The following is a 142,282-nucleotide window of genomic DNA, read 5'->3' on the forward strand; positions in this document are numbered from 1 at the left end:
ACTGCAACCTGGATTTTGGATTTTGGATAGGATAACAGTGACGAAAGAGCGGGGGGAGACAGTGCACCACGTCAGATGAGTCTACAAAATCTTGTATTTACAATCATCTGGTAATTTCAAGCACTTTATAGTTTCTTCTAGGTTGGGATTTGTAGTGAAGTCCCTTACGGTTGTTACAGTGAAAAACAAGAAACCACGATTATTTATTTATTTCATATTTTTCCTTTCTTCTGCGGTCAAACTCAGACAAGTTCACTTTTTGTTTATTTATTTATTTGGTTCGTTTTATTAGTTTTGAGAGTGTGATGTCTTTTTAAAATTAGATGGATCGTTATAATTTAATTTAGCTCATCATAAACTTCTAAAAAAAAATATGAGAAGGCCAGCTCAGAGATTGCAGCCCTTTGACTGCTGAGCCGTCCGGAAATAGCCATCGGCCACACCAGTCCTCGAGACATTTAACAATGGGGTGCCTGCTGCACGGATCCTCTCCTGTGTGCACGGAGGGCTTACCCAAAAGTTGGAACCCTAGCTTGGCTCATTGTTATGGTTCACTTGAAGTCCAAGCTTGTTCCAAAAGACCCAAAATTTAAGGAGATGATATAATGGCCAATTTCTGCAGCTGTGCAACCTCGGCGGTTCCTTGTCAAACAAAAATATGAAACAGAAAATTATGGGCGGGAAGCACCCATGAACTTAAACAAGGCTGAGCATGCTCGAACCTGCAAAAAGAACTCACATGCACGGTTCATTGCCCATTTACATGCATTCCAAATTTGTAATCATCAGCTATCAAGGGACATGCTGCTGGCACTCTATGGGAAGAAACATAAGAGGCGATTGCAATTTGCAATTACTATCCTATTACAGTTGCTGCATTCGCTGGATCCATTTCTTACTTCAGTTTGGGTTTTAAAATTTTAACACAAAATATTCATCCATCATTCACTGATCTTTTTCTAGCTCTTCCATGTTCTAAATGGGCATAAAATGGTAATAGAATACGCTTAAAAATAAATGTACTTAAATATGCTGCATTTAGTTGCGAAGCTTTAAATTCAACAAACTAGGGTGGGGGGAAGAGGAGGAAAATAGCATAAGCCTCCATCTTCAGGCTACAATAGTTTCATTGTTTTAAAAAGTTCAGAATGAAAGCAGAGCAGGCCAACACGGAAGATACATCTAGGGGAAGTAGACAGGCCAGTTGAAGTAGTACGAGTCGCGGAGGTCCCTGTCCATGTACTGGTTCCACTGGAAAAAACAAATATTTGAATTCAGCAAAAAACCACCCAGATTAGATCAAGATGAAATGCCATACCTTGAATTTATATGGTTGCTTTTTTGCCAGTGCTTTCTTCCAGTGATATTGCTCAAATAACATGGCTTTGTCATGCCAACTGCACATTAGAAGTAGTCCAAGATTTAAGGCTGAATGGTTTTTGTTTAATATTTCAGGATGAAGTAGAGAGTCAAATTTATTGATTAAAAGAAGGCAAAATTGTTTACATAGCCCAACTTTATAGGGAAGTAATTGAACAGGATGCTCACAAAGAACCCAAGCAAATGGATAGATAAGCTACAAATTGATCAGGGAAGTAATTGAACAGGCAGGCAATAGCAACTCAACCCTACATGTGAAAAATTATGATCTCATAAGATGGGCTTTCTACCTTTTTTTTTTCCCCTTTTTTCTATAAATGTCTGTGTTTTGTTAAGCACAAGTTTCTAACATTTGCAGATAAATTTTTAAATACAGGTACACCTCAGGAAAATACCGTTGTATTCTTTGCTAATTAGAAACATTATTTAACAAAAACAATGTTGCACACTATTTTAATGCAAAAAAGTTGCCACTTCTATTCACCTTCCAACGCCCTCATGCTAAACAAAAAGAGCCTGATGAATAAATGGGAAATTACATGATAGAATCTCATGCGACAAAAATATTGTTCCTAGTAAACATTATGGGCATTTTTTTAAAGATAAGCTAGCAAATTCTATTTGTAGTGCCATTACACCATAATGTGTAGTAGCACTACTTTGGTGACTGGTTAATGAAACTTAGATGGCATATGGCTTTACTTCCTTTAGGGTATGCATAAGGGAAATTTCACCAATCAACCATGTATTAGGCCACATTTTAACATCCAATGTTGAATTGTTTCAGTATTTTATACATCAGTGGAAAAACTTCGAGTGAAAAACCTCTGTGTATATTCATAACTACAGTTTCATACTTGTATACGGGGATTTGATTTTCAAAACTAATATATACTATGGCTTCTCAATCCCCATGATTCAGGCCACATTTGAATCCTATTGCACTTTGGCAGCATTGTTGGGACTTTGTGAAGAATGTAGTCTTAGGCTTCTTCAGGGAGCTTTATGAGTAAGGCTCTTTTAAAAGTTTAAATGCATGTTCTTGATCTTTTTGTTTGTTTGTTTGTTTTTTTTTTTTTTTTTCCTGATAGATAAAAAGGAAGATATATTAGAAAGTGCTGCCAAAAAAGCAGCCCAAGGTATACAAAAAGTATACAGCTACCACCAGCCTCCACCACAACTGTCATGTTCTTGATCTTAGTCCCTTAGAAAGGAGAGGTAAGACTTGAAAGACCTTACACCAATTAGTATGATCAGAGGCTTATATATATAAACTTCAAGCAAAGGTTTTGGCTAATAGGCTTAAGAAAGTAGTGGAGAGAGTGGTCTTCAATTCATATTAGACCTTTGTTGAGAGTAAACAAATTTTGGATCCAGTGCTTATTGTAAATGAGGTCATGGATTCACGGTTGAAGAGTTCTACTAACAGTGTAAGCTTTGACATTGAGAAGAGCCATGACCAAGTCAACTGGAAATTCCTGCTCCTAAGTTAGTTAATAGAAGTCCCACTAGTTCTTTCCAGAGTTTAAAGTGTTTAAGGCAGGGACTCTTCTCCTCATTTAGAAGAGGCGATGAAGGGGCAGAGGTGTCCTAACTTTTGTTTGTAGGTGATTTCCTAGTCTTCCTGGTGCTTTTAGAGATCAAGTGTTGAATCTAAGTTAAACTCTCATGTGGTTTAATGTATTTTCTCAGGCTGAAAATTGATTGGAAGATGAGAGTCAATCCAATTGGGGTATTAGCCAATGTGGAGGAGTTAGGATATAGAGGAGGGGAGCTCACTGCCATTTATTAGGGTCTTCCATTTGGTGCTTCCTTAAATCATTAGGGGTTTGCAATATGGTGGAAGAGAAATTTCACAAAAAGCTCGCTATTGGAAGATACAATACCTATGAAAATGTGGGAGATTTACTTTTATTAAAAACACCTAGTGTAGCCAGCCAATTTATTTTATATCCCTTTTTGTCATTGCAAGAAGGGTGAACTTGACTTGAAAAGATTCGAAGAGACTTCCTCTAGGGTGAAGAGCACTTGAGAGAGAGTCATACTTTGATTAAATGGTAGATTGATACCAAGGAGAAGGAAAAAAAGGAGAGTTTCACATTTTTCATTTTTTTTATAAGCACACAGAATAATGTTATAGATAGAGAAAGGGTGATACAAAAAGGAAAGGCTAAAGCACACCAAAGTACAAAGAGAGTATACAAAGGAAACCAAGTGCAAAGAACAAAGAAAGGAGGGCAATCAAAGGAAAAACACCACCTGCCCACAACTACTTAGCCCCTAACCAATCAATAAAATTGATCAAAGATATAGTATTTCCTTTTATATGATGCTTGATCCAAAAAGGAAAGCATAAGAGAGGATTTTAGCAATTGATTCAAGGTTCCCAAATCTTCAAAAGCCCTCTAATTACTTTCACGTCATTCTATCCTCTACATCACACATAACTGAATGCTTTTGAATTTTCTGCAGAAAAACCTCTAGCGTCTCTAACTTCCAATCATGGAATTTTGAGTTTGGAAATTGTCAAGTAAAGTGACGGTTGAAAAGTAAAAAAGGCACAACCTACCTCATATCTAGATAACCCCCTAAAAGAAATTTAGGTCATGAGGGAACTTTGAGTTTGGGAATTGTCAAATAAAGTGATAGTTGAAAAATAAAAAAAGGCACAATTGAGAACATGTATCCAATTTGGATTGGAGATTATAGACTTTTCATGTAGAAGTAATTTAGAATTCTTGAGCTCCAACAATAGTGAGGTTCTTTGATTGGGAAAGAATTTTGACTTTGTATAAGTTAAAAAGGAGAAGATAGACCTTGGTAAATAGATGTTATCATTGCATCAAACCCTCTTTCATTGTGCTACAACAAGGATCTTGTGACAATTAGTTCTCTCCTTGTTTCATAGTGTAGTGTTGCTTCCTCTAGTAAGAGAAATCCTTTTTAAGGTGACATGGGTTCTTTGCAAAGAAGAAACAGAAGAATGTGTGTAAGGCTGTTTTTTTATACTGATTTTTTACCATTTGGAAAGAGATAAATCAAAGGTCACTTGAAAAAATGGAACAAACAAATCAAGTGCTCACACCTTCTTTTTGTGTACTCTTTTGGTTTATGCTAGTAAGTTCATAGATGAGACATGAATGTCTATTGTAAATTTGGTTGCTTGGTTAGGTAAAAGGGAGAGTGTAGTCTTTTTGTCTCTCTTCTAGTTCAATGTCGTTTGGCACCTTATGTGTACACTGTATACTTTGGGCAACTTTTTTGCTAGATGCGGTTAATAGTATTTTTGCTTGCCCATAAAAAAAATGACAAATCCGAAGTAAAAAGTAAATAAAATCCCAAAAAAAAATGGAGAATGCAAAATACTTTTACACAAAAATTATTGCTAATAAGTTTTTCATGTCACTTAAATAGGACTATTACATAAAACCATGGACATTGTGACAAATGACAATAACAAATTGAAATGGTAGCATTTCATGAAATCCTAAACAAATCCTATGACATGAGTTATAGCAATGCTCCTCATTCCTTTTCTTTTTCCAAAGCCTATCAAAAAATTGTCCAAACCAAAATAGAAAATCTCCACACCCCCCCCCCCCCCAAAACAAAAAAAAAAAAAAAAAAAGATGGAGAATGTAAATACATTTACACAAAATTAAAATCAATCAGTTTTCCATGTCACTTAAGTAGGACTATCACAAGATCATGGCCATTGTGACAGATGACAATAAAAAATTTGAAATGGTGGCATTTCATGAAATCCTAAACAGATCCTATGATATCAGTTATGGCAATGCTCCTCATTCTTTTCTTTCCCATGCTCACTTCACAAGATGAATGTGTTAATTTCCAAGAATCCAATTAATGATCAATAAGAGATTTTATTGAAAGAGGGACAAAGAATAGAAGACAAAAAAGGACCCAATACAAAGAGTACCCTGAAATCAAAGAAAAAGAAAAGGTAGACCTTGAAGGCTTCAACCCTAATATAAAAATAAATAAATAAACAACCAGGCTGATAACACAACTGAAACACCATATAGCAAGTAATAAGAAATAGCTCAGACAGACACGTCACCGAGAAAATGGAACATCGCACCAAATTATCAAAAGGCACAAGTAATTTAATCCAACAGAACCGAAAATGATATCATCACATGAAAAAATAGGCTGTATTCAATCACATTAAGTGACAGGAAAAACAGAATGGATGCGAATGTTATGTAAAGCAACAGGTTATTGACTTGTTGTTAAATACATCACCTATCATCATTCACCCGTGCCTAATTAATATAAGCCCCATAAAACAAACCCTAAAACACCAATGAGGCGATGGGCAATCCAATTTCCACACTCTTTACTTTTCAACCCTACAATAGAACCCGCATCATACACAACCACTCATACACGAGACTAAAACCACCTATTCGATATTATCAGCAAACAAATAATATTTTAACCTATGATAATTCAAAAAGAATAGCACGTGCATAAACAAAAACCCTAAGGCTCCACTTGGAACCCCAGAAAATAGGCAATCCATAATCCACATCCAAGAAAACAAAATATTCCACTCGGCCGAACAATGCATACTTGAGACAGAATTTTCCATGGTCTGAGAAACAAAGATTCAATAGATTTTTCAAAACTCATTTATCAGTTCCCTTATTTTCTCAGCAACCACACAGAAATTGAGAGAGTACTTGAATTGATTGGAGAGCTGCCACATGTAGGGGTTAACCCAAGTGAGTGCCGAGAAGGCGATGGATCCAATCCAGATGTTGACGAATCGGTCCGGGTCGGCGTGTGGGACGCCCGGGTCGCCTCTGTACGCGTTTCCGAAATATTTCTCCATTTCTCTCTTTCGCCCTACAGCCTCGAGTTCGTATTCGGCCGATAGGGATAGCCTTTTAGCATATGTAGAAGATGCTAGTGAGGTCTGATGGCAGGCGCCCCGATCGTGTACACGTGGCACATTTTTCTGACGGTGGCACTTTAATTTCACAGGATAAAAATATGCTGACCGTTAGATCAATACCCAGGTGTAAATTATCGGGATTTGATTGTGATGGCTGTGATATGATTTTTGGGGGAATTTTTTTTTAAATATATATTAATAGCGCAGCCCGCAAAAATATTGAAGGTACCGTTAAAAATTATCAAGTGAATAACGTTCTCTAAATATACAAATTTTGTTCTATGTGGTATGTATTTATGAACCTATGATTGAAATATATGTTCAAATATTGAAATCAATTCATTAACTTTTGAGATTTTAATGCTTACATGGTGCTTTTTACGGTGGAAAAGATAAAGGTAGGGATTATAATTTTAAATATGAGTAAATTAGTTAAAAAATAACAATTGAATAAATGAGTAGAAACAACTTTTACCACTAATTTGAATCGAGAACTAAATAATAGTTAAACACAACAGACTTCTATGTGAATTTGAGTTGATGTAATGTCTTTTATATATCCTAGTTGGAGAGTGTTGTTCATTTGTATATGTGGACCTCACATTTCGCTCGATGCATTCTCATTCGATGACGAAACTCGTTTTTTTATTTGATTATTTCATTGATATTCATTTATTTCATTATCAATTGTCAAATCTGTCTCACCTTATTTAGTAGAAACCCGTTTTTAGGGACTTAGAAGGGTGCTACAGTACTTTTACCATATCTTCCTAATAAGTAATCTGATCCCCGGACCCAAACTCGGTTTTTTATAAACCTATTTTTTCCTTCAGGAGTCGTACTTAGGGTTTTTCTTTTTTATTTTGTTTTTCCCTTAAAAAATAAAACAAAAATAAGTGGCAACTCCAAATCTTTTTCTAAAAAAAATCATATTTTCACCAAACAAATAAAAAAACGAGTTTCGTCATCGAGTAAGAACACATCGAGCAAAATGCGGGGTCCACAAAATGGCGACTCCACTAGGGATCATGATAAGATAACAATCAAGTCATCGTCTCAATGTGTATCTCGTAAATGAGTATGATCATGCAAATCAATGGAGGTCTACAAATCTTAACTAAAACGGAAATATGCTCTAGTGTCGCATTAGATGTATGGTAGATCGAAAAATCAGACAACATCGGATCATCCATCATCAAATGTGCAATCCCAGTCATCCATATCCACAACTAAATAGGGTCTAAACATCAAAAAGGTGTCTCCCAGAAGAAGAAGCATGATGATATCTAAATATCAACCAAATCTCAAACACCTGTCCAAGTAGGGGTTGTCGAAGATGACATCTAATCCCATGGCCTTAGGGTGGTCTTAAGACACGGGATGTAATGTAGGTTAGGGTGATAAGGTAATAGAAATGAAGGGAAACTAGGCTCAAATACCTAATGAAGGGAAACATAAATGGGTAGATCGCGCATCTGTTGATCGAGTGATGAGAAAGGTTCATGCGGGAGTCTGTGGACCACATATGAGAGGACATATGTTAGCCCGTAAGATCATGAGTACTGGCTATTTTTGGTTGATCATGAAGATAGATTGTTATCAGTTTGTTCAGAAATGTCCAGAGTGTCAGATTCATGGGGACCTTATTCACGTGCCACCTTCAGAGTTACATGCATTGACTTCGCCATGACCATTTTCAGTATGGGGTATAGACATTATTGGGAAGATTTCTCTGAAGTATTCTAGTGGTCATGAGTTCATTTTGGTCGTTATCGATTACTTTACCAAGTGGGTGGAAGTTGTTTCATATGCGAGATTGACATCATCTGGGGTCACTAGTTTCATCATATCACACATTATCTGTCGCTATGAAGTCCCTCATGAGCTGATTTCGGACAGAGGAGTACATTTCAGAGTAGATGTTGACATTTTATTATAGAGATACGGGATCCAACATCATAGATCGTATGCGTACAGGTCGTAGACTAACAGAATGGTAGAGGCTACGAATAAAAATATTAAGAGGATTTTACGGAGGATGATTAAGATTTCTCAGGATTGGTCAGAGAAGCTTCCATTTGCATTGTGGGCTTATCGGATTTCTTTTCGCACCTCTACAGGAGCCACACTTTACTCTTTGGTGTATGGTATGGAGGCAGTGCTACCAATTGAGATAGAGATGAGTTCATTGAGAGGAGCATTAGAGCAGCAGATTTCAGAGGCAGATTGGGCTTAGGCTCGATTAGACCAGCTCAATCTCCTAGATGAGAGAAGATTGAGGGCAGCATACCATGTTTGTGCCTATTAGAGGAAGATGGCTCGTGCATTCAAAAAGCAGGTCAAGCCTAGACCGCTACATAGAGGTGACTTGGTTTTGAAGGTCATCAAAGGATTGATCAGAGATCCTAGAGGGAAGTTCAGACCCAATTGGAGTAGACCTTATTTCATTAGCGAGCTAACCCCAATGGGCACTATATGGTTGATGGATCTAGATGGAAATCAATTCTCGGAGCCAACTAACGTAAATCAGCTGAAGAAGTATTATGTTTGAAACCATGGTCGTAGGATGGGTGGTCATCATTTTGGTTAGCCATGTACCTTGTTATTCCCTTTGACATATAGATCGTTGCTAGCCCATTGAGCCTTGCATATGCATTAGATTCTTTCTTTCTTATTGTCTTGCTTACATTTCTACATTGGGATAGGGCACTTTTGGTGTATGTATGCTTCATTTAGGAGTTTCGTGAGCCTTGGGCCTACATGCACATCTTTCTCTTATTATTTTTCCCACCATCACATTACTGCATTCCATCATATCTCATTGGTTGTGTTCTTCATCTCTTATTCTTTATTCTATTTATACTTGTTTTGCTCCATATTCTCTCCACCCTAAGTGGTGATCCTCATTAGCTCATTACATGGAGGATAGTCATATCATTTCCATTATCTATCCCATGGATATTAATTCAAAGATTCTTAGTTTGAGAAACTCATCTCGTCAAAGAGAGTTTTTGTTACCTTAGCACTTGAGAGTGTGTCTATCCATTATTGATATCACATTTGGGTTTCATTTGTTTAGGTTTAGGGTATGTGAATTTGTATATATGTAAAAAAAAAAAAAAAAACACACACACATGTGTGTATGTGTGTAGCATTCTCCATCGTTAAACATGTATGTTGATATCCGATGGTCATTTTATTGAGTATGATTGTTGGTGAGAGTTCGTATGTGAGTTTTCTGAGATCCTCTTTTCTTTATATTCACTTTGTCATATCTCTTTGAGAGTGAGATGAATGACCTTCTCCTAAGGACTCTAGGTCATTGTCCTTTCCATCATTACATTCATTGTTGATGTGACTTCACTTCATATTTGATTTGAGTTAATCATCACTTTTCTTTGTATGTTCATTGTTTCACTATCGTCCTTATCATTGCTTGTGATTCATCCTATTCACTTCACTCCGTTGTTCATTTCTTATACTGACCTATTCCAAATTTGATATTTCCCCTGCATCATTCTTATGCATCTCATTATCAGTTTGATTTGCTTCATCGTCTCATTATTAATATTATATTCACATTGGGCACCTTTAGGTCCATGGCTCACGAGCTTTTCTATACATGTTGCATTTTATACACGAGGGCATGGGTTTTTTATCATTGGGTATTTGGGCTTAGTTTCCCTTCATTTCTATTACCTTATCACCTTAGCCTACGTTATGTCCCGTGTCTTAAGACCACCATGAGGCCATGAGATCAGATGTCATCTTCGACAACCCTTATTTGTACAGGTGTTTGAGATTTTGTTGATATTTAGATATCACATTGCTTATTCTTTTGGGATACGCCTTTTTGATGTTTTGACCCGATTTAGTTTTGGATATGGATGACTGGGATTGCATATTTGATGATGGATGATCCAATGTTGTCTTATTTTTCGATCTACCATACATCTGATGCCACATTAGGGCATATTTTCGTTTTAATTAAGATTTGTAGACCTCCATTGATTTGCATGATCATACCCATTTACGAGATACACATCGAAACGATGACTTGATTGTTATCTTATCATGATCCCCTCGTGGAGTCTCTCTTGGGCCATTCAGTCAGGCTTACACCTTTTTACATTTAGATATCATCATGCTTCTTCTTTTGGGAGACGTTTCTTTGGTCTGTGGACTCGATTCAATTGAAGACATGGATGACTAGGATTACACACTTGGTGATGGATGATTTGGTGCCATATGATTTTCCAACCTACCACACATCTGATGTCATACTGGGGCATATTTTCGTTTTGGTTGAGATTTGTAGATCTCCATTGATTTGCATGACCATCCCCATTTACGAAATACACGTTGAGTTGATGATCTGTCTTCATTTTACGATGATTCCCTAGTATAGCCTTTGCTTGAGTCATTCAGTCAAACTCATACTCTCTGATATTGTCATGATATTGTGATGGAGTTATCTCAGGCACCTATAATCCCATATCATCATTTCAATGGAAGACATGTCAGGTCTCTTATACATCCCCATGGAGTTATTCTTGAGTTATCAGGACAGACCAAATGCACTGATTGCTATATTGGGGCATATTTCCCTCATTTAGTTGTGGAGGTGATTGCTTTCTCATAGACTTGTTACAATTTTCTTTACTCAGCCGAGGGATGTCTATTCACATTACTGGTCACTGTTTCGCTGATTTTTATCGAGATGAGCCTCCAGAGGAGCACAACCTTTGGGTTTTGGCTGTCCCACTATCCATGACTCTTATGTAGACTGTTGTATTGAGGTCGTGGTAGTTACCCTGGTAGACTATTCTCTTGAGACTCCTCATTAGATCATTCATTTGAGATGACGATGGATTCCTCCAATAGAGCATTTTGAGTTAGAGACGTTTGACTTATTGTGGCACTTAGTCAGGCCTCGTGATTTAGTCAGATGGGCTGTGAGGGTATATTTATAGTTGATTTGACCATTCCGACTCGCTGGTAGAGCATCTTTTGAGACTCAGGGAGTCTCTTTTAGACCCTTTCAGTAGATTGAGAGTTGTGGCGGCACGCTACCCTGGAGCATATTCCTCTCCTCATCATTTCTTTGCAGCACGACGTTCAGAGCCACTATATCTTCTCAGTTACTACGTTCAGAGTCGTCTTTCACAATTTGGTGTTTTGAACCACTATCTATTTTCAGTTTGGCATTCAGAGCCACTACCTCTTTTCAGTTTGGTATTCAAAGCCACTATTTCTTTCCAGTTTCAGTATTCAGAGCCACTACTTCTTTTCAGTTTTGGCATTCAGAGTCACTATCTCTTCTTAGTTTCGACGTTCAAAGCCACCATCTTTTTTCAGTTTGGCGTTCAGAGTCATCATCTATTCTCAGTTTCGGCATCCAGAGCCACTATCTCTTTTCAATTTTAGCGTTCAGAGCCATCATCTCTTTTCAATTTGGCGTTTAGAGCCACCATCCCTTTTTAGTTACGACTTTCAGAACCGTCATATCTTCTCCGCTACGACGTTCAGGGTCGTCCTTCACAGTTTGGCGTTCAGAGCCACTATCTCTTCTCAGTTTCGACGTTCAAAGCCACCATCTCTTTTTAGTTTGGCGTTCAGAGCCACCATCCTTTCTTAGTTATGACGTTCATAGCCGCCATATCTTCTCAGCTACAACGTTCAGAGTCGTCCTTCAAAGTTTAGCGTTCAAAGCCACCATTTGTTTTCAGTTTGACGTTCAGAGCCACCATCTATTTTTAGTTTGGCGTTCAGAGCCACCATCTCTTTTCAGTTTAGCGTTAAGAGCCACTATCTCTTCTCAGTTTTGGCGTTTAGAACCACTATCTATTTTCAGTTTGGCGTTCAGAGCCACCATCTTTTCTTAGTTACGGCGTTCAGAGCCGCCATATCTTCTCAATTACGACATTCAGAGTCGTTCTTCACAGTTTGGCGTTCAGAGCTACTATTTCTTCTCAATTTCGGCGTTCAGACCCACTATATCTTTTCAGTTTGGTATTCAAAGCCACTATTTTTTCTCAATTTTGGCATTCAGAGCTACTATTTTTTCTCAGTTTCGGCGTTTAGAGCCACCATATATTTTCAGTTTGGCGTTCAGAGCCACTATCTCTTTTCAGTTCGGTGTTCAGGGTCATTATCTCTTCTCAGTTTTGCGTTTAGAGCCACTATCTCTTCTTAGTTTGGCGTTTAGAGCCACCATTTCTTTTTAGTTACAACGTTCAGAGCTGCCATATCTTATCAGTTACGATGTTCAGAGTTGTCCTTCACAGTTTGGCATTTAGAGCCACTAGTTCTTCTCAGCTTCGACGTTCAGAGCCACTATCTCTTTTCAGTTTGGGTGTTCAAAGTCATCATCTCTTTTCAGTTTGGCGTTCAAAGTCACTATCTCTTCTCAGTTTCGGTGTTTAGAGTCATCATATCTTCCCAGTTACAACGTTCAGAGTCATCATTCTTAGTTAGGCGTTCAAGCCATGTTTTCAGTTTGGCATTTAGAGCTACATTCCTTACGTTCAGAGCTGTTAGTTCAATTTGAGCATTCAGAGCCTTGAGCTCACGACCGAGAGCCATTTTCACCCTTTAGGCGTTTAGAGCCACCACTTTCTTTCATGGGTGTTTAGAATCGTAGGCTTTCAGATCTCCTATTGGCATTCAGAGCCACAATTTTCTTTTATAGGCTTTCAAAGCCATCTTTTCTAGTTTTAAGCGTTCAGAGCCATTTCTTTCATCAGTTTTAGGCGTTCAGAGCCACTCTTCTCTTCCAGTTTTAGGCGTTCAGAGTTGTGTCTTCATTTTGGCATTTAGAGCCATTGTCCAACTTGGCATTTAGTGCCACCATTTTCCTTTAGTTTTGGTGTTTAGAGCCGTTGTGCATACTCATTCAGGCATTTAGAGTCTCTATCTTTCCTCATTTTTGGTGTTCAGAGTCATTTTTCCTCAGCCTTATCGTATAGAGTCATAGCTTCTAGCATTCATAATTCACTAGCATTGCACATCTTGCTTTCACGATTTTACATTCGTCCTCATTTTCCTCACCTTGTTACCTTGTGTTTATCGCTTGTTCACCTCGTTACCTTTGAGTTCACGACACATATTTCGATTGTGTTGTTGGACACCCTACACTTAGCGTTCTCATGTAGTTCACATAGGGTAGTCCTTTTTGGACACATTATTTCCTGTACTCCAAGGTGGTTCGACTGTTACTCATCTTTGACATCGATTTTTGAGTCATTTTTGGAGAAATCTGAAATAAAGTATGGATCCCTAGTACAACTTGGGAGACACTTTGAGCGCTACCCTTCTCTTAGGATTTTAGAGCCTTGAGTGAGCTCGTGTCTTACTAGTGTCCCTTTGAGGGGTCTCATTTGTTTTTCGGTAGAGTCACTTCATTCCACTCACTATTCACACTTTCTTTTCACTATAGTATTCATATTCTTTACACTCATGAGCTCTATCGAATATGGGCATATTTGTAGACCCCCTCAGATATAAGGATTCTTTTTTTTTTTTCTTATCACCCCGAGAATGAACTGTTTTTTTTTAGGCGGCCAGATGAGACTGGAAGTGAAAGAAAAACAAGGCATGGATGAGTCGTTTTAGCGGCCAGATGGGATGGAAAGAGAAAAGAATTCTTCTATCCGAGAGAATCTACAACGTGTAATTTGGATTGACTATCTTGTCGAGATAATATTGGCGTATTATTATTACTTGTGAATTATTTGTTTGTTAGTAAAATTGAAAAAAAAGTCAAAACAATTGAAAAAATAGTTGTATTTCAAACAAAATAACACTAATAAAATAATATTATTTCCTATCACCCTCACCGAGTATAGCTTGCAACCCAATTATGATAAAAATTTAATCAAAATAACTTATGCTTGACTTATATTCCAATTTATCAATGTAGGAAACTAAATTAATATGAGCTAGTAAAATGACACAAAAAGAAAGTTAGACATCTTCAAATTTCTTTAAATAGTTTTTTTTTTTTTCAACTAAAAATTATGTTGAATAAACCTTTTCTTTTTATTTATTTTTATTTTTTTATTTTATGAGAGATAATTTTTAAGAATTTATTTTAAAAATAAATTAATTTTTATAATAATATATGAGATCTCTTTAAGATCATATTTTGTTTTGAAAAAATTTTGGGGAAAATTTAAGAAAAAGAAAATAGAGAGGAAGGTAAAAAAAAAAAAAAGCTTAAAATCAATATAATATATTTATATATTGCTTTAAATTTATTTTATTTATTTTAAACATTTAGTATAAAGATTAAATAATTTAAATATATATAAATTTTTAACTCATTTTTATTATATTTAATATTTTACATTATTCAATGAGAAAATCATTTTCCTCACAAATTTTCTTATTTTTTTATGTACTTCTATATTATCTCAATATAACCTAATTTTTTATAAAATATTTTTAAAATAATAAAATATAGTATATTATGAAAAATATATAGTATTTTCATAAAAACTGTTTCCATATATAAATTTTTAAATGTAATTTAATTATTTAAAATAACTTTTACCTTTTTCTATTGACATTTTACTTTTATATTATCTCAATAATAGGCTCGACGATTGGAGTTCACATGTTATTCCGTGGCCAAAGGCGTGTTTCAAACGTGTTCTTTAAGCTTCTATTGCACAGCGGGGTTCAATTATTCGTTTCAACGGATGCAAAACCTAAAATTGGCATATTACATTTTACTGAACTTAATTTAATGTTAAATTGTGTGAAAGGGTTAAAATTTTTAAAATTTCAAATCTAGTTCGACCGTTAATTTCATGCCATAATCTTTGAATGAATAAATTGGTTGGTTTTGAGAGCTTACATGATAGCAAATTTGATATTTCCGAATTGAAAAAAAAAAAGAAAAAAAGAAAAAAAAAAACAGAGTGAGACCGGCTTATTTTTGGCCAAAAGCTCAGCGAGTACACATGAGATTTTACTATTGTCTCCTGCCGTTGGATTAGTCTACGGTCTATAAATAGGGTAAACCCCACCCTCTATCGATCTCAGCCAACTCTCTCTTTCTCTCGATCCGTCCTCTAGGGTTTATTGATCAATAATCCATAAACCCTACTGTCGTCCAAACTATTCCTCTCTAGGGTCTCGCACTTTTTTGTTCAATTCTTTATTCCCAGCGTCGTAGATTGTAATCACCGAAGAGCCCAAGAATCTTTGTATCCATTTATGTTATCTACAATTTTTTACTTTGAAATGCAATAAAGTTCTGGGATTTCGAATCCTGTACCCCTTTCCGAGTTCTGAAAAGAATTGGAGATTGATGGGATGAGTAATTGAAAACCCTAGAAAGAAATGATATTGGGGTTTGAATATGAGCGATGGAGGTGAGGACGACAGGAGAAACAGTGACAACAATGCGCCGAAGAGAGCAGGGCCTGACGAGTTTGGCCGGGCGGTATCGAAGATTGCGGTGGCACAGATATGCGAGAGCGTCGGGTTTGAGGGCTTCCAGGATTCCGCGCTGCAAGCACTGTCCAATATTGCCGTCCGATACCTTTGCGACGTGGGAAAGACGGCGAATTTCTGTGCGAATTTAGCTGGTAGAACACAATGTAATGTGTTTGATGTTATTCGAGGGTTGGAGGATTTGGGTTCGTCGGAGGGGTTTTCGGGTGCGTCGGGGGTTGATCAATGTATTGTGAGTTCGGGCACGGTGAGGGAGATTGTGGAGTATGTAAACTCGGCTAAGGAGATTCCATTTGCTCAGCCCGTGCCTAGGTTTCCTGTGGTTCGGAATTGTAAAGCGACACCAAGTTTTGTGCAAATGGGGGAAACTCCTGTTGGCAAGCATATACCACCGTGGTTGCCGGCTTTTCCTGATTCCCACACATATATTCAGACGCCAATGTGGAATGAGAGGGCGACGGATCCCAGGGCAGATAAATTGGAGCAAGCTAGGCAGAGGAGGAAGGCGGAGAGGTCTTTGTTGAGTTTACAGCAGCGATTGGTTTGTAATGGCTCAGCATCTGCTTCCACCTCGGTGGGACGATGTGATGATGCTGAGGCATCTCGGGCAGCTGAGGGAAACCCATATCTTGCTTCGCCATTGCAATTTGGAGAGAAAGATGTCTCTACAGTTGTTTTGCCAGCTAAGCTTTTGGATGACTTGGTTGTAGATAACCATGTTTCCGTGCTAGAGACATTTGCACCGGCTATTGAAGCAGTGAAGAATTCGTTTGTTGATTCAGGGGAAAGTGAGAAAAATGTTGTTCCTGAGAAAAGGTCTGCTGTTCATTTTAAGTTGAGAACTGGCAAGAAAATTTTAGGCGAATCTGTGGATTTGAGGCTTAAGAACAAGAGTGTGGGGAAAGTAGTGTCATTGATTGGGCGGGATGAGGAGAGGGATGACAAGAAAAGAAGAGCTGAATACATTCTTAGACAATCCATGGAAAACCCACAGGAACTCACTCAGTTGTAAATTAATTCATTGACTGTCTTGCTTGGTGGAAATCTTCATAATTTATTCAGACATTGGTGCTAGCATTAGACTCTTGGTGGCCAAAATTTAAGCCAAACCGTTGTTCTGGTATTGATACTATGAGAATCCAGTCGGCAGCTCCTCATAGTCTCAACTTAACAATTGTAGGAGGTATGTGAATGTTTATTTGCATCTTACTGTCGTTTTAATTTGTAGACAATTCTTTTATGATGACAGTCTTGCCTTTTGTTCCAGTCTATATTGAATGGATGCATTTGATTCTCAGATGTGGTGGTCATGAATTGTATTCCTCTTCTAAATATAATTGAATGGATGTATGTATTGTATCTCATGATGTTAATTGTTATAGTTCATATAGTAACAAACTGTACACTTAAGATTTTGATAAAAAGTAAAATTAAGTGTTCCTTTGTATACACTTCTTGTGTTGTCTTTTTAAAAAAATATTTACTACCTCAAATTTAAAAAAAATTAATAGTAACTTTTAAAGACATGAGGTATGTTCATACTTTTTATATAAGGATTATTATATTTATATACAAGTTAATATTATTTTCTATCTTTAAAACCTGAAAACAGGAAGCGTATCCAAACAAGCACTAAGTTATCCAATTATAGGAAAACTTTGTATGACTTTGGTGGCATGGGGTTTTCACTCCATGTAACAGAAAAAAGGTCACCTATTAAAATTAAAAACAAGGAAAGAAAATAAAAAGAGAATTACTTATATATAAAATAAATAAATGTGACTAGAACAAACTACAAATGGAAGAATGGAGATTCAATTTAATTTAAAACATAATTAAATGAACATTTAGTAAGAGTATCGATTTTTTACTAATTTGGGGGACTATTGAATGTAAACATTTTCAAATTCCCTTAGAAAGCTCTAAAACCAATACCAGCAGGCTCTAATGAATTCATGTAAAATGGAAATGGTAGTGAAGAATACATACCGTCAACAAACATCACAAAATAACTTATTGGTCGTGTAAGGGTAAAGCTAACCTCCCAGCCTAAGGTGGAGGTTGGCTATCTACTTATTTTAAAGTTGGTTATTTGCTTGGTTCTTTTAGGCAAGGATTGAATGCTATGTGTTGTGCCTAAGCACGGTGGGGTTGAGATCATAAGGGCTTTAAACCAATGAGATTTGTTGGGTGCATTTATAAGCTTTTGAGTGGTTGCCTTTTAAGGTGTAGCTGATGGCAATGCCATTTAGCAATGATCTTGAGGTTCAAATTTCAAGTGGTATAGGGGTGAGCCCATATCATCTCAAGTTTGCTTGATCAATAGTTGGTATAAATGTGTCTAACAGGGTGAATTACCTATTATAAAAAAGAATACCTTTTGAGGCAGATTTTGTGTAATCAAACGAAAGAAGTTATTGAGAAAGTTGTTTTTGGTTCGTAGAATGCTTCTATGCATGGGAGATAGATTATGGATGTTGTTTGACTTAAAAAATGAGTGGTTGAGGGTATGGATCACTTGCAAGTTTGATATTGATTCTTCGTTAGATGAGCTAAATAAATTAAAAAGCACCTAATAATGTAAAAGGCGATGCAACCTAAGTCCACAGGGTAAGTATAAAGCATGGCAAAGTAGTGTTTTAAAAGGAAATTGAGGTTTACACTTTGATGGCCTCAAGGCGTGGTTATGCAAATTAGTCTTGAGGCTATAGCTTTGGTGTAGGGTAATCGAGGCTTAATTTGCACCCAGTTGAGGCTTAGACCTTGAAGCTACAACCCTGAGGCTATTGAGGCTTAAGCCTCAAATATTTTATAAGATAGTGGGTTTGGGTCCTTATGGGCTTTTCGTACATATTCTATCATATATTAAAATCTTAAAACTCAATGGTTTTAATCAATTGTGCTTTTTGAGGTTTTGGTATAGATTTATATGTTTTTTCTTAGCTTTAAGACTAAGGTTATAGTGTACATGAATGATTATTCAATGACCATGTTAAGATATGTTGATTGGCTTAGCTCTAAGTAAGGAGAGAGAGCTTGTCTTTTTGTTTTTTATTTTCCTTTTTGCTTGTCCGCTTGTGCTTGTTGTTTATGTCATGTGTATTTTGTTGTACCTTTTTTTAGGCCTTGTGAATATATATCTGATTTTTTGTATTAAAAAAATGACCAGGGTTAAACCTTTTACAAAGTAGGGACTTAGTTAGCTATCAATTAATCCTTTAACTAGAGAGGGAAGAAAGAGATATAAAAGCTATAAATAAGTTGTTGATCATTGTAATGATTGAACTCATATATAATAATAATTTCATATTATTGATAAATAAAGGAAAAAGGTCATTACAATTGATGGATGAAGCAAAAGAATGCATAGACATTAACATTGATGTGGAGGATAATCGAACAATTAGATATGATTATTATTCCTTAAAAAAAGGTGATAACAATAGCAGTTCTGAAGAATGGTTGATGAAGCCAGAGAGTTGGATGTTAAAAGAGAGAAAGTGAAACTAAATTAGAAATTATTAATTATGACAAATTTAGATGGTTATCATGAATTGAATACTTTTCTCATTATTCATTTTTTATGTGATTTTATTAGTATTATTTTTGGGAAATTTTATTTTCTTTATGATTATGATTATTATTATTATTTGGTTTAAGTTGAGGTTTATGCCTTCTTCTGCCTCAAGGCTTACACCTCGCCTCATTTGGATGAGAGATGTCTTAAAACTGTCTTTAGCCTTTTAAAACACTACGAAAAGGAAAAGAGAATGAGAGCCCTTCCAAGAAAGTCAATAAAATTAAACAAGAAAACATCACCAAAATTCCAAAAGGCATTTGACTAAGAAAATGGAAAATTTAAGAATACATACTTGATCATCAATTTTGTAGTTCCCATGATGGGAGACAAATTCTGGATGTTGTCCTTTATTGTTGACAAGGCCATCAAGTCTAAAAATGAGTGGTTGAGGGTATGGGCCTCTAGCAAGCTGGATATAGATTATTTCATGGGCAAAAAAAAAAAAAAAAGTACTTAACAAAAAGGCAGTGCAGCCAAATGCACACAATAAACACAGAGCATGGTAAAGGGAAAAAAGATAGAGAGAAAGTCAATAAAATCAATCAAGGAAGCATAACCAAAATTCAAAAAAACACTTGACCATGAAAATTGAGTTTGTAAGGATACATTCTTGACCATCACTACTGAACTTCCCTTGCCCTCAAAACATCTGTTATCCCATTTTTTCTAAATGCACCAAATCAAATAGAGACAAGTATGAGGTGGCTTTAAGGAAAAAGTGCATGGACAGGTTGCAATGAGTTTCGTTGGGTGTCCTCTTCCCTTCACCATACATTTTTATGCTTTCTCTAAAGATATTTGGATGACATGTTTGAGAGGTGGTGGGTGGCCTTGCTCATTGGGACCCTTATTTTTTTGGGGAATTTTCATAATTGGGTCCTGGAGAGTGGTCAATCTTTCCTCAAGAAGATTGAGGAAGTGCTGGTGCATAGGCATGGGGAGGATTGGGTGGTGTGGGTTTGTGTCAAGGATGAAAGGTTGTGTCAAACCCCTCTATAGTTCCTTGAGCCAGCTGTAAGAAAGTTTTTCTAACTAAGATAGTGTGGAGATCTGGGCCTCCCATGAAAGTTATGTTCTTTTGGAGCTGCTTCGAATATATTTCTTTGTTGCCTATTAAAAACGGATGATTCATTTAATTTCCTAAAATTTAATAATTTCAATGACTATTAGCAGAAAAAATTTCTCCTATTTCTGATGCCTAAGTGTAATTCAACCTAAATCAGCAAAAGTTCATAAGGTGATGCTCTTAATTTCTTCCCATGTTCCATGCCTAGAGCTGCTCTGCTTGCAGATCCTACCTATATGCATTTGATTTGATAGCCTTTTTGGTCTTTTTTGTTCTTGGAATAATCCATTTTCTAAGCTATCCATGGAATCAACATGGGTTTAGTTTGTATTATTCCTTAAAAGTTTGTCTGATTGGTTTCAGTACTGGGACACTGAAAAGCTCATGAAAACAACATCCATAACTTGCAAAAATGGACAACTATCAAATTTAGGTTGATTTAGATAGAGGAAATTCTCTTAGAACTACCTTGTTCTTTTTGCAGGAACTGTTAAATTCTGAATGAGTGCCAAGCTATACCCAGTTCTCATTTATTCATATCTACAATAATGCCTCTTCTTTTGCTTGTTGATACATACCATACAAGATACACACAAAAACTGCAGTTTTTGTATCTTTGAACAACAGGAAGTATACATGTAAAGCTTAAACCAAAATGGCATAACTACCGTCATTAGTTTAAAGCATACAATCATGTTCATTAGTTTTCGTTATCACCTGCTTATAGCATTTATAATTATGGGGGGAGAGCATCGATTAATCAGTGAATTTTACTGAAATATTGGGTTTCCGAGGGGCCCACAAAATGAAATACAAGATGGAAAGTTGGCAGGCCTGTTTTCTCTGATTTTTCGTGATTTTATCGCCAATTTTTGAGATTATCCCAATTTTATTGCCAATATACCCTTTTTTGTTACAATTTTTTCATGGTCCTTAAATGGGTGACTCTTTTAAATTGGTGGTTTTAAAAGGCAAGGGATGGGGACTGGGGTTTGAAACCTGGCCCTCATGTATGGAATGGCTATGCCATAGCCATCATGCCAATTCAGCCTTTTTAATACTATGTAGCCATATATATACATATACACTGTATTTTGTCTTTGTGTTTTCTAAATCTAAAGCATTGATTTATATCCTAAATAAAATATTAAAAATAAAATCATTGTAAATAAATTAATTTTAGTTATCTTATTTTCAAATTTGAATAAACTTATTTTCAAAATATGAAAATGATAATTTTCTTAATAAGTCTTTTTTCTATATTTTGTGTAATAATTAAATACAAGCAAAACATAATCTTGTAAATAAAATTATAATTTTTTTAAATAAAAAATATTCGTACATAATATTATCATTTTTTTTATATCCTTAAATACTTACAAACTAGATTGATCATTTTTTTAGTATTAAATGTATTTTCAAATACTGCATCTTATTTATTGTCCAAAGTTATAAATTTTATCATATATATTGTTTTTAAAAAAACAACTTCAATATGTGTATTATTGCTTATTTTATCATTTTTGGATTCTTTTTCCCAACATTCCTACCAGTTTTGGTCAATTTCTTGTCCTACCGGTAATCTTTTCCCATCCATTTGACATTTTCTGAAAATTTCATAAAATCCAGTCATCAATATTTTGTTAGTTTTCAATATTGTGAACCTTAGGGAAGAGAGGGATCCTCCTATAGAGAGCTCCTAGCATCCCGTGGTTTGAATTTTCAGGATTCAGGGAAGCATAGACTGGTGTGGGTGGGGTGGTGGGGGACGAGAGCTATTTTGTCAAGACCTTATGTCCAGGAATCTCTCTGAAGTTTCTGGCAAAGCAATTCTGGAATTCCTGGGGTGTGTTAAGAGCTTGTTTCTTTGTGCAGGAAGCTGTTTAGGATAAGATTTGACTAATCAGGTTACGAAGAGGGGCAGTGGCTGTCCAGAATTCAGGGGAGGATAGATTGGTAGATTTTTCTGTCAATTCTGGTGTGTGTTTACAGGTTGTTCTTTGTCTGGAAAGGTGTTTAGGAGAAGATTGGTTGATGGGGTTATGAAGAGGGGCTGGATGTTGGCTATAATAGGTGGGATCAAAGAGTCAGATGTCATGTTTTAATCCATTGTATCAAAACCTGAAAGCTTTGGAACCTTGTGCTGACTTTATTTGTGTTTTGGTGGGTCTTTCCAAAGTCTGTCAGATTGCTTCTATTGAGCTGAAAAGGAACAGGAATGCAGAAAGGAGAATGTAGAACTTGGCCACCCTTTGCTTGTTTAGGTGCATTTGGAAGGAGTGCAACAACAGAATTTTCAAGGAAGAGCAGCACCCTGATCAAATGATGTAAAACATTTTCCTGAAATCTCTCTCTCTCCCTAAATGGGCTAAGATCTCATGGGGGGTTGACTTTTCCCTCTTTGATTTCTTTGAGGGCTTAGGTCAAGATTAGTATGTGTAGGTTTTTTCAGTTCTGATTTTTTGCTATTTTCTTGTTTGTTTTTTATGCATTGTGTACTCTCAGTGTACTGGGTTGCACCCCTGGTTTTGTTAGATACTCTTAATCAGGGAAAAAAAGACATCATTTTTTATGCGTCAAATTTAAGATCATATAGTTTACCATTTGCAGAAATATAAAAAAGAGAAGGCTTTGAACTCTTATATATGAGGTTTTCCCTTGCCCTTACCCTTACCCTGTAATTGCAATGCTTCTTTTGTGATAATTAAAATTTTGAACACCCCCAGAATCTGTCATACATCTCTGAATGAACCTGATAAGGGTATAGCAAAATTCAAAGCTATGGGGTTTGGGGTGCTAGGGCTGGGCAGTCAGGACCCTACCTCATTCTGAATAGGATGTCAGTATGTGGATGAAAGATCCCATTAGATTGTATTGGATCCAGGAACTTGAGAAATGGTGATAATCCTTGATCTCTCTTAATTTGAAAACCTTGAACATCTTCTCCTTGATAGCAACTGTCAATACTCTTACCATTTGGAATGACTATGCTTAAGCACTTCCTTTGTCCATAGTGGAATGTCATATCACTAAAGTGCATATCCATGTGGACAGTGGATATCAATACATTATTGTCATCTAGTGCCAGATTAGAGGTGTGTGGGTGTGCCATTTGCAGAGTTCACGAATAGATCTCTCCATTAGCCTTTACTCGTGTGATCCCCATATTGAAGTCCACTCTTTTAGGCTCTATAGACTAGAGCTGGGAAAAAATAGGAGAACCTTTAAAGATTCCTCTCATTTTGCTGATTTGATGTGGTGTAAGCTCAAGTTTCTGGTTTCTTTCTGGGTGTTTACTTCAAAAGAGATTAAGGCATCTCATTGTTGAATATTGGAGACTGAATTTATGGAGTGTAACTATTAATACCCCCCTAGATATTTCAAAGGTGAGGTGAAATTCTCCCTTTTGGGAGAAGGATACCTGATCTTTGTATTTTTCCTCATAATGTTTGTTGTTTCCTTCAAAATGAAAATCTCCTTTTGTACCTGATGGCCGCTCCCTCAGCAACCCTAATCAATTAGTGATTGAAGGGTCATGGGAAGTGAGGGAATTGCCTGAAAAGTGTAGCTTGTCTGAGTCTTTGGAGTTTGAAAGTATTTGAGTTGGGGGCTTTTCAGGGGTAGCTGAGGAGGGAGACTGAACTAATCTTGTTCTGTGGAATTCTGGCTGAAGCGATGGCCCATGGAAATATCCTGGGGAAGATCAGAAATTTGATTGTTTTCCTTAGTTGCACTTTCTTGTGAGCTTGAGGCCAGGAAACCAGGCGTCGGTTTTTTATGTTAATAAAGGTATTCTGCCCTTTTGACAAGTTTTGATAGACTCATTCCCCTCTGAGCATGTGGTTCTTTGGAAAGGATTTTCCTATCCCTTTTTTTTTGAGCCTTTTAGTTTTTTTTTTCCCTCTGTTTCCTTAGCCTTGTTAGGAGATCTCCTTGTTCTTCCCTTCAAAAACTTCCTTCTTATTAAGAAAGAAGTTAATTCATTTCAATTTTTGGTGATTGCTTACCTCTTTTATTTTTTTTGCCAGACATTTTTGTATTTCTAAGTATGTGAGTTGATGTATCTTGTTATAAAAGATGAACCTTATGGTGCTGTGTCTAGGTCTTCATCTCAATTTTTTTCTATCCTTGAGACTTTTGTCTTGTAACAATCATTAGGAGCTCTAATTTTTTATTCACCAGTGAAATTTTTTATTCAAGGATAGTATAACATGATGCCATGAATGATTTTCTTATAAGCTAGCAAGAATTCTTGTTCCTTAGAATTATTTTGTTTTAACATGTACAACAGAACAAAGAACTGCAGAAATGTACAGCCAAAAAAAAAAAAAAATGGAAAAAAGGAAAAAAATGAGACATGATACTACAAAAATATTGGTGATTTCTGGCTCATTGCTGATACTGTTGCCTCTGCTGGTTAAACTGGAGCTGAACGCCCGATGCAAACATTGTCTCAGATTTATCTGTGCTTTGAATTTGCGTAATTGCAGAGTGATGCAATGATATTCTGGTGGTTTCGTTGTGTTTTTCCCCATTTGCACACAGATTAATATTTAATGTCTCTGTTGTTTTCATGATTATGCATTAGTTATTATTGTAAGAAAAATTTACTGCTATGTTCTTAAATTCATAAACTTGAGCATAACTGCAACTGCATTTTTTGCCTGCTACTGAACCCTCCAAACTCCATGGATTTAGTTAGGGCTTGTGTTTCTCAATACTTTAGACTTCTAGAAAACGAAAGCTTTTTGTTGGGAAAGAAACAACTCCCTAGAGGAGCTGGACATCTGATCAAATTAGTTTGAGCTATTTTTGTTCTGAACACAAACACATTATAAACCTGAAAGAAAAATAATGGTGATTCAGCCTGTAGCCATGTCTCTTCAAGATGAATGAATGCTCAATGAGTGGATCTCCTCCCTCTGAATTGCCGATTTGAATTTGCATGGTTTGTCAATCATAGTTTACTTTACCCGATAGGATTCTTTGGAGCTCACTTGCTTCACAAGGTACGGCTAGGACACCCTGTTGATCGAACCCGAACTCTTGTTCTGCTGCTTCTAATAACTTGACAAATGGAGGATAAGCTAGATAATTCAATGCAACCAAGAACTTCTTAGGCTCTCCATTGCCCATTGCTAGCACTGAAAAATACCCTTTGATCATCACATTTTCCCCTTCGGCAACACTGCTGATGCTATTACAATCCATGTCTTCCCCTTCCCACCGTAGAAGGTAGCGGATCCTCCAAAGCTGCTGCTTCACCACACGCCTGATTCTGACGATTAAGCGACGGTTTCTGCATTCCCTCATAGGCAGATACATTTGTTTCTCTCTGTGTATCATCTTTTCTTTACAAAATCTAGAAGTTGTTGGTTGTTTCTTCTTTGGTTGTAATGGGCAATCTTTGTTGTACTTAAATAGATGAAAGACGCGAAGAGAGTTGGGGACATTCGCCAGTGGAGTTGTGCATGTGACTTCCCCCATCAATTATGTATTGTCACCTCCTAACCTCTGATAAGTCCTTTTTGAGTCCTCCCTGCTGGGGTCTCACTCTCAAGAAGTATGAGGAGGAGAAATGGATTTTCTGGCTGTAGGGGCATCTCCCTTTTTCCTTTTTCCCCTTTTTGGCGTCTCCTCATTATTTTCCTTTTTTCCTTTTTCCCTTTTTAGCTTTATGCCATCTAATCATTACATCTCCATAAAATAATTATACTTATTCTTGGTTTGGATGGACTTTCTAACTTTTTATTTTTAAAAATAAAAAATACTAATTATTTGTGTATAAAATATAGGAATTTTTGCATTAAAAAAATGAACTTTTTTAATATCTTAATTATTTTAAAACAATTTTTAAAGGCTATTATTATTATTATTTTTTTTTTAAAAAAAGCTTTTATGTATTGTATTAAAATTATTCTTATTGTTTAGTTTTTTAAAAGCAGAAAGCAAAAAGAGTATTTAAACTAGCCCTTAGGAAAAGAATTTATTAGACTTAGAAGACCACCTTTGGTTTAAAAACTGACTTCCTTACCTAGCAATGGAATTCAATAGAAAGTAGTCTTATTCAATGAAGAAGATGAAAGAAAAGGTTCCTGTGTTTTTTTCCCATCTATTCACTTATTTGGTTGGTTGATTGTTTTCCTAGAAGAAGGCGAGGGAGCACAGGACGGATGGAAATAAATGCTGTTAGCCAGTACAGTATACGGAACGCGGGGTGGTACTGCCAGATGTTTGAAATTATTTCCATTTTTTAGTTTTCTATTAAAAGATCCATTCCATATTTTTCTAAATTTAAGCCTCACTTTGGAACTGGTTTTGAGAAAGGGATTTTTTTTTATCATCCAAATAAAAAATTATTTTCTATTTTCTATTTTTAATAATAGAAAATAAAGTATTTTAAAAGAATATTTTTAGTTTTTTTTTTATTTTAATTTATTTTTTGAGAATTATTTTAAAAAATAATCATATAAACATATAAAATAATTAAAAAAAATAATATAAATTTTATTTTTAAAATATATTTAAAAATATTTAAAACAAAGATGAAAAATATTTTAGATTTATAAATCGAGTTTTGTTCTATAAAAATCAATAAATAGTTATTTAAAATTATTTAAAAGAAATTATTTTTAAAAATAGTTATCAAATAAATTTTATTTGATTTGATTTGGTAAAAATATTCTCACTATTTTTTTCTCTAAAAATATATTTTTTTAAATTTATGTATAAATACTTACAATGGTAATGACTATTTATGTAAAAACAGATTTAAGGATTATTTTATTTCTTTTAACCAAGTAATTCTTTAAACTATTGCCTAGAAAAAGAATTTATTGGGTTTATGATGGTTTAAAAAGTGACTTCCTCATATTCATGAAAAAAGACAAAAAAAAAAAAAAAAAAAAAAGCTTCCTGTTTTGATTTGACCGTCTGTTCACTTATTCCTTGATGACTCTTAAGATTATTTTTGACAGCCTTCACTCGTTTACATAATAACCCAAATTTGGTTGACTGTTTTCCTCGAAGAAGACGAGGGAGCAGAGGCTGGACGGAAATAAATGCTGTTAGCTAATGCATGCAGTACACAGAATGCGGGGGTGATGGTGCCACATGTTTGCCTGGACACCACTGCACGGGGACGCATCATGGAAAGTGACTATTCATTGGTTGGGGGAGGAAGGGGGTATGTTGGGGGGTGGTGGTGTGGGTTGATGTTGGGTTGTGGAGGAGAAATACTGTTCAATGATAATAAAAAACCAGGTATGGTGCATGCATTGACAAGCCCTCCAGTACTATGGTGCATGCATTTGTTCCAAGATATTTTCCCCCGTAGTCGTAGCTTGCTATCATTATTATCTGTATTCCTCCAAATTTTCAAACCCAGCAATCTGAAAACGTGTTGGCGGAAATGAAAGTGATGGTGAAAATTCATCTTCAGAGTGTGAAAGCTGAAAAAGTGTTGGGTTTGAATGAATTATATTGCAAGTGTCGACAGGAGAGAAACCCAGTAGTGAAACCCGGACATGGTTATCTCTTTTGGCTAGTACACATGGAGCCTGTCCCTGTGTTTTGAAAGAAGGGAACCGGTCCTGAATGGGAAATGGAACTTCGTTTTGGGTTGGCTGAATATTTGTCCCCGTGGAATTCAGTCAATTGTTTCTGGTCCTGCTCATTCAGGCTCCATTATTTTTGTTCAGATCGAAAAACAAAAATGCACCAATAATATCAAATGAAATTTCTCGTTTTTATTGAATTTTATATTTGATGTTATTTTTGGTTCATGAGAATGTAAAAAATTTGTGTTTGGCTGCTAATGAAGTTGTGGGAAAGGAAAGAAAATAAAGTCTTATTCAGCCAATCGTTTTATTCAGCCTAAAAGTTACAGAATTCCTCTGATTATACAAACACAACAATGAAATTGAAAAACTCAATCGTTTTCGACTTGAAAAATTAAATCTTAATTCTTAGGCTTATTTTAATTTCATTATATGCTTCCGCATCTCATGAGTCATGGTGGGAAACTTCTTGGTTTCTAACCAAAAACTTTGGATATTTAAGGACTTGTTTAATAATTATTTTCAAAAATAATTCTAAAAAATAATTTTTAAAAACTGTTTTTTGATTTTTATAAAATAAAAGTCTATTTAAAAACTTAAAATATTTTTACTTTGCTTTTAACATTTTTAAATATGTTTTAAAAATAATTTTTATGTCTAAAATTTTATTTTATAATCATTTTATATGTTTATATAATTATTTTTTAAAACAATTCTAAGAAACAACATAAAACAACTAAAAGATGTTTTAAGAAATCACCCTATTTTGTGTTCAATCATTAAACATGTTTTCTATATTTTTTGTTTTGAAAAACAAAAAACTGTTCTAAAAAACAATTTCCAAACATACCCTAAATGTTTATTTTTCTCTCAATATTTTTCTACTAGTTTTTTTATTTTCATCATTTTTTTTCCTTTTTTTTTTAGTTCTATTAATTTAAAATAATTTTTTAATATTAAAAAACGTATGACAATTATGGAAAATTACCAAAAAAAAATAAAAATAAAAGGTAGGGAAAGGAAAGGGAAAAGGAAACTAAAGAGAGGGAAAGGGAACTTAGGGAAGGAAATGAGGAAGGGTGTGGTGGTTGTAAGGTAAAAGGAAACCGAGACTCAAGGATGGAGAAATGTTTGAATTTAATGGATGTCTATAACGAAAAAAGATAAGAGTGGTTTTATCCTTTTATAAAGATTTTTATATGAGAGAAATAAAATGATTAGGCTCGAAACATCCCAAGTGCATTGAATACATCCTGTTAATCTTTGCATCCAATGTGGACTTATTTAGAGGATGTATATCGACTTAATGACTTGATAAAATTTAATAATTTAATTTAAATAATTTAACAAATGTAAAATAATTTTTAAATATTAAATCAAAATAATTAACCTATTTTCAACTCTCCATCTCTTTATACTATTTGCTTTGAGTTTCTTTTATATACATGATTTAACTTAAAATGAACTTAAATTATTAAATAATAAGTATTAAAGTTTTACTACACATGAAATAAACCAAAACCAAAACCAAAGTTTAATATTCCATCTTTAAAAAAAATAAATAAATAAAGAAAAAGGAAATGGATAAGAGGCTCATATCCTTTCTAACAAGTATTCCATGGAGACTACCAAGGTGGATCAGCTAAGTTGCTGCATCCAATATAATCACACAATCATTTATAAACAGGATTTAGATAACATTTAGCAAACTTAATGATTTAATATAACTTGAAGTTATATTATACTTGAATCATTAATTTAAAGTTTATTATTTAATTTATTAAGATTAATTTAAAGTGTTTATTAAGATAAATTAACATATTTACCCTTATTGATATTGAGGAATAAGGTTATCAAAAAGACATTGATGAAAGAAACACGGACATGTGAGACAAAAGTCGGTTAGGATTTAGAAAAAAAGTTATTTATTTTAACTTATTGGTTTAAATTTTAAGTTATATATTAAGAGAGTGTTTGATAAAACTTAATACTTATTACTTAATGAGTTAAATTGATTTTAAATTAAATTATTCTTAAGTTATTAATTTAAAAACTTAACAATATAAATTTTATTCTAAATCATTATATTAATATATTTATCTGTATTAATTTTAACTAATATCTATATTTTTACTACTCTTAAGTAATAAAATAATTTATTAAACATTTATATTTAAAGTATTATAGAAACATGAGATAACTACAAAAATATTTATTACAAACGATGGGTTGTCAATATAGAGTCATAGTCTTAAAATATATTTTCACTAAACATAAGTAAACAAGGCAAATGAGTTTTGAAATTAATAATAAGTTAATGATTTTGACTTAATACTTAAAATTATTTTTGACTTATGTATTAAGTTGTTTTACCAATTATGTTTAATCTATTTAATGACTTAAAATAAATCATTAAATTATATTAAGTTATTAAATTGATTTATCAACCACCTACCAAGTTATCTTACCAATAGTTCTTAATATATTCAATTCTCAAATTCAATATTAAGTCATATCAGGCCGTTAGGTCTCTTTATCAAACACCTCTTAGAAATACCTTAAAATTTGATGATAACATGGAAAGCCATGAAAGACAATGTTATGGTAAGCAGTAGCAAGGCAGGTAAGAAGAAAATAAACTAACAATCATAACTAAAAACAAGTAGATGGTACTAAAGATTACCCAAATCCATTTTTTACTTTTGAGGTCGAATAAATGATGGTTGAAGATCTGATAGCCAAAGAAGATCCACTGCCTTGATTAAAAAGACATTAATACTTCAACTTCATATCTATTTCAGAAGAAAATGCTCTGCCACGATGGTTGAAGATCATGAAATCTACATTGAGTGGTAAAGAAACTATCCTGCAAACAAAACAAAAAATCATGACATTAATGGTCCGAAACATTTAGCTACGAACAGAGAAGATGATACTGCCCTATTAGTTATATCCTAGAATTAATTTTATACCATCAGACAACATGCTAAAAGGATAGATTCTCATAAAAATCATTTACACAGCTGACTTTTGCAAAGAATATATTTTAAGTGTCACCAAGGTTAGTTGTTGGCCATTGGTCTGAGACCAAAAATTAGTCAGCCATCTTTGTGCATGAATAGCCAGGCTAGCTTTCCATTTTTTGATTCCCATTATAGTTAAGTCATTTCTTACTATACATAAAATAAGAAAACCAAATACATGAGAGATTAACTTTAGAAACAGTGGATTTTTTTTAAAAAAAAAAGAAGAATGAGCCACCTAAATGGAAACAATTCTTGTATTGGTAATAGCTGAACCATTTCTTCCCATGCATAAAATGAGAAACGAAAGTGACTACATGGGATATTAACATGAGAAACAGTAAAAAAAGAGGGGGGAAACAGGAAGAAAAAAAAAAAAAAACCAAACAACCTAAATAAAAACAAGTTTACAACTTTTATATCTTGTGGTGTTGAACAAATAAAATTCTATAAGAAAAAGCATCAAAAGTTAAAATTTTTGGGTTAACACCTTGAAGAGTTGGAATAAAGAGGTGTTTGACAATGTTACACTGAAAAAAGAGATAAGACTTTTAATCAGGTGTGTTTATTCTAGGATTCGAAAGAGAGGGAAGGTGCTTTGTCTCCAAAAAAGGAAGGGTAATTGAAAATGGGCTTTGATGGGAGAAGCTTCTCAAAGGAAAAAATCAAGGGAGATTTTGCTAAGGAGGGTGATAGAAATACTAAATTCTTCCATAAAATCAACAATGTGCACAAAAGAATAAATTTTATTACTAAAATAAAAGTGAATGTGGATTGGCTAACTAAGGAGAATAAGATAAAGGAAAGGGTGGCTTGGGCTTTCCACATCCTTCTATTTGATCTAGGGGATTGGATACTTAGCATTAAAGGAGTATCTTTTAAGGCTTTAGATGTACAAGAAGCAGAAAAATTGGAGTTGCCATTCTTAGAGGAAGAGGTGTTTAGTGCTTTGTCTAACTTGAATGGGGACAAAGCTCCAGATGGATTCTCTATAGTCTTCTAGCAGTTCAAAAAGAATTTTATCAAGGATCAGGTGATGAGTTTTTTTAAAGAGTTTCACAATCTAATCCTAGTCCTAGGCCCAAGTGGATTCTTTATGACCTTTTGACAGTTCCCTTCGAATCTTGTTAAAAATGAGGAAATGAGTTTTTTCAAAGAGTTTCACGATCATGGTAGGTTTTAGAAAGCCTTAATGCCACTTTTTTTTTTTTGTTAATCCAAAGAAAAGGATTGTAGAATATCTAAAAGACTTCAAACCCATAAACCTAGTGGTGGCCTATATAAGTTGTTAACAAAAGTTTTGGTCAATAGACTCAAAAAGGTGGTGGAAAAAGTGGTATCCAAGTCTCATAATGCTTTCAATGAGGGAGGACAAATTCTAGATGCACTATGTATAGTTAATAAGGCAAAAAATGAGGTCTATGGAGTGATGTGTAAGCTTCACATTAAAAAGGTGTATGATCACATGAATGGGGGCTTTTTGCTAAGGGTTCTTGAAAAGATGAGCTTTGGGAAGAAATGGAATGGATGGATTAAGTAGTGCATATCTACAACAAAGTTTTCTGTTTTGATTAATAGAACTCCTTTTGGCTTTTTCAAAGCTCTAGGGGCTTGATCCAAGGGGAATCTCTCTCTCTCTCCTCCTATATATTTGTGCCAACAATTAAGGGCCTCAACTACTTTCTCAAGATGAGGGTTTAAGGTTAGGAGGAGAGGTGATGAGGAGTGGAAGTGTCCCTATTTGCCTTTTTTTAATGATACTATTGTATTTTGTAAGGTTTCTCAAGATCAAATGACCAACTTATGTTGGTTGCTTATGTGGTTTGAAGCCATCTTAGGGTCTGAAAATAAATTTAGATAAGAGTGAGTTGATTCCAATTAGAAGGATAGACAACATGGTGGAGTTGGCCTTTGATATTGGTTGCGAATTGGAGACCTTTTGACTACTAAGTTAGGTCTTCCTTTAGGTGCCCCTTTTAAATTGATGGCAAGTTGGGATGAGGTGGAAGAACAGTTCTAAAAAGGTGTAAGGAAGTTATAAGTAGTACATATGATACTTATCCAAAAAAAAAAAAAAAGAAAAGAAAAAAGAAAAGTAGTACATATGATGAGGAAGAAGACAGATGACCCTTTTGTAAAGTGAGAGATGCATAGTGTTAGGTTATGAAAAGCTATTTGGCAGAAGTGGGACTTCTTTAATAGTAGAACTTTTTTTTTTTTTTGTGGATTATAATGGGAGGATGGTGAGGTTTTGGAAGTTGGGTTATGGAAAGCTATTAGGAAGGAGCAAGACCTCTTAAATAGTAAGGCTTTCATTTTTGTGAAAAATGTGAGGAGGGTGAGATTTTGGAAGGATAACTAGTGTGGTGAGGAGTTTTTGTGTCTCTCTTTTCCGTTGTTGAATGCTTTAATTGTTTCAAAGAGGCGTGGTGATAGATTTATGCGATTGGACTTGTGAAGGGCACCATTAGAATCTTCGTTTCTCCGGGAATTTGAATAATTGGGACATGGACATTATACAACATTTTCTCTATAGACTGCACGGGAAGTCAGTGAATGGCAAAGGGAGGATAAGGTGGTTTGGATGGATTCCAATAATGGAGCATTCTCCATCAAAGCTCTTTATTCCATCTTGGAGCCAGGTCATCCAATTCCTTTTCTATCGGGGATAATTTAGAATTCCTAAGCTCCAAATAAGGCACACTTTTTCATTGGTGAGGCCAACTGGGGTAAGATGATGACTCTAGACGAACTCTAGAGAAGAGGATGGTCATTGGTTAACAAATGTTTTCTTTGTAAAATCGAGGAAGAATCCATTGATCACACCCTTCTTCATTGTACTAAAAAAAGTTTTATAGCAACGATTATTCTCTTTGTTTGGTGTATCCTATGTTATTTCTTCCACGACCAAAGAAACACTTTTAGGTTGGCATGACTCCTTTATGGGGAAAAAGACGAAACCATTGCCTTTTGCATTTTTAGGATAATAGGGAAGGAAAGAAATTGAATATCGTTTGAAAATGAGAAGTCTGATCAAAACCTCAAAAGCGCTTTTTTTAGCATTCTCTTCTTGTGGATAAGTTGTACATAGATGAAACTTCTATTGATTAGATGGGTTCTCATTGAGGGAATGGGTAGTTTTTTGTGTTCCCTCTTTCCTGGCTATGCCTTTTGAACTTCATTCTATACGTCTTGTGTAATTTGGTATGCTATTTCCTTTGACACTTTCTATATGGTACTCTCACTTTATTTGCCTATCAAAAGAGAGAGAAAAAAAAAAAAAACCAGAACTATATGTTGGTTTCTCAGATTACCTTTTTTTTTGATAAATAGGTTTCTCAGATTACCTAGTAAATGACCCTAAGCGATAAGGCTAAAAAACTAGTTAAAACTTTCTTATTCAAAAAATATTTCCTCACAGGTTTTTGCTCTGCCCTGCCATTTTAATTTATTGTGCATTTTGGCCCAATAAGGGTTTAGGAAGTGGCCTGTTTTGGCATACAGAATACAGAAAGGTCTACCTCACCCTAAATCTGCCCTGTTGCTAGCCCTACATGTAAGCCTTGGGGTTTATTTGTTTCAAATCTTTTACTTCTTTTGGAATCAATACTAGCCACTTCAAGTTATAAAACAAGGCTACATACTTTCCCCTTAGTTTATAACAGTACACTACACTTCAATAAAGAAAATGGAAAGATGTAAAGATAGCAATTGTATTTCCACTCATGCACAGAAAATTGTTTTGTTGTAATGGTGATGGTTTGTTTTATTTTCACACTTGTTTATGTTGATTACTCCACTTCAGTTCCACACCTTTTAAAGATCAGCATTCATACTCAATTTATATGAAGTCATTCCCATGCATATTGATTCTAGTTTGACAAACTTAACATTGGACAACATATCAATCTCCAAATGTTCTAAGCCAATAATTTTGTCTCCCCATGATTTCAGGATAATAATGCAAATTCTCCCATAAAAAAGAAACCACAAATTCCTTCTGAATGAAAATTGCTATGTTTGATTCCAAGTCAACTGCGATTTGTATAAACTAACCTAATAGGAATTTTTACATTAACTGTTCAGTGGAAGTGTACTAAATTGCATCTTCCATTGTTGAACTACTCTCCACTTTGGCACCTAAGCCTTATAATTAAATTACAAATTTTCAATAGAATAGAAAAAGATCCCTTCTATTTTTATTTGATTCAACAAGAGAATTAATTCATAAACCGAGAAGAAAATAGTGAAGAAACCATCCTGTTCTCTTCAGAATCCGGATGTATTGACAGGAATTTCCCTGGCACAGTAAGTCCCGCCCACATGCATAAACCTAATCCTAGAAGTACTTCAGCTAAAACCTGCATTACAAAAATCATAAATTGTGTAAACACAGAAACCCGCCAAAATAAATTAAATCCACATAGAGATTCAGCGGTATTTACAGTCATGGGAGGTCCTGAAAACTCCTCCTCCATTATCTTCAACAAACCCCTATCTGAAATCAAATACAAATCAATGCCAAATCGAAATCCTAAGTTTTTTTTCCTTCAAGATTTGAAACCCTAGGTCAAGGGTAAATTAGGGCTTACATTGGATGGTTGAGTAGGCTGCATGAGCGAGTATCAGAACTCCAAAAACGCCCACCGCAAAGCCCAAAGCCATTACAGAAAGAATCTGTACTTGCTGGCCTGTGAGATATCTGCGATCGGTTTTGACGAAGGGGAAGGGGCACAGTCACAGATCGCTCCAAGGGCCACCTACGGAGAAGGTGCGTTGAAAAGAAGGTATTTATGACAAGTCCACTTAAACGACGTCGTTCTCCATGCGGTTAATCCAAAAACCATTGAACGGCGTCGTTTTGAGATTTTTTTGATCGGCTATTGAAGTTTATAACACTCTGGCCTAAAACGCTCCGTTTTATCATCTGACAATAATACCCTCGAAAATAACCGTTGTGCAGAGACAACTGGGGGTATTATAGTAATAGGCCAAGAGAGCAATCCTCTTTCGAATGTCTTCTTTGGCCAGTGGCAAACGGTACCAATCGGAAAAGGCGAAAGAATCAGGTGATCATCTTCCTCTTCTTCTCTTTCTTCTTTCAAATATGTGCTTTGTTTGTTCTCTAAGAAAATGAAGGAAAATGGAGTAATTTAATTTTGCATTACTTGAGTAAAGCCAAAATCTTCATTTAAGCGAGTGTAATGCGCCTACTAGCCCGACTTCATTTGTGTGGAGGCTAAAAAATTAAAATCGTGAGAGTCCAACTCTCATTTTCTTTTCTTTTATATTCTTTTTAGTTTCTCGGAGGCCAAACGATGGGTTCTGTTTTAATTGCTCAGGAGAACCGTGAAAAAGATTGCATTGAGAAATCAAATAAAACAATAAAACCTTGATATCTCTCCGTTTGGTGAGAATTAGGTTTTGTGATTCAGTTTTGTATTGATTTTTTTTTTCCTTCTCAATTCAGTGACATTTTTTAAATACCAACCTAGGAAGAGGGGAAAAAAAACAAATATTTGAATTTTACGTTTTAAGTTCTTTGTTTCTCAAAAATCTCAACTAAACCAGAGGGGAATATTCTGGAATGGGGCTGCATTGGGCGAGTATCAGAACTCCAAAAGACGCCCACCACAAAGCCCAAACCCATTCCGGAAAGTCTCTGTACTCGCCGGCGTGTGGGATAATCCGTGTTTGGTTCTGAGGTCGGCGGTGGGGCACAGGTTGCTTCACCGCCACCTACGGAGTTTGAAGGTATTCACTAAAGCTACTTAAACGACGTCGTTCAACGTCCGCTTACCCCAAAAACTAGTGAACGGCGTTCTTTTCATGATTCTTGGGATAATTCGTGTTTGGTTCTGAGGTCGGCGGTGGGGCACAGGTTGCTTCACCGCCACCTACGGAGTTTGAAGGTATTCACCAAAGCTACTTAAACGACGTCGTTCAACGTCCGCTTACCCCAAAAACTAGTGAACGGCGTCCTTTTCATGATTCTTGGAAGTTGGAACTGATTATTACCACTTTGCCTAAAACGCTCCGCTTCTTTGGCAAACAGGAGCCTTATCTGGGAAGGCGAAAGAATCGGGTAATCTTCTTTCTCTGATCTTTCTTCTTTCAAATAATATGTGCTCCGCTTGGCTGCTAAGAAAATGGAGCAATTTAATTTTGCTTTACTTGAGTGAAGCCAAAATCTTCATTTAAGCGAGTGTAATGCGCCTACTAGCCCGGCTTCATTTGTGTGGAGGCTAAAAAATTAAAATCGTGAGAGTCCAACTCTCATTTTCTTTTCTTTTATATTCTTTTTAGTTTCTCGGAGGCCAAACGGTGGGTGTTGTTTTAATTGCTCAGGAGAACCGTGAAAAAGATTGCATTGAGAAATCAAATAAACAATAAAACCTCGATATCTCTCCGTTTGGTGAGAATTAGGTTTTGTGATTCAGTTTTGTATTGATTTTTTTTTCCTTCTCAATTCAGTGACATTTTTTTAATACCAACATGGGAAGAGGGGAAAAAAACAAATATTTGAATTTTATGTTTTAAGTTGTTCTTTGTTTCTCAAAAATCTCAACTAAACCAGAGGGGAATATTATGGAATGGGGCTGCATTGGGCGAGTATCAGAACTCCAAAGACGCCCACCACAAAGCCCAAACCCATTCCAAAAAGTCTCTGTACTTGCCGGCCTTTGGGATAATCCGTGTTTGGTTTTGAGGTCGGCGGTGGGGCACAGGTTGCTTCACCACCACCTACGGAGTTTGAAAGTATTCACTAAAGCTACTTAAACAACGTCGTTCAATGTCTGCTTACCCCAAAGACTATTGAACGGCGTCCTTTTCATGATTCTCGGAAGTTGGAACTGATTATTACCACTTTGCCTAAAACGCTCCGCTTCTTTTGCAAACAGGAGCCTTATCTGGGAAGGTGAAAGAATCGGGTAATCTTCTTTCTCTGATCTTTCTTCTTTCAAATAATATGTGCTCCGCTTGGCTGCTAAGAAAATGGAGCAATTTAATTTTGCTTTACTTGAGTAAAGCCAAAACCTTATGTAAGCGAGTGTAATGCGACTAATTGGCTTCATTTGTGTGAAGACTAAAAAAATGCTATTGTGCGGCTCCAACTCTCACTTTCTTTTCTTCTCTTTTCTTTTATTCTCTCAGACGACGGTGGGTTATGTTCTTATTGCATGGCATATCCGTGAAAAAGATTACATTGAGAAATCAAACAAAACAAGAATACCTTACAATATGTCTCCGTTTGGTGGGAATTGTGTTTAGTGATTTGGTTTGATCTTTTCATTCAACTTAATGGCAGTTTTGTGATACCAACCTAGGAAGAGAGGAAAAGATCAAATATTAACCTGTTCTCCGTTTCTCAAAAAATTGAACATTAGCTAAGCCAGGGAGTAATGCTATGGAGTGGTCAAGTCTGTAGAGAAGTTTATTTTTATGCAATAAGTTTCCACTGCAGATGGAGAAGATGCCTGTGACACAGTCACTAGCATTTCTCTTAGGGCAAGTAGTTGTGTTGGGGTCAATTGAGTTGAGTTTCCAATATGACATAAAAGTATTTTTAATACCTATTTTGTGGTTAAGTAATTTTGCTTTATGCCTTCTGCACCCACTGTAAAGGGAGAAGGTGCTTTCTTTTTTTTTTTTGATAGGTAAAACAGAGGGAGAAAGTGCTAGCAACTGTAGTTTGCATTCCTCCTGAGTTGTGTGGTTGAATTTTAGTGGGGTCTTTTGGATTCTTGAGTAGGAAATAATAAATAAAAAAAATTGATTTTTTTTTCTTTCATTGTTTGGCCACCGCCCAAGCAGAGCCTCTCTAGGTTGTAGAAGAGAAAACTATCTTATTGGCCTTTTGTGCTTCATATCACCCAACTAATGTTGACACAATGGCTGAAACTCAAAGAATTGGATTGGATACACTACTCTACTGGATTAAAAAAGATTAACATAACTATATTATGCAGGGGTAAGGAAGAAAGGAAAGTATGCCTGTTACATCCAAGTCAGGCTGGTTTATTCTTTGCATCCGTAGCTAAAACTTCTTTTTCCGTAATGAACTTCTGAATTATATGATTGCCAATGTCAAATTATAAATTGAAATTTCTGTCGTGTAGAGAGAGTGTGATTTATTAACTTACTATAAAAAATCTAAAGTGCTTTTGACAGTTTTTCTCAACCCTTCACCCCTCAAACGAAGGCAGGCTGTGGAGAGAAACTGCTGTCATTGACTATTTGCATTCCCAAGGGACAGTGATCAGCTCGCTATTGAGTTGGAATCTCCATATGTTTTCGTCTTTTCTTTTCTTTTTTTTTCTTTTTTTCTTTTTTTTTTCTTTTTTCTTTTTGTGCATTTGTTGTAATCATTATATCGAACATGGACTTATTCTGGAAACCTCAAAAAGATGGTAGGAAGATGGTCAAGTTAATTATTTTTTCTTTTCCTTTTTTGTTTACACACATGAGTGGGTGTGTATGCTTTCTATTTGTTTTTAGGAACTCCCTGTTGGTAATGTCAACCTGCAAAGCCCCACAATTGAACTCTAGTGATTGTTCACTTAATTTAATGAAAAATGGACATTTATTATAAAGAAAGATACAAAGGAACTCTATAAGAGAGACACAACAAAAAATAAAATAAAAAAGAATAGAAAATGAAAGAAAGGGTTTGTTTGACAACTGTTTTCAAAAACAATTTTTTGTTTTCTAAAACAAAAAAAACTGAAAAAACACGTTTGACAACCGGAAAGCTATTTTCTGTTTTTTGTTCTTAAAAACAAATAACAAAATATGTTTAGAGAATATTTTTTAGTTGTTTTAAGTTGTTTTGTCTTATTTTCAAGTTTTTTAAAAACTAATTATACAAACATGTAGAATGACTAAAAATAAAGCACTAGATATAAAAATTATTTTTAAAACATAATTAAAAATATTAAAAATAGGTTAAAAGCATTTCAATTTTCCAAACAGACTTTTGTTCTACAAATATAATAAACCAATTTTCAAAAACTATTTCCAAAAACTGTTTTACAGATCTGTTTTAAAAAACGGTTACTAAACAGGTCTAAAGTCTCTCAGCAATACTAGCTAATATAGAAGATCGAAAGCATGTTTATTTGAGAGAATCATAAACAAGAAATGAGAGCAAAAATATAATTCTCAAGGTGCATCTAGCCAAAAACTGGAAATATACAAAAGCACGTGTTAATGATTAGGTTTGAAGGTAGTATCCAAATAAATGGTCATTCTACAGATTTAGAAAGATTGACAATGTCAAAGGGGAGTTTGCATAAGCCACAATCATTAGTTGTCATTCTTAGGGAAACTATATTTCTTCCTCTATTGAGTTAGTTTATGATTGTCCACATTGATCATTACCTAAGACTAGAGGGTGCTTCTATAGTTTTTTTGCCTATTAGTTCTAAATTGTTGATTGTTGATGTTGCTTATAATAGTTTACACAGGAAGAGATGGCCCAATTTTTGAACCTTCTTCAAGGAACTCTCTCCCCAAGCAATTCTAGCTTCTACAATTGCCTCACCAATGCAATGATGTTTCTCCAACATAAATCGTGTTCGTATAATAGAAAGCGTGATAAGCTTCAAAAATATCAAGGCATTCAATCTTTTCTGCAAGGTTATTATCATCTGCTAAACTTAGTCGACAAATGGTTTGTCTTTATCCTTTTTTATCCTCTGTGTCTCCATTTAATTTTCAAATTTAGTTTTTGGTAGGTAGTTGGAAGGTGATAGATCATGTTGAGAAATGCTCACTTCAAGCCCAAGGTAAGGTACTATATCATGCTTACTACTATACTTTAGGCTTAGATTTGTTTTCATGTGAGGTCAACATTTGCTTGAAACTAACACTTCCTATCCTGTCCCATACCCACCAAAAAGGGGAAAAAAGTAAGAAAGAAAGAAAGAAAAAAATGTTGAACTGAATCTAACCCCAGGAAAAAGTTAAAATCCTAGTACAAATATGGGTGATATATTAATGAGCATTTTTTTTTTCTTTTTGCTAAATTTAGGGTTTGTTTGGGAACTATTTTTGAAAATGGTTTTTTGTTCTCCAGAACAAAATACACAGGAAACATATTTGACAGCCAAAAATTGTTTTGAACGGAAAACAAAGTGTTTTCTAAAAGCATCTTTTAGCCGTTTTCTATTGTTTTAACTTGTTTTATGAAGGTTATTTTAAGAAATAATTATATAAACATGTAGAATGATTAAAAATAAAATACTATATATTAAAATTAATTTAAAATATATTTAAAAATATAAAAATAGGTTAAAAATATTTTAGGCTTTCAAACAAATTTTTGTTCTACAAAAATCAAAAAACACTTTTCAAAAATTGTTCTTAAAAACTATTTTTTTAGAATTGTTTTCGAAAACAATTACCAAACAGACCCTTAATATTGTTTTAGATACAACACTTCTGCATTTGATCAAATGAAACTTCTATGGTCTTAATAGAGAGATGCCAAGCTGTGATTTTCCAAATAGTTCACATAGGAGCTATATTTGAATAGCAGAGACTTCTTAAGAAATATTGCACTATTTGCCGGTAAGTAATATTATTGGACTGAGTTTTTGACTGAATTGTTCTTCATTTAGATAGTGAGACCATTCCATTTCACCAACCCCTAGAAACATGAACTTTTGAGATAATATGGCTTATGCCAAAAAGGTATAAAATTGGACTAATTTGGAAATATTGGGCAATTTATATTAAACCCATTATTTCCATATGGTTTTCGATTCCTAATCCTAGTAAGGTGAAACGATAAGATGTGTTCTGATGAAAATGCAATCGATTCTAGGAGGTCTATAAGAAGGATGATGACAGACCTGCTTATGATCATGGGCAAATAGCTCGATCGTTTTGAATCCAATATGTGAGTGTTGAAGTAGCTTCTTAAAGTCACATTTCCACAGATTATGGGCTAAATAAAATGGCCTAGTCTAATTTAGGTACCAGAATTCTCAAGTGCAATGCTTATTGCTATTTTGGTTTTTTTAGGTTAATCTAATTACCACTTCTTTTAGGCCTATGTTCATGATGCAGGAGAATTAGATGCATTTCCACACATACAAACTCTTAAAGGATTTCCCAAGGAGGAGCTTTTTGCAAAAGTGGTGATGGTTCGATTTGATTCTGCAATCCTACTCCAGAAAGAACTGGACCTGAAGAGCCAAGTCACCAGTGCAGTTTCTACCATCAAGTATTTATTTGAAGCTGGGGCCAAAATAATTCTACTGAGTGATTGGAACATGAAAATTAATTCAAAACTTCTTGTGGTGGAATCTGTTGCAGGTATATAATATAAAATGGTTCTGTTTCTGATAGTACTCTTCAGTTTTACTCATCCAGTCTTGATTAAGCTCACCAAGTAGCATTCTGCTGTTTCTTGCATGCCTATAAAAATAAAAATAAAAGAAGAAAAAAAACCTGCAATGAGCATCAGATATTATTAAAAGAATTGAGAGACATCACAACATAAGGCTATATTTATTATTATAGAACAAATTGTAGCTTGTTTTGTTTATGTAGGAGTCTGTGCTTAATGCTTGATGATGGTCTCTATGTTTCAGATTTTCTGTCATCAGTACTCCAACTCAAAGTTGCTCCATCAAGATGCATTTCCAATTGTAGTCTGTCTAAGATGGAAGAGCTTGAGAAAGCAGACATTCTTCTTCTTGAGAATCTTTCTGAGTTCAAAGGGGAACTTGCTAATTGTTCAAAGTTTGCTGAACAATTATCTTCAGTAGTTGATATCTTTGTCAATGATTCCTTTTCCAATTCTCATAAAATTCTTGCATCAACTGTTGGTGTTCCTCGCTTTTGCTCTGCCTGTGTGGCTGGGTTTCACTTTGAGGAGAGCCTATGTCAACTAAAGATGGCTGCCCAAATCAATAAGAAACCATGTATTGCAATTGTACGGCTCCACTCCATTGAAAAGCTAATGTTTACTCCCTTAAGTCTATAAACTTCTTGCACTTTCTGATAAATTATGGAATAATTTGTTAATTCAATACTGTTCTTAATCTATTTCTGTCATTCTGCTATTTAATGCAGATTGGAGGGGGTAATCTTTTTGATAAAGCAAGTGCAGTTAGATACTTGGCTTCTAGATGTGACGGGTTGGTGTTTGTTGGGATGATGGCATTCCAAATAATGCATGCCTTAGGACTGCATGTTCCCTTGAATTTGTTGGAAGGTGGACCACTGAAAGAAGCTTCAAATATAGTTCAGCTTGCGCAAAACAGAAAGATACCAATTCTATATCCAAAAGACTTCTGGTGCATGACTAATGATTTTCCAAAGCAAATGGAAATATTTCCTGCCTATGGTATTCTTGATGGTGAGTTTGCATTTATTAAGCTTGGAATATTACATGCTATGTTTCATTTTAATGATTAAAATTTTCAAGTAATGCTATAACTGTAGCTGCTAAATCTCTGAAACCTACCTACTCTGAATGTTAAGACTGGTCTTCTTCAACATGACTAAAATGGGACTTGGCTGGGATCTTGTGTGCAGAATTAGTTGATAGTACCGACTAACTAACCTCTTTCTTGTTTTTGTGTTGTTTTCCTTGGAATATTAAATGAGCACTTAGTGTATCTTGGCACAACTTATACAAGTATGAACGTTAGAAGAAAGAAGGAAATAGTAGTTTAGAGACACCTTTTGGATATGTTTGTTTGATTGTGCTTAATATCTCCTTTCTTAGTTATCCAAAAGAAACTAGACATAACCATCCTGAAACACCTATTTCCATCAATAAACTCTAATTTTATGGTGGACATTCTTCTTCTTAATGTCCCCACTTATGAATGAGTTGACTGAGGTAGCAACATTGGATCAGTCATATTATAGCTGATATGCAGAGATGCTCATTAGGGCCTACCATTTGGTTTGCTCCTTGCATAATTTAAAACCTCCAAATATCAGTCTCAAAAACCTTTAGGGTGCTTGGTGCCAATCTGTAAATATTTCCGGAAGTTTATAAAATGGTAATCACATGTTCTCATATTTCTCTGCACATAAATGCACACTCAATTATGTGTACTAGACTATAATGTGTGAATTGGTCAACAAATGTGCAGAATCCTGATAATTAATTTACTATTCTCAAAAACTTCAAATATCAGTCTTGGCCTATTAGAAGTAGAAGGCACTCTGGTGGGATCCTCATGGCCAGAAAAAGATTGCAGTCAGTTTGATAATGATCGAGTGGCATTGCTTCTTCAGCCTGAACCAAGGAATCCCCTAGATATGATACAAAATGGGTCTTGTTCTGCTTGGTGCCAATCTGTAAATATTTCTGAAAGTCTATAAAATGGAAATCACATGTCTCATATATTTATCTGCACATAAATGCACACTCAATTATGTGTACCAGTCTGTAAAGTGTGAACTGGTCAACAAATGTGCAGAATCCTGATAATAAATTTACTTTGACTCATTTCTTTTCACAAGGCACATCTAACAAAAGATATTTGTAATTGTGGAGTTTAGGTGGATCATTATACTGCTAGTACTTCCATTTGTTGGGAATGAGTTTTTGTTGTTAAGTATTGATTTACAATTAAGTGGACAATTTCCATTTGATATTCTCCTGTTGCCTTTTTTATGATATTGATATTTATTGATTGTTTTCTCATCTATCAACATTTTTTCCTTTTAGGTTGGATACCTGTTGATCCTGGACCCAAAGCATTGGATGAAATAAATTCTTTGCTTACAGGTTGCAAGGTGAGATGAGAAGATTCTCATTTTGTATCTTAATGTATGACTGTTCCCTATTTTTTTCATTCTTTTTTTTTTTTTTTTTTTTTCTGATACAACATCACATTTACTCTGAACTGAACTAAATCTCATTCTTCACTTGGTTTTGTTTTGCTGCGTTGTTGATGTTTGGAGGAGGTGAGGGGTTTGTTTACTATTTGATGAATATAGGCAATTGATGCAACATAGCTTTAATGCGTATGTTTGTTGTACTGATGTTGTGGTCCCTGATTTTTTTCCACTTTCTTTTTTTGGGGTTTGGTCCCTGCTGGACTTGAACCTTGAACCTCTCACATCCTCACCCATTCCATTGCCACTTGAACCTCAAGGGTGACGTTGTGGCTTCAATGCCCATGTTTGTTGTCTTGAAGCTGTGCTCCGTTTTTTTTTCCTTCCCTTTTTTATGGGTTTGGTCCCTGCTGGACTTGAACCTTGAACCTCTCACATCCCCACCCCAGCCCCTTGCCACTTGAAACTGAAGGGTGAAGTTGTGGTCTCTGTTATTTACAACACAGTGGTTATAATTTTAGCTTTATCTCACTACTTATGTCTACTTCAACTCCAGAGACAGCAATTTTACCCACTTTGCATTCTTGATTCTTCTGTAAGATCTGTCAATCAAAATAAATGCTCTGAATGATCACAATCAGCCCTCTCTGAGACATAAAGTTCACATTTCTTGAACTATTTGCTATGCTGAAGCATCTTTTTAGAAACCAAAGCATGACAGGAAGTTCCTTGAAACATTTTGATGAGGATGAATCTCCAAAATATACATCAAGATAGGAAATTAGTATTAATTGCAATTAAAGTAGGATTAGTATTACTTAGAATTAAAATAGGATTAGTATTTGTTGGATTTAAATTAGGAGTAGCTAATTAGGTTATAAGAGAATTTGAATTAGAGTCACAATAGGTTATTAGAATCCAAGTAGACTTTAGTTTTCTTAGAGATATCTATAAATAAGTTTAATTAATGTAAATCAAATTAATGGGGATTGATGATTAATAATATCATGTTTTCTTGCATACTTTGCAATTTTAAATGGTGAAACTCTATTGATTTTCTTCTAGGTGAGACTCCTAGAAGGCTTTAGTGTGACTCTGAGGTTTCTATCTCTTCTTCTCCTTAAACTCTAAAAAAACCCTAGCCCAACAATTTGATTGTAGGCAACCATCCTACGGTTCTCCTACATCACATTTCTTCCCCTTCAAATAAAGAAGACTGCTTAAATGCATGATGAGCATACCCTATATTGGAAATGAAACCACACCAAAAGAGTCACAACTTGGGAAAAAGAAAAGAAATGAAAAGACAGCATTAAAAATGTAATAAACTGGAGAAACATTTGATAGGATGAAGTTGAAAAGGCTGTAGAAACTAGAAAGGCTTGTGAAAGTGAAGTGTGGTCATACCTTTTATTTTGAAATAAGAAAAATAAGAAATTGTAGAGTTATTATGTGAAATACTCTGTAAATTGAAAAGGTTAGTGGAGTGTATTTGTATGAATGTTAGTCTTTCTCACTCAATTTTGAGTTTTGTTTTTGCATAAAGCAATTATTAAGGATGAATTCCAGGTATTGTACAGACGAGTGTAACCTTATGTACCCGCCTAATTCAGGCATCAAATGTTTATCATTTCTTTTTCACATCTACAGTTTGTTATGCATTAAAAGGTTCAAGGTATTTTCAGAATCACATGCTCAATTTTGTCCCAATTTTTCTGTTTGTTGTGAACTCTGATAAGTGGATATTAAAAGAGAAAAGAATTACTAATCAATTAAACTTTATTTTGAGCCATCTGTATAATGTGCTAACAACTTTTTCTTTGTAAGAATTCTTTTGCTGCATTGGTGTCTTTTAACTTGTTGCTGTTCTTCTGATTCTCAGATGTATCTAACACTTTTTATCAATTTACCACAGAAAATTATCTGGATTGGTCCAGTAAAATTCAGGTTGCCAAGTCAGGATATATATGGAGCATCTAAGTTGGTGTCAATGCTTGATAGACTAACTCAAAGCAACTGCGAAATAACTGTTATTGGGAATATGGCTTGCAAAGCAGTTATGAAGGAATCAAGTTTTGTCTCAGTTTATAATATGGTTGAGAATGCTTCAGTGGTGTGGGAATTTCTCAAAGGAAGAAAACTTCCTGGTTTAATGGCCTTAGATAGAGTATGCTTTTTATCCTTCTCTCCACTCAAATTTTAAAGTTGTAATTAGTTACTATATAAAGGTATATTAAAGCAGGACTGGAGAACGTGGTAAATCTATCCTCTTGTCCTTATGTACAATTCCTGCACAACCAGTCATGGTTGGATCCACCTTCTTGTTGAATCCACTAATTAGATTTCTAATAAGAGAAAACCAATTTTATCCAGTGGTGAAAGACAAATTTGAGTAGGTGTTTAAGATCATCTGATCAGGTTGATGGCAGATGGTGGTGGCTTCAGGAAGTGCAAGGAAGAGTGGAAGTGGCAGTAGTGGGGTGTTTTGGTTTGGTTTTACCTAAGAGTTTGATATGTCTGGGGTTTCTATCTAGGCCTTTAGGGTGAAGTTTTTGTATCGGGTGTTGTTTGTTGTTTCTTTGTCCTTTTGCTTGTATTCTACTACTACTCTGTGTGTACTTTATGTGCCTTTTTTGAGCACTTTTAATATATTTGCTATGTTTACCTATAAAAAAAAAACAAAAAAAATCATCTGATTAGGTTGATTTATGTTTAGAAAAGATCTCTATGCTTGAGATCCATCATTTGAGGTACACCAAAATTGGTGAATGCATGGGACATGAATTAGGATTGAAGGAGAGTTTTAAAAACATTATGGTGTTGTGACATTAGTATGCCTTTTGAAATAGATCATCTAGGACTGTTGGTTGAGCATTTTGAAAGTACTTTTGAGAAGCAAGAAAAGTGGGATTTTAAGCTGCAGAGAAAAAAACCATAATGTGTTGATAGTGGATTTCTTCTTAATGTTTGTAAACACTTGTTTAAATTACTAGCATTTTATCAGTTCTATAAATGACCTCATTTGTATTTTATTATGGTAATTATACTGGTGTATCTTCACATTTATACTATTAACATGTTTAAGTGCTATATAAAACAAGACCTGAACCTTCAGTGCAATATAACATGCTTCCCCTCCTCATACATTTGACATTTAGTAAAATTGTATTAGTAATATGGGCATTGAGGTGTTTTGAATGTGTCTATGCTTGTGCTGCAGTGTATGTGCATGGCTTGTAAAAAGTGAATCAATTTCATTTCAATACTAATGATTCTCTTTTTTTTTTTTTATAGGTGATATACTAATGATTCTCTTACACTGCTTTTTTCATGGTTTATCTAAAGTGGTATCGTATGAGTATATGTACTTGGTAACCATGCTTCCTTTAATGGTTTGCCTGGTAACTGTGCTTATGGCCTAAAGTTAGTACTTTTAATTTTGACTCAGAAATACTGGATTGCTCAGTCCTATCAAAAAGATAAAGTGTAAATGGATATGCTCACTATAAGAAGCCATGCAACTGGAGAGTCAAGTTTTGTATAATATTATTTTATGTATGCCGTCCATACATCAATTTCTACTCAGTTAGCACTTCATAACCTTATGGCAGTTGCTTTGTGCAGGCATACCCAGTTGAGATTGATTGGAATGCAGCCTATAGTCATCCATCCCAACCCTTGGTAGTTGACATTGGCAGTGGTATTTATGTCTCCATTCCCTTCCTATAGTTTCTTTGTTTTGTTTTTTCAAATGTGTATGAATAATGAAAAGAAAAAAATAACAGCAAGTGAAGTTTGCTGAATTGGGAGCTAACAAAAGAAGGCAAGGATGTAGTTCATAGTTTTAGACTGTTATGTTTTTTATGAGCGTTGTCATAGTTCTAGACTATGTTAATGCTGAAATGGCTATTTTAGCTGTTTTGTCTTATCTAGATGTGCATGTACTATGTATAGTAAAACCCCTATAAAATAATACTCTTGAGACCAAGAGAAATTGTTGTCTTAGCGGGGTTATTGATTTATCAATAAATTAATAATTGTTGAGCTGTAAATAGAATAGGAGAATTTTTTTTTCCTATTATGTTAGTTTCCTATTTCTGTAAATAGATAGTTTTATGATTTAGAAATAAGTTAGTTTAGGAATAAGTTAGCTTCCTATTATGTCTCTTGTTTCCTATTTCTTCTCTTGTAATCTCCTATATAAACCGTGTGTATAGTCAATCTAATAGATAGAACTTATTATTTTTCATCCCATATTTCGTGTCAATAATGTATTTATATTTGTTAATTTATAAAGAGTATTATGTTTCTAATTTTCACATGTATGACTTATAAATAAAAAAACAATGGATGTAATAGAAAGTTAATACATAGAAGCCTAAGAAACTCTAAAAAAATAAGAGATGATTATTAATTGTAAATGATAGAAAAACTTCTAAAAAGAAGAGGTGCGGTGTTAAAATTAATATCCTAAAAAAGGGGGGGATTCGTTGTTTCGAGGATAAAGTGTTACATTTGGAGAGATGGGGGCCAGAGATAGGATGCTTTCAGGTAGGAGAGCATGCTAAACAAATCTGGGTGAGAGTAGTGGGTCTTCTGCTACACTTCTGGAATTGGGAGGAGTTCAGAAAGATGGGCGATTGTTGTGGGAGTTCAGACACAACTAATTTTTCACAGCTTCAGTGGGCCAGGTTCTTGGTGAAGTTCTGAGGGGAAAGACTTATTTGGGTCGTTACAGTTGGTTGTGGGTTCCTTTTGCTTTGCAATCCAACTATGGTGGGAAGTGCCTTTGTGGGTGTAGATAGTGGTGTCAACGAATTTGAAGAGCTGAAGTGAGTGACTGAAGGTTATGGATGAAGGAAGGGGGAGGATACACGAGCGAGGAGTAGCATGGGGCTTACCGATCGCTTGTGCAATCTATTGGGGGTGGCATGTCGTGTTTCAGTGGTGAAGTAAGAAACAGGGAGGTGGCTGTTGACTCTTAACTTGCCTGGTGGAGTTTTTGTTGGGGTTGCAGGAAAAGGTGGGAGAGGGAGAGCAGTTGGAAAGGAAAGGCGTGATGGAGGGATGTTAAGTGGGAAGGGGAGTGGGCCCACATTTGTGGGCAGACGGGCTGTGGTCGGCAATGCAGATGCGAGGTGTGGGCTGGTCTCTGGAGCCCATGGAGCTAAAAATCTGCAATTAGGAATGGTTGGGCCCGTGGCCTAACTGAGGCTTGGCCGCGTCTTGGTGGAGAAAGAGGGTGGTGGGCCTAATTCAACCATGGAAGAGGGCCAACCCAATGGTTTTGCTTTAGGGTTAGAGGGTCCAACCCAGTTTAGTGATTTTGATATAACCCTTCTTCTTTTTGCCAGCAATATGCATCTCCAAAATTTGAGACTAAACATGATAATTAGTACCATCCAACTTAATAGAAATTGTCGGAGAGGGGTAGTCTTGTGAATGGTCTCCATGGATGAATTTTTGCTATCAGAAATACCCACTTCTGTTTTTGTAGACATTATATGCCAACAAAGAAGGTGAAAAGAAGGAAGAAGTGTTGATTAGGCAGCAACGCAAATTCTCTACTTTTGCTCTGATACCAACTTGATAAATTGCTGAATGAATTTTCTCGTATATCTTTAGTGGATTTATACGGGATATACAAAGCTATTTTAGGATGGCCAACCATACAAAATAAACAACAACTATATAGAATAAATCACAATTGTTTGACAACTATACAAATGGTTGTACACAGCTGTACATCACAGCTGGACACAGCTGTACTGACAGCTGACTGTTTTCCATATTATGGCAAGTATTGTATTAAGTGATGATATAAGAGAACTCTTTTGGGAACTTGTCATAAATAAGAGGCATCAATGGGAATAAGTGACCTGTACACCTCTACAATTGATATACCAATTTGAAAATTATTGTCTTCTTTACTTCTAGTCTCATTTCTAAACTTTTGCTCATTTATTTTGGTTTTAATCATTAACCTTAGATCTAGTTTTCCGTTTATTTATTTTGATTCTGATTCATTAACCTAAGCTGTAGTTTTTTTGCTTACACACTGGATTCTAAATGGCAGGAAATGGATTGTTTCTTCTAGCCATGGCTAAAAGGAGGGAGGACTTGAATTTTCTTGGGTTAGAGATTAATGAAAAGGTTTGCCTGCTTCCTTTTTTAGTCTTTTTTCTTTTATGCATGTCTTGAAGTGTCTAGACTTCATATTTATCAAATGGAGGGAGAAGGGAAAAAATGCTTTAAACTTCTTCACTGGTAATAACGTATTTACATCTTTTTTCAGCTTGTAAGACGTTGTCTAGACTGTGTTCATCAATATGGCATAATGAATGGGTATGTGCCATTTCCTTAATGTTGCACAAAAGTTGCATGTAGCTATGACAAAAGTGAGTTATCCTGCTCAACTTTTCCACTTAGTTTAATCTTCCTGGAGACAATCATCATTACCTTTGAATTACTGTATATAAGAGTACAGTTTATAGTTTGTTTGGTAAAACATTTCTTTTTTAACTTTCTTTTGTGCCTAAAACCCATGCAGTATTAATTATTTTTTCCATTTGTCCAAAGGACCAGTTTCCTATTCAAGCTTTGTTTTTGTTTTATTGGAAGGATTATGTTTCTGTAACTAAATATGTGTATTTCTACATCAAAAGTACTGCTTTCTAGTTCTGTTATGGTAATGACACTATAAGTGTTTCCAATATTAGTATTAATGGACATATATTTCTCACAATGCTATTTTTTATTCTATTGAGAAAGAATTTTTCTGATACTAGATAGAATGTGACTAGGAATGGAGGAGAGCGAGAGAGAGAGAGGGCTGGAGAGTGAGTGAGAGCAAGGGAGGAGAGCGAGCGGTTCTATGTGCGAGCGATGGTGCGAAAAATATCGGCGGCTTGGAGCCTTGGAACAGCCGGTGGAAGAGCAATTTTGAGGTAGAGTCGAAGACCTTCGAGATCGAGGCAGAAGAGAAGAAGGGCAAAATGCAAGTCATTATTGTGGAAAGGAAAAGAGGGGTGTCCTCGTGGATTAAGATGGGTCCGGATAGTCTAGGGTTTTTTATGGAAGGTTTGGCTTTGTGCATTAAGGACACACGAGTAGGCAAATGGGTAAGAAATTGGAGGGAAAGAGGGAGGACCTACTCACCGTTGCGGGATGAAAATGAGGGGGGATGCTTCATCCGTCTAGGTGTCGAGGATCTGGAGAAGAAAAGGTTCAACATCTTTATCCCCAAAGGAAAATGAGGGAAAGGGGGCTGGGTTGCTATGGTGGAGACGCTTAGGGCTTTGGGTGTTGCTATGGAGAGGAAGGAGAGTCAGAAGGAGAAGGCGATGTCGTTGGTGCCCAGTTTGGGAAAAAGTTTTGCAGAAGTGGTGAAGATGCAAAATTGCAATAGCAGGTCAGTGGCTAGGGTGGAAGTAAGCCACAAGGACCTTAGTCGAAACTTAAAGAGGTTGGATCATTGCCTTGTTGGCTCGTGGGATCCAAAGTCAGTGAAGGGGGATGACCTGAGAAGTTGGGGGAACCAAATGGCATGATCCTGGGGATTGAATGGCAATTTAGGTTTGGCTAAGTTGGAAAGGGGAAAGGTGCTAATGGAGTTTGAGATGGTAGTTGAAGTCGAAAAAGCACTAAATCTGGGAGGAATTTTGGTAAGGAAGACATTTCTGCGACTGGAGAAATGAAGCCCTAGGACAGGGTGTCTGTTGGAAAGAGAGAAGAAAAATGAGGCTTGGGTGAGAATCGTGGGGTTACCCATTTCTTTATGGGATCGGGACACCCTTAGAAAGGTGGGGGAGAAGTGTAGGGGTTTTTTAGCGATTGATTCTCAGACAGAGAGGCTGGAAGAGCTGCAGTGGGCAAGGATCCTGGTGAAGCTAACTGGCGAGGAGATCCCTAGCATGATAGAAATTGGGGTCAAAGGGGTGTGCTATTCGCTAATCCTGTGGTGGGAGGTAAGGCCGGTAATGAGAGTGTTGCCGGCAGAGAGAAGGGGGGAGAACAACAGAGGAGAAGAAGAGGTTGAGGGTGACGCCTCTACACGCGCGGGCAAGCGCGTGATGGAAAAGGTGGACGATGCAAGGATCGAGACTCACTTGCAGTCTGCTGATGGGATGAGGGGGCAAACAGGTGGGTCGGGGCTCCTTGGGGCTCGATTTTGAGGCCCATTTGGGTCGTTAGTGGGGAACCAGGAAGGCTGCAAGGGGAGTCCATTATGCTTGGCCCTACTGAGGCTTTTCGAAGCTCCGAGTTGGGCGTTGGGCCCGGTGGGCTTGATCCAGTCTCTTCTTCTAAGGCTAGGCTGTATCCTTTGGGGGCTTCGTCTTTAGAGGGCTCTAGGAGGCTAAAGGCCGTGGAGACCATTGGGGCGCCTGGGCCGGCTGGGAGGGACGACTGTCGAGGCCCACCCCAATCTTTGGTGGGCTGCTCTGGGATGGCTTTGCCTCTAGTGTGGGCTGGCCCAAATCATCTGAGGGATCCAGACGCTGAAGGCTTTCCTTTCTGGGAAAAAGATGGCCGGTGGAAGCAAGTTGAGGAGGAGCTCTATTCCATGGAGAAGTCAAGGACCTACAACGCCCTAATTGAGGAAGCGTCGAGGTACGGGTGTGCTCCTATCCCTAGTGGCTTGTTGACGTTTGGGTCCTTACCTTCTCCTTCTTTCTTTTTCGGTCGGACTCCATTGGGGGAGTATTGCGACCTTTCTGGGGATGACAGGGTGACTCACCTGAGGGAAATCCCTTTACGCATGCTTCTCACCCCGGGACCCCTAGAAGAAGAGAATGCAAGCCGTTGGGAATTGATGGAGGTTTTTAATGGCTGCAAGGACAACTGTGGAAAGGAGCTCTATTCCATGGAGAAGTCAAGGACCTACAACGCCCTAATTGAGGAAGCGTCGAGGTACGAGTGTGCTCCTATCCCTAGTGGCTTGTTGACGTCTGGGTCCTCACCTTCTCCTTCTTTCTTTTTCGGTCGGACTCCATTGGGGGAGTATTGCGACCTTTCTGGGGATGACAGGGTGACTCACCTGAGGGAAATCCCTTTACGCATGCTTCTCACCCCGGGACCCCTAGAAGAGGATAATGCAAGCCGCTGGGAATTGATGGAGGTTTTTAATGGCTGCAAGGACAACTGTGGAAAGGAGTTGTGTTTAGTTCATTCTATGCCACGTGAAAGAAAGGGATGGGAGGAGGAAAGTTGGGAGGAGAGTGAGTTGGCCAAATTTAGAAAGTTTTTGGAGTTTTCGATAGAAGGTCTGGAGAAAGAAATTTTGGATTTTTTGGTTAAAATCCGAAAGAGAAAGGAAAGAGTCCACAACAAAAACCTTTTAGAAAAATCTAAGTTTGAAAGGGAATTGAAAAGACTAGAATGCTCAATTAATTACGAGGGGAGAAAGAAATAGAAGTGTGGAATGCAAGTAAGAGGTTGTTAGATTATGGTGGTTAAATGAAGATAAGACTCTTGAGTTGGAATGTTTGGGGAGCTAACGACAGTTCAAAAAGAAAGGTGATTAAGGCCATGATCAGGAGTCAAAAAGTGGATTTGTTTTGTCTCCAGGAGACCAAAATTCAGGCAATGACAAAGGGGCTGGTGAGAAGCTTAGGCATTGGAAGATTTCTTGATTGGGGTACCCTAGATGCCCATGGGTCTGCGGGAGGGTTACTGATCTACTGGAATAAGAGAACCTTGGAAGTGGGAAATTTCTCAATCTCTTGTAGGCTGAGGAACGTGGAAAATGGGCTAGTTTGGATGTTCACTGGTGTGTATGGGCCTTTCTCTAGAGAGGAAAGGGAGTGGATGTGGGAGGAGATAGGAACAATTAGAGGCATTTGGGATGATCCCTGGTGTCTAGGGGGTGACTTCAATGTCATCCTTTCCTTGAGGGAAAGAAGTAATCAAGGAAGGCTAACGAGTGCAATGAGAAGGTTTGCTCAGGTTGTCTTGATTGGGGTACCTTGGATGCCCATGGGTCTGCGGGAGGGTTACTGATCTACTGGAATAAGAGAACCTTGGAAGTGATTGAAATGGAAGTGGGAAATTTCTCAATCTCTTGTAGGCTAAGGAACGTGGAAGATGGGCTAGTTTGGATGTTCACTGGTGTGTATGGGCCTTTCTCTAGAGAGGAAAGGGAGTGGATGTGGGAGGAGATAGGAGCAATTAGAGGCATTTGGGATGATCCCTAGTGTCTAGGGGGTGACTTCAATGTCATCCTTTCCCCGAGGGAAAGAAGTAATCAAGGAAGGCTAACGAGTGCAATGAGAAGGTTTGCTCAGGTTGTTGATGAGTTAGAGCTCATTGACCTCCATTGCAAGGGGGCGTGCTTACATGGAGTGGGGGGAGGAATAATCAGGCTTGAGCCAAATTGGATAGGTTCCTGGTGACCCAGAGTTGGCTTGATCATTTCAATGAGGTCGTGCAAAGTAGGTTGCCCAGACTTACCTCAAATCATTTTCCTATCTTGTCGATGGGGGGGGTTAAGGAGGGGTCCTTCCCCATTTAGGTTTGAAAATATGTGGCTTAAAGCTGATGGTTTTACGAACCTTCTTCGGGGCTGGTGGCAGGGGGGTGAGGTGAGATGGAGGGCCAGTGTCAGGTTAGTCACTAAAATGAAGGTGCTGAAACAAAAAATTAAAGTGTGGAACAGGGAGGTGTTTGGTAGGCTGGAAGCCAATAAGAACTCAGTCCTTCAACAAGTGGAGTTTTGGGACGGGGTGGAAAAAGAGAGGAGCCTGTCTGAAGGAGAAACTAAGCTGAAAAAAGAAGCCAAGGACTCCTTTAAAAAATGGGTCTCAATGGAAGAAACCCACTGGAGACAATTGTCAAGGGAATTGTGGCTTAAGGAGGGGGATAGAAACACTGGCTTTTTCCATAGGATGGCAAATGCTCACTGAATGAATAATTCTCTGGATAAAATTAAAATTAATGGAGTATGGATGATTGAGGACCAGGAGGTGAGAGAGGGGATAGTGAATGCTTTTCAGCAGTTACTATCAGAAGAACCGGGCTGGAGAACGGATATTGAGGGGCTGCACCTTAAACACTTCAATTCCCGTGAAGCTGAAGTCTTGGAGATGCCGTTTACTGAAGAGGAAATTTACGCCGCCCTAATGGATATGAATGGTGATAAAGCTCCAGGCCCAGATGGCTTCACAGTTGCTTTTTGGCAATCAAGCTGGGAGCTTGTGAAGGAGGAGATTATGGACCTGTTTAGAGAATTCTATGACCAGAGATCCTTTTCCAAAAGCCTCAATCCTTTTCCCTAAGAAAGGAGGGGCTGAAGACCTGGGTGATTTCCGGCCAATCAGTTTGTTAGGGAGTTTGTATAAGCTTATGGCTAAGGTGTTGGCGAATAGGCTGAAGAAGGTGTTAGACGAGGTGGTTTCTGGGGATCAAAATGCCTTTGTGAGGGGCAAATAGATTTTGGATGCGTCACTTATTGCCAATGAGGTAATTGATTTCTGGCACAAAAGGAACGAGAAAGGGCCGATATGCAAATTGGACATTGAAAAAGCCTATGACAGCATTAATTGGAATTTTCTCATGAAAGTTCTGTTTAAAATGGGCTTTGGGTCGCGGTGGATGGAGTGGATTTGGTGGTGCATCTCAATCGCCAAATTTTTAGTCATGATCAATGGGGTGCTGGCTGGCTTCTTCTCGAATTCCAAGGGGCTAAGGCAAGGAGATCCTCTCTCCCCCCGTATCTCTTTGTGTTAGGCATGGAAGTGCTTAGCAATCTGATAAGAAGGGCGGTTGATGGGGGCTTCTTGTCAGGATGCAGAATTCTGGGGAGAGTGGAAGAGGAGATGATAGTTTCACATCTTCTTTTTGCTGATGATACAATCATCTTTTGTGAAGCTAGGAAAGAGCAACTTTCTGCCATAAGCTAGATTTTGGCTTGGTTTGAGGCGTCTTCCGGTCTCAGAATTAATCTAGATAAAAGCGTCTTAATTCCGGTTGGTGAGGTGGAAGAAATTGAGGAAATGGCTATGGAGCTTGGGAGCAAAGTGGGATTGCTGCCCACTGTTTACTTGGGGCTGCCCCTTGAAGCCTACCACAAAGCTATCTCTATTTGGGATGGGGTGGAAGAGAGAATGAGGAGAAGATTAGCCCAGTAGAAAAGACAATATATTTCGAAGGGAGGGCGTATCACCTTAATCGAGAGCACTCTGGCCAGCATGCCTATTTACAATATGTCCCTCTTTCGAATGCCTAAGAGTGTTGCAAATAGACTCGAAAAATTACAAAGAGATTTTCTTTGGGGAGGGGGAAGCTTAGAGAGGAAAGTCCATTTAATTAAATGGGAGGTGGTGTGCACTCAAAAGGAGAAGGGTGACCTTGGCATTCGGAAGATTGATCCCTTGAACAAAGCGTTGTTGGGTAAATGGTTATGGAGATTTGTCGTTGAAAAGGATAATCTTTGGAAGATGGTGATTGGGGTGAAATATGGTCAGGAAGATTTTGGATGGAGAACTAAAAAAGCCCGTGGAACTTGTGGAGTGGGGGTTTGGAAGGAGATTTTGAAGGAAGCTAAGTGGTGCTGGGATAACATAAAGTTTAAGGTGGGGAAGGGGACTAGAGTTAAATTCTGGACTGACCAGTGGTGTGGCAATGCGACGTTGTCCCAATCTTTCCCCCAGCTTTTTGAGTTGGCGGTTCACAGGAATGCAACAGTTAATGAGATGTGGGACCCAAACATTGGTCAAGGAGGTTGGAATCTTAGATTTCATAGAGATTTTAATGATTGGGAACTGGATTTGATTAGAGGATTGCTTAATATGCTCAGGGACTTTAGGATATCTTCCGAGGAGGATGTTGTGCTATGGAAAGGTGGGAGTCATGGCAAATATGGGGTTAAGGTTGCCTACAACGTGCTGGCTGTTACCAATGCATGCGCCTTTCCAACTAAATGCGTTTGGGTGGACAAGGTCCCAACCAAAGCGGCCTTTTTTGCTTGGAAAGCCGCGTGGGGGAAGATTCTCACCTTGGATAGGCTTCAAAAAAGGGGTTGGCAGCTCCCTAACCGCTGTTTTTTGTGTGGTTGTGAAGAGGAAAATCTAAATCACATTTTTTTACATTGTATAGTGGTAAGGGCCCTTTGGGAAATCATCCTTGCCCTTGTTGGGGTTAAGTGGGTGTTCCCAGAGCTAGTTAAAGAGGCGTTATTCAGTTGGAGGGGCTCTTTTGTGGGGAAAAAAAGGAAAAAAATTTGGAAGTCCATCCCGTTGTGTATTTTTGGACGGTTTGGAAGGAGAGGAATAGATTAGCTTTTAGGGGAGGTGTGTTAGATATACAAAAACTCAAAAATTCTTTTGTATGTACCTTGTGGAGTTGGGCTAGGGTGTATATTGGAGAGGAGTCCTCTTTGCTCTTAGGATTTTTGGAGTGGCTAGCGGCCACTTAAGGGTGGGTAAGGGGGTTTTTTTTTGTGTTCTTGTTTTAGACTGATTTGTATACTCCTTGTATGCTTTGTGGCCTTTGCCCTTTAATATATTTGTGCTTATCTATAAAAAAAAAATATTAGTATTAATGGACACTGTCATTCTTAGTAGTCCTACCAAAATAAATTGTTCATGTTGATAAAAATGGTTTTTCTTTATTAACATTGTTTGTTTTGAAGATAAGAATTGTGGCAACATCATACTTGGCAGTTTTTAGTAACTCTTTTGAGCGTTGTTCATTTTCTCTTCCCTTGGGAAAGAACTTATGTTCCCCAGATATTTTATCAGGTAAAACAAGGCTTTAAATTCAGTACCTAAACAGTGTTTAATCATTTTTAGTGCTTTTTAACATACCATACAAAAACCATTGTTTTCATTCAAATCTAGAACCATTTGTGAGAATACTTTTTGCATTGTTTATTACATAGGAATACATAACCTAAAAATAGCCTAGGAATGATGCCTATGATTATGCTATCAAAGATAAAAATAAAAAATAAAAAGTGAAGAATGCTAGAAAAAGAAAGAATCCTAGGAAATATACAATTATACAATGGCTACAACTTATATGAGTTAGCCTTTGATTACTGAAGAATTTTCAGTAATTTGCCGCACAAGTTGGTAGATTTTCCAATACTCTCCCTTCAGTTGAGGAATGGGTATTTTTTAATTCAAAGCTTGCTTAAGATAGTTTGAAAAGACTGAGTAGGAAACCCTTTGTTAGAATATCAATCAGTTGACCCTCTGTATGAATGTAAGGAGTACAAATTAGCTCATTTTCATGTTTTTCTTTTATAAAATGTCGGTCCACTTCCATGTGCTTAGTTCAATCATGTTACATTGGATTGTGTGCAATGTTGATGGTTGACTTCTCATTGGAGTTCATGAGTTCTTCTCATTTGATGATTCCAAGGTCACTTAGCATTATCTTGATCCAAAGAAGATCATATATTTCAGGAGCCATAGCCTTGAATACCTCTTTTGCACTAGACCTTGCCACCACCAATTGCTTCTTACTTCTCCAAACTACAAATTTCCTCCCAAAAATGTGCAGTACCTTGATATTGATCTTTGGTTTGTTATTTATCCAACACAATTAGCATTCATGGTAGGCGTCTAAGGATTTGAATCCCTCTCCTTTTGAAATAAATGCCTTGGCTAGTTGAAGACTTTAGGTATTGGAGCATTCTAAACATTGCTTGCATGTGCACTTCTCTAAGATCATGCATAAATTGACTTACCACAATCACCCATAGGTTGTGCTAGGTATTGTGTGTGCTAAATATATCAATTTCCCATTAGGCATTGATATCTTTCTTTATCCATTGGAGTGCTTCCTTTTCCTTCATTCAACTTGTGAGATTGTTCTTTTGGAGTCTCTATTGGTTTGCAACCACTCATTTCCATCTCCTTTAGAAGATCTAGAATGTATTTTTGCTATGAGATTACAATTACTTCATTAGAGTGTGCAATTTTAGGCCTTAGGAAGTATATGAGCTTTCCGAGGTCTTTGATTCCAAATTCCTTAGCTAGTTACAAGTCTCTCCAATCTATCTATCTTTGCAAGGTCATTTCCCATCAAAACTATGTCATTAATATATGCAATAAAGGCCATACAAAATGGAAATGGATTGGCGGTACCTCAACATTCTTTTGGCGATTTGGCATGGTCATGCTAAAATGGCTTTTCACACATTCCCCATTTTCTAGAGCATTTTATTTCTCTGGTGCATTTTGCAGAGTCATGCGAAAATCCATATGATCATATGTGGCATGCCTTAAAAAGATTACGGGAAGTACTTCAAAATTTCCCTCAAAGTCAAGGTATGTGTTGTTTACTAGGTTTGAGTTTCGATCCATTTTGAGCTTGATTGCATTTACTTCAAACCTTCCTTCTCATGGTTGCTTTGCCCTCTACCTCTCTACCTCTCTACATACAATTCATTTTTCATATTCCCCACTTTCTTGAGCATTTTATTCTTTTGGTGCATTTTGCAGTCATGTGAAAATCCATATGATCATATGTGGCATGCCTTAAAAAGATAATGGGAAGTACTCCAAAATTTCCCTCAAAGTCAATGTATTTGTTGCTACTAGGTTTGAGTTTCGATCCATTTTGAGCTTAATTGCATTTGCTTCAAACCTTCCTTCTCATGGTTGCTTTGCTTTCTACCTCTCTACATACAATTCATTTTTCATCTAGTGCTCGTAACTCCCTTGTTTTGCCCTTACATGGACCCCTCCTAATGCTTTCCAAGTCTTGAATCTCTCTTTAGGCACAATTGACTACTTACTCTACTTTGGTTGAAAATAGCTTTTACACCTAGCATTTTTTTCATCTCTTAAACTTGAAATTAAGCTCAAAATAGAAGTTAGATTCATAGTTAAGGTCTTAGCATCAATTTAAGTTCGGTGATTTAAGCCTTTTCTAATGCGTAAATCATAATGTATATGTACTATTAAGAGCACATATTTTGGCTCCAACCAGATAACCATAGAATTGTTATGATATATGCATATATACTTTCCAGTTACCTCAAAGAGAGAGCTACAACTGTTCAATTTTAATTTGTCATGTGCTTTAAGAAGTTCGCAAGACCTTCTAGTTATCTATTATTTTGATTTTGAATTATTTTCTTGAGATTTGTATTATCCAATCAATTTTCCTAGCTATGTTTTTTTATTTTGATAATTTAATGTATGGACTTGTTTTTGTTTGTTTCATTGTCATGGCCATGTTTATGTTTTTGGTTTTATTTGTGTTAGATACTTCATTGCAACAAATGCTACATCAACATTCAGATCAATAGTTTCCAGTTACCCTGGAGACTTGGTTCTTGTTTCAATACAGGTAGTAAGACACATGTGCATTATAACATGTTATTTTATTTTAGAATTCTGGACCTGTTAGTTTAACCTTGCAATCCCCTTTGGCCATTATCCATGTTCTTGTGTGTTAACTCTGCATAACAAAGATACAAAAATTTGATTTTTGTAGAGTAAATGTTTATTTGCTTCTTGGAGATGATAAATAGTAGGCTTATTGAGAGATGATCTTATATGTTCTTTATTTTTCTTCTTTGTTATTTTTCTTCTCTTATATGATTTCCCATGTGTTGAAATTAAAGTCCAGTGGTCAATAAATAACTAAAATATAATCTAAAATTTTGTTTTTCCTAATATATGTATATATATATATATATATATATATATATATATATATATATATATATATATAGATATATGTATACACATCTCTCACAACTAACTGTCAAACCAATTTTATCATACAAGAATTTTCCATTTATTATTATCTTCCAAAATACTAAAAAGTGGGATTATTTGATGAATTTTCGATTCAAAATTGAAAACATTCTTAAATATTTAACGTGATCCATTGTAGGGATCCATATGTCACAGACTAAGGTTTTTCCTGAGCTTACATGTGACACTTAGACAACTCAAGTTTCTTGAAGTTGCTAAGTCATCCTTACCCCGATCTTACTTCATGATGCTAAGAAAAGCTACTTGACTCGGAAGTTAGGATGCACTAAGGAAGCAACACTTAAAAGAGTTTTAGAAGAATGAAGCTTGTATTGTACAAGAACACTTTAGAATGCTTGAAAAACTCAGTGCCTTGACCAAGTGGAGCCTTTTCCTATTTATAGACACCAAAGAAACAATCTAGAACCCTTTAAGGTTCCTCATAATTCTAGAATTCTCTAGAGAATGTTACATGTAAGTTTATATCCAAGCTATGTACAAGAGTTCTCTGGAACTCTCTAGAATTCTACATATTACTCCACTTTCTTCAATTCATGTGTGAAGATGTGTAGATGTCTTCAGAGTCTTGTGGAAGCTTCCTGCTCCCTTTCTCAAGTGAGGGATCATTTTGAGTAGGCTATGACACTCTCCTCCACCAATGTTGTAGACATCCTAGTCTCTCTTTCTACTCGGAATCTCTTTATTTGGTCTTGGAACTCTAGAATTCTACATACTACTCCACTTTCTTCAATTCATGTGTGAAGATGTGTAGATGTCTTCAGGGTCTTGTGGAAGTTTCCTGCTCCCTTTCTCAAGTGAGGGATCATTTTAAGTAGGCTATGACACTCTCCTCCACCACTGTTGTAGACATCCTAGTCTCTCTTTCTACTTGGAATCTCTTTATTTGGTCTTGGAATTGTCATGGTGCATTTGTAGGCTCCCAACTAGTCTTGCTTTCTGGTAGTTCCTTCCATTTCACAAAGTATTCCATTGCAGGAGGCACCCCTCATCTTCTAATGACTCAATGTGCAATGATGTCTTGTCGTATTTATGACAACTATTGATGCCTTTTTTTATATCCCACGACTTATATCATCTTTATCTTCATGATATAGCTTCAAGTAACTTGCATGGAAAACAAGATGGATTTTTAACCTTGAAGGGGTAACTCCACCTGATAGGACACTTTGCTGACTCTCCCAAGTATAAGGAAAGGAGCCTTCATAGATCTCCTCACAAGGCCTTTGTGCATTAACCTTAGGGACTTAAACTGTTGAGGAAGTAGTTTGACAAGACCAAGTCTCCCACCTAATACTTAGTGAGACACCTCTTCTTGTTAGCCCACTTCTTCATCCTCTTAGCGGCTTTGTCTAAATATAAGCAAACAATGTTCACCTGCTCTTGCCACTCCCTAGTGGAATTGAAAGCCATTGGACTTCTCTCCATGTAGCCCATCACTAGGGTGTGTGGAGTCAATGGTTTTTGTTTTGTCGCTAGCTCGAATGGGCTTTTGTTGGTCACTTCACTCCTTTGTAGATGATAAGAGAATTGGGTCGCATCTAGCAACTTAACCCAATCCCTTTGGTTAACACTTAGAAAGTGCCTCAAGTATAGCTCCAACAAAGCATTCACTCTTTCTGTCCACCCACCTGTTTGTAACCCCATCATCTTAAAAGAGTTTTGTCCAAAACTTCCCAGTGAAGCATGGGTCACAATCACTAATGATGTGTTCAGGCAACCTCCAGTGCTTGACTATGTGCTTTAAGAATAGCCTTGTTGTCTCCTTCATGGTAGAGTTAGTAGGGGCTACTATGAAAGTGGCATACTTAGAGAACCTACCTATTACCACAATGATGGAATCATGTCCCTCTAACTTAGGTAACACAATGATGGAATCATGTCCATGATGATGCTCTCCTATGGTCACTTAGGTGTGGGTAGTGGCTACAACAGACCTCTAGGTAAATGCTAATCCACATTGTCTTATTGATACATAAGACAAGTCCTCACATAGGCCTTAACATCATCCTGTATTTAAGGCTAATATTATGTCGACCCTAGTAGTGCCATTGTGCGCCATTGCCAAGGTGCCCAGCTATTAGCACCTTTTCTTAGACGACTTGACACCAAAGGCCTCATGGTCGGGCATTGTGCATGCATGAGGACCTTAAGAATGAAACAAGGCAGCAAATGATGCTACAAGTGCAACATGTGCAGACTAAGTGGTATGAGAGAAGCATTTGTGATGGCACGAGCGGTTGCACGCAACACAACAACATGTTACAATTGACAGAGTAAATGCATGCACGGCTGTAGGCGCAACAGTGTGCACAGCAGCACGATATAGCATTGTGTCACTCGCGACACAACAATTGTAACACCTTGACTCGAAGTATCTGGCATTGAAGCCTCATAGGATGGAACCTTGGCTTCATGAGTGGCCTACAACCAAGGCAAGGTGGGATCAAAGCTAATAAGGGGCAGCACACGGCACGACCCTGACTCAGCAAAAATCCAAGTGTGGAATTTTAGCATGGTGGTATTTTCCTTTGAAGAGGAACTTTCAAAAGAGGAGACTCCAAGTGGAAGCAGGATTTTCTGAGTAGTCATGAATTAATTAAAATTCATTATGCCTTCTCAAGCATGGGTAATGTCTCCTCTAATCACTTTCAAATTGACTTTAATATGCCTAAAACCACTAAGGGTCTCATGGGTGAACAACTTGTACCCATAGGGGAAAGCCTTGAGGAAAGAGGTAAGATGGTGGAGGGTTTGTAGCATTAGAAAGGCAAAATGTGGTAGCACTTGGGTGGGTGCGAGGTGTTTCACACATAGGTTGGACGCACAAGTTGCACACACGAGGTGTGTGCATAGCAAGTAGTGCAAACAACAGGTGGTGCACGGGGCAGGCATGTAGCAGTGCACACACGGGCCATGCACCTAACAGGCCGCGCACAAGCAACAAGAGGGCTGGGAATTTCTGGATCTTTTTAATTATTTAGTAAATCTGAAGAATTTCTGAATTCCTTTATTGATTCTTTAGGTACACACCATACACATATATATACACAACTGACTGAATAAGAAAAAATCAATCTAGCTTGATTCTCTCCTAAAATTAGGAAACTGAATCATCCTAAATGATCTCTCCTTCTTTATTCCTAAAATACTTTCCTAAATTAAAAACCCTAACTTTGAATGCCAAATTTCAACACTCCCCCTCAAGCTGGAGAATATATATCATATAATCCCAGCTTGCAAGTTAAGTCTTCAAAGTTAGGCCTAGGTAAAGCTTTGGTGAGGATGTCTGCGGTTTGGTGCTTGGTAGGAACATAGTTCAATCTAACCGTCTCACTAGTCACCTTCTCTGTGATGAAGTGTCTGTCAATCTCAATGTGCTTGGTCCTGTCATGATGCACGGGTTCTTTGCTATGCTTATAGCTGCCTGATTATCACACATCATCAGAATTGGAGATGAACTCGTTTGCCCCAGTTCACTAAGAACCCTTTTTATCCAAATCCCTTCACAGATTCCCTGTGCAAGAGCTCTGTACTCAGCTTCTGCACTACTTCTGGCTACAACTGATTGCTTCTTACTCCTCCAGGTAACAAGATTTCCCCAGACAAAAGAACAATATCCAGAAGTAGACCGCCTGTCAATGATGTTTCCTGCCCAATCCGCATCTGAGTATACTTCAGTGTCACGGTTCTCTGTCTTTCTGAAGAATAGACCTTTCCCTGGTGTCATTTTTAAATATCTAAGAATCCTGTAGACTGCTTCCATGTGTTCCTCAGTGGGGCTGTGCATGAATTGACTTACAGCACTCACTGCAAAGCCAATATCTGGCCGAGTGTGTGAGAGATAAATCAAGCGCCCGACAAGCCGCTGATATCTCCCCCTATCTACCGGTGTACTTTCTTTCTCGATACCAAGTTTCTTCTGACTATCCATAGGAGTATCAATTGGTTTGCATCCAAGCATACCGGTCTCCTTAAGAAGATCGAGTATGTATTTTCTTTGAGAGACTACGATTCCCTTCCTTGATCTAGCCACTTCCATACCAAGGAAATATTTCAAATTTCCAAGGTCTTTAACTTCAAACTCCTCTGACAAATACTTCTTCAAATTCTGTAATTCCTCCATATCATTCCCAGATAGAATAATATCATCAACATAGACTATCAATATGGCCATTTTCCCGGCATGAGACTTCTTGACAAATAGAGTATGATCAGCCTGACCTTGTTTATAGCCCAGCTTCAGGACTGCTTTTGTGAATCTATCAAACCAGGCTCGGGGAGATTGTTTAAGGCCGTACAAGGATTTTTGGAGTTTGCAAACCTGATTCTTTGCCATACTTCCTTCGAAACCAGGTGGTATTTCCATGTAGACTTCCTCTTCTAGGTCACCATTTAGAAACGCATTTTTATGTCCAGTTGTTGCAAGCACCAATCTTGATTGACAGCCAATGAGAGAAGAATCCTGATAGTGTTCAGTTTGCAACAGGAGCAAAAGTCTCCTGATAGTCTATCCCATAGGATTGCGTAAACCCTCTAGCTACCAAACGAGCCTTGAATCTCTCGACTGATCCATCTGCTTTGTATTTTATGGTGAAAATCCACTTGCACCCCACGGGCCTCTTCCCAACCGGCAAATCTGTGATAGTCCACGTCCCATTCTTCTCAAGTGCATCAATCTCATCTTGTACTGCCTTCTTCCATTCTGAAATTTTTAATGCCTCTTGTATTGTGTTGGGAACCTGAGTATCATCAAGAGAAGTAGCAAATGCTCTGTAAGATGGTGATAGCCCTTCATATGTAACATAATTCCCAATTGGGTGATCTGTACATCTCCTAACACCCTTCCTCAATGCAATCGGCAGAGTAGAATCATCAATGCTGGGAATTAACACCTCTCCAGCCCTATCCTCACCTATGTTCTCTTCAGGAAGACTTGAATTGGAGTCAATATATTGGCCACATGTTGACTGTGATCCGTGCTCTAATTCCTGTCTTTTCCTCCTCCTGATGTAAACTTGTAAGTTCTCATTAGCAAGTTGTGGGGCTATAGGTTGAATAGGCATGGGAGACTGGATGGTCACAGGAGATGGCTGGACTGATGACGGTATGGGTGTGGACAACTCAGTGGGCACGAATTGAAGAGGATTTGGTGACTCTGAGTGAAAAGAAGGTACACCCTCAAGAAGAGACTCCCAAACTTGATGTTCATTCATGCTCTCCCCCTGAACATGAGATTTGGGATAGAAGAAGACATGTTCAAAGAAAGAGACGTCCATGGTGGTGTAAAAGCTTTTGTTGGTTGGAGAATAGCATTTGTACCCTTTTTGGGTTGGAGAATACCCTAGGAAAATGCACTTATTCGCTCGAGGAGCAAATTTGCTACGATTTTGAGGATACACATGAACGAATGCCGTGCAACCAAATACTTTGAGTGGTAAATCAGAAGAGGCTGCACGGGTGTGAGGAAATTGTTTTAAGAAAAGTTGACGTGGGGATTGAAAGGTAAGCACCCTGGATGGCATACGGTTAATCAAATAAGTAGCTGTGAGAATAGCTTCCCCCAGAAATAGTTTGGAACATTAGAGGAAAACATAAGGCACCGGGCAACCTCCAAGAGATGTCTATTCTTGCGTTCAGCCACCCCATTTTGTTGTGGGGTGTCAACGCAAGAACTTATGTGGATAATGCCGTGATTTGAAGATAAGTACTGAGACTACTAGTAAAGTATTCCTTTGCATTATCTGACTTGAGGACTTGAATTTTGGAATTGAATTGATTTTGAACCATAAGATGGAAGGTTTGAAAAATGTGCCCGACCTCTGACTTTTCTTTCATAAGGAAAACCCATGTTACCCGTGTATGATCATCAACGAATGTCACAAACCATCGAGTGCCAGAAATATTTTTTATCCGGGAGGGACCCCACACATCACTATGTACTAGAGAGAAAACAGTCGAAGGTTTGTATGGGATTTGAGGATAGACTGTTCGAGTATGCTTTGCAAACTGACAAATTTCACAGTGATAAGATGCTGGATTTTTATTGATAAATAATTTGGGAAACAATTTTGCAAGGTAAACAAAGCTAGGATGACCAAGGCGATAGTGTAACATTATAATCTCACTATCTTTATTGACCTTAGAATTTGACACAGAATTGAAAGACTCTAACATACTCTGAGACTGTACGCAACTTGCTTGAGAGACTTGGTTTGAGAATTGGCCACATGAGAGGAGGTAGAGCCCGGAACACAGTTCAGCACTGCCAATCATCTTCCCGATTTCAAGTCCTGAAAAACACACAAGTTTGGATAAAATTTAGTAACACATTGGAGATCACGGGCCAATTTGCTAATGGACAAAAGATTACAATCCAAGTTTGGAACATGGAGAACAGAGTCAAGATATAAGTCTTTAGTAAGTTTTATAGAACCTGTCCCGGCAATTTTTGACTTTGAACCATCAGCAATATGGACGGATGAATGACCATTACTTGGCTTGTAATTTTGAAGAATGGTAGCATCTCCTGTCATGTGATCAGAAGCACCTGTGTCCACTATCCACGACTTCATTCCTCCTCGATTAGCAGTGAAGGCTACACCGGTAGTACTGCCACTGCCAACTTGGCTTAATAGTTTCTGTAGCATCTCCATCTGCTCTTTGTTGAATGGACTCGGCTCGGGAACAGAGGTGCTCTCAGAGTTGGCAGCCACGTGTGCTCTGCCATCTCTGTCAGACCGTGGCTTTGGTTTCCAATCAGCCGGTTTGCCATGAAGCTTCCAGCAAGTCTCCTTATAATGGCCTGGTTTCTTACAATAATCACACCAAGGCCTATCCCGTTTCTGACGATCTCCACCACTACTATTAAATGACCGAGTCGCAAGGGCAGAGGCATCCAATGTTGGGGCAGGTTGCTCTTTGGATCCCATCATCACTTTCTTTCTACTTTCTTCACGCCTAACCTCTGAAAAAGCCTCCCTGAGACTGGGCAGGGGTTTAATGCCCATGATTCGGCCTCTAACATCATCCAATTCCCTGTTTAGTCCTAGGAAAAACTTGAACAGTCTCTTTTGTTCCACAATTTTCCTGTATGTTGCTGCATCATCAGGACATTTCCATGAGTGAGTCTCGAATAAGTCAAGGTGCTGCCAATACCTTGTGAGTGTGTTGTAATACTGAGTAACTGTCTGCTCTCCTTGGCGGAAGTCATGTAGGGCTGATTCAACCTGAAAAAGTTCTGAAATATTTTCAGAACTTGAGTAAGTTTCTTTGGCTGCATCCCATATGTCCTTTGCAGTCCTAAACAACAAGAAATTTTCACCTATGTCATTATTCATGGAATTGATAAGCCATGACATGATCATGCTATTTTCAATCTTCCACTTCCTGAAACCCGGTTCTGTAGTTTCTGGCATGACTGCTTCTCCAGTGAGGTACTCATCCTTTCCTTTACCGCAAATGAACAGCAACACAGATTGTGACCACTGTAAGTAGTTATGGCCATTTAATTTGTGTCCTGTGATGAGAATAGGAGAGGAATCACTACCACCAAGGTTTGGAATTTCAGATCTGCCTCCTAATTCTGGTGACGTGACGCTGGATACTTGTGATGATGCCATTCCGTATTTCGTCATGGACCGGAAAGGTAGAAGAACACTTCCCAAGGCACGTGCAGGGATTGGAGTTGAGGAAAAATAGCCGGAGGACGTCGGAAAAGCTGATCGGAGGGCTCGCGGAGGCAAAAAGACCCCAAAAGAGGCACGTGCAGGGCTTGGATGGCAGAAACAGGTACGTAGGGTGGCTGGTCGGCGTCAGGCGAGCTTGGAGTAGGAAGCGCGTCGCCGGAAAGTGGCTCACGCGCCCTCACGCGCCGGCGCGTGAGATGCAGTCGCCGGCCGGAAAAACGCGCGTGGGAGGCGCGTGGATGGTTTTTTGGCTCCGGTGTTTTTGGAAAAGTTGTAGATCTCTTCCAGACGCTCCTTGTGGTGTGAAAAAAACCGTCGCCGGAAAAGTTCGCCGGAAAAGTTCGCCGGCGGTGAATGTTTTTCTGACGACGATTCGACCGACCGGAAAGCGTTTTCCCCCTTGGCTCTGAGAACAGGGACTGATGACCGGAATGAGAGATGGTCGGATTGAGAGATGGCCAGAGAGATTTGGCCGGAATGAATGATGGCCTGAATACGAGGTGGCCAGAAGGGATTAGGGTTTCAGAAAACTGGCTCTGATACCATGAAGAATTTCTGAATTCCTTTATTGATTCTTTAGGTACACACCATACACATATATATACACAACTGACTGAATAAGAAAAATCAATCTAGCTTGATTCTCTCCTAAAATTAGGAAACTGAATCATCCTAAATGATCTCTCCTTCTTTATTCCTAAAATACTTTCCTAAATTAAAAAACCCTAACTTTGAATGCCAAATTTCAACAAAATCTATTATTCTTCTTCAAACATATGTGATGTCTCCTTCAAAAACTTTTGAAATAACCCAAAATGCTCTTTAGGGGTAGGGGTGTGTGATCGATGAATTTTTGTCGTTTATCATATCAAAACAAAACTTTTAACCTAATTTAATTATGCTAAGATAACTTTTACCTTATAAAAAATGGTTTTTAGCAAAAGCTACGGTAGTATAGTGACTTTAGGTATCATCTACTAGGATGGATCAATCCTGGTAATTAAGACTTAAATAGGAAGTAAAAAAATGAGTTTGATCAATTGAAAATTTGACAAATCATGATAAAAAAAGAAAATGACAATGAGTTCAAATCGAGAGAAAGAAAAAAAAAATTCTAAAACAATCAAATTTAAAGAAGATTGATACGAAAAAAAAATTCTTGGATTTAGGATTCTCTAGGAAACAATCTCTATGGTGAATAGGGATTGAGATCTATTTTTCATCAAGTTAGATTAAAAATATTATTTTTCATCTAAATCGATTTTTTATTTAGCTTGTAGTTTATATCTAATTTTTCTTCTAATTAGGTAATTTAATCCAAAAAGATTAATTCAATTCATATATTCAAATTATCTTTCAATGATTTATACAATGCAACTAGCCAATCTCATTAAATTTGGATTTAAGAATTTAATGAATTTACCTAGTTTGCATTGTAATGGTCATTCAAGATAATTTCAAGAAAAAAAATCCCCAAAATTCAATTAATCAATCAATTAGATCAAAATACCTTGACAATTCAAGCTTCAATTCTCTAAATCACCATAAATCTCGCTTCTAGATTCTCCTTCCTTCGAAAAAATGAGATTTAGTCACTCATGTTTGGAGATTTGACCTCCCAATACATGTTTGGCTAGTGAGAAAATAAAAGAAAATAAAATAAAGTTGTATTTGATCATAAAATCTCCAATACCAAACAACTAGAATTGATTAAAAGATCCAAAAGTCTTCAATGAAAATCTCCAACTCATATTTATATCTCTATCATCAAATGAACACATGGCAACATCCTAAAAAGCATCTAGAACCTTCTTTTAAAATCAAATGTCACAATTCGAGTTCTTCGCATAAGAATTTATTGTTTCATATGGGTATGCAAAATTGATAACAACTATGCCAAATAGCTTTCAAAAAGCTGCATAATGCACCTTTCTGGTCACGTTGTCTGGACATACGAACTTGGCCTTCTCCATGCGAAAATTTCATTAAAATCATAAGACCATACGAGATCACCTGTTTTCCCATGCAAAAATTCCCTTGTTGAACTCATCTTTGATTCTATATTTGGCATGACTATGCCAACTTCATATAGCATGCTAAATTCAACCACAATGTTCTTTATATTTAACCTTGCTGGTCCAATTCGCCATGGATATGCGAACTTAGCTTCCTTCATGCGAGAATCGTATGCTAAAATCACCTTAACATGTGCATTCTTATCAAGACAATTTCCACTCCAACAATTCATCTTTCTTTGAATGGCTCCTCTTCCAAACATCCTCATTTCCCTCTTTCCACAAAAATGCTACTCCATATCCTCTTGTCAATTTCACTTCAATTTATCCTTAAAAATCACTTCACAACTCAAAACATTTATTAGTAAAATTGCAAGAGTACCAACATGCCAATTGAGTAAAAAGGACATGATTACCATCCAAAAGATGTAACATATATTGTATTTATCATTCAAACTATGTACTTTTTGAATAGTAATCAGCATGGCCACATCAAGGGGCCTTAATGCAAGGCCTCCAACATGAGTAAGGCACACCAGATTACGGGGCATCAACCCCAACTTGTATTTTATTACCTCCTTGAATAAAAATAAAAGACAACTTTAGCAAGACTCCTATAATAACATTGGTAAGTTCATGCTTCCTTCATTTTTCTTTCTCAATATCTCTGTCAAGAGGCTCGCCAATCCTCCTTATTTATAGAGTGGTGTCACTCACTCCTTGTTAAACTAGGAGTACACATCCAAGTTCTACTTGGATTTTCTCTGATAGGTTGTGGCACCAACCACTCCTACTAAGACTTGAAGTCCTAGTCCTACTTAGACTACAATTACAATAGGAATCAAGACTCCTTCTCATGCTTGACTTGTACTCCTACTTCTAGTCCAACTCTTCATGCTGCTACCGTGTGCATCTACATATTCGGCTCATGTGCGTGCCAAGCCCCTCTCTACACATCTGAGTCTCCTTCATGTTGAGGCAACATGTTGTCTTTGTTCCATGCTAATGCCTCATGTCATCGCGCCCATGGGTTACTTCACACCCAGGCTCCTTGTCCATGCTTGCATGCTTTGGTAAGGGTCACTACCACCCTTTGCTCATATCCTATGCTCGCGCCTTTTCCTATTGCTACAATGGAGCCATGCCATGTCCCATCCTCTCTTGGTGTAACAAGTCACATGACTCATCATCTGTGCACAAGAAGGCATTGCGCCTTTGTGCGTAACATCTCGCATCATGTCTTAAGTCGGTTCCGTTGTTGCTGCATCCTTTTTTACAGGGCGTCGACCCCAACTTGACATGGGTTATAAAGACGTTATAATAAGTTGATCTGATGCACAGACCGATTCAAGCACATGAGTGGATCGACACTAAAGGCATAAGAGCAAACAGACTTAAGGCAGAACACAAGAAAGACGCCTTAGTATTAGGGTAAGACCAAGGAAGACGTGTTGCACCGCAGACCAAGTACCTAAGGGGAAAGTGGATTGATGCATAAGGTAGCAGCCTGAGGAGTTTCAAATGGATGAGAAATGGGCGAAGACATTTGAAAGTTGAGAGTTCAATTCAAATTCTAATTATAGTTTGGGTTTGAATAGGAGTTCAGATTCTTTTTGTAATTGTAGTTTGAATAGGACTAAGATTGCTTACTCCTAGTCAAGTAAAGAATGGTCGGTACCACACTTATAAAAGGAGGGTTGGAGTGCCTTCTAAAAACACATGAGGTGATATGTAGAGGTATAAAGAGAGAACATAGAGTGGGAGAGCCTTCTCAAAACATAGCATGAGTGAGAGCATGAACTTGCCAAAAAGATTGTGGGAGTCTTTTTGAGCTATGTCATGTATCGTTAGTTAGAGAAGAAATAAAATGCAAGTCAGGGAATTGGGCCTTGTATAATCTTTCTGGGTTGTTCTTTGTTAAAAGCTCATGTGGGTTTTCAATAAGCTAGCTTGAAGGGCTTCAAAGCACATACTAACGTGAAAATTTTAAGGTAAAATATGTGTCTATGACACCAGCCCACTTGGTGTCATGGCACTCCTTGATCAGATTCTTCCTCAAGTTACCCAACTTAGGAACACAAAGTCATCTCCCCTTGGTATAAAGTAAGTCATCCTCCACCCAAAACTACTTAGTCTTCCCCTCATGTGCTAAGGTGATGAGACTCTTAGCCAATAGGTCATATTGTAGCCCCTCTTTGAGAAAATCCATCAACTCTCCTTGGGGTTGACTAGTCATAGATGTTGACTCCACTTTGCGGCTTAGTGACTCCACTTTGCGACTTAGGGCATCAACCACATGATTAGCACTTCCTAGCTTGTACTGTAATGTATAGTCAAACTCTGCTAGGAAGTCATGCTTGTTTAAGACTCGACGTCTTCTATGCTTGGAAGTAGCTGGTGGCAACGTTTTTTGTCTTTACCATGCAGTAAGACCCTAGTATGTAGTGCCCAAGCAATGGACTATGGCAATCATCTCTTTCTCTTGCATCATGTATTGCTTCTTGGTGTCATTGAGCTTGCGACTCTTAAAGGCTATAAGATGTTTGTCTTGCATTAGAACCCTTCTAATGGCAAAGTTAAATGCATTCATGTGTACCTCGAACACCTTGCTATGCAAGAAGTGCCAATATCTGTTCCTTTATCACATCATTTTTCAAATCCTCAAAGGCTTGTTAGCGCTTATCATCCAAATCTCATGCCTTGTTTTTCTTCAAAAGATCAATAAGCAAAGCTGCCCTAGTTGAGTAGCCCTTGATGAACCACTAGTAGTTATTAACTAGGCCAAGAAAGTATCTTACTAAGGTACCTTAGTAGGCAGATCCCACTCCTGGATGGCCTTAACGTTGTTGTCATCCATGATCAACTTTCCATCCTCAATGCGATGCCTTAGGAAGCTCACTTCTTCCTCAGCATATGAGCATATCTCCTTCTTCACATTGAGCTCGTTTTATCTTGGAACTTTGAATACCTTTCTTAGGTGCTCCACATGCTTCTCCAAGGCATTGCTATGACAACAATGTCGTCTAAGTACACTACCACAAACTTATCGAAATATGGATGGAAGATCTTGTTCATCAAGGTGTAGAATATAGTTGGTGCATTAGTGAGTCCAAAGGGCATCATTAAAAATTCATAAGGACCATTTTGAGTTGTCTTTGGATCATCCCCTTCTACAATCCTGACTTAGTAGTGGCCCAATCTCAAGTCTAGCTTTGTAAAATATGTTGCTCTACCAAGCTGATCGAATAGATCAACAATGAGTAGGATAGGCTACTTGTTCTTCATTGTCACCTTGTTAAGTGCTCATTAGTCTATGTACATATGTAGGGATCCATTGTGCTTTTTTAGGAACAACATCAACACCATAGGAAGCTTTAGAAGGTTGAATGAACTCTACATCAAGCAACTCCTTAAGTTGTCTCCTTAGTTTCTCCGGCTTAAGCGGTGTTGTCCCTATATGACCTTATGGCAAGGAGTCTTAATTCTCGGCTCTAACTTGATCTTATGATCCTCTTCCCTCCTTGGTAGGAGTTTCTTAGGCAACTCGAGCGACATTACGTCCTTAAATTCATGAAGGACTACCTTGATTTCCTTAGGCATGGGTTCCCCTACGGAATCTTCTTTCTCTTCCCTTAGTGTAGCTAGATAGGTCACTCGTTTTTTCTTCAATCCTTTATTTACTTCCATAGCCAATAACAAGGGGGTCTTAGGCATACCTTCAGTGATCGATGGGACTAGGCATGGTGTCTCCTCCTCCAAGATATCTAGGATATCTATTGTGCATAAGAAGGGTAGTAGCACCGCCTTGACCTTCCATAGGAAGTCCATTCTTAGCACCACCTTAAAGTTGTCCACTAGTGCCATTATAAAGTTAATCTTGCCTTCATATTTGTCGATGTATATCATTACCTCGTGTACTACACCTTGTAGTGGCTTGGTAGAAGAGTTGACTACCTTAAGCCATCTACCTTCCTTGGATGCTTGAAGCTCTAGTCTCTTTGCCTCATCCATAGAGAGAAAGTTGTGCGTGGCACCCATGTCCACCATGGCCTTGGTCGGCTTATTGTTCACATGAGCTTCTACATGCATTAACCTTTTGGTTTGAGACGTCTTAGACACCGACTTCGTCTTAAGGGCTTTTAGGAGACGCATCGACCTAGCATAAGCATTGCCCTCCTTTTCTTTCTCATTGATCATGGCATTAAGGGTCTTCCTCTTAGGGCAGTCTTATGCCCAATGTGGACTGTTGCATAAGAAGCAGTTAGTCCTCAACGTGAACTCCTTTTGTTTGTTCTTACCCTTGCCTTCCTTACCACTAGAGGTCTTGCTTGATTCTTCTTAAGTAGTACTATAGCTCTTTGATCTCGTGTCTCCCCCATCTTTGGCATGGTTACCATTTGATGGTGGATTTGGCTTGGAGGAGTCTCCCCTCTTGTATTCCACTAAGGACTCCACTATTGCCATGGTCGTGGCAAGGTCTTAGACATCATGGCATCCTAGCTCTTGCTCGGTCCAACTTTGTAGGTTGTCCATGAAATTGAACAGTAGCTCTTTCTTTATCATGTTAAGGATTTCAAGCATAAGTGTAGAGAACTCCTTGACATACTCATAGATTGGGCCCATGTGCTTGACACACTTCATGTTCTTACTTTCCAAGTAAGCCACATCCTCAAGTAGTACTACCTCTCGATCTCCCTTTTAAAGGCATCCCATGTGTCTATGGTGCATGTGCCTTTCTCCATATTGGCAAACCTTCAACATCACCTTATAGTAGTAGTATCAATGAGGTAATAGGGTCCCAGGTCCATACCTTAGTGGCTTCATCTGTCAATGCTATCACCTTAAAATACCTCTCCATGTGTCATAAGAAGTTGTCTAGCTCTTTAGCATCCCTTGGGCAGAAACCGTACTCTTATAAATGGCCAACTCTTAATGTACTTCCTAATCACTAGTCTCCATACGTGTGACTAAGGTCTTCACCTTTGACTCTAGGCTAGCAAGCATGCTTATGAGCTTATCTTAGTAGTATATGAACTCCTCGTGTGACACGAGTTGAAATTTTAAGGGTAGCATCCCCTCTCTGAGGTCTTGGATCTATTATGTTAAATCTTCTAGGTCTCTCTTTAAGCTTGCTCAATCAAGTCCATACCTTCACGAGCATCCACCTCGGTTAGCCTTGCCTCCATGCTAGCAATGATATCACAGGACTTCTCCTTCCTTTCCCCACCACATGTGGTAGGGTTAGTCTTCCTTCCACGGGTTTTCTCTCTAGTCATCTCCTCAAAGTTGGAACTTGACATGTCTAGTACCACTTGTCTTAGACTTAGGTGTTTCCTAAGCTCATGTGCGGTACTTAGACAACTCAAGCTTCTTGAAGTCGCTAAGTCAGCCTTACCCTGATCTTAGCTCACAATGCTAAGCTAAACTACTTGACTCAAAAGCTAGAATACACAAAGGAAGAAGTACTTAGAGAGGAAGAATAAAGCTTGTATTGTACAAGAACACCATATAATGCTTGGAGAGTTCTCAAGTGCTTGGTGCCTAAGGTTCCCTAAAAATCTAGAATTCTCTAGAGAATGCTACATGCAAGCCTATATCCAAGCTATGTACAAGAATGTACAAGAGTTTTCTGGAACTCTCTAGAATTCTCCATACCACTCCACCTTTTCCCATTCATATATGAAGATGTGTGGATGTCTCCAGAGCGTTGTAGAAGCTTTCCACTCCCTTATATATAAGCTAAAGTGAGGTTTCATTTTGAGCAGGTTGTGACAATAAGCTCACAAGTGGTCACATTTCAACTATAAGTTTCAAGTTTTGGGCTGCACACCAAGCCAAAGCGGTCAAACTTGTGGTTCAGAAGCAGCCATGGAGATGGCTCCTTACCATGGGAGTCTCCCTGTGTCATCAGTATTCTCACCAATTATGTCAGTGGTGAGTGATGAGAATGTTCCAAAAACACTTTCAGAGATTTCTCTTTGCCCTGTTATGATTTTAGACTTCCACTACGTTAAGTATAACTTAGCTGAGCTAAAAGACTCCTACTAATATATTGTACTGAAATCAATTATTTGTGAAATTGTTTATTTCTGATTTTGATTGGTTTTTTCCTGTATGAAAATCCATTTTTTATGATCGTATTCATTGAAAACATGTTTCTCTTTTATTATAGAAATGTGTTATGGTTGATAAAACATTTTAGGCAATCAACTGCATTTTGTTAGTCATGCTGAGAATCCATTTTCGAAAAATGCTGAGAAGTCCTTTTTGTTGCTTTCAGAACTTATGCACATGATTCATAAATATTCTTACATGATGAGTTTAGAAAACTGACACCTAGGGGTTGTTCATATTGCTGAATGTGATGCCTGCCTAGTATGGAGCTGATGCCATTAGAATTGAGAAAGCAAACCACGGTATATTTGGTATGCTTGTTATAGGCAATGACCTTTACATAGTGAAGAAGCACCATCATTTCGTATTGGATTTGATGACACTAGAAACACTAGAAATATTTGATGACTCTAGAAAGTTATTCCTTCTTCACCACATAACTTTGAAATACTCGCACATAGGGGTTGTTCATATTGCTGAATGTGGACCCCACGTAGTCTGGACTTAATTGCCGTTACAATTGAGACAGCAAATGAAAGTATACTTGGCTAGCTTTTTATTCTTTAGTTTTTATTTGAATTTCACATGGAGTCATGAACTCTAGTGAAGCACCATCATCAGACAAATGTCATAATCAGGTAGCCAGATTTTTGGTCTCCCAAAGTGGGGTCCCCTAGATTATCCAAGATCTGCCATCCCTCCACCAACTTACTGCTATGATTTGCACCCTCCAACACCATCAGATCACCTGGTCAACTGCTATCACCATCACTACTGTTGTCCTTACTATTGTAAGCATGCTTCCCCAAACTAAACACCAATCCATTGCTGCTGCTAGCCTGCTAACACCGCTTATATCGCTGTCATTTTTCCTTCTGACACTACTGCAGGTGGCTCCATTATTGCCACTGCCATTGTCCTTTACACTCTGCTGCCACCACCATCTATATATCACAGCAAACCATTCTTGTCCCCCCGACACAGCACACCTATCACCACAATTCTTTTCACTGACAAGGCTAGAACACTTCCACTGTGACCACCATTGTTATTGTTCTGCTCCACTGTTGCCATCATTCTGCCAAACTATGTCCCAGCTGCCACTGACATCTCTGGCATTTTCTACTGCTTCCACTGCTGCTATCATCACATCTATTGCCAAATTTTTCCACAAGGAAAGTCTTTGCCACTACTACCACAGCTATGGTTCCCATGAATAATGCTTTTGCAGCCGCAACCATTTGTTATTCCCTTTTTTTTTTTTTTTTTTTCTCTCTTCTGAATTTTCTTCAAATGAATGAAGCTCTTGTAGATTTGTAGTTGGTTTTCACTTGTATTGACTGAAAAGAGAGTAGTTCACCTTTACCCATGTTGGAGGAAGAATGGCTTATCAGATTATGTACTGACCAAATATCATGTTGGAAATTGAAGATTGGAACATTAATATTAAGTTGAATTCAGCTTCTCCTCTATATTTTATTTTAAAAAATGAATTTAATGTGAGCCAACAGATATCAATCTAGTGGCAATCAGATGTCATTCTTCATTTAAGTTGCTTCCAGGCCTGTTCTTAGCAGCTACTTATTTTTAATCTCTTCCACAGTTTATTAGATTGCGTTTTTCTCGTAGTTTCATTCCTTCTTCTGCATGCTGCCACTAAGATTCGGTGCCTCTCTAATTTAAGAAAGATTCTTTTCATTTAGTGTCCAAACCCTGATTTCAACAAACCAGAACATAGATGGAGAATGCTGCAAAGATCATTAGTTGAAGCAGTAGCTGATCTGCTTGCATCTGATGGAAAGGTAATGCAATTTGTCGAAATCTCTCTCCCTTGGGCTTAATTTATTTTATCTTGTATATAATATTGTTAAATCACTAATTTAACAGCCCAAAAAAATATATCAATCCGAATTGGGCTAAGACCCCTACATCCTGTCTTCTCTTGCCTGCATGTGGGCTCAATAACTAGTCAAATAAACGAGGAATAAAAATCAAACTCATGATATCTTAATAAGAAAGACTGATATTCTGTTAAGCTACCAATTAAATTTTTGGGTCAAATTGGAAGTCAATACCGATATGGAGTTTGGAATCATCTCCTTTTTTGGGCTTTTACTAATCGCTGCAGTCTACCTTGATGTACATAGAACCCTGCCATCATTTCACCAAAAAATCAGGGGTATGTTAGTTGTTTGAGTAATGCTTTTTTCAGTGAAATGATGGAAGCACTCCTTTTTGCTGTGGTATGATTGAGTTTTTTTATTTCTTTTATTTTTTTCCTGTCTTTCTGCTTTTCTAAGTTTCACTAATAAGCAAGGATTGAGAAGCACTGACTGGTTATGACTAGTGAGTGGCTGTTTGTTTCGCATGTCTTCTTACTATTCTTGACAATCCAGGTCTTTCTGCAATCAGACATAGAAGCAGTGGCAGTGAGAATGAAAGAACATTTTCTGAAATATGGCAAGGGCAAACTCTCTGTTGTGCACAATGAAGACAGTGCTGAGACTGACAGAAAAGGATGGCTTAAGGAGAACCCTTTCGGTGTTCGGTCAGATTGGGAACAGCACGTTGTAGATCGTGGTGCCCCTATGTACAGATTAATGCTTTCTAAATCTACTAGGCCCTAATTAAGTAATTGCAGCAGGCTGATGATGCACTAAAACTGGCTATTGTCAGCAATGGTACTAACCCTGAAAGAATAGTTGGCAGCCGTTCAATTTTGGTAGGCTCAAATGCATTTTGCCTTCTGACAGTTACTTGCACCAATAGTCTTCCTGTGAGATGCTGGACTTTTGTATTGTTGTTGTCCAAAAAACAAGTATCACTATTTGTACCTGGCCATGCTTTAGGTGATATTCTTACCAGTTAGCAAATGGGGGGTGCTTACTTTATAATTATAGATCGTGTTTTGGGAGATATTCTCACTAGTTAGCAAATGGAGGATGCATACTTTATAGGCTATTCGAAAGTGCTTTTTCCCTTTCGGTTGAAAGGAGAGAAGCAGGCAAAACCACTGGATTAGGCAGAGCCTTTAAGCATTAGATACAAGGGAAAAGGCTGTAAAAGGGAGATTCTCCTCCCCCCACGTTGTTTCTTCAATATTTGATTTCTTTGGGGCTCAATACAGGGAATTCCCCTGGGTTACTTCTCTTGCTTTCTTCTTTTCTTAGTTTTTTATATCACTCTTTTTGGCTTATATTCCGGGGCCTTGTCAAAAGGTTTGCCTTTGAAAGCCAGAAAGCACCTTCTCCCTTGGATGCCCAATTGCCATTGGAATATCATGGGCACTGCCAGTGGGTCATTTTCTGTTTCTTTGCTTCTGTCCCAATTGCCTCCAAAGAAATTTGAACTTGTCCTAAAAATCAATAAATAGGATCTGTTAGTTGAAAATTTATGCTCAAAATTATATTGGGGTAATTCAGCCCATTTGATTTAATACAAACTTTTGGGCAATTTTGAAGGAAAAATGCATTTATATGAGATGTGGTTAAAATTCATTTAATAAGACCCACTCTTACGAATATGAAAATGGTCTCTAATGTGTAAAAATGTGGAGTGTTTCATGAAATTAAATTTGTATCAACACATTCTCCCTTTCTTGAATGAAACTTCATTTCATTGGCAATTAACAGGGTTAATTTCATTGATCTTCCCTGAGATTTCATCTAAATACATTTTGTTCTCATAGGTTTGAAATTTCGTCAAATACCTCATTTATCCTTTTCATTTCTTATTTTCACTTCCTTCCGTTCTCACTCCAAAAAGAGATTGCATGATGAATTTTCAAACATACGAGGGTTAAATGTATTAAACTAAAACATTTGAGAAGGTGAATGAAATTAAATCTTATTAATATAATTATGATAATATATTAATTATCATTATTATTATTGTAGGTGACTAATAATGTTATGAAAATCTCCAAAATTGCAAGTAATAAAAATGAAACTCCAATATCATATTTTTTGTCATGACAATTAGATTAACACAAAATAAGGATTCGTTGGCAAATCCTTCCAAAACCTTATGTTCATGCATCAATGAAAACTCATACACCTTTTCTTGTAGATTAAAGACCCTTATCCCTTTGGAATTAACATTTTTTTTTTCTTTTGACGCCAATACATCGATGAAACTCATAAACCTTTTTTTGTAGAGTAAAGACCCTTATCCTTTGGAATTAAGGGAGTATTGTATGTTTCTTTTCTTCCCATTAAAGAAGACTAAAATAAAAGGGTGGTTATCACACTAAGAGATATGTCTCACAATTGTAGATGGTTGGTTACTCCATTTCCTAATGTGTCCCCATGTTATTTATTTTTAGAGAAAATAATATTTAAGTGGGATTGTTTTTTTTTTTTCTTAAAAAAAATAAATAAATTGGGCCACAAACTTAAAAAACAATTATTTTATTTTTATTTATTTATTTATTTATTAAAATAGAAACCGTTTTCGACAAATAATTCTATTTTAATAATTATGTTTAAAAATTATAAACTTATATATAATATTTCTAGAGGGTAATTTTTTTAAGTTATAAAATCAACATTTTTTATGAAAATTAAAGCAATAATGCATAATATATTGGGCATTATTTAATATTTATTATTTTTATTAACACAATAAATTATAATATAAAAGTAGAATATTTTATTGTGGATAGGCATTCCTAACAATGTATTAGTCATAAAGTTACTATTCCAATGAATTTCTTATAACCTAATCAATAGTTATAGTCTTTATGAAGTAATTATTATTAAATAATCATTTACATATAATATTTTTTTTAAATATTTCCGATTTTGATCATGTTTTCTAAAATTTATTTATTATTTTTAAACTTGAAAATAATTTTTAAAAATAAATTTCAAGAAATATGATCAAATGAGTCCATTTTTTCCCTTCTATTTTTAAAAATTGGTGGAAACAACTCCTAATACTTTGTTTTTAAAAAATTATTTCCAAATAATAACGGTTAAAGAGTGTTAGAAAATTTTAAAACCAACATTTTTAAACCACCAAACAACCCCTAACATTTTCAAAAAAGGAAAATGTCAATTCCGTAATTATTAATATATATATATATATATATATATATATATATATATATATATATATATATATATATATATATATATATATATATATAGCATAATGAATAGCTAGCTATATTGGAGGACTGAAAGATCTTTGAAAGGGTAGGAAGAATCCTTATTCTATATGTGGAGGACTGGAAAAATGTCATAATTTTTTTTTTCCTTTTCTACCTATTTTTCCACTAATGCTCTTGATTGGAATTCCTTTTTTCCAATAATATCACTGCCATCATAATGAAATTTTCAAGTGCACAACTTATCATTCGAATTTATTATTTGTCATTATATGATATATTTGATGTTTTTTTAAGATTTTAAATAAAAATTTCTCATAATATTTCACAATATATTGGGGCAACACAACATTGTGATTTATCATATAAATTAAGCATGGAAAATGATTGTTTGTATATGATCTATTGGTTGTAAATTGATTTTCTTGTGATGTTTTACGTGTCGAATGAGGGTGATGAAATTGATAAAGTTCTAGAAATGGTGATTTCACAGGTCCTTAGTTATTTCATTAAAGTTATGTTTAGTCCTTGAAAAGTATTAAAGAAAATGTTACGGAAAATAATTTTTTTTATGTTTGATTGTCATATGAAAAATAGTAAGGAAAATTAAATATAATTCAAACTACCAAGAAATGTGCATTTTCAAATTATTTAATCTTTACATCGATGAGGTAAAATAAATGAAATAAATTTCTAATAGCACATAAAAATAATTTATTAACTTTATATCTATTTTTTATTTTCCTTCATTTTTTTCTTTCCTTGTACTTTTTCTCTCTATTTTCTTCATGGTTTTAAAAATCAGACTGGATCGGTCGGTCTGACCGTCTACCGATTACGGTTCCGGTTCGATCCGATCAATTGACCTGGAAAAAGGTTGAACCAACAATCCGATTAGCCGGTTCCCATCGAACCGGGCAGTTCAATTATTATTATTATTATTTTTACAGTATCAAAACGGTGTTTCAACTTCTCACTCCCCTCCCCTCGACAACCTCTTTGGGAGCCACCCACTATCGTTGGCACGGAGTTGCCACTCATGGAACGTCGCTCCTCCGACGGCACCTTGTGACAACAAAACGCCCCTACCCCACCCTCTTGCAATGTTGTGAAGTCTCCCCTCATCTTATGTAACTGCAACTACAACACCCACCTCTCTGTGCTCAATGTGTTAGAATTTATTTCAAAAAACAATTTATATATATATATATAAATTACATAATTTTTTTTTCATTTTCAATATGTCTTCATACTTAAATAATTAAATACAATTTCTTTTACCATTTTCAATATATTTTTATATTTAAATATTATATATATTTTGTTTAATAAATTTAAAATATTAATACATTTATATAAAAATGAATAAATAAGATCATAAATATTATTAATTTCTAATTATATATATTTTAAAATTATTTTAAATTTTAATAAAATATAAATTATATATTTATGGCGTCATCAATTCGACCGTGGTTCGACCACTGGTTCAACCAGTGCATCATGAACCTAGAACTTTTCCAGTTCAATGTGCGGTTCGATTCTGAAAACATTGATTTTCTTTCCTTTGCATTTTCTCTCAAAATTTTCAAGAACCAAACATAACCTAAAGTTCTAGTAATTGATAAAGTTATAGAATCTATTCCATTGCCTAAATAATGAATGTAAGCATAATCAAACATTTATGAGGGGCATTTGACAAGGTTTCCCTTTTCCGAATCTTATTGATTTTTCATCTTATAGGAAAATGGTGACTTCATCAAATGAAGTTTACAACTCTCAAGTGAATTTAATGTCCACGGGGAACAACAAACAATGGTTTGTTAATATACTCGTTAACTTTTTTAAGGTTACAAGTACATTGTAGTGGCTCCTTGTGCTCTAGATATCTCTAAGAACTTCTTAGGTGTTTTTCTTAATTTATAAGTCAACATCCAACATTACAACTCATTCAAGGTTATTATCTCATCAATTTGAGCTTTATAAGACAAAACATTAAATACAACATTTAATTATCAAGATATTCATAGGTGCATGCTTGGACTTTTTTAAGCCAACCTATTGAAAATCCTACTAAGATTTCCACTAATCAAGCACAAGATAGAAAAAATGAACATGAAAACACAAAAGTTACATGTAAAGAGGAAACACGAACCCACTGCTCTCATATACACGTACTTTTATTATTTTTTTATTTAAATAGTAACAAGTAAACATGACCTGGCCTTGGATAAAACTCTCTTCTCCGTCTCTCTCTTTGCATTCTAAACTTGAAAACCTTTTTATACATGAACAATAAGTACGCTAAACCAGTGACCACTCCCTACTCCCATGTTTGCCTACTCGTGAGCTTTGTGTACTTAGTGGGTTGACCTTTTCCTAAGTTAAGGAGAGATAGCCTCGGTTTCTCCACCTTAATATTAATGTGTTTTGCCTATTGTATTACCACATGTCCAACAATTGCTTCTAAACATTCTATTGAGGTCACCCGTTGTCCCATCTATTACCTTCCTTGGATCTTAACACTTGTTGCATGACGCATCCTTACATTCTCCCTATCGTAGCTCATTTAGAGATGTGTCTGGATTATGACACGTCTTAACAAGTTCCCTCCATTAGCTTACTTTCATGCCCATATATCTACAATGTGTAACACCCTTGGGCTAAGTGTCGATCCCAAAAGTCACCCATATGTTAAATCAGTATCCATTAGCCTATTTTCAAGACATATGATTGGTGTCATTCATCATGTCACTAGCACATCTCAACCCTTGCCCTGTGCCACAAATTATGCTTTACACCATGGTTGCTCATCCTTTACCATGAAATTGCACCCATGGATGTTCTATGTTGTGGCCCTTGTCATTGTGTCCATTGTGCCAACACATGTCAAGGCTTCCTCTCATGCCCTACCTCATGTGTTGCGACACTTGTGTCATGTACCATACTTCTTGGCAATGCCCTCACATTGATGCAACTATATGTATAACCATATTTATCTATGGCATCGTGTCGATGACCAATTCATTCTTGCATAAGGCCTTGCACCCTTGTGCTAACCCATTTAAGTCTTGTCCTTGCCTTAAGGTGCTCTTCAAGTATGTTTCATTACGTTAGCATGTTAGCCTAACCATCCCTTATAATTGTCATCTTTCAATTACCACTCCCTTTAAAGAACATTCTAAACCATTTCAATTCGAACAAGAGAAAACATCACATATGCTTGAGCAAACATTTGGTTTTTCAAAAATCATAATTAATTATAGAAATATATTTTTTGCATGCCACAATTTGAAGAATTCCTCCTAGAGCATCATCTTTAAAGGCTAAACTATCGAAAACCACAATTTCATTTATTAGCCAAGTCGAGACAGCCACTTACAACGTCCCATGTGTCTTATTGTGTGCCATGCTACGTGTCATGTTGTCATGTCATGTCTCGACCATGTGTAACCCAACAAATCTCATGCCTTTGGAGCTAATAATTGTTTTCAACTTCCACAAATCCCTCTTATTTGAGTCAAGACTTGCCTTCCTTCATGCCTTAAGCCACATAGGTGTTAACACCTATATGCTCATGCTCTACATCATAAGTAGTGAAGGTGTGAACACCTCTTATCTCAACTTTGAGACTTAATGGAAATTTTACACCACATGCAAGTGTGAAGAGACACATAGTCTCTTATAATTAAAAGAATCATTTCTTCTTTTAGAAACACTTTAATATTTTTAATAAATAACCCATAATCATCACATCTTGAATAACATGTGAGCAACTATGAATTAAATTAAGTTTAAGATTATAAGTTGATCCTTTAGATTCTAAAACACTACGTGACACAAAGAAACTTACCTCAATACACCCCCAATCCTAAGTAGAGACAATTCACAAGCACTGTACACAAGAACAAAGATATTTGTTGATCTAGTGGATTGAAAATTTACTCAAAAGTTGTAAACCTGCGTTTTTATATGCTCTCAAGCATGAAAGCATAACATCAAATAATTCCAATAATGGATGACATTGAATTGGATACCATATCTCAATTATTGAAAAATAAAAAGAAAGAGACTTGGAATGTACAAGCAAAAGGAGTCTTTAGATGATATTTCTTTAATCTCAAGTTTCATTGAATATACAAAAAAATGTTAAGAGTTGACTATATTAATACTATCTATTTCAAAACCCTAATATCAAGAAATGTAACAAGTAATGAATACGATCTTTATTTATATCACGTAAAATATTTATCTAGCATCAATACAAATGATTTACTATTTCCCTCTAATTTCATAATTTACGTGGTGATAATTATTTCCCGTCTTATTTTATAATTTAAACAGTCATCATTAGGTTTTTTTTTATTGTGTAGTCATCCCCATTTACTTTTCACCCATTTATACCTCCTATTGCATGTGCCATGTTCCTTTCATATTATATACAACCATTAGAAGAAAATATATTTTACCTTCTCTCATGATTAGGTCAAGATCTCAACATTTCATAGGGAAAAAGGAAAAATAGGGGGAAAAACAAAAAAGGAAAAGGGCGAAGGTGAGGACAAACCTTGCGATAGACTCAATATTCAATTTTTTTTTCCCTATCCTTGTAAATTTCGAATAAGGCCTCACATTTTGCCTCTTTTTATTTTTTATTTTTATTTTTCTTTTTCTTTTTCTTTTTCCAAATTAAAATTTCTTTCTCTAACAGCAGACATCTGTCAAAGATTCTGTCTGAATTTTGTTCATTTCTCACCGTTTGCGATCATCATTTCAAGCATTCTGAGGGTTTTGTTGATCCTTCAGATTTCATTTCAGGTATTCTTGAAGCCCTAAATTTCATAGTGTTTTCTGGATGTGATTTGTGTTGGTGAATAGCTCGAAACCCTAACTCTGTTTGGTTTCCGAGAAAATGCAGGAAAAGTAATGAAAATCAAAATTTTCGACCTAGGGTTTTGCGGTTTGGGGAAGGAAGAAAATAGAATAGCATAAGACTCGCAATTTTTATCTTCTTTTCTTTTTCCCTGGTTTTCTGAACAGTCAAACGCAGTTCTTTTGGCTTTGTTTTGTGAGGAAGATCATAATCATGGTTTTATTTGTTTTGCTTGCTACATATCATTATTGTTCCTTGAACAATGTACATTTGTAGATACAGTTTGATGGTGTTTTGTTAGTCTCAACTGAATTGGGCAGCTTGTGATGTCTCTAGGGTTTGTTCTTTTGCTTTTGTTCTTCTTGTTTTTGCTAACACTTAGTTTCTGGTAATGTTATGATTAATCATGCATTGAAGTCATAGTTTGTATTCATTACTCATCAAAAAAACAAAAATTATGGTTTGGTTCATGTTATTCCATCAAACCATTTGAATGCTAGCCTTTTCTCGTGGTTTGAAGAATGACAGTTTTGAAGGATTCACTATTGTAATAAAATTGCGTGGTGTCTAAAATTTGGCCTCCCTTTGGTTGCTATATAAACACAGGAAAAGAAAAGAAATAGAATGTAAGAGCTATATCCTCTATTGTTTTTCTTATGAAAATTGAAAACTCAACTCAGCTGACAAAATGTGTATTGAACTCACAGGAGGAGGTTTTTTTTTTTTTTTTTGGGATCAAATGCTGATCTACACTATGTAAAATTTTATGTTTTTTAATTTAGACTTGTTTTCCCAGCAACCAATAGGAACCTTGTAGTTAGTATGCTTCTCATATTTATATTTCAGAGCTTTGTATTACCAGCAGAATGGTTAAAGATGATCATTGTTGATCAAGGATGGATGCATATCACATGTTCAATTGAGTTTTCTTTTTCTTTTCTCTGCTGATCAGCATGGCTCTCCAGATTTCTTTTTAAAACTCCTTATTAATCATGACTTTGTCTCTCACCACCTAAGAAGACAAAAATAAGTTACCATCAAAAAAGAAAAAAGAAAAAAATCATAAAATTTATTTAGGTAGCCGAACAATCAAAGTAACAAGATTTATGCATACTATGTTTATGCTTATAACAGATACATGAAACTTCATGATTCTGTTTTACAGAATGGAATCCTTTTTTATGAGTTCTTTATTTATTTAAAGCAAGCGAGATTGGTGCACATCTTCTCATGCATGTGCTTTTTCATGCATACGGTTGGCCGGATTCTTGATAATGGGATCTTATAACAACATACCTTGATATTAATTGATCTTCCTCGTTTTTCTTTTTTTGGATTCTAAGTTGTCCTCTTCTTGTTATAAATAGATCGCTGCATTTGGGCTATCTTGTAATTTGGAAGTGAAAGGATTTATCATTTGCGACGTGGGAATCTGAAAAGCATGAAAATCTAGTGTTCTTGTGATGACTTTAACATGCAGACTGAGGCACAGGTCTCTTTAGACTGTCAGGCAGTCCCTCATCCTGAAAATAACGTTATCAAGGATGGAGATCCTGGTGCACTCCCATCATCACCAAATCATGTTGCACCAAAGCCTGGTATGTTCTTGGGACTTATTATTTCTATTTATTGTTGGGTTGCAATTACCTTGATGCCTCTAGTAATTTTAGGGACCTGTATCTTGATGCTTTTTGAGTAACGTTGACCTCCACTATAGTTTTGCTAATGCTATAGAGACACTAGATACCTCTTAAATAAGTGTGTTTTAAATCGAAGATTAACAATCATTTGAACTAAATTTTTTACGGTAAACTAAAGGTCTACAATGGCCCATAGGATCAAACCTTGGCCAGCATGGGCTTGAACATAGCACAACCTTACCCTAGCACAAATGAGACTCAGGCTGGGCCTGGCCTTAAAGTGAGGCTCAAGACTAGGGCAGGTCCAACTCCAGTGGAGTGATTTTGACCCTTTAAGTGGGGTTTCAGATGCGCATAGTGATATTCTCCTTTGAAGAGTGGAAAGATGGCAGGAAATTGGGAGTTGATAAATACATCAGAGAGTGGAAAACTGGAAATTGAACTTGACACAAGCTAAGGTGTGTCAGCAAAGGTGATTTTTTTGGTGCCATGTTTGTTTTTACAGAAAAAAAGTTGTGAAAAAAAAAAACTTTGCAATGATGGAGATTGGAAGTGGAACAATTGATAGTATCATCATTAAAATGGCTACCACTATTACAGGAAAAAAAATTAAATACCCTTACCGATTACAGCAACTCATTAAAGACATACCAACTATAACAGCTATTCAACTCAGCATTGGTGGCATTTATGGGAATGAATCCTAAAGCAGCTAAGCTTGGCTTGATGACTGAACCAAGCCCCAGGCTGGAAGGCATATTTGTGCCCTAAGCTTTCAGATCTGTCCAAGCCCTAAGCTTCAGAGCCAAAGCCTTTAGACCTGTTGGGATCTAACTCTTTCACTCCATGTTGGCTGTAAAGCTTTTAGGCCTGAGGTTTGAATGGCACAGGCACAAGTTGGTCTGACCCGACCTGACTTGTTTGACATTCCTATGGTAAACCCTTGGAGAGAAGCTCCTTGATAATATTATCTCTCTGTTGGGGAGGGCTTTGCTATGTTTAGAGGTACATGGTAATGTTAGGAGCATTTTCTGCAATGACTCGTAATATTAGGAGAGGTAATGTAACTTTCCATTATTATCCTCTTATCTATTACAATATAAGTTTTGTTTCTTATGCCCTTGAGGCCTAGCTCAAGTGGTAAAGGGTGGGGGAGGGTTTGTGGGAGGTTCTAGGTTCAAGTCTCAATGGGGACCAAAAATTTACTTATCAAAAAGAAAAAAAAAAAGTTTTGTTTCTTATAAAAAGATTTTTTATGTTTTTATCTTTCATTGTTTGAGGTGCTTTATTAAATGTGCTGCCATGTGTGAAAATAGCAAATTTCACTTCATATTAGTACACTGATATCTGATGCAGTTAAAAGGCAAACACGGCAATGGGCTGCTTGGACACGTCAAGAGGAGGAAAGTTTCTTCACTGCATTGCGACAAGTTGGCAAGGCATGTTTTTCTTGATATGTTTTTGTTATTCAACTTCTATACTTTGCTATAGGTCCTAACTGCAAGAATATCAACTGTTAATTGCAGAATTTTGAGAAGATTACTTGTCGTGTCCAAAGTAAAAACAAGGATCAGGTGACGTTCTTTCTCATTAGGTTTAACTTCCAGATGAGATTGTGATATGTTTGATGGTTGATTGCGTTGAAGAATTAATCTATGTAAAAAGCTTTGTAATGTTTTAACAGTTATTTACTTTCCAATATTTACTTCAAAAAATAAAATAGAATATCTTGTTATGCACTTATGCTAGTTCAACTATGTACCTTTCTTCTTTATTCATAGACTATATTGTCCATGATTTGTTACTACATCTATTAGGCTCCACGTTCCAACTTATGTTCAAGTTTTTAAATTTCGTCTTGAATGGAGAATTCTACTCAGGCCTTTTAAATATAAAACAAGGTATTAAATAATTAGGCGTTCTTTAATAGAAGGACATAAGTGATCTACCAAAAAAATAGGACATAAGTGAAATGGTGTTGGACTGTTGTTTCTGAAGGACATAATTAGGTGTTCTTCATAATTATTAATTTATATCAATGAATTTGTTCTCTTATCAAGAAATGGATGACATTAGATATGAGCACTTTAAAAGGGAATTTTTTTTTTTTTGTTACATATTTATTTTTTATGTTTATAGAGGAGAAATATAAAAAGAATAAGAAACGGTTGAGTAAATTTTTAACCTTAAACCACCTTTTAGCAGTACTCACTAATTTTTTAAGACAAAGTTCACAATTGATTTGTCCTAGAAATTGCCAAAAACAGTCAAGTTAGCGCATATGATTTGTGTCCAGTTTTGCATTTGTAGTGTAACTTACAAACAAGATGCGATTTTAGTCCGTTACTCATCATCTTATGTCGTATGTACCCTATTGCTTATTTTGTTGTGTATGAAAACTATATTGGATGCTATCAGCGGGCATTTGACAAGTCCTTGCTGGTCTATTCTTCTAAGAATTTGGCAGTCCTTGTGATTTGCAGGTTAGACATTATTACTATCGTCTGGTGAGGCGTATGAACAAGCTGTTAGGTCCAGGATTCTCTCTGGATGCAAAAAACTCTAAGGATACTAATGCTGCGATGCTGCGATGGTAACCATTAACTATTGATTAATTTATTGCCTTTTATCCAGATTTCAATTATTATATGCTAGAGGATCTTTTTTTATATTTTATTTTTAACTTAAGATGGCAACTGCTCTATTTCAAGGTTATTTTCTTCCAGTTATATTTTTTGAGAAAAGGTAGAAGTTGTTAAAGAAAAAAAGGAATTTAAAATAGGGGCTTGTTTGGCTAAAGAAAACCTTCTTTCACAAGAATTTACAATTTGGGCATTCTTTGTCTCACCAGAAATTAATGAAACTTCCAAATTTTTCTTTAGTTTCTGGATCGGCCCTTTTCTCTATCAAGTTGCTTTCAATGTTATCATTGATATCATATTCTTTCTTTTTAAACCAGATCTCAATATCTGGATGTATGATACCTTAACAACTGTTTGACGCAAGATAGGTATAGAGTGAGCTCATTCTGGTCACTCTGTTGAACCACCTAAATACCATTTGAACACCTACTATGTATGTGTTTGGTTGTGCTTTTTACTGCATCTATATGAGAAGATCCCTGGTCTGATTGTGATTTATCTGTGGACGTTAACGAGATGCTAAAATATAATTAGCAATCATTCATCATATTTATTATATATAAAACTTTTACCGAAAACACCAAAGGGAGAGGGGATGGGAAGACCTTGGCCGAGTGTATAAGGATGCCCAGAAAAGAAAAAGGCTTAAAATTGACAGTAAATGCCAGTGAAACTAAACAAGGATAAGCTCCATTCTGCTAAGGAATGCCAAGGGGTGAGAAATATGCTCAGGGAAGGAAGTACTAGTGAGGGTTACATTTTTTTTTTTCCAGTTGGGTGGCCCTCAGTACTAGTGATCAAGCTGGTGGTTTTTGGTCATGTGGGGAAAAAGGGCGTTGGAAATTTCAGGGGTTGAAAAAGGAGAGAAAAAAAAAAGTTGGGGGGAGGGAGGAGGTTTGCCTACTTGGTTTTGTGTCACTTTAGGACTCTTGAAGAAAGTTTTTGTGAGTTTTCTCAATGTTTGTGGCCCTTGTGATAGATAGGAGAGCAGAGTGCTTTCTGAGGAGTTGGGGCGTCTTATGGGTTAGTGAGGAGGATCTTGGTGTATAGCAGGTGATTTTAATTTGGTGCATTATCCTCATCAGTGGAGGTTCTGTATGAGGATATTTTCAGCCATGTGGAGTCATTTTTGGATTTTTTTTTTCATGAGTTTTGCTTGTGTAGTTTTTCCTCTGTGGGTGATCCTTATACATGGGTGGCTTGAGGCCGAAACCTAAGTCTTGATTGGATTGTTTCCTAGTGAGTGCTGATTGGAATGACATTTCTCAAGTGTGTCGTAGAATATCCTCTTGAGGCTCATTTTGTTCACTTTCCTGTCCTCATTGACAATGAAGGTTTGAGGCTTGAGAGATGTCCATATGGATTTAGGGATTTGCGGTTGAAGGAGGAAATCCAAGTTTTGTTATTGCTTGCAAGTTGAAGACACCGAATGACCTAAAGAAGTGGAACAGGAAAGTTTTCATAAATTTGGCATTCTATAAGTGCAAATCTTGGAGCAAATTAAGCATTAGGAGTTGGAAGAAAGAGAAGGATTAGATTTTTCTTCTGGAGGAATATAAAAGGCTGCCAATTTTAAGGAAACTAGTTGGCTGCAATAATCTAGGGTTTTATGGCTTAGACAGGAGACAGGAAAACTAAACTTCTCAATAAAATTGCTAATTCACATAGATAAAGTGATCGTCTTAGGAAGGTGTGCCTTTCCGAGGATAATGATATTTGAAAAGGGGTGGCTCTGTTTGTTTATTTGTTAATGTTTGTATGTGTGTGTGTGTGTGTTTTAAAAAAATAAAAAATAAGAAACAAACATATTTATTGATATGAGTTTAACAAGAAGAACAAAGGATGAGAAATCCTTCCAAAATGTGCAAAATCTGATCAAAAGAAGAGGTGAAGAAAACTTCTCCGATGGAGTAAAGATACCATTCACCACTAGAGTACCACACACAACCAAGGGGAAGCTACTGGACACTCCTCAAGGGGGTATAGGATTGGTATTTGAAAGGGGCAGGGATCTGACTGGTTGCGGGCTTTGGTATACCATTAGGAAATTATGGATGTCTTTCTAAGCTTTCACTAGTATTTATGTGAGGAATAGGTGGTGAATTAAGTTTTGGATTGATGTTTGGTTTAGGGTGAAGACAGCTCAAGGATGGTTTACCAGGTGGTTGTTGTTGTTGTTTTCTTTCTTTCTTTGTTTGTTTTTAGTCTCTGATTACTGGTGCTCCAAGGGTGGGCAGGTCATCAGAACCCAAGTTCTACCAGAAGTTTCAACGATTGGGAGTTCGAGTGGGTTGTGGATTTTATGTTTGACTCTTACAGATGTAGCATTGTGGAGAATAGGAAGGATCTGGAAGGAGTCTTCCTGGGGTTGTTTTTCAGTTAAATTGTTCTCCTAGGTGCTTTCATCTCATCATTCTTTTATCTTGAGTTTTGTGTGTGTGCGGGTGTCTTGGTAAAGGAATCTTTGGCTAATCTAGTATTTTGAAAATGGATTATAAGTATGGGAGTCAGAATCATGTTAATAGAATTTTTATTTTTATGCTTTCATAGAGTTATTTCAACTATTTTGCTTCTAGTTCATTTTTCATTTTTGTTCAGTATGTTGGGTAAAATTGAATGGTAGCTGTTTTGATATCCTCTGGAATTTGGAAACAAATTCTTGATGGTGACTAGCCCTGGAATCTCTATTATTTGGTTGTGTATCTTATTAGGATCATTATGTGACATGGTTCATACACTGGAGATATGAAGCACCGATAACAGTAACAATAATTCAATGTTTAATGGGGACCACAATTTCATCTGTTGGTCCAATCCTGTTCTTAACTACATGGCTTGGTTTCCTCATCCATCATCAAAGCATTAGTCCTGACTGCATAGACGCTGTATTCATAATCAGTAGTTAGTAAATATCATGCTGTGACTACATTTACATATTTATGAAATTGAATCATATTTCCTGCCCATGTCACCAAAGAACTGGTTAATGGTTCCCCTTTTTATATTGTTCATTATACTAATATTATTGTATATTGGTTGATGAACTTGTAAGTTTAAACCTTTGGAGAAAATTACAACTGCCATGATTCAGGATTCCTGTTCTGTGTGTGACTTGTGTTACAGGTGGTCTTTACTGGAAAAATATAGCTGCAAAGCTTCAAAACTTCATCTGAAACCCCGGAGGTTTAAGATTTTCATAGAAGCCCTGGTTAGTAGGGACCATCTATATTCCATTATTGAATGCTTTCCTGCATATGAGAGCTTGATTCGTTCTGCATGTGGACTGACCAGTTTATCTTTGCCATGTAGGAGCACCAACTATTGAAAGACCGAAAAAAGAATATAAGAAAACGACCTTCCCAGGGGGGAAATTGTTCTTCCACAGCTCCAAACACTGTCTCTAGTCAAAGCAGAGCATCAGGAAATGAGACTCGTGCTGTTAAACTGGTTCTAGTTGAGAGTCAAAATGTTCAAAAATTAGGACCTGGAAAAGGATCTTCATTGAAGCGGAATGTCAATGTAGGTGTTAACCGTAGCAACAGCAAAGGAGACTCATCTGCCATGAAAACAGCAAGACAACGACAGAAACCAGGTTATCTTTTAGTACTTTTCCCCTGATAAAATACAAATCATAAAATTGCTTCATTTTTTTGGCCGGTAGGAAATATTAACAGGTAAAAGATCAAATCTGTTGATATTTGTTTATTGCATTAATTTTTGAGTAATTTTTTGCATTCACAAGCATCCAAAGTCTACTTGCTGTATTGACTCTGAACTTGATTTTAGTAGATGCCTCAGATTGTGCGGGTTTGGAGTCTTTATTTTTATTGCAATCATGAAATATAGATACTTATATGATATCAACCTCTTCTGATTCCAGTGTTGGCCTTATACAATAGGCTGTAGTTGGTGGCATCCTAATTAAACTATTATGTGATATTTTCACTGAAATTTCTAGAAAGCTGAAATCAATTTAAATCTGTTCGTACCTCCAAGTCTCTTCAGACACCTTGTCTTTCAGATTAGAAGTCTAGTTAACTTATGTTATTCTCCTTTTTTTCTTTTTTTTTTTCAGTGCATGTTGACCATATGATTGGAAATGGTGACATGAAGTGAATGTTATCATCATTGTTCTCCCCCCCTTCTTTCCCCCCTTTCTTTCATTCTCTTATTTTCCTTCTCCCTTTTTAGGGATTAGGAATTGAATATTGTGTTGCTGAATATTCTATTGCCTTCTAGTCATTATTGGTGTTTTTATTTGGTGGTGAATTATGTGAAACCTTTTCCATTAGGCCAATGATGAACAAATGCAGTTCCTCTCCTGGGTTTAGTTTTAATGGGCATTATGCAATTTAATTTGCATACTAGAAAACTAGGTTCTTCTTGTTCAAATATCCCTGGTAAAGCAATTGCTTCACAAGAGCTCTCTCTCTCTCTATGACTCACACACGTGCTTGCTCTCTCTGCGTCTTTCCACATTCAAATACTCTTGGTTACCCTCTCTCTCTCTCTTTAATGCACATGCATGCACTCGCTCTCTCTACCTCTCTCCCTCTTTCCACATTCAAATACTCGTGGTACTCTCTCTCTCTCTCTTTAATGCACACACATGCACTCACTTTCTCTGCCTCTCTCCTTCTTTCCATATTCAAATACTCCCGGTCCCCCTCTCCCCCTCTCTCTGTGTGACGCACACACATGCACTCATGCTCTCTGCCTTTCTCCTTCTTTCCACATTCAAATATTCGGTTCCTCTCTCTCTCTCTCTCTCTTTGGCGCACACACTTGCACTCACTCTCTCTACCTCTCTCCCTCTTTCCACATTCAAATACTCCTGGTTACTCTCTCTCTCTCATTTACACACTTGCACTCGCTGTCTGCCTCTCTCCCTCTTTCCACATTCAAGTAATCCTGGCTCTCTCTCTCTCATGCACACACATGCACTCGCTCTCTCTGCCTCTCTCCCTCTTTCCGCATTCAAATACTCCTGGTTTCTCTCTCTCTCTCTGTGCTAGAGACCAGCACCCAAGTCAGCTCCCATCATCATGCTACATTTAATCCTTTGGGTTTGGATGTGTCAAACACCTACCTTTGTATTAGCTTGGGCCCTGTATTGTACAATTGAAAATGACCATTAATATCTAGTTATTATCTCTATTTTTCTTTTCTTCTTTTGTACTCAGGCACATGTTACTAATCTCTGTTGTTTGCTTTGCATTTTCGTTTGCTATAATAGACACAAGGCTACTTGATAGGCTCTTCTTATATGACCAAATAGTCAAAATGAGGCTCAGTGATCTTTACTGTAATATTTGCCAACTAGAAATCTATGCTTAGAAGAGATAAATAAATGTTTTTTAGTAGGTCATTTTTGTCTTTCAAAGTTAGGATTCTTAGGAATATGTTTTTCCTAAGATTCAGATATAATTGAAATATATACTTAAATGGTAGGGCCTATGACTGAAGAACAGATATTTGTTTGTTGCATTTGGCACTTCTATTAGTCTATGCTATAAGCACTGCCCTGCCTAAATAATAGGCCTTTCCTCTGATATTTTCCTGTGATTTTTCTTTTCTTTTTGGTATCTGATTTACTGAAATAATAAACGCAAGTTCTTACGATATGCCATTCCATGGTCAAGTGCCACTTTAGTAAAATTTTGGTCTGGTCTTGTTGATTTTGGATTTCTAGCAGCTGCTGTTTCATCAGCTGCATATAAAAGATGGGAAAAAGCTGCAATTGCTGGGGTTTCTCTGGTTGCTGATGCTGCAGAGCATTTGGAGCGAACAACTAATGATAAAGAGGTTGAACATGACCAAAGTGCACCAGGTGAGTGTAGGCCAGCTTTTGGCAATACATTCTTGAAAGAAACTGAAAGCAGGACTCATTTAGAAATCTTCATAGCCATCTGATATTTACAGCCCTATTTCTAGGGCAAAGGGGTTTTGATGCTGTTGGAGAAGTTCTTCCCCCAGTTCCCACATTTTCACAAAATATGTTTGTTAAAAGCAATGTACAGACTTCTACGAAACTCAAGCTCCAGTTATTCCCAATTGATGAAGGTACTCGAAGAGCCTTGGAAATGGTAAGTAGAGAAGGAAATCATTTTAGTTGTTCCATGTAGAATTGGAGTTTTAACGGATGGATAAGCAGTAATCAGAAATTTAAAGGAAATATTTGGATGATCATCTTTTCACAGGATAAGCATAATCCTCACCTGGAGCTTACTTTAAGTACTCGTAAAAAAATATCATCAGTTTTGGAACATCTTACTCGCAAATGGGGCAATTCTGGCATAGCATCTGGAGAGTTGATGCTTTTTCCTTACAGTGTTCAGAGGGGGAACCTAGCAGGTCATCCGAGATGGACTCAGGACTCCAGTGTCACTGCAGCAGATGTATATGAAATTATTGGAAGTCCACCAGTTTTCCGTTTGAGGTTTGTTATTACTTTTCAACTAAAATATAATGCTTACACATTAATGCTGCTGTACTAAACCATCCTGCTTTGTGGTGTCTTTCTAAAGGTATGGCTGGTTTTCAAATACTGAGATTAGTTCTGTAGCATTTCAAGCACCTTTAGCATCCTGCACCATTCTGGGTGAACATAATATGGAAGTGAATAATAGGAAGAAACAGATTATGGATTCAAGGCCAATACATGCACCACCACCAACCGATCATCAATCTGAGAAACTTGTTGAACCTTGCAAGGATCGATCAACCTTATTGACAGGTAACACTGTCGTACCCTCGTCCAATAATGCACAGGAAGAGATGACCAGGTACGTCAATGTAGCTTCCAACAGCAATCTTATGGAGTCCTCTGAGGCTGCTGCCAATATATCATGGCACCAAAGGGAGAGCGAAGATGACAGTATCATGATGCCACTAGAAGAAGTGGTAATTTTCTCCTCCCCCACTACCCCTCCCCTACTGCAACTCGCTCCACCCATTACCATCTTGTCAGCATACGGGCCATCAATACAGATTTGGGCTTGTGCATCACTAACAACCTTCAAATTCTTGTGATTCATTGCCCAGTTGTCTCATCCAGCCTTAGCCTGAAGCAAAACTTAGGGTTTGCAATATGAATCCTTCTCCACTGTTGGGATGTCTGAAAAATCTTCTTTTCTGCTAAAATACGAGATTTCAGCTCCCTGACAAATCTTATCACATCCTTTTCATAACCTAGTTGTGGCTTCTGTGCATTATACATGTGCATTTTCAGCAATTGCTACCACTGTTTTTCTTTTAACAGATTGGAAGCTCTTATTTGATCATCATTTTATTTATAAAATGCAGCTGCTATTGATGATTTGATGAGATTTCCTCTTCTATTCATTTTTTGTTTTTGATTTTTATTTTTATTTTTTTATTTTTGTAAGACTTAGCATTTTTTCCCCCTCTTAACTTGTCAATGGTCATAGACAAGATTGACTATTAATGGAGTTGACTATGATGGTACACATGCCTTTCATTACCACAGAAAAAATTTGAAAATTGTTTCTCTGACATTTAAAAAGGATTATCACCAAATAATAGAATTTAACATATTAGGAGTTGCAATGTCACCACAGACCCCCTTCGTTGTTTCAGGTAGAAACCAATTTTCATTCTCTAGCAAGTAGAAAGCCAACTTGCTATTGGGAAATACCTTCCATGGAAATGGATGGAAGCTTTGTTTATTTAGGTTGTCAATATAAAACTAGAAAACTAGTAGCTTTGGTGAATTTCTGCATTTATAATGCCATCTTTTTTACTTGTAATTTTTCCTGTGTATCATTAGGATGACCTTAGAATAAGCAGTAGTACTGCCCTATCAACTGGAGAATGGGCTGACAGCCTTACAAACATAAGTGTTGGGGATCTACTCGCAGACGTGTCTCAGGAGATGGATACCAGCTGCGTAAACCCACCTGTTTCTGGAAGCTCTCAATATCCTCAGCAGATCCCCTTCAGTTGTGATTCATTTGATGCTGCAATTGCTGCTCATATATCCAAACATCAAGATAAGACCAGCTTTCAATCAGCTTTGGTATCCCATGCGCCTTCCATCTGGGATGCTGAAGAAACATGTGATGGCTTCTCATTCCAAAAGAATCCTGTTTTTCATCAGGAGGTTCTTAGTTCATCCAAAATTGCTTCTCCAGGGGCTAGTGAACAGATTGCTAGAATTAATTCAGTGGGCTCTGGCTGCTTGATTGAGGTTTTATTTCATAAGCATGTTATATTCTAGATATCTTACATGGCAGAACTAATAACTGCTCACCAAGTGAACCATATGTAATATTTCAGTTTTTTTGTAGGAGTTGCCCAATGTGGAGCGACTTTTGGATGATCCTGCTCATGGAGACCTAATGGATGACAGTCCATCTGATCCTCACATGCTGGATAGTACTGCCAAGGATCTCAGTGGGCTTGCAGATATATACTGGGTACCTATTTTCTCACATCTACTTTCTTTTCATGTTACTATTATAAGCTTCATATTCCATTCAAAGTTTGTTCACATTCTGAGGCCATGGGAATGTTTTTGTTACTCCTAATGAGTGTACCTATCTGTACCCTGTCCTAAAATGCTGTCAACATGAACTTGAGAAACTGTATAATATTGAACCATAGGGTGTATGAATCCTTATATTTACCATTTTTAGCATATTATTTGGATAGGTGAGCTGATTTCCTTGTTCTCCACATTGCAGCCTGACTCTTTAGGACCCTTAGATTTGGATATACCTTCCTCTAGATACCATAACGAAGATCTAATCTTAAGCGAAAGCCTCAGTGGTTTGAAAAGCTTGATAGCGAACAGTGTGGATGCATTTCAAAATTGCTCCTTCTTCGGTTTGGACAAGAAAGAAGCTGCATCAACAGTTGAAGCTCGAGAAACGGTCTCATTTGCAGATTTTAAAATTGGCAGTGGAGTATAACATTTTACCCAGTTAGGAGCTCAGGGATGACATTCTCACATCCATCTTATGCGCAGAAGTACAAGAAGCCTGAAATTTGCCCTCAGAAACTTGTAGCTAATTGCATTTCAGCGTAGCGTGGCAAGAGAATGGAAGGTGCTGTTACTTATAAAAAAAAAACAAAAAAGAACAAAGAAAAGAAAAGCAATGGAAGGTGCGATTGCGAGCCAGGAGGACCTGAGATCAGACTTGTGCTGAACAATTACCCCTCTTCATAAAAATCTCCCCGTTGTTTGTACAAAAATAGACATGGAAAAATTTCATACAGATTTTTATGTGAATTGCTGATAATTTTGATACATTTATGTAAATCGCAATCTAGAAGCTGCTGATGCGAGGGGCTGTTTATAGTCTCAAAAGATATAAATAAGGGTGACTGCTCTCTCATTCAGTGCAGATGCCAGATTTAGATGATCGCTCCTATGGCTCCCTCTGTAGCAGTCTTCTAAAATAGCATAGGCTGTGAGGGTGTTTGGATGCATTCTGTAGGATGATCTGACTTTAAATAATCCAAAATTGTTTCCCAACGGTCTACTTGCAGTGCATTTGTTTTTTAATCTTGGTTTTGGTTTTCTTTTTCTCCCTTTTTAAAGGGGCTGGGGAATTGAGATGGCTTGGCATTGGCTCTTAGCGATCGTATTTTCCCTTTTTCCCTCATATTTTGGAATTGATTTATATTTGGGAACTTGAAACACCGCCATACTCCTCCATTCACCTCTGTTAGGACTTGATATATAATAGCTGGGGAGTGAAAGTATCATTTATGCAAGACTACCTCATGCACCTACCTATTAATCCAACTTTACTTGTGAATACATGACCTCAATTTTGAGTCTTTTGATCTTGGCTCTAGGTAATAGCCTAGTTTTTATCTTTGACAGCGCGCGTAAGGTCTTAGTTTGTAAGGATCGCGGATCTTTCTCCTCATAATTTTTCGAGAGTAATTAGATATGGGTGCATCATTTTGCTCTTTACCCGGTGGAATGCCGTCCGGCCACATCACTTTGACTCATGACTGGCACAGTTCCAAAATGAACGGGACTGACTCGGTCATGTGGTTGCGGTTAGGCCGGCCGATGTGGATGTGGATGTGACCTATCTAAACTAATCACAAGTGAGCTAGGTGTCACAGGCATGAAGTTTCCCACAAGATTACAACCAAGAAAACCCACAAAGACACAATATTATAGGACTCAATTCCCCAACTTGTATTTTTTTTTTTTTTCTAAAGGATAAAGTCTCTCACAATCTTTTTGGTGAGTTTAAGCTCCCTCTTTCGCTATGTTTTTAAAGGTCGTCACTCTCTTTATACCTTTGTATATGTGTCTATTTCAAAAGTTACTATAGTCCTTTTTGTAGATGTGGCATTGACCACTCCCTATTTGAGGAGTAGACAATCTTAGTTCTATTCAAACTGAAATTACAATTAGAATTTGCTCAGTCATATTCAAATCACAATAACAATTAGAATTTGAACTCCTAGTCAAATTCAAATTATAATCAGAATTTGAATTCAACTCTAAGCTTTCAAATATCTTTGACTCATTCCTCATCCATATGAAACTCCTCATGTTGCTACCACAAGCATCAATCCACATTTCAGCACCTTAAGTTATTGGTTCGTGGTGCAACACGTCTTCCTTAGGCTTGCCTCCATTGCCAAGATGCCTCTTTAATGTTTTGCCTAAGCATGCTCGTTCTTGTGCCGTAAGTCAGTCCACTCATGTGCTTGAATCGGCCCATGCATTCGATCAGCTTACTGTAGCATCTCTAGGCAACCCATTGCATGCGTCTCTAGACAACCCGCTGCATGCATCTCTACGTAGCCCGTGTGCATGTTAAGCTCTTTCTTGGCCTACACATCTAACAACTTGCCTTGATGCCAATCATTCCCTTGGCTTGTGGCCCTTTGTTGCTCCTTGAGCATGTCAACCATGCTCATATTTGTTCTCACATTTGGATCGCACCCATGCCAAGGCAACCTCCATCTTATTGTTCTTTCGACACCATGTCATACCCAACCCCTCTTCTTAGTGTAACAATGAGTCATAGCATTGTGCCCATGATTCCTTATCTCCATGCACAAGGCATTGCATCCTTGTGCTAAGTCGCCTCATTGCACAAAACATTGCACCCTTATGCCACCATTGAGAGGGGGAGGTTACATCACACCCTGTGGCAATGCAACCACGGGTTGCACACCACCACATGTCGTGGAGTCCATGTATGGATGTTAACAAAACTTGTCCACTTGTCTTGCTCATGTCTGAAGCCTTGTACCAAAGCCCTTAGGTGTGGTCACACCTATGCCACCTTGCACCTTCTCTCTCTTTGAAATTTCTAGGGGAGAATTGTGTTTTGGGTCCAATTGGGCCTAAAAATTAAGATCTGGTCCATATATCTTACATAATTAAGTCCAACACTCAAAGAAAATCTAAAAATTGAGAAGAAGGACATTGTCCTTCATTAATTCCTAAAATACCCTTAACCCTTACATAGGCACATAGTGAATGTGAATTTCAATTTTTTTTTTTTCCCTTTTCTATTCCCTATCAAGTATTACTCATTTCTAACTTTTTTTTTTCTTTTTCTTCCAATCTATATTTCTATTTTATGTCAAATAAAAAGCAATAATGTTTTTCTTTTTCTTTTTTTCATTTTTAAAGATATTCAATCTTTTCACTCTTATTATAAGCAAGGATAAAAATTTGGGGATTTTTCATCCAAATATTTTTTATCTTTTAGTTTAATTTTCATTTTTTATTTTAAATTTATATTACCCTTTCATTTATACTTTTCTCTTATTTTTAATTATTTTTTATATTTTCTACATTAACCATATTTTAAAAAATTTAAAAATTGACTATCACTTCACTCTTATTATATATATATATATATATATATATCCTTTTAGCTTTTAAATTTTTAATATTTTTATTTTAAAATTTTTTAAAAGATAAATTTATTTAAAAAAAAAAAACTAAGATATGAAATTCTAATATTATATTAATAATTTTTTTTATTTAGATAGATTAATGCAAAGTATTTTGACTCACAACAAGAAAATTGTCAATACAATTTTTTAGTAAAACTTTCGAAATTAAATTTTAGATAAAATATATTATATAAATTTTATCTAAAAATTATTAAAAGTGGTATTTAATTTTTTTATTGACTTTCAAACTTATCTAATTTTTTACTTGAAAGGTAATAGAACATGTTTACAAAAAAAATGGTTTTTCATTTTTTAAATAAATGAGTATAAATATATTAAAATAATTAAAGATAATTTTAGTAAAAAATTTGATAAATATGATTATAATTTTAAATATAGATTCATTTGGATAAAATTTCACCAAAAAAAAATAGTTGAAAGAAAGAACATTGTTAAAACTACAAAAACAAAATATGCAATTACAAAATTTTGATGATGAAATTTAAAAATAAAATTCGAAACAATTCTTGAGTGAGAAAATTTGAGTACGGAAAAATCCTTGAGTGGAAAAAAATGGGAAAGTTTTTCAAAATCACTTGAAATCCTTAACAAAAAGTAGTATTGTACACCCTTATATAATTAGTAAATTTGTCTTGTACAGTTAATGTAATACCCTTGTACAATAACTTAAATTTCATACATCATCTCATAAATATCTAACAATAAGTCGATTAACCATGTTTGCATTGGTTTTGTTTTAAAAAAGAAGAAAAATTATTATATAATTTTGTTTTACAATCATCATAAGTGATATATCTATTCAAATGACCATATACAAGTTAGATAAAGTGCATGAGATGAAGGTATGCTTAACCAATGTATGTAAGGAATGTCATCGATCCTCGGTTAAGGGAAATAAACAAACAAGTTTTTCAGAATCACTTAATATCCTTCACAAATAATAGTATTGTACACTATTGTGCAGTTAGTATATTTATCATGTACACTTAGTGTAAATACCTTGTACAATGACTCAAATTTTATATACTCCCTACTCATTGTGTAACCATAGGTAGATTAACCATATTTTCATTGATTTGGTTCAAAAAATAGTGGAAGATGAAAAAATAAAATTTTCTCTCAAACATTATTAGAAGGATAAATATTTGAATTAACATATGCGAGTTAAATAAAGTGTATAAGATAAGTGTGTGATTGAGGAATGTGTACCTTGAGAGTGTGCAATCCTTAGATGACAAGACAAAAAAAAAAAAAAAGTTGTCCAAAATTGATTGAAATCTTTCACAAATGATAGCCTTATATATCCTTTATATAGTTAGAATATTTGTCTTGTACAATTATAATATTTGTCTTGTCCAATTGAACATTTACCTTGTATAGTTAGTATAACACCCTTATACAATGGTGCAAATTTCATCCATATGCATACATTATGTGCTACATATGATGTGTAAACCATGTTTCCAATGGTTTGATTTAAAAAATGATATAAAACGTAAAAACAAAAATTTTCCCTAAACATAATTATTAAGGTAAGTATTTGAATTGTTATATGCGAGTTAAATAAAGTACATGAAATAAAAGAATTTGTGGTAGGAGAGTGTATAATTCTTAGATGACAAGAAAAAAAAAAAACAAAAAGTTGTTCAAAATATACAGTCTTGTACACCCCTTGTACAATTAGTGTAATAACCTTATATAATGGTATAAATTTCATATATATGCATAAATTATATCCACATGAGTGTGTAAACTATGTTCTCAATAATTTGACATTTAAAATAATTAAAAAAAATAAAACGTTATTTTATTTTATTTTCAATGCAAAATGTAATTAAAAATAAGATTAAGAAATTACTTAAAAACTATTATTTAAGCCAAGTTTATTTATTTATTTCCTTTTATTATTGGAAATAAAGAAAAAATAATAAAAAATTTATATAACCATAAGAAATATGAATATAAGATTAGTTAGAAAATACCAAATTTATTTATTTATTTTATTTTATTTTTGGAATTAAAGAAAATAATAATAAAAAATTTATTTAACCATAAAAAATATTAATATAAGATATGTTAAAAAATATAAATAACCCCAAATTTATTTACTTATTTCATTTTATTTATTTAAATTAGAAAGTAATTTATTTTAATAGATCAAAATGTGTACAATTAATCTATTACTTTGTTAATTATGGATATATTAAAATTTTCTATTAGACAGAACATAAATAAAGAAAATAAAATTAAAAAAGAGTAATATATGTGTATATATATATATATATATATATATATATATATATATATATAATTTAGTTATTTAATTATTTTTCATGTAAAAGATAGTCACAAAAAAAAACACATAATTGATCAATTCCTTTGTTTAATTGTAAACATATTTTTTTTTTATTATTATTAAAATAACTAATGGAAAATAAAAATAAAAATGGATAATCAATAAATAAAATTTAATTCTTTTTATTATTTTCATATAAAAAATAGTACCAAACAAGGTTTTCAATTTTTATTTTTAAAAATAGTTTTCATTTTTTAATTAAATGTTTTTTCAAAAAGAAAATATAAAAAATATAAATCATATTACCATTTTTTTAGAAAGTATTTTTTAAAATAGTTTTTGAACATAATTTTTCTTTATTTATTATTTAAAATAGAAAATAATGCTAATTTTTAATTATTTATATAAAAATTTTTAAAAAAAACACTGAAAAATCCAAATTGTTAAAATAGAATTATTATGGTTGCGTGAATAGCGTTGTGAAAATTGTTAAAATCCAAATTTTAAAAAATCTTATATGAAAGGTCATTACGTATCTTAGTCCATTACTATTTTATATCTTTAAAAGGTAATATATGGAAATTTGAATGATATATTGGTCTCTTAACATCTTATATCATTTCTATTAATTATGTAAGTTATATGGACCAAATGTTAATTTTTAAGTCTAGTCGGGCCCAAAACATAATTGTCCAAATTTCTAGTTAAGGCATCATTTATGCTTAAGGTGACATAATAAATTTTAATTAATTAATGAAAATTCAGAAAAAATTGCGTTCACGTAAAGTCTTCTTTTTGAAGGTTCCTCTTTAAAAGAAAAATATCATCATGCCAAAATTTCACATTTGAATTTTGGTCGAGTTAAGGTCATGCTACATGCTACCTCTCACTAGCCCACATCTTGCCTTGCTTTGACCATAAGTCACTCATGGAACCAAGGTATCGCCCCATGAGGCCTCGGTGTCACATATGAATCAAGATGCTATGACTAGTGTGCTACAAGCCTACAAGCAACATGTTGCTATGTCATGTGTAGCACATTGTTGTACACACCATGTTGATATGCATGTTGTTTTGTTTAATGTTAATTTGAATACACTTCCTGTTTTTTTTTTTATAAAATAAAAATAACAATAATAAATTTTATATAAAAAGTATAACCCTATATACAAAAGTATAAATTTACCTTACCTTATATCTTTAAAAATTACTATAAAAAATTTTGAAATTTGAGGTTGATACATATACTTTTTTAAAACTATTACTTTTTAAATATAAACCTCTAAAAGTTCTTATAACTTGTATAAAAAAAATTATTATTATTTTCTAATTTTAAAATAAAAAAATTGGCACTTAGTTATTTAATTTTTTTTTTAAATTTCATAATATTTATAATTTTAAAATATTTAAAAAATTTAAATTCTTAAATATTTAAAATTGATTAAATTTATATAAGTTAAACGAGTAACAAATTGATTGAGTTATAAATGGGTCAATTTAACATCATTTACTAACAAGTTAATTAAATATGTCATTAATAGATTTGATCATAAATAAATCATTTTAACATGATTAATAACAATCAAATATGAACATGATTCATTTATTGCATGCCCAAGGGGGGCATATTTAAAATAAAATAAAAAACAATTGTTTTCAAGGGGATTTTAACCTCTTTTCATAGGCGGAAGTATAATTATTTTTTTTTTGTTATTATTAAACTATAAATGCTTTTTATTCAACTTTTAGTCCCCGAAATAAAAAATTACATGTTGCCCCTTCAAACCATTTGTTGACTCCGCCACTGACCATAAACATACTTAACCCCCAACATGCTAAAATTCATTCCATTTTCAAATTATGTTATTATATCATGTCAAAATTACCACCCCTCGAGCTAGCACCCGTGCGGAGAGAGTGGGGCACCACCCGACTTGAGGACTTAGACCATTTTGGAAACCATGAGGAATAACGACCGCCATATAATGGGAAAACTTTCTTTCCATGGAAGGGGCCTTTTGGACTATAATTTGAATCATTCTTTAGATGAGGAATTAAACTTTAAAAAGAAAGGGATGATAGGTGGAAAATCTTATGGTATTAATCATGGAGTATTTAATTCTTATCCATTTGTTGAGGTTGTGATTGGACGAAAATGGAAGATATGAACAAAAGATATAAACCGCCTGTGAGATTGAACTTAACTGCGAGTATGGCCTCTATTGTTTATATGATTTTGAATGGGCCATGACGTTTTCACTGCGGTTTGCCTTTCCTCTGTGGTCATCAAGGAGAGGATCCCTAGTGGGGTGTAACTACTCCGCACGCAACGGCAGATGATGAGTGTAACTTATCCACCCCACTTCTGAGTACAGATATCGACTTTGCAGTTTTTCTGTCCATTGTTTAATTTTGGATTTGATCTTAGATAAGTGATAACTACCACATAAAGTTATGGTATGTTGTCTCTTGTACGGTTGTACCCAGGTGCTATCGTAGATGAAATGATAACCACCAATCTCTGAACCGCTCAAAGATCAAATTATATCAAGTCACCCCTTTCTCTTGAAGGCCCAGAAGGCTATAGTTCATATCAATCTCTCTTTCACTCATTCTCCCCATCCACCCAAAAGCCATGGTGGACAATAACCCCCCTAATCCTCATGCTATTCTGATCCCATACCCTCTACAAGGCCATGTCATCCCCTTCGTCCACCTGGCCATCAAGCTTGCCTCTAATGGCTTCACCATCACGTTCGTCAACACCCAGTCTGTTCACCACCAGATCTCCCAAGCCCAACCTCACAATTCCCCAGAAGATATCTTTGCCGGTGCCCGAAACTCTGGTCTCGACATCCGTTACGCCACCGTCAGCGATGGCTTTCCTGTTGGCTTCGACCGTTCCCTCAACCACGACCAGTTCATGGAGGGAATTCTCCACGTTTACTCCGCCCACGTCGACGAACTCGTCGGAAGTATTGTCCACTCCGACCCTCCGGCCACTTGCTTGATCGCTGACACCTTCTACGTCTGGCCCTCCAAGATTTCCAACAAGTACAATCTCGTTAACGTCTCTTTCTGGACCGAGCCAGCTTTGGTCCTCAGTCTCTACTATCACATGCACCTGCTTAGAAGCCATGGTCACTTCGCTTCTTTTGGTTTGTCGTCTCTTCTCTTCCTCATCAGTCCAGTACTAGAACTTTCCCAATAAGGAATTTTTTTTTTTTCCTGATTATATGATTGAACTTGATATCAGACAACCGTGAGGACGCCATCGATTACATACCTGGAGTCCCAGAAATCAAACCGACGGACCTAACGTCATACCTTCAAGCCACGGACATAACAACCGTGGTTCACCGTATTATTTACAAGGCCTTTGATGACGTGAAGAGAGCTGATTTCATCATATGCAACACAGTTGAAGAACTCGAATCAAACACCATCTCAGCTATCCATCAGAAGCAGCCATACTATGCAATTGGGCCCCTCTTCCCCACTGGCTTCACCAAGAGCCCCGTGCCCATGAACATGTGGTCTGAGTCTGACTGCGCCCACTGGCTCACCGCCAGGCCTAATGGCTCGGTGTTGTACCTCTCTTTTGGTAGCTACGCTCACACCAGTAAGCATAACATAGTGGAGATTGCCCATGGACTTTTGCTCAGTGGTGTGAATTTTATTTGGGTGATTCGCCCGGACATCGTCAGCAGCGATGAGCCCCAGCCACTGCCCGTTGGATTCGAAGATCAGATTAAGGACAGAGGGTTGATTGTGCCATGGTGCTCTCAGATTGAGGTCATCTCGCATCCGGCCATCGGAGGGTTCGTAACTCACTGTGGGTGGAATTCCATCCTGGAGAGTGTATGGTGTACGGTTCCCCTGCTGTGTTACCCTCTGTTGACCGACCAGTTTACTAATAGGAAATTGGTGGTGGATGATTGGAAGATCGGGATCAACCTCTGTGATGGGAGGCGAATGACAAGGGAGGAAGTTTCGGAGAAGATCAGCCGTGTGATGTTTGGGAAAACGGCTGATGATTTGAGAAAGCAGATCAAGGATGTGAGAAAGACACTCGAGAATGCGGTGAGCCCCGTCGGATCTTCGGAAAGGAATTTCAGTCAGTTCGTGAAGGAGGCAGGGGACAAGATTCAGGAAAAAAAAAAAGTTCGGATGAGGTGAACCCATGTATTTTGACGGTTTGCTTTTGTTAAATCAGTCAAACAGTGACTAAGAAATGGTCGACCACTCCATGCCCAGTCCCTTCATCGTTTCTCTTACTCTCAGCCCAGCCCATTATGGCATTGGGAAAAATCTGGTAATTTCACTTGTCCTGAAATTATCAAACTGTTAGCCCATTAGGATTCGGAAGCCCAGAGCCCACTTCCTGCCCTTTTTGCTTACATTGGGCCGGAATGATACGACTTCTTATAAAATGACCTCTTTTGTTGGACCCTAACAGCTCCACAACCCACAAACTGACCCGGAATTCAATGAATGTATTATGACATATTCCTTAAAGATAAGAAATTAATGGATATTAGAATGTTTGTTAGGTGAAGCACAAGCTCGATAAATTAAGAAATAGTTCCAGCACACATGGCCTGCCAATCTTGACCACTGAAACCAAAATTCGTCCAATTGTCTTCTACTTTTATTTTTAAAATAAACTAATAAGCCCACCTCCGAGGTCTACGTCAACATCACGGATACTTCAGTCCGTCCTCATGCTTTTTGTACTTCGATCAACCCTCATTGTTTTTGTTGATATTAGTTCTTTTTTTCAAAAGAAAAAATTACTCTTATGAATCTTCATCAGACTTCTTCCCCGATCTTCCCTCGCTAAAGCTAAAAAATTTATTTGCCTAATAAAAAAAATTGAAAAAAAAAATTATTAACTAAATGAAAATGGATCATAACCTAAATGGGCTCATTAAACAAACGGGTAGACGAAAGCCCATTGAAGAATAGAAAGGATGCATGACGCAGTCAAAGGAAAGACGCCAACTACCCACCCTTCCACTCACCAGTCTTCAAAAATGACGGTGGTGATGAAAGTAATACGTGGACCCATACAATAATGGGCCGTTCTGAATTAGTAAACTGGTTGGTGTGGACACTGACAGCCGATGCCGTTTCGTGGGCTTATCTCAAATTTGTGAACCTGGACCAATTTGCAGAACCTAAATTCACGTATGGGGGGCCTGAATTTCTTCATATTTTCAGATTTGTCCCACTTGGTCGAATAGAACATTCTGGACCAGCAGCAGCGGCTCTGATTTAGAGCAATTCCAGAACTTTCCTAAGGTCATAACCGTAATTAGATTTATCAGAGAAAGATATTTGTATTGGTATAATGATATCTAACGAAAAATGTTAAAATTTGGATAACGATTTTGGATTTAGATCACTAATTAAAATAGTGTGTGATATCCACTATTTTTTTTCCTTAAAAATGGGAAACCTTTTTTTAAAAATTTATATAAAATATATGAATTTTTATATTTTTAAAAATTATCAAAATCTCTTAAATTAATAAGCTTATTGATGAATTTAACACATGGTTTGGAATTTATTTTTTTATTTTTTATTTTTTGAAAAGTATGATTTTTTTTCACCCATTTTTCATGTTAATTGGATTAGCATTTGAGTTATAAATTATTTTTAAAAATTATTAGGTTCAGATCCAATTCATCGAGTCTAAATTATTTTTAAAAATGTAATAAATTTTATGAATTTTAAAATGCCTAATGAATTAGAAAATTTAGAAAATTATTTTGTTCCCTTTTTCTTTTCCTTTTTTTTTCAAATAATGTGAATTTAATTTAATATTTTTTAAGATATATAAATACCAATTTCACAACCTATTTTGCCTATTAAAATAATTTTAAATCATTATTTTTTGCTATCAAAATTATGAAAAAGTGGCAACATCTTTAAAATATATATATATATCTTTTGTGATCCTTTTGTACTATGTTTTCTATTTTTGTTCCTTGTTTGGCTTATTTACAAATAAAAATCTAAATTTGGTTAGATTATTAACATGATCCGTTATCATTACGGACTATAATGAATAATTATTCTCAAGCGTTAACATAACCTAGAGAAATAAAAGAGCCTAGCCACCTGGTGTTACCCATTTTGGTTAATAAAATAAAAATAAATATTTAAAATTTATATTTTGTCCATTTTCCAATCAATTAATTACTAAGAAAGGTATTCGTGAATACAAAATTTTAAAATTATTTTCTTAAAAACCATATACATTTATTTTTTAAAAATATGAAATTATTTCAAACATAAATTAAAATGTGTTTGACAATGTTTTTAGGAGAATAATTCATCAAGTGAATTTTTAAAATAACAAATTTTCAATGTTATAAGAGCACAATAAGTTTAGAAAATGTTTTTAACTTTTTTTAATATTTAGAAAGTTTTGTTTTTTAAATATTAGAAAGTGTAGAAACTCTTCTAAAAATCACTGTTAAACACAATAAGTGATTTTTTTTAGATTTTTCAAAATATTTTACAAATTTTATTAAACATCTTTCTTCAAAAATATTTTTTAGACTAAAAAATACTTCATAAAATCATTCTCAAACACATTGAAAATGTGTTTGGAAATGTTTTTTCGTGAAGTATTTTTAGGATAATAAGGGTTTGTTTGATAATTATTTTAAAAAATATTTATGAAAAATGATTTTTTAGAACAATTTTTTAAATTTGTTATTTAATTTTTATAAAACAAAAGTATGTTTGAAAACCTAAAATATTTTAAACATAATTCTAATATTTTTAAAAATAAAATTTATATTTAATATTTTATTTTTAATCATTCTACATATCTATATAATTATTTCTTAAAACAATCCTCATAAAATAAGTGAAAATAATAACAAATAATTAAAAGATGTTTTCTGAAAACATCCTAAAAAAAAAAACCAAAAACAGATTTTAATTATCAAAAGTGTTTTTCTATGTTTTTTGTTTTAAAGAATAGAAAATTATTGTAAAAAATAATTTCCAAACATATCTTAATATAAAACACTATAAATAATTTTTCAGATTTTTCAAATATTAAAAAAGAAATTCTAAATTTTACAAAACAATTAATGGGTTTTTTTAGAAATATGATAAGCCTTTCGTGCAATCCATGTGACATGGAATCTATAAGACATATTTAAAAATTCTATGCAAAATTAAAAGATTAAATTTAAAAAATTAAAATATCCAATGGGGTGATGGCAGCAGGAGTGAGAAAAGAAAAAGAGAGAAAAAAAAAGAAAGAAGAGGAAAGTAGAAAAGGAAACAAATCCTCATATAAATTTGAAAGTAAAAAAATAAAAAATTAGAAAACTTGCACAAGTAAAAAAGCAAGCAAGTGAACAAAACCCTTTCTTTTTATACAAGAAACGGAGCTGCGCTCCCTATAAATACCCAATATCCCCTTCCCCAATTCTTCAGATCCCATTTCACAGATTTTTCCCTTCTTCCGGTGAACGTTGTCGTTGCAGGGAATCCTACACCATGAGCAACCAAGCCGAATCCTCCGATTCGTAAGTCTTTCATTCCCAGATCTACAAATTTTCCAACAATTCACCGATTCTTGAGTTTCATTTTTTTTTTTTCTTTTCAGCAAGGGAACGAAGAGAGATTTCAGTACTGCGATTTTGGAGCGCAAGAAGGCTGCGAATCGTCTTGTCGTTGACGAAGCTGTTAACGATGACAACTCGGTCGTTGCGCTTCACCCCGACACTATGGAGAAACTGCAACTCTTTCGCGGCGACACAATCCTGATCAAGGTCAACTCTTGTGTTCTGTTCTTCTTTTTAAGAGAATAAAGTTCAATTATTTGGATGATATTTTTTGGTTTTTCGTAATTTCGGTATGGTTTTGGTTTGCAAAGTTGATTTTGATTTGGGTTTTGTTTGATTGGCGTGGGCTTTTGATTTAGATAAGTTTTAATGTTTCTTTTTGAATCGTTTGAAGTTCATTTTATTTTTATGTTTTTGCTTCTAAAATTTATAGATGGGGTTGGTGGTGTGGTGGGTATTGCTGTGATTTGGGTTTTGCGTGGTCATGCTCGGTTCATGCAAATTAGGGTTTTGGTGTTAATTCTTTCGAATCTGAGTGATTTGTTGTTGTAGTTTTGGGAATTGTAATTGCGGTTCTTGTAGTTTTAACAAAGATTAAATTGATTGGTGGATTGTTGCTTTATCCACCTATAATGAATGGAACTCTTGATTGATGAACTTTTTTGAAAAGTTGGTGAGGTTTTTTTATTAGGGTTCAATTCGTTTTGGAGACATATTTTCTGGGTAGAGAATCATTGTTCAGGTTCTGGTTATCCGTTTCAATCAGAGCCTTCACCAAGATGACCCTCCTTTGTGAGATGGGGTTGATATGCCTAATAATTCTATCAATGTATTTCTGTTATTAATTGAATTAAATTACTTGACTGTTATTGCAATCCAGGGAAAGAAAAGGAAAGATACTATCTGCATTGCTCTTGCTGATGATACCTGTGATGAACCAAAGATTAGAATGAACAAGGTTGTGAGATCAAACCTGAGGGTCAGGCTAGGCGACGTGGTTTCTGTGCACCAATGTCCTGATGTCAAATATGGAAAGAGAGTGCACATCCTCCCTGTGGATGACACTATTGAAGGTGTCACAGGGAATCTATTTGATGCATATTTGAAACGTGAGTTCATTTTCTTGCTGATTTTTTAATTTACCCCATGTAATACTTCCGTTTATATTTTTCTATTATATAGTCAGAAGACAAGTTGGATTTTTTATTTGATTAAATAGATAAGAGTAGGGAATTCTATCTGTATGGTTATAAGTGTATTCCTGTTCTTCACATTTATTTGAACTATCTTTAAGCATTGTTGGCTAGTTCAATGCCCAACCATTTGATTAAGTGTGTATGGTATGCACACACAAACATGAAATATGCCTTTTGGTTAATAATGAAAAAGATAATGATTGGAAGGTAGTATCATGATTTGAATGTGAATTTAGGATAGTGAAAGTGTTCCCTAACCACTAAACCAATGCCCCTCTTCTATTGGATAAGAACAGATTATTGGTGATTTGTGGTCCAAACAGTGTAGCAGGCTTTATTTCCAGGATCAACATGTGCATTTTCAAGCTCTAGCACATTTTCCATGGTTCAAGTGTCACATGATTTAATGATTTAAAGATGATCCAAGTAGAGATTGATGTTAATAACAGTTTCTATCATCAGTTCCTCAATAGTCTGTTCTGCTGCATCCGTCTCTGATATTTGCAATCTGAGTTTAGCTAGGTAAAGCAGTAATATATTCCACTTAACATCTTCAGGCGCCCTGTATATGCTGGGAGTACTTTCATGGGCTTATTTATTGGTTAATGCGACTTTTGTTTGTGTCTCAAGCATAAAATAAATAACTGCTATGTAAGACTGCATGTTGTACATATGATATCTTTACCTATCCCCTTTTTTCTATGTTCAGATACTCATAAAGGAGTCCCGGTTGCTCTTTAATCCTAAAATAGATCATCTGCTTGTAATGACTTTAAAGCATACACATTCAATTTCTTTTTAATATCTTTTGATAGTCAGGGAATAAAATATTTAGTAATTGGTTAATGATTCATGTATCCTTGTGACAGAAAGTATGATCAAGTGGTCATTTGATCAGACATACTTCTGTTGAGTGCATGTGAATTTATTTATTTATTTTTGGTATGTGGCATGACTGGTTTCTGAGTCTATTTTCATATTTGCAGCTTACTTCCTTGAGGCATACCGCCCAGTGAGGAAGGGTGATCTGTTTCTTGTCAGAGGAGGAATGAGAAGTGTAGAATTCAAGGTAATTGAGACTGACCCTGCTGAGTACTGTGTGGTGGCCCCAGACACAGAGATCTTTTGTGAAGGAGAGCCTGTGAGAAGGGAGGATGAGGACCGATTAGATGAGGTTGGTTATGATGATGTTGGTGGAGTCCGAAAACAGATGGCTCAGATCCGGGAGCTGGTGGAGCTGCCGCTTCGTCATCCCCAGTTATTTAAATCAATTGGTGTGAAGCCACCAAAAGGGATTCTGCTATATGGACCTCCTGGATCTGGAAAAACTTTAATAGCCCGAGCTGTTGCTAATGAAACCGGTGCTTTCTTCTTCTGTATTAATGGACCGGAGATCATGTCAAAATTGGCTGGGGAGAGTGAAAGCAATCTCAGGAAAGCATTTGAGGAAGCGGAGAAAAATGCCCCATCCATTATCTTTATTGATGAGATTGATTCAATTGCTCCAAAGCGAGAGAAGACACATGGAGAAGTTGAGAGGCGTATTGTTTCTCAGCTCTTGACACTTATGGATGGACTTAAATCCCGTGCACATGTTATTGTTATTGGTGCGACCAATCGTCCCAACAGCATAGATCCAGCTTTGAGAAGGTTTGGGAGATTTGATAGGGAAATAGATATTGGTGTTCCAGACGAAGTTGGGCGTCTTGAGGTTCTTCGCATCCATACGAAGAACATGAAGCTCTCCGAAGATGTAAGATCAACATGCTTAGCTCCTTACTAAAGTCCACATCCCTTTTTATTTCTTTTTAAATGAAATCTGAACGAGGTCTGGTTTTCTTTCATACAGGTTGATTTAGAAAGAATTGCCAAGGACACTCATGGGTATGTGGGTGCTGACCTTGCTGCTCTATGTACAGAGGCTGCACTTCAGTGCATCAGAGAGAAGATGGATGTGATTGACTTGGAAGATGAAAGTATAGATGCAGAGATACTTAACTCCATGGCCGTTACTGATGAGCACTTTAAGACTGCTCTTGGGACAAGCAATCCATCTGCTCTCCGTGAAACAGTGAGTCTTTTGAAATATATCATATGTGCCCTAGAGTTTCTTTGCTGATTATTGGCCGGGCCTTATTTACCATTTTTCCACTTTTTATGAACCAGGTTGTTGAAGTGCCTAATGTTAGCTGGGAAGATATTGGTGGCCTTGAGAATGTTAAGAGGGAACTTCAGGAGGTAAGTGCAATTGCCAAATTGTCAATTCTTTCTCTAATTTTTTTTTTTAATCTTTTTATCTTTTTTATTTGGTACATAATTTTTTTTGTACTTTTTTTTCTCATGTAGACTGTTCAATATCCTGTGGAGCATCCTGAGAAATTTGAGAAGTTTGGCATGTCTCCTTCCAAGGGAGTTCTTTTCTATGGTCCACCTGGATGTGGTAAAACTCTGCTTGCTAAGGCCATCGCCAATGAATGTCAGGCAAACTTCATCAGTGTCAAGGGTCCAGAATTGCTTACAATGTGGTTTGGAGAAAGCGAGGCCAATGTGCGAGAAATTTTTGACAAGGCCCGCCAATCTGCCCCTTGTGTCCTATTCTTTGATGAACTCGATTCCATTGCTACTCAGGTTCATTTTATTTTTATGAACTGGATGAATGACCTTCATTGCTAAACTGACTTTTTTCTCCTGGATTAAATTCTTTTTAACCCCACTCTAATTGTCACAGAGAGGAAGCAGTGTAGGCGATGCTGGGGGTGCTGCTGATAGGGTTCTGAACCAACTTCTGACTGAAATGGATGGAATGTCCGCAAAGAAAACTGTTTTTATTATTGGGGCTACCAACAGACCTGATATAATTGACCCGGCACTTCTACGTCCAGGTCGTCTTGATCAGTTGATTTACATTCCTTTACCTGATGAGGATTCTCGGCATCAAATTTTCAAGGCCTGCCTGAGGAAATCTCCTGTTTCAAAAGATGTAGACCTTAGAGCCCTTGCCAAGTATACTCAAGGCTTCAGTGGTGCTGATATTACTGAAATATGCCAGCGTGCATGCAAATATGCCATAAGAGAGAATATTGAGAAGGTAGTCATCTGCACTTCTTGAGTTTCATTCATTTTCTCATTCATCATCTGATTGACTCTTTTACCATTCTAAAGCATTTTTTTTAACCCCCTCAGCGCCCCCCCCAACACACACACCAATGAGCTGATATAAATAAAGAGAACTGGATGGCTGTTTAGGTTTATATAAGGGAAAACCTACTAATTCTGTGATATCTGAGTCATTGGATATCAAAGAACCTTTATGAAGCATAAATATTTGGGAGGATGGAATTAGTATGAAGGCTACTTGTCCCTCTTATAATGAGGTTGTGGGCCGAAAATGCACAGCCCCCCACATCATTTCCTTAGAAAAAGGCATTCATCATTAAGTAGTTGGGCCATTTCCATCTCCTTCTGCCTTGTCTTTGTGCTTGAAACAAGCTCTCTCAAAATATGGAGTATTGGGCTATCTAATATTCTTGAGTCCCATTACTGCATCTGTCTAAGGGTAGCTGCATTCCCCAGCTACTGCAGTAATCCGTGGCCAACTTGAAGGTAGAAAAAGCACTTGCGTAGGTTTCTTTCTTAGCATATGTATTCAGTTGTTCCAAATCCCATGTAGTAGACCAGAGGACCATTCAAGTTTTACTAAGACTGAAATCCTTTATTTCAACTTCTGTGAACTTATGCAAAGGACAAGAAAATAATCATAAATTTTTGGGTTTTGCAGGACATTGAGAGGGAGAGGAGGAGAAGGGAGAACCCTGAGGCTATGGAAGAGGATGTTGATGAAGAAGTGGCAGAGATCAAGGCTGCTCATTTTGAAGAATCAATGAAGTATGCTAGGAGGAGTGTCAGTGATGCTGACATTCGTAAATACCAGGCATTTGCACAGACATTGCAGCAATCCAGAGGCTTTGGAACTGAATTTCGATTTTCAGAAACCAGCACAGGAGCTGCTGGATCGGACCCTTTTGCAGCTTCTGCTGGTGGGGCTGCTGATGAAGATGACCTTTATAGTTAGGCCTACTCCAAGTGTGTTGTTCACTGTTTAATTTCTACAATACTTTATATTTCCATTTATATATGTATTTGTTGGCGCCCTGTAACATGGGTTAAAATATTCCATGGGATTATTATTGCCCATATCTTTGGGTTTTGGCAGGTGCCCTGACTCCTGTTTGAATTTTAAAACAGTGGTTCCCATCCTGGATGTTATAATTCCTGATTGAAGAAGCTCCACAAAATTTAAGTTAAACTCAAGTTATTAGGATTTTATATTTCTTGATTTAAGATTATTAGGTTGCATGTAGTCATTCATCCAAACTTCTATGGCATCTTCTAATTCATGCTCAGCGGCCTTATCCATCTGAAACACTATTTCTGCCCATCTGGCCCCGCTCGACAATGTTCCATCGCGGGGCCTTTGGCGATGCTTCTGTGGCTGATGTTCTCTGATTTAGCTCCCTTTAGATGCTCATGCTTGTGGCTAGTGTTCTCTGCTATTCACATATTCATATTTTATCTGCATCTGGAAGGGCTCATCGATGCTTTTGCAGCTGGTATGAAATTGGCGTCTGGAATGATGCTTTAGATAATGTTACCAACGGAGCGTTAGTTGATGGTGATTCCTTTAGTTTTGCTGACTAGCCTCTCTTTCATCCCGTTATTACTGTATTACAAAAAACAGAGGGGAAATCAATGTCAGTTTCACTACTGAAGGAAGGCTGGAAATGGGTAATGCGGATGGACTTTTCTTCTATGGTCTTGTGAAAACCATGGACTGCCATTTCCATCGGCCCACCTCGTGCCTACTGTCGTGCAGGTGTAGGTCATGGGTTGGATGTATTGATACTGTGAAATGATATACCTCCTCAGTCCTCATTTTAAAACAAAGCTAGGCCGCTCAAGCAAGTTGGAATTATAAACAGAGGGCCCCTCACATTATATGAGATAAATTGATTTGACATCGGCTGGTGAAAAATCAGATCACTCTAGTTATTAAAATTGGTCGCAGACCAAACAATTTATTTTTATAATTAAAAACTTAGCTCAAGAGGTCATGAAGATAGCAGTTTTATTTCAGCATAAAATTTTCAAGTTCCTACGGTTGAAGCCCAATCCCCCTATTCAATGTTCTCTTTTTTGGGGGAGTAGCTCAGAGATTTAGTAGTGATGTGCGGTGGTGTAAATTTCTAAATTCTTAGGCTTTAGGCACTTAAATAAGGGTGCATTGGCATATAAAAATAGAAATAAAAATATTAATAAAATTAGTGTTTGAATTTTATAATAATGAAATTTTTATTTTTATTTTCTAAACCATGACCTGAAGATATAGGAGTGTAACACTGTAACGTGGAGCTCCAAAACCAAAACTTGGCCGCGGAGACGAGAGTGTTATGGCCTTCTGTTTTGGGTGCCAGATTTGCACTGACAAAGTCCGAGTTTCCGGCTCCTACGGCCTCCTTAGTTGACCGGACCGATCCTCTATTTGTTTCCCTGTTCACACCTCACGTGAAAATTTTAAAATAAAAGAATAATGTGTTCTCTCTCTGTACATGGACGGATGCAAGATTTTGGAATGGAATTCCACATCTACCACCTCTGTAATACCGTCTAATAGTTAACACGAAAAATTAGGACAAACAGAACAATTTGAGATTTTGGTTAAATAATAAGATTGAAGTACACCTAAACAGTGTGCATAATTGAATTATACACTCGTAGCCGAGTGAGTGAGGGATGTGGGATCAAATGCCGGAGAATGAGAGTCATGTTCCTGAGGGGGGAGGAGGGGTGAATGCTAGGATATTGGGGAGGTTTTTGATTAGACTAACCCACTTTATAGGGGCAACCCCACTTGAAAATAAAAAAGGGTTAAAAGGAAAAAATTAATGTGTCCTTATTGGCTAATATCTATCATTGTTTGTACACCTTTGGATTTCTTGTCTTTGGTCTTTCCAAGTCTTGATTACAGCCTCATATTTTGCTTCCCCTCTTCTCCAACTTGTGTGACCCCTCAAAAAGTAAATATATCATTGACATGGTGGTTTGGAACTTAGTCTTTTTCCTTTATTTATTCATATTATATTGATGGGCTAAATGTAATCTCAAAATCTTTGAATTTTTCTTTTATTTTTTTCCTCACGGCCCTTCCTTGAAAACAGTGTGGATGGATGAATAAAAGAGGAAAAATGGGACATAAAAATATCCATAGAATCAAAACAAATGAAGGGGAAAATTGCTTATGAAGTGATGTGTGATGAATGAAGGCCTCCAAGATGATGTGAAGACGAATAGCAAAGAAAGGGTAGAGAGGGTTAGAGGGTGTGGGGGGACATGCTAAGTTGGCAATGATGGTGGTGTTGCATTAGTTGATAACAAAATGGTCACCAAAGCACATCAAATCATATCATACACAATTAATAATGTAAGAAGCACATCATATCATACACGTAGATATCAATCATGTCTTGTGGCATATCCTCTGCCCCCACTCCATTACTCATCTCCCCCTCCCTTTTCCTCTCTTTTCTTGTCTATGTTGAACTCCAATTCCAAATGGGTCCCTTCCCAAAATCATGTAATGAGTTAAGCACTTGGGTGGAGTAGAATGTATCAAACCCTTCTCTTCTCCCCAACCATCCTTTTTGTTTTTTTTTATTTTTGATTGTATGAAGAAATAGGCTGATTGGTTGAATAAAGCAGAGGTATTATTAGGAGGGATCTGTCCTATTTCACTATTAGGATAATTCATATGTGATGTGGATCCTATTCAAAAGCTATATGCTTACATTCATGTCATATAGTTTAACTTCTCTTTCAATCACATCCAAACGCACATGTGGTATAATATGCAAATAAGCAATTGAATTTGATCTAGATTGTAGCTTTTAGTGGGCAGTATATCTTTCAAAAGGGCTTTTTGTACTCTTCTAATTCAATTATCTAAACCCCATTTTCAAGGATTAAGGGGATGCAAAATAGTGAAGTAACAGAAGACCTTCAATTCCAGTACCAGAAGGGGAAAAAGGAAATAAAGGAAAACATAATATGGGACAACTGACAAGTGGTTGGGGGAAGATAACCTAAAAAGATATTAAAAGGAGGGTTAGGGGAGGCTTTAAGAGCACTACAGTACCCAGTTCCTTTTCTCTGCCCCCACACGTGCATCTCCACGTGGGAAGTTGTAAAAGGGCAGTACTCAAACCCCATTGTCACCTTTCCACAATTGACACCTATATTTCAACGTTGTCAGTAATGCACGTGTTCCCCCTCCAAGACTGGGTCCCCTCCCCGCCTTACCCATTTCCTCTTGACCCTTCTTTTCCACCCTCTTCTTCTCTCTCTCCCTCTCTCTTTGTCTTAATCCAAGGTAAAACTTCAAATCTAATTATTTCAGAATTAATTGCAGTGCAGGATTGAATCTATGAATTATGCAAAGAGGATAAAAAAAAAAAAAAAAGGGTGGATGACGGAAAGAGCATCGATGGAAGGAGCAGTGAGGAAGTACACTTCCATTAATTAGGTGGATGGCAGAAGAGGACACTAGTCTAACACCCTTATCATGATGGTGCTGCTGTCGTGGATATTTTTCTCCACCACATGTTGCCTCAAACTTCACATTCAGTAAAAAGGAAAAGAAAAGGGAGTAAAATGTTGAATCTTCATACAACCCCAATTTGTGATGGAGAGGATTCCGATCCATTTGGGTCAATCACAGTATGATATAATACATTGGTTATCATATATATATTAAGATCTCAGACTAATCCAAGTATTTTGATGATGATTTCGGGCTTTGGGTTTCTGTATACCAATATATGTCTATGTTGAGTGAAAAAAAAATGGTGGGGGCAGACGAGGAAAGAAAGAGAGAAGACCGCACGAGGGGCACTGAGTAATGAGTATAGGAGGTTGCAGGGTGGGCAGGAGTTGCATGTACCCAATACCAAGTCACGTTCTTCTAAGGATTCTCGCTGTCGGCTGACATTTCCATTTGGTACAAACACACCGCATCTCCCTTCTCCCATACACCTCTCTCTCTCACTCATTCAACATTCAGTACTCTTTTCCTGACTCTCCTCCTCCTCGTCCTCGTCCTCGTCCCCGTCCACCACCACCACCAGCACCGCCAGCGCCAACGCCACCGCAGCTGCTACTCCTACTGTCACCCAATGCCTCTCATTTTCCATTCAACAGCTGACATTTGCAGGGAAATTCAAAGCCACGCGAGCAATTAAGCTCTGAATGTCACATGTTCAATTTGACTGATGACACATTCTTTCTCCAAGATCTTACACCAATTGAATGATTTGACATCGTTTCCCACCGATAAGTGTCTTATCAGGAGATGCTTAAAGGCATTAATGATTACTATGCAAAACCCCTCCCCTTTCCTTTTCCCTTTTCCCTTTTCCCTTTTCCTTATCCTCTAAATTCCGTCTTCCTTTGAAACAAGGAGCTATGGACAGGGCACATGATGGGTCATTTGTCATCTCCATTGGATTAACTTGGAATAAAAAGCTCATAGCATGTGTAGATAAATAGCCCAATGTACTCTTTGTTTGTTTTCATTTTTTATTAAGGTGAAAATGAAATGAACATTCATAAATGGTATAGTAGTACTAGCTTTTTGATAAGGGGAAGGCAGGTGGAGACAAGTCTATTAATACCTTTCAATGGATCATCTCCAAATTTGATCTTTCAACTACAAAAACATGTTGGATAATTGTATTGTTCTACACCATATAACGATAAAACGGAATGATGGAAAATGCTTTGCATCCCAGAATTCCACATAATGCCCCACCAATCTCACTTGAAACGGGGCTAGTATACAATGTTTTGTTGCACATGAAGTAAACATTAGCCCATAATGTGGGGGGATTTGAGGAAACAAGATATTGTATGAAGGGAAGAACCAAAAACTTAAGGGGTGGTCCAGGAAATAATTTTAAAGATGATGCTTGCTCTTGTCTGGTGTTTTGGAGGCATAAGGCATGGTGATTACATTGTCCCGACTTGCCAAATCATGTACAATTTCTTGGTGGGGAGCATTGTTATTAATGCTATGAAGTACTATGCATCAAGCTTGGTTTTCCCACACTTGTATTTTGCATGCATTGGTAACAGATCCAGTCCACATTCAACAACAAAAGGACTTGCATTTGTGCACCGTTTGGTAGCCAAGAAAAGGAAATCAAGTTTTTAGGAACCAAGAACTAATTTCTTGTCTTTTTCTTTTCTTTTTCTTTCATGGCAACCAGCCAAAGAAATGACAATTTGATGTGAAAGAGGAGCACCATGTAAAATGATAATATAACTTTCTATCTTAAAAAAATTGAATTTTCTTCTCTTTAATCAGTTCTTCTTTTCTGCTTTTCAGTGGGCGTAACTTCTAACTTTTTTTTTCTTATGAAGAACTGATACTAGGAAAAGATCAGAGAAAGTCTTTGTCTTTGATAGGATTGCCTTAAGGTAGTGGATTCACAAGATGAAAGGAAAAAATTATATAGAAAGTGCGATATTATGTTGAAATCCTTTCTAGGAAGCCATGTTCTCTCAAGAACTCAGCGGCGAAAGTTCAGACCAAATAACAAGAAAACTACAGACCAATCAAAATTCACTCCAAGAATCTGGGAACAAGTCCGGAATCTTTCTCAAATTTCTCATCTATCCCTGCTATTAACTGCTAATTAACTCCATCGGCCTCATCATAGCCCAATTGAAAGAAGCAGAAAATGGAAGGATAAAAGAAAGCAAATTAAACAAACTGAAGAAACCCTTCAATCTGCAATTGTTTTCGGTTCTTACTTGAAGTTATATCCGAGAAGACTGTGAACAACAAGACAACATCATCGGGCCATCGCAAACACCCTGTTTGGTTGCCCAGAAAGATGGATTGGAGAGAAGAATCTTAGTACAGAAAATTATTTAACCTAGACCAAACGCAGATCTAAAGGCCTCCCAAGCAGCTAAAAAAACATTATATTCATATATAAATATATATACTGCAACTGCCTTAAAAAAAAAAAAAAGAGAAAGAAAAAAAAAGGAATGAGCTACATTATCTAATATATGAGAAGCACTCCCTTTTAATTACATTCCTATATATAGGCTAATGCAGTCTCGAGCAGGACAAGTGCCTTAAGGGTCTCCTCGCTCGTGCCAACACACAAGCATCGCTATACAACGCCTGAGAATGTAGAATTTGGCACGCTGCTTCTTCACCAGGTGACTGCACTTCTGCCCAAATGATTTGCATCTGCACGGGTGGCGGTCCTGCTGATGACTCTGCAGGCCTATGTTGTTTTCCTTGGCTGCCATGAACGAATATTGCAGCTTCTTCTACTAGTATTTCTACCACTACCTCTCAGCAGTAAATAAATATAAAGGCTGAGGTGGGTGGTTGATGTATTTATATAAGATGGGAGACTTTGGTTTAGGTTTTTATTTTGGATTCAGCTCCTCTGCAGCAGGTACCCAATGCATCCACTGCAACCCACCAGCTGTCACTAGTATTAACCACAGCACATCAACTTATTATGAAATAACAATAATATTCCTTTCCTCCCATTTCACCTGGAATGATATATATACATTAATGGACTTACAGAATGATGAGTGATTGACTATATGGTTGTGGGGAATTACCCTTCTCCCACAGGGCGGCACTGTTGAATGCCTTTCTTTCTGACCATGTGGGAAGATAGGCATAATAACAGAGGAGGATTGGTGGGCAAAAGGTTTAACTGAAGTGACCGCATCACTCCTTTTTTTTTTCTTGAAATTTTTGTGTAGTAATCAGGTACAAATATATGTAGCAGGAAATCAGGAATTGGGTATCCATGCAAGGGGAAAGCCCACTAAAAAATCAGAGAAACTGTAATTGAAATGCAGTAAATAATATATACTAGGACACATCCAACAAATGAGACATGAGCAGTTAGGTCATTTTCCTTACAAAAGGTCTTGCATCAGAAGGCGCAGTGCTGTATAGAGGGGTGCTCAGAGGGCCGTTCTCACATGTACCATCGCCAAAGGAATGAGGAAAAAAAAGGGGGGAAAAACCAAAAATGAAAGAAGGCTGGAGGATCCTGTTAAATGGGCCCTGCCATGTGCTGAGCCAGTTTTGGTAAATCTTTTTGGTCTATAGTCTATACAACCCATCCAATGATGGGTCTCCATCTTCCATGATCTACCATCCAAATGTTATCATGACCATCATTTGCAATCATTCGTATATACCGTTCTCCCTTTGGGGCTTATAAGGTTAGTACAGTTCGGTCCTTTCAGTGCCTTGGGCTCTCGTCTATCCGTTTACTCGATCTTTTTAAAAGTTTTGGCCATTACTGGTCTAACCCAGCCCAATTACACTCACCTTCTTCACATTTAGCCCTGCAGGCCGGGTCCAAATATATTTCATACCCACTTGTACATTTTCGATCCATACAATGTTATGCTTGGAACAACGGTTCTAGGAAAGAAAAAGGTTTGTGCCACCAACTCCTCATTCAAGAACATTTTCCTAAGATGATTATTTGGAGGGGAATTTGGACCAGGTTTGTCATAATATATAGCACAATTTTTCACTAAAAGCATACCCAGATTTAATTGGTGCAACACAGATGGCTAATGTTGGACCAGAGTCTTGGGTCCATCGGCCATTTGAAAGGCCCAGAAGTGGCTAATAAATACGACAAAGCCCGGAATTCAAATGCCCAAATTCTACGCTACACGCTCGCCGGCGGTGTAGCTGTGGGTGGGGTTGGTGCAGAGACAACACGGCGGCCCCTCTCCGACTTGCTGTTCTCGGCAAACTTGAGGCTTCCTTGGTGCAACCCCTTCTGCTTCTCGGCTTCGTTCCACTCGGATCCATAATAGTACTCTTCACAGCTCCTCACTGCATCTTTGGAGGGCGGTAGCAACATGCTTCCCCACTGCGGAAAATGGACAAGCGCCACCGGGAGTGTGCACGCCACGATCATGATCCCCATCAATGAGATTCCAGTTGCAGTGGAGTATTTTGAGCTTGTGAAAAACAGCCACTGGGTCAACCCGGATCCGAAGTTCCCACCTGCACCGGTCAGGCCGGATATAATGCCGAGTGAGCGGCGAGAGATGAATGGAATGATTCCAAAGGTGGCGCCACATGCAGCTTGAGCGCCAATGGAGAAGAGGATCATGGAGGAGATGGAGATGGGGAGTGAGTTAGCTCGGCCCAGGCATATACAGAAGACTCCTCCGAGAGTTTGGAGGATCCATAGGTTCCATAGGCGGCCCCTCATGCCGAAACGACGGGCAGCTAGGTCTGACATGAGTCCGCCCATGGGTCGAGCCACTATGTTCGCCATCCCAAACGTGGCCGCTATGGTTCCGGCTGTGTGAAGCTTGAGATCAAACCTATAGGATTATAATGATATAAAACATGATATTCAGTTGTATGGGTCACTTGTATTTCCCTCAACTAAGTTCAATTAGCTAATAGAAAGCTGGATGAGAAGATGATGAACCTGTCGTAGAAGTACTCGGCGATCACATTATCGGCGGTTAATTCTACACCCAGTGAGAAGCCATATAGAACAACGAAGATCCATGTTCTGTAATTTGTGATGGCATACCAGAGAACCTTATGATGAACAAGGAAAATTTTCAATCAAAGTTATTACCCAATCAGAAAAATTAAAAGAAAATGCCAGCTAAACCATTGAAGACATTGTGAATAATTGTCAAAGCGCCATTGACTCAACTCACTCCACTGTGCATGGCATGGGGAATATGCTTGATTTTTTATGACAATTTCCAAGTTGCTCCCCAGATTTCATCATACTTACGTTTAATTCCGCGCGTTTAAAGTAGATTTTTCAGATTGAATCATGAAATATTTTCATTCTAAAGTATCAATTTTAATTTCAGTGAAAGAAATTAACTGACCTTAGAGAATTTATCTTTGGAAACATCACCTTTCTTCTGCAGGGTACCAAGGTTTCCATCAGGCAAATCTTGGCCCAAGCTCAACACCAATATCCCCATAATCACATGCAGGCATCCAGGGATGAAGAAGGCAACCCGCCATGCCATAAATGGGGTCACCCCAACTCGACAGATAATCTCAAAAATCACCGGCATCAGGAGCTGAGTAGCACCACCACCCATGTTACCCCACCCAGCAGCAGTGCCATTAACCAGCCCAATGATCTGGCTGTTAAACATGGTGCTCATCCAGTACTGGCAAGACACAAATGTGGCAAGAGAGAATCCGATCATAAACCGGACAGCTATATACCCCTCGGCGGATGAAACGAAGGACATGCAGAACACAGCCGGGGCAGATAGCATCATAAGAAAAGCGCAGCCGTATCTGGGGCCTAATAGGTCACACACGGCGCCCATGACAAGCCTGGAAAATATACTCCCGGAAACTGAAGCTATGCCAGCATTTCCAATGTCACTCTTTCTGAGATTCAGGTTATCTCGGATGACAGGGACCAGTGGAGCAGCAGCAAAAGTGGAGACGAAGCAGGTAAAGAAGGAGACCCAAGAGAGATGGAAAGTTCTCATGTGCGGCTTGGCAAAGGAGAAGACCTTGAAGACTTTGGCTTTGTGCTCAGAATCAACAGGTAAGGCAAATTTCGCAGTAGTATCAGTTGGGATAGCTGGAGAAGCCACTGAGAAGGCAAAGGTTTGCTCTCTGCCAGTAACCCCATGCATGGAGCTTCCTGGGGAGCCTTGTATGTCAGCCATAGCTCAAAGCTCAAAGCTCTTGAGCTTGTATGAAAGACAAGGGCGAGGGAAGCTGTGGTGGGTTGGTGCTTGTATTGAGAAGGCCTCGGGAATTTTAAAACCCCACTGGAGATTCCAACAATGGTGGAAATTGAAGCAGCATTTTGGGATGTACAAGTGTTGGGGCATTATTTGGCGCATAACAAAAATCAAATTTGGTAGTGGGAGAACAGACTGCCATTTTACCTAATTGGTTCCGTAGCCGACCACTCTTCCCAACTCCAGTATTCACTCTCATGATCCATGTGCCCCATTCTTTTCTTCTTATAGATTAATTAAGAAAAATAATATAATTTACCATGCACCAATCCTATTTAAAAAATAATAATAAATAATAGATATTTAAAAAAAATTAACATGAAAATACAAACCTTCATGAAGTAAAAAACATATTTGTATATAAAAACTAAAATGAAAATAATAATTTATTAAAGAAATATGAAAATAGAAGCTTTAAAATTATTATTAAAAAATATGAATTGTAATATATAAAAATAAATAAATATATAAATTGTAATAAAAAGAAATTTTTTTTATGAGGAATATATAATAGGGAAAAATTAGAAGCATAAATTTCATATACCAAATTAATTAATTACCAAATTAATTGATTAATTAATTATTAAAGATATAAAATAATATGTTACCAAAAATTACATCCTAATAAAATATATAGAGAAATTATTTGATATGTTTATGAAGGGTATTTTTAAAATAGAAGAAGTTTAAAATATTTTAATATATTGATGGAGGGTATTTTTTATAAAGTTGTAACTAGTATATGTAATAATGATAATAAATAATAAATTGTTTAAATGTTTGTAAAAATAAATAATGTATTAAAAAAACAATTCATAAATATTTTATTTTTTTTAAATGATTTAAAATTTTATTTTATTTTTTTTAGAAATTAGAAGCTACATGTGGTATATTTATTCGTTATTCCCTTAACATTTAAAAGTGTCTCACAATTTGAAAACATATTTATAAAATTAAAAGGAGTTCATCCTCACAAAAACTTTCTTTTCTATCTGACATAAAATATTATATGTAAAATTGTATTTTCTTTTATTTGGACTAATCATAAACCACACGATGCTAATTTCACTTCCTCTATGAACATCAACATCTAATCCAATGCCTCATCTAAAAGCCATTTGGGGTCATTACTTTGGTGTCTTTTCAACCATACATGCAGTTACATATTCTTAGAAAGTTGCCCAATTTATGCCGCGTCACACCACATTCCTCTTTTCTTGTTCTTTCTTTTTTTTTTTTCCTTAAATTTATGATTTATTATTTTTTTAAATTTTTCTAGCAACTACTAAGTCAAAACAACATTTTCATATGTCTTTTGGCACCTCTCTTTTTGCCACATCCCTCTCTCTCCGCTTGCCCTTTCGCAGGCTTTTAGAGGCTTTAAAACTTTGCTATGTAACAAAGCTTTGTTTTGGTCTTTTGACAATGTCCCAACTTTGTTGCCACCCTTTTATCTTTTGCCACTTTTAAGGGCAGCCAAATATAAAAAGTGGTTAATGGGTAGGACAAGAGATAAAGCCATTTATGTGTTTCAGGTCTCCCAATGTTTCCAATTATGATGATACAAGCTTTTGTTAAGTCATGTTTGGCTTTAATGGGGAGGTCGTTTTCCATCATATTTCTCAGACTTTATTTGTATGGAAAAACAGGGTATTGCCTGCAATTACAAGGTTACCTAGAAATTTAAATATTATTAGGTATATTCTGACGTGCTTTAGTATATCTACTGCGCTATGTGGATATATCTATGGAAATTTTTTGTAAAATATACTTGTAAACCTTTATTTTGTTCTCATACCATATGATGTTCATCATTAGACCCTTTTATTAATCATTAGCTCGATCAGAAAATAAGCACATATAAAACCTCACATACGTAAGAACAAGAAAAGAAAAAATCGGTCGAGACTAGGAAGTTGGAGATAAAATGATAAATGTGTGTTTGTTCAGTACTCTTAATACTATTTTTCATTTAAGAATTATTAAAACTTGAAAGTTCGAAACCATATTTTCCCTTTTTTTAGTGTCTCTTTTGAAATATCAAGCTTTTATTAGACGTGGGGTTACATACAATATAAAGTAAATTATTTTTAATGACGTAAATATTTACTTATTTTAATGAATTTTGGCTAAATTTGTTTTATTTGCATAACACTCAATCTCACCGGAGGCCGTGGGCAACCACTGTTAACCTAAGCCGGACCGACTCAACTCTAGGCGGACAAATGGCGGCCCAAGCCCAGATCCACTGGAAACTATTTTTCCAAGGTGCCCAATCCGACTTGGCCGCATGCGACCCAAAACTAAATGGGCTTAACATATGGAGGACAGCCCAGTTCTTTTCGTTCCGATATTCTTGGCATCCAAACAGAGCCTTGGGTTAATATCTTGAAGAAAGCTATATTAGGAAGTGTTGGATTTTGATAGACTAAAGTTTAAAGCTTTAATTATTTTAATAATGGAATAAATTTTATTTATACAAAGTCAAAATCCTTTAATTTGTAATTGGTGATATTTAATATTTCCAATCATTAGGTTGATAGTGTTTTAATGAGAATTATCATTATATTTATAGAAAAAAAAAATTCTATTAACTTTCTAAAACTTTAGTTTTTTTTTGGTTCTCGCAATTTTCTTATTTTGGACCGTAAAATGCCGAGGGTTTAGATAGTCTTCCTATGAACATGGTCATAGATGTGACATTATTGAGAGCCGTTCATGTTGAATCTTAGAATACTCATAGACCCATTAGTACTCTCATGTAAAGACGTGATAGTAGCTTCAGGGAGGGTATCTTCACGTCTCTCCAAATCAAGGTAGCCTTTTTTCAATGTTGATATGAATGATTAGAGTGAAGCCATAGAATCTATTCCGCTTGGATGGGGTAAAGCCAATGAGCTTGTTGGCAAATACACATACAGATGATAATGGTCTGGACTTTTTCAGTACCAGCTTCGTCCCGTCTTTAATAGGACGGATTTGGGAAAGGCTTTTATGAGTTAAGAGTGAGACAGACAGGTCAAGATGAGGTGACATGTCCAATCTACCCGTTGCCATTCTAGGCATGTGCTTTCATCTGTTAAAAAAAAAAAAAAATCTGCTTCATTCATAAAAATATTTTTTTATTATTAAAAATTGTATAAATATCTCTGATATTTGCTCATTTCGCATGTGGATTAATCCTATGTGGCGCTCTTGAAACCCTCGGTTCACAGTATCCAAGGTACATGCTCCAACAAAATATCTTAGGAATTTTAATATCAAAACTTTGTAAAACAGACTATAGTTTCAGTAAGTTCGTAAATTTTCATTTGTCGGAACACCTTTCAACATTGCCTTTAGCAAATGTAGGAACAAAGTGGGCAACTCCAAGATCAAATCCGACCCACCATACCAGCCAGATTGTGGACACACATTATGCCATGGGGCATGGCCTAGGGGCATATTATAACTCTACAAAATTACAATAAACTATATCATTTAAAAGTCGTACCTTCGTTTAAAGTATCCAATTGTGTTGGCACCTTCTTCAGACCTCCTTGGGCAGTTGCTTTAGCTTCTCCTCTTCTTGAATGAACACCTTGCAAAAGAGTGTCCCACTAGGTTCTAGGTAGACTTTTCCCATGGTTAAACAAGTTGAAATATTTTTAACATTATGAATGAAGAAATGCAGAAAAAACAACCTATTATCTCTAATTGTCGTTTTATTATCTTGTATCATGGATTATATAACTCATTTTCTAACTAAGATTCCTTTTAAATTTTGTTTGTGATTGTGTGACAGATGGGGTTCAACGCTCGTTTAGGGGAGGAGTCTGGGTCCCACAAATTGCATACTAATTGACAATTAGTTGTGTTCTATTCAAAATTCTAACATTGTTTGGTTGAATAGAATTTTTTTTTATGGTTAAGTTAATTGAAGTCTTTTTTACTTTATGAAGGAAGAAATGTAGAAAAAAAAAAAAAAACACTTACCTTTGATCATCGTCATTTCATTATCTTGTATTATGAATTCTATAACTATTTTCTTAACTAAGTTCTTTTTAACAGTAAAGCTAAGCGTAATATATATGTACTTATAGAATGATCTTATTCAGTTAGGTTTTGTGTGTGTGGGTTCATTGCTTGTTTGGAGGAGTCGTCCGGGTCCCCACAAAATGCATACTAATTGACAATTATTTGTATCTCATTCAAAATTTTACAAGAATGATTTCATAGAGAACCGAGATCAGAGCTTGTTGTTTACTTTCAAATGAAGTTAAAGGAATGGTTAAGTTTTGTGTATGTGGGTTCATCGCTTGTTTGGAGGAGTTGTTTGGGTCCCCACAAAATGCATACTAATTGACAATTATTTGTGTCTCATTCAAAATTCTATGAGAATGATTTCATAGAGGACCGAGATCAGAGCTTGTTGTTTACTTCCAAATGAAGTTAAAGGAAAAGTTGATTAGTATATGTATTAAATCATCTAAACTATAGATTAATGGAATGATTAATTAATTCACATGACAATAAGACAAATCCACAATCACCATCTTTCAATTCCATTCCATCCACCGCCAAATTTTAAAAAAATGGCCCATTACTGTGCATGTGATCACGTGTAATGATACTTAAAAATCTTGATTATTCTTAATCGTCCATTTTACACAATCACATTCTTTAATTTTAGTAATCCATCCAAAGCATTTTTTTCAAGCTGCGGGACCATTCTTCTTAGGAATCTATCTTTTTTTTTACTTTCACTTTTTCTTGTGGGCGGGCCATATGCCAAGGTGGGCCTACAGACCTGTCCGTGTAACGGGCCTTGGTGTGAGCCCAGGAGGAGCCCATTTCAAAATTTTTTTAAAAATTATAGAGAAATATTAGAAATGTTTGAATTACAGGTTGGCAAGGCGACGAAATTGAAAACTGAGAAGGCTATATATGGGCCGGGGAGGCCCAACGGGGAATAATGTATAATGTAGGGGGGGAACACAAGGTACAATGAAGGGAGTGGCATATCTCCTTTATGAATTATTTAAGGGACAAAAGGCCCACCATGTAAATTGAAAACACTTGGGCAGCCACATCAGATTTGTACGTTGGGACCCTCCCCAGGTAGACCTTTTAGGGTAAGGAATCTGGCCCTTTCCTTTTGGCTTTGGAATTGGCTCCATTCCATTTTCTTCCCTTTTCGTCTCCTTTAATTTAATCGTTCTTTTTTGTCACTATTTCAGCCGGATCATGTTGTGAAACGTATTGTATCTTCAAGATTATAGCCATATCTTCCTCTTCTCAGTTTTAATAATTTCGCTTCAAACAAAAAGTCTTATTTACTACTTGTTCATTTATGAACTTACCACCTTTTCTGCAACATGTTTAAAACGTTTCCAAAATATTAAAGAATATATTATTACATTAGATATCGAAAAACATATATAAGGGTCTGTTTGGTAATATCCGTTTTTAAAAACAATTTCTTATTTTTAAAAATAAAAAATAAAAAAAAACACGTTTAACACTCAAAAACCATTTTTAGAAAATATTAAAAGATGCTTTTTAAAAATTATTTTAAAAAATAATTATATAAAGTTGTAAAATGATTAAAAATAAATTAATAGATATAAAAATTATTTTTTTAAAATATTAAAAATATTTTAAATTTTCAAAGTAGAAAATAACTTTTAGAAAGTTACCGTATATACCCTAAGCTTATATCTGCTAACACGAACTAACATACAAAGCAAACTTTATTAAACGGGTAATTAGACCATTCATTCCTTAATTTAAAAAATTATTACATTTATTATTATTGTTTTATTTTCTTTCTAATTATTTTGGATTGTGATGGATAAAGGTTTTGATACATAGAAAGCAGGAAAAGGAAACAAAAGAAGGGTTGAACAGAAGGTTAAAAGATGGTGATTTCTTTTGAAGACAGAATAATTTAGTAGGGAAACTGGGGAAGGGCACAGGAGTTGAACAGCATATAAGTCAAATTCCTGTGATATATACCTGTAGAAATGATATTGTCCGTCTCCCACACAAATCTCTTCTCTAACCTCACTTAATAATTTCCATCTAGATTTTATTTTTTTTCTTTTTCTCTCTCATCTCTTTCAATGTCTGCGTCACAGCTACTCACACCAACACTGTAATCCATCATATCATCGCAAAAGCTATTGATTTCGCCGGTGGGTTATTCCGGGGAACGGGTTGTTTTCAGCTTCTCTCACTTCCTTTGTTGTTTCCTTTTCAATATGTTAATCCTGTTTGTACCTACGTAACTATTATCTTATTTAATTTTCTTGGATTCTTTTTCTGTTTTTTTTTTTTTTGTTTTAAAGAAAAAGTCCTTTTCTTGGTTTGGCTTATCATCGAGATCGGATTACGTTAGTCTCCGGGATCTGATATTAGTACATGGGTTCCTTATTAACGGCAGTTTTCGCCGGAATCGCATCGGTGAAGCGAGATCCGTATCCTCCAAACCATTGAAGACTGCGGGAGAAAATGATCTAGGAAATTTCTTTTCATGTTTATCTTCATCGATTTCTTGATTTATTGTCTGCTTATGTTTTTTTTGAATCGTATCCATGACTTAGAAGAAGGAAAATACTGCAGACCTAGGAGTTTGGTATAGTGCATGAGGTGATGGACACAGTCGTTAGCTGATGCAGCATCATCAAGATTCACACCCAATGGAAGGGCAGTGATGCAATCTCTGCCAAAGATTTTGAGATGAGAATCTTGATGATGCTGCATTCGCAGTGAACGACTAAACCAGGAACATGGTCTGCCACTACTCTCCAATATCTCCACTGGAGCATATTATATGTTGATCCAATTCTTTCCCCACGACCTCTCCATTCTTTAGAGTTCTTGCCATGAGAATCCATGTGGGAATTTCATTTTCAGTCGCAGACAACTCTAGTTACCATCTCCAAGCTTGAAATCATGCAGTAATTTGAGATTGAGGATGAACTGAAATGGGTGTCTATCATCTGATAAGTGAAGGGATTGCAGGTACGTACGCTTTGCATTTCCATTTACTTCTTTTAATTTGTTAGTTCTTTTGTTATATATGTTTGAATGCCTTATCTTTGGGTCTGGGTTGTGGTTGTGTTTTTAGGCTACCTCCGTTTGGTTGCTGAGAAAATCGAGGACAAGCAAAGCAAACTTACAACTTCCAGTAATGGGCATGGGCATGGACACTTGTTTGAAGTATTGCCATGGATTTAACACTGTGGATTGAGGTTGGAGCTCCTAGCCTTGTTGGGTTAATGTTCAAGCTCTTTAGCACATATTTTTTTGTTGTAGATTTAGGTGTGTAGATCATAGGAGACATGTCTTGCTGCAGGTTGGTTCACTGATACGTACTCTCAGATACAAGCTTAGGGTACCCTATTTTTCAAACGGCCAATGATGGTAGAACCGTGCCACATTTTTACAAGCATGTGATTGGTTGCTTCCAGTACTTCTTATCCATTCCTCTTGTTTGGTAGAGAAAACCCAAACAATGCTTTGAAATAAAAAGAAATCTGCCGTACACTTGAAGATGATGAATGTTTTGTTAATAGAGTACAATTTAGCTTTGAAAAGAAAGGGAAAAAGGGAACCAGTAGAGGCCACAAATGCATCCACTTTCAGTACTTTCACAGCTAAATACTATGATTATGAATTTTAGGCCGATATATATAGCTCTTAACTCATGAGACCAAAAGGAAATTAATGGCAAGTGTATGACTCGATTTTGATCTTGAGATTGCAGTGGCTCTACTCATTAACCACATATATCCTCTTTGTCTTTTTGTTTTTTTTTTTCATTTTGTGTTTAGAATTTTTTTTTCCCATGGAAAAAGACTACAGAAGCAAAACAACTACAAATTCGATCCAAAGAGGAGCACATAATCTTTAAAACCAAACTTTGTAATATCTTTAGATGAATTTAACCTCCAAATGATCTACTCTATGGTATAAATATCTTCCTTATCTAAACCGAACTTAGTTTATATCACTCATGTAGAGCTTGTACTATACATATTTCTGTCATATGCAGTGTGAAATGTTGTTATTTTTCTTCTGTATGTGTGTGGTCGGGGTGATGGCTGGATAAGACCTTACTAGGGTGATGGCTGGATAAAACCTTACTAGGAAACAAAGAAATCAGAAGGAAACATTTTCATTTAAAGTTTATATGGTGAAAATTTGAAAAACAAAGAATTTGGTCTTGGACATGTTATGAATGTGGGACTGATATTTAGTAAGAAACTATTATAGATTAAGCTTTATTTTGAGTTGAGATTGAAGTTGGAAATAACATTATTGTAGGAATAATATTTTTTCTTGGAGAATTATAACCCTTTGAAAGTTAGAATCCAATAATGGCAAAACATGTTAGACGTCCTTTTCCAGGCCTACTGTGTTGCTTTGAGGATCCTCCTATATGCATGCTGGTGAAAAGAATCTAGGAGAGATCATTGCTTGGAGATTTCATGGGCATCTGAACCAACAACTTTCACTGAGGTAGGACTCTTGGGATTTGCTTTGCCCCTTTTGTATTAATGTTTGATCTGTGCATATCCCATTAATTTCCAGTCTTCTAATGATTCTGATTAAGTGCGCATGCCTATCCCAATAAAAAGAAAAAAACTAATTCATGTTCATGGGTTTCATGCATAATTTGTTGGTGGCCATCATGATCTTCTTCTTCGTTTTGTTTATCATTGTTGTTATCATTATAGGCATGCAAGTGGATGAGAATTGTTGTATCTCAGAATCTGACCAAATCTGTAGACTGTAGTACGACCTCCTCCTCTTCCACCTGAGTAATATTGATGATACCAAAATATTAATCCAAAAGGATTTTCAGTTTTGAGTATGGGAACTGCTAATCTGCTACCCATGTATTCTATACAAAATGAAGTGAAATTATCCCTAAATTAATATTTTTAGTGATCAAAATGGCTTCTACTGTGACCTTTGTTTGTCCTTGAGAATCTGCAGCTTGATTAAATGTGGTGTGGGTTGGATATTGATCTTATTGAATAGCAGGTTGAACTGTAGGGACTTCCATATATCACATCTAGAATACTTAATCTGGAGGGAATCTTTCACATGAAAACATAAGGAAGAAAGCAAGCATGGCCATGGTGTAAGTTCATGAAATGTAGAAGAGGAACAAAAACTGATGGCAGATAATCACTTGGGCTTAGGTTACAAGATACACTATTGATGGATTAGAGTTCAATATGGATCTTGGCAAGGAAAATGCAAGAATAGGAGAAGAATATATACACGTAAGTTCCAGCCCAACTTCTTCTTCTTCATAGTTAGCCATGAATGACTGTGACAGTAGTGTAAAAAAGTATGTCATCTTCTCATTCTGAAGAAGATGATAATAAATAACTATGAGAGTTTTCATTTATTTAATTCTGGAATCCTGCAGGTGCTTTTCATGGTTGCATTTTGAATTGAATACAATAAAATACAAGAAATGGACATGGGCCCATGGTGATTGGGCCAGGAGCTTGGTGACAGAATCAGAGGGCTCTGAAATTAATATCGAAAGCAGGGCCGTGCCCAATGATCATCAAGTCATCTTCACGCCTTCCCAAAATGGGGACCGTGACTTCTCCAAGTTACATAAATATCCATGCATAAAAAAATGTAAGGTTAAAAACAAACATTTGATGATGCCAAAACATGCAACCATCAATACCAATATTTTCTTGCTGATTTTTTTGGACTAGTTCAAGCCAAGAAGAAACCCAGACAGTGGAAATGCCGCCTCTAGTCTGCAGCAACCATTCTGGGGTTGAACCGTTGAAGCCAAATTTGCAAGGCAAATCCCATGGTTCCAGGAATGATGACGACACCATTGCGAATTGTGGTGGCAAGTACACAACTTGATGTAGGTCATGGCAGAGAGCCTGAAAGGAGTTGTTCATCACCTTGAAGTCGGCAACTTGTCCAGAAGCTCTTATCAGGGTGAAAGAATGGTACAAGGTGGCAGACTTGAAGCTGAAAATTCAAAAGCTTTGGGGGCATTGAAAAGAAAAGGAAAAATACTACTCTCATTCGCCTTTCCAAGAAAATAGAGATGATCATCTTCTGTCTGCCTGTGAGGGTACGGAAGTTTTAAAAAAATTTTGCAGTTGATAGCCCTCTCGAATGTACTTGCAGGATGTGACTGGTAAGAAGTAAGAACTAAGTTCAATTGCCCTCCTAATAAAAATGATATTACGGTGTAGTATAAGTTGTTTACAAGGGTTATTAGGACGAGATTTACTTCCTACAATTTCTTTTCGAACAACCTTTTAGTTTTCTCTCACTATTTTCTATTTTAATCTTGTTGTTTATACTTTAATATTTGGTTTATAGATATAATGGGACAATTTTTTTGCTTATAGATGGATTAGAGATGATATTACAACAAATTTTATTTGTCCTCATAGATTTAACATTAGCCTCGATTTGCTTAAATCGGTTTCAAACTTGACTTATCTTTGTTTTGTATTTTAATTTCGTCATTTTGTGTCTTCATATCTAATTTAAAGATGACATTAGGGCCATTGTTCTTGTAAACTCAGATTTGAGAGAAGGTTAGAGGAATTAGGAACTAGTTCGAGAAATTAATTTTGAATCTCGATGGGTTTGGAGTATGTTAGGGTATTACTTTGTCTTATCCTACCCCATCTTCGTTTAATCTTTCTACTTTTTTCTAAAATTAAAAGGGTATTATTCATTACAAAAATAAATTATAAAGATTTATATATCTATTTAGTTATTAATAAACTATATTTATTTTTAATATATATTTCAAAAGAACAAAAATAATGAAATGTGAGGAGGCATGATGTTAGTATGAAAAGTTCATTTACTCAACTTGTTTCATTTAAGAGAACGGTTGAAATGAAAGTGACATATCAAATATGATAATTTATTTAAATATTTTTAGTATGGTTAGAATTGAAATAAAAGTAATTTACTCATTCGTCGTATATCGACATCTCTAACTTGATCTTATTTTTTTATACTTTGATCTTAATTGTTTGTATTAAGTTTCATCATACATTTTTTACTTTCAATCTTTATATATATATATAATTTGATCTTATTTACTTGTCCCTAAATTTTATTATATACTTTCAACTTCCGAGATTACAAATTCATCTTTCAAAAAATATGGATCAAAGAAAAATAAAAAAATGCTAAGTAACGATATCCATGCAAAATCCTTACAATTTAAAATAAATTAAAGACTTTCTTCTTAAATTTTAATTGCTCCTTAGATAATGAAAGGGTTAATGACTTTCCTCCTATAGTTTCATTGCAAAAGAAGGCAAGACTCATAACTTCCAAAACCAGCAATGACAGTGGGCCTATTCAATTCAAGATGAAATTTCATTTTCGTCATTCAACATTTACGACATTGAGGTGGGTACTTTATATAATCAATTTCAGTGCTGTAATTGATTTATGTCCGTGATACGACGTCGTAGTAGTAAGTTGTTTTGAGTTATTATATCTATATCTATTTCCCACCTGCAATTCAACTTCAACACGAAAGCGTATGATCTGGAACAAACATTCCATCCTGAGAAATGAGAGAAAATGTATTTAAAAAAAAGAGTCTCACCTACTCTCGATGAAAAAGAATGGAAGGGTCTAAGCAGGAATTTTGAAAGAAAATAAATAAAATTTTTATTTAATACATGTAAAATATTTATAATTTATTTTAATAAAATTTGATTATATATATTAACAATTTTAAAAATAAAAAACACAACTAAATTAATTTTTTATTTAATATGTTAACGTAAGAGACAAAAAGTGTGTTTGATAAAACTTAATATTTATTATTTAATGACTTAAATTGATTTTAAATTATTAAATTAAAATTTATTATTTAATTATTAGCTTAAATATTAAGGTTATTTGATTAACTTAAAAAATATTTTAAATCATCAAATTTACATATTTATTCTTATAAATTATAGTTAAAGCAAAAAAGTCAAATAATAATGGAGGTCATAAAAAAACAAAGAAGATCACAAGGGTAATTAGGATAAATTGAGGTAAAAAGATAAAATAAAAATATGAACTTAAAAAAGAATTAATTATTTTTACTTATTATTTAAAATTATTTTTTTTACTTTAAATCATATCATTAAATTATTTTATCAAATTTATTTAATTTCCCTCATAATTTTAATTAAATTATTAAATCACTTTAAATAATTAAATTGATTTACTAAACACCCACAAAATCATCTCCGAATTCGCTTCAAACTTATCTTAATTTTTTTTAAAAAAAAATCATCTCAAATTCAACTCATTTATTTTTATCTCAAACACATACAATTGGGGTTTGCTGAAGTAAGACAGTACCTATCTATTAAAGTCTCTAAACTATGATGTTCTACCATTTGGTTCATAATTTACTGCAAAAGATAATAATTTATTATTATTATTTAATCAAATGAAATAAATATTTAATATAAAAAATATTTTAAGTTTTAAATTATTTTAAATTTTAATAATATATAAATTATATATATATTTATGATATAATGTTGTAATTTTAACTTTTTGGTTTAAGTCTCATTTTAAAAACTTTTCCAATACGCAAATGCATATTAACTCCCATTCCATCATCAAAATTATTTTTCATTTATTTTTGCCATGCTTGTGACCAAAATGAAAATAATTGAAAGCTTCTAGAAACTGTCAATTCCTTTCGTAATCATATCGTTAATTGGTATTTTTGGTAAACAGCTGCTGAAAAAAATGCGGCGCATAAACAGTAAAGCCATTAAGAGAATTTCGATGGCCACATACTAAATTAGAATTTTGGATCGAAATGGTCGGGTTGACCGTAAAAATATACATTTGAGGCCTCTTTTAAAATTTGTTCTCTTTTAACATATGTCAAATCATCTTCTCACGATAGTGTTCAATTGAAGTTTCAATTCAAAAATAAAACTTCAATTAATAATTAAGACTTTAATTTTTAACAAAAGTTTCAATTGATAATTAAAATTTTAGATTAAAAATTGAAATCGTAATTAATAATTGATATTTCATTTTTTAACTCAAGTCTTAATTGATAATTTAGACTTCAATTTCAATTTAAATATTTACATCATTAATACTAATAAAAAAAATCATTTTAAACATAAATTTGACAAAGTAGTTAATTTTTTCATAAAAGAGTTATTTTAATTGAAAACTCCCTAAATAATCTAAAAGATAGGAAAATATTAATATTTTTTCATTACTATCCATTGGGATTTTAAGAAAAAACAATACAACATTTTTGAATTTTTTTTTTTTTTTTAGAAATGTGATAATTAAAAATTTATTTTTAAATTTATCATGATTTGTGATGAATCATAAAAAAAAATAATTAATTTTTAATAAATAATTTTAGTTTAAATACTGAATATTAGAGAAATGCAAGTGCAACAAGAATTATTGGATGAGTGAAACACATGGGACCATGTTGTTTTAAATTAAATTGTTAACCATAATAACAATCAAAGTCAAAAAAAAAAAAATCAATATTGACATTTTCATGATTTTTTGTTGAGGAGTTATCGGAATGTTAATTATCTCTATTTTTAAAAGGATTTTGTTAAAATAAATCACGTATTTAAAAAAGTAAATAAAAATGTAAATTAAAGAACAAACATATTCCCTTTGGTGGTAGCGTAGAATTCATAGGTATGTAGAAAGATTGCTCTAGTCTTGTTTGTACTAGTTGAAGCCAAGGGAGAATCAAACCTTGGAAAATTCCAAC

The 142,282-nt window shown here is 36.1% G+C and overlaps 12 protein-coding genes and 2 long non-coding RNA genes across 25 annotated transcripts in view; 8 read left to right on the plus strand and 6 right to left on the minus strand.

Annotated features, from left to right (window-relative positions):
• LOC117920034 (thylakoid lumenal 15.0 kDa protein 2, chloroplastic-like) overlaps positions 1-73 on the minus strand; it is a 5,088-nt gene extending 5,015 nt beyond the window's left edge. The window contains exon 1 of the mRNA XM_034837380.1: positions 1-73. This exon is cut by the window's left edge and continues 206 nt beyond it. The gene's annotated coding sequence lies outside the window, so the exon portion shown is untranslated.
• Positions 74-980: 907 nt separating this feature from the next.
• On the minus strand, positions 981-6,264 carry LOC117919963. The gene is made up of 3 exons (XM_034837284.1): positions 6,087-6,264; positions 1,319-1,397; positions 981-1,251 (listed from the first exon to the last, which is right to left on the minus strand). The coding sequence occupies exons 1-3, from the start codon at positions 6,236-6,238 to the stop codon at positions 1,183-1,185; spliced, it is 300 nt and encodes a 99-aa protein (XP_034693175.1). The 5' UTR covers positions 6,239-6,264; the 3' UTR covers positions 981-1,182.
• Positions 6,265-15,332: 9,068 nt separating this feature from the next.
• Positions 15,333-26,032, plus strand: LOC117920510 (transcription initiation factor TFIID subunit 8). Of its 6 annotated transcripts, none has more exons than XM_034838090.1 (3): positions 15,333-16,946; positions 22,285-22,482; positions 22,589-23,000. In XM_034838090.1, exon 1 carries the CDS (start codon positions 15,669-15,671, stop codon positions 16,773-16,775), a length of 1,107 nt encoding a protein of 368 aa, XP_034693981.1. In that variant the 5' UTR covers positions 15,333-15,668; the 3' UTR covers positions 16,776-16,946; positions 22,285-22,482; positions 22,589-23,000. The 6 variants fall into 6 exon arrangements, with proteins under 6 accessions (XP_034693981.1, XP_034693982.1, XP_034693985.1 ...); XM_034838091.1 differs by having other exon boundaries at positions 22,597-23,000; XM_034838094.1 differs by lacking the exons at positions 22,285-22,482; positions 22,589-23,000 and adding an exon at positions 25,834-26,032.
• Positions 24,799-25,734, minus strand: LOC117920631 (auxin-responsive protein SAUR71-like). Its single transcript, XM_034838234.1, has 2 exons — positions 25,407-25,734; positions 24,799-24,872 (listed from the first exon to the last, which is right to left on the minus strand). The coding sequence occupies exons 1-2, from the start codon at positions 25,732-25,734 to the stop codon at positions 24,799-24,801; spliced, it is 402 nt and encodes a 133-aa protein (XP_034694125.1).
• Positions 26,033-30,498: 4,466 nt separating the features above from the next.
• Positions 30,499-35,763, minus strand: LOC117919863 (membrane magnesium transporter). The gene is made up of 4 exons (XM_034837138.1): positions 35,584-35,763; positions 35,437-35,489; positions 35,252-35,352; positions 30,499-30,834 (listed from the first exon to the last, which is right to left on the minus strand). The coding sequence occupies exons 1-4, from the start codon at positions 35,654-35,656 to the stop codon at positions 30,741-30,743; spliced, it is 321 nt and encodes a 106-aa protein (XP_034693029.1). The 5' UTR covers positions 35,657-35,763; the 3' UTR covers positions 30,499-30,740.
• Positions 35,764-35,953: 190 nt separating this feature from the next.
• Positions 35,954-80,263, plus strand: LOC117919860 (phosphoglycerate kinase-like). The gene is made up of 14 exons (XM_034837136.1): positions 35,954-36,060; positions 40,450-40,630; positions 40,729-40,784; positions 42,046-42,313; positions 42,592-42,935; positions 43,076-43,361; positions 44,691-44,758; positions 46,716-46,967; positions 48,425-48,500; positions 50,877-50,953; positions 51,096-51,145; positions 61,015-61,099; positions 79,051-79,149; positions 79,744-80,263. The coding sequence occupies exons 2-14, from the start codon at positions 40,465-40,467 to the stop codon at positions 79,972-79,974; spliced, it is 2,058 nt and encodes a 685-aa protein (XP_034693027.1). The 5' UTR covers positions 35,954-36,060; positions 40,450-40,464; the 3' UTR covers positions 79,975-80,263.
• On the plus strand, positions 36,084-39,513 carry LOC117919864. The gene is made up of 3 exons (XR_004652146.1): positions 36,084-37,076; positions 37,894-37,923; positions 39,164-39,513. It is a non-coding gene; the product is annotated as an uncharacterized LOC117919864 (long non-coding RNA).
• Positions 51,226-58,048, plus strand: LOC117919862. Its single transcript, XM_034837137.1, has 2 exons — positions 51,226-54,745; positions 55,084-58,048. The coding sequence occupies exon 1, from the start codon at positions 53,028-53,030 to the stop codon at positions 54,210-54,212; it is 1,185 nt and encodes a 394-aa protein (XP_034693028.1). The 5' UTR covers positions 51,226-53,027; the 3' UTR covers positions 54,213-54,745; positions 55,084-58,048.
• Positions 80,264-86,945: 6,682 nt separating the features above from the next.
• LOC117920367 (TSL-kinase interacting protein 1) lies at positions 86,946-101,112 on the plus strand. Of its 3 annotated transcripts, XM_034837838.1 has the most exons (15): positions 86,997-87,012; positions 87,169-87,275; positions 88,698-88,928; positions 90,327-90,409; positions 90,497-90,544; positions 91,454-91,563; positions 94,736-94,820; positions 94,922-95,204; positions 97,305-97,442; positions 97,547-97,698; positions 97,813-98,051; positions 98,140-98,515; positions 99,402-99,821; positions 99,922-100,050; positions 100,318-101,112. In XM_034837838.1, exons 3-15 carry the CDS (start codon positions 88,805-88,807, stop codon positions 100,543-100,545), a joined length of 2,415 nt encoding a protein of 804 aa, XP_034693729.1. In that variant the 5' UTR covers positions 86,997-87,012; positions 87,169-87,275; positions 88,698-88,804; the 3' UTR covers positions 100,546-101,112. The 3 variants fall into 3 exon arrangements, with proteins under 3 accessions (XP_034693730.1, XP_034693729.1, XP_034693731.1); XM_034837839.1 differs by lacking the exon at positions 87,169-87,275 and having other exon boundaries at positions 86,946-87,012; XM_034837840.1 differs by lacking the exon at positions 86,997-87,012 and having other exon boundaries at positions 87,071-87,275; positions 97,308-97,442.
• Positions 101,113-108,355: 7,243 nt separating this feature from the next.
• LOC117919596 (UDP-glycosyltransferase 86A1) lies at positions 108,356-110,354 on the plus strand. The gene is made up of 2 exons (XM_034836788.1): positions 108,356-108,994; positions 109,093-110,354. The coding sequence occupies exons 1-2, from the start codon at positions 108,472-108,474 to the stop codon at positions 110,013-110,015; spliced, it is 1,446 nt and encodes a 481-aa protein (XP_034692679.1). The 5' UTR covers positions 108,356-108,471; the 3' UTR covers positions 110,016-110,354.
• A 2,908-nt stretch (positions 110,355-113,262) lies between these two features.
• On the plus strand, positions 113,263-118,948 carry LOC117920196 (cell division cycle protein 48 homolog). Its single transcript, XM_034837584.1, has 9 exons — positions 113,263-113,392; positions 113,473-113,638; positions 114,312-114,540; positions 115,614-116,380; positions 116,477-116,698; positions 116,794-116,865; positions 116,974-117,255; positions 117,356-117,715; positions 118,406-118,948. Exons 1-9 carry the CDS (start codon positions 113,364-113,366, stop codon positions 118,697-118,699), a joined length of 2,421 nt encoding a protein of 806 aa, XP_034693475.1. The 5' UTR covers positions 113,263-113,363; the 3' UTR covers positions 118,700-118,948.
• Positions 118,949-124,178: 5,230 nt separating this feature from the next.
• Positions 124,179-125,076, minus strand: LOC117921162. The gene has a single exon (XM_034838971.1). It carries the CDS (start codon positions 125,002-125,004, stop codon positions 124,825-124,827), a length of 180 nt encoding a protein of 59 aa, XP_034694862.1. The 5' UTR covers positions 125,005-125,076; the 3' UTR covers positions 124,179-124,824.
• A 747-nt stretch (positions 125,077-125,823) lies between these two features.
• On the minus strand, positions 125,824-128,422 carry LOC117921036 (high affinity nitrate transporter 2.4-like). The gene is made up of 3 exons (XM_034838792.1): positions 127,612-128,422; positions 127,191-127,306; positions 125,824-127,080 (listed from the first exon to the last, which is right to left on the minus strand). Exons 1-3 carry the CDS (start codon positions 128,419-128,421, stop codon positions 126,411-126,413), a joined length of 1,596 nt encoding a protein of 531 aa, XP_034694683.1. The 5' UTR covers position 128,422; the 3' UTR covers positions 125,824-126,410.
• A 5,999-nt stretch (positions 128,423-134,421) lies between these two features.
• LOC117919989 lies at positions 134,422-138,884 on the plus strand. 5 transcript variants are annotated; one of them, XR_004652164.1, is made up of 4 exons: positions 134,422-135,504; positions 135,611-137,777; positions 137,927-138,147; positions 138,231-138,884. It is a non-coding gene; the product is annotated as an uncharacterized LOC117919989 (long non-coding RNA). The 5 variants fall into 5 exon arrangements; XR_004652165.1 differs by having other exon boundaries at positions 135,611-137,004; positions 137,533-137,777; positions 137,927-138,884; XR_004652167.1 differs by having other exon boundaries at positions 135,611-135,734; positions 135,839-137,777; positions 137,927-138,884.
• The last annotated feature ends 3,398 nt before the right edge of the window (positions 138,885-142,282 follow it).

This window comes from Vitis riparia, chromosome 8 (assembly GCF_004353265.1).
Source record: "Vitis riparia cultivar Riparia Gloire de Montpellier isolate 1030 chromosome 8, EGFV_Vit.rip_1.0, whole genome shotgun sequence".
Classification (NCBI taxonomy): Eukaryota; Viridiplantae; Streptophyta; class Magnoliopsida; order Vitales; family Vitaceae; genus Vitis; species Vitis riparia.

Coding starts and splice junctions, on each gene's coding strand:
- LOC117921162 (XM_034838971.1), bottom strand. CDS start 125,004: ATGGCAGCCAAGGAAAACAACATAGGCCTGCAGAGTCATCAGCAGGAC.
- LOC117919863 (XM_034837138.1), bottom strand. CDS start 35,656: ATGGCTTTGGGCTTTGCGGTGGGCGTTTTTGGAGTTCTGATACTCGCT. Junction 35,353..35,436: donor TTTCAGGACCTCCCATGACT/GTAAATACCGCT, acceptor TTTGTAATGCAG/GTTTTAGCTGAAGTACTTCT. Junction 30,835..35,251: donor CCGGATTCTGAAGAGAACAG/GATGGTTTCTTC, acceptor TTTTGTTTGCAG/GATAGTTTCTTTACCACTCA.
- LOC117920196 (XM_034837584.1), top strand. CDS start 113,364: ATGAGCAACCAAGCCGAATCCTCCGATTC. Junction 113,393..113,472: donor CAAGCCGAATCCTCCGATTC/GTAAGTCTTTCA, acceptor TTTTCTTTTCAG/CAAGGGAACGAAGAGAGATT. Junction 117,716..118,405: donor TAAGAGAGAATATTGAGAAG/GTAGTCATCTGC, acceptor TGGGTTTTGCAG/GACATTGAGAGGGAGAGGAG.
- LOC117920631 (XM_034838234.1), bottom strand. CDS start 25,734: ATGTATCTGCCTATGAGGGAATGCAGAAACCGTCGCTTAATCGTCAGA. Junction 24,873..25,406: donor AGCCGTACCTTGTGAAGCAA/GTGAGCTCCAAA, acceptor TTCAAAGCACAG/ATAAATCTGAGACAATGTTT.
- LOC117919963 (XM_034837284.1), bottom strand. CDS start 6,238: ATGGAGAAATATTTCGGAAACGCGTACAGAGGCGACCCGGGCGTCCCA. Junction 1,398..6,086: donor CAGCTCTCCAATCAATTCAA/GTACTCTCTCAA, acceptor TCTAATGTGCAG/TTGGCATGACAAAGCCATGT. Junction 1,252..1,318: donor AGCAACCATATAAATTCAAG/GTATGGCATTTC, acceptor TGTTTTTTCCAG/TGGAACCAGTACATGGACAG.
- LOC117921036 (XM_034838792.1), bottom strand. CDS start 128,421: ATGGCTGACATACAAGGCTCCCCAGGAAGCTCCATGCATGGGGTTACT. Junction 127,307..127,611: donor CCAAAGATAAATTCTCTAAG/GTCAGTTAATTT, acceptor GTTCATCATAAG/GTTCTCTGGTATGCCATCAC. Junction 127,081..127,190: donor GCCGAGTACTTCTACGACAG/GTTCATCATCTT, acceptor ATAATCCTATAG/GTTTGATCTCAAGCTTCACA.
- LOC117919596 (XM_034836788.1), top strand. CDS start 108,472: ATGGTGGACAATAACCCCCCTAATCCTCATGCTATTCTGATCCCATAC. Junction 108,995..109,092: donor TGGTCACTTCGCTTCTTTTG/GTTTGTCGTCTC, acceptor ACTTGATATCAG/ACAACCGTGAGGACGCCATC.
- LOC117919862 (XM_034837137.1), top strand. CDS start 53,028: ATGCTTGGCCCTACTGAGGCTTTTCGAAGCTCCGAGTTGGGCGTTGGG.
- LOC117919860 (XM_034837136.1), top strand. CDS start 40,465: ATGGCCCAATTTTTGAACCTTCTTCAAGGAACTCTCTCCCCAAGCAAT. Junction 46,968..48,424: donor GTTTAATGGCCTTAGATAGA/GTATGCTTTTTA, acceptor TGCTTTGTGCAG/GCATACCCAGTTGAGATTGA. Junction 48,501..50,876: donor GGTAGTTGACATTGGCAGTG/GTATTTATGTCT, acceptor TCTAAATGGCAG/GAAATGGATTGTTTCTTCTA.
- LOC117920367 (XM_034837839.1), top strand. CDS start 88,805: ATGCAGACTGAGGCACAGGTCTCTTTAGACTGTCAGGCAGTCCCTCAT. Junction 90,410..90,496: donor CATTGCGACAAGTTGGCAAG/GCATGTTTTTCT, acceptor TGTTAATTGCAG/AATTTTGAGAAGATTACTTG. Junction 91,564..94,735: donor AATGCTGCGATGCTGCGATG/GTAACCATTAAC, acceptor CTTGTGTTACAG/GTGGTCTTTACTGGAAAAAT.
- LOC117920510 (XM_034838094.1), top strand. CDS start 15,669: ATGAGCGATGGAGGTGAGGACGACAGGAGAAACAGTGACAACAATGCG.